Genomic DNA, 144,179 nt, shown 5'->3' with positions numbered 1-144,179 from the left:
ATAAGACTATAGAAGGTTACTTTCTTGGTGAACAGGCATTTCCTCCCTTCCTTTCTGATGAGGAAGAACAATGCTTACCATCAGGCAAAGACACAGAAGTTAAGGCTTCTGTATCCCAGCCCACCCAATGGGCTCAGGCCAAGGAAGAGCTCAAAAAGAATTTTGAAAATCAAGTTAGAGAGGTGGAGGAAAAGCTGGGAAGAGAAATGAGAGACATGAAGTCAAAGCATGAACAGCAGGTCAGCACCCTGCTAAAGGAGACCCAAAAAAATGCTGAAGAAAATAACACCTTGAAAAATAGGCTAACTCAATTGGCAAAAGAGGTTCAAAAAGCCAATGAGGAGAAGAATGCTTTCAAAAGCAGAATTAGCCAGATGGAAAAGGAGATTCAAAAGCTCACTGAAGAAAATAGTTCTTTCAAAATTAGAATGGCACAGATGGAGGCTAATGACTTTATGAGAAAGCAAGAAATCACAAAACAAAACCAAAAGAATGGAAAAATGGAAGATAATGTGAAATATCTCATTGGAAAAACAACTGACCTGGAAAATAGATCCAGGAGAGACAATTTAAAAATTATGGGACTACCTGAAAGCCATGATCAAAAAAAGAGCCTAGACATCATCTTTCATGAAATTATCAAGGAAAACTGCCCTGAGATTCTAGAACCAGAGGGCAAAATAAATATTCAGGGAATCCACAGAACACCGCCTGAAAGAGATCCAAAAAGAGAAACTCCTAGGAACATTGTGGCCAAATTCCAGAGTTCCCAGGTCAAGGAGAAAATATTGCAAGCAGCTTGAAAGAAACAATTCAAGTATTGTGGAAATACAATCAGGATAACAAGATCTAGCAGCTTCTACATTAAGGAATCGAAGGGCATGGAATAGGATATTCCAGAAGTCAAAGGAACTAGGACTAAAACCAAGAATCACCTACCCAGCAAAACTGAGTATAATACTTCAGAGGAAAAATTGGTCTTTCAATGAAATAGAGGATTTTCAAGCATTCTTGATGAAAAGACCAGAGCTGAAAAGAAAATTTGACTTTCAAACACAAGAATGAAGAGAAGCATGAAAAGGTGAACAGCAAAGAGAAGTCATAAGGGACTTACTAAAGTTGAACTGTTTACATTCCTACATGGAAAGACAATATTTGTAACTCTTGAAACATTTCAGTATCTGGATACTGGGTGGGAGTACACACACACACACATGCACACATGCACACACACATAGAGCAGAGTGCACAGAGTGAATTGAAGAGGATGGGATCATATCTTAAAAAAATGAAATCAAGCAGTGAGAGAGAAATATATTGGGAGGAGAAAGGGAGAAATGGAATGGGGCAAATTATCTCTCATAAAAGAGGCAAGCAAAAGACTTATTAGTGGAGGGATAAAGAGGGGAGGTGAGAGAAAAACATGAAGTTTACTCTCATCACATTCCACTAAAGAAAAGAATAAAATGCACACTCATTTTGGTATGAAAACCTATCTTACAATACAGGAAAGTGGGGGATAAGGGGATAAGCAGGGTGGGGGGGATGATGGAAGGGAGGGCATGGGGAGGAGGGAGCAATTTGAGGTCGACACTCATGGGGAGGGATAGGATCAAAAGAGAATAGAAGTAATGGGGGACAGGATAGGATGGAGGGAAATATAGTTAGTCTTATACAACACAACTATTATGGAAGTCATTTGCAAAACTACACAGATTTGGCCTGTATTGAATTGCTTGCCTTCCAAAGGGAAGGGGTGGGGAGGGAGGGAGGTAAAGAAGTTGGAACTCAAAGTGTTAGGATCAACTGTCGAGTAATGTTCTTGCCACTAGGAAATAAGAAATACAGGTAAAGGGGTATAGAAAGTTATCTGGCCCTACAGGACAAAAGAGAAGACGGAGACAAGGGCAGAGAGGGATGATAGAAGAGAGAGCAGATTGGTCATAGGGTCAATTAGAATGCTTGGTGTTTGGGGGGGGAGGGGATAAAAGGGGAAAAAATTTGTAACCCAAAATTTTGTTAAAATGAATGTCAAATAAATTAATTAATTAAAAAAAAATTCTCCCTTGCAAGCCTCTTTTCTGTGAGAAAATTTTTCCCTCTTTACCTCTCCCTTCCCTCAGTGAGATCATCCCAAAATAGTTGACTTATCCTCAAACCTTCTGTCTAATGGCCTTAATAATGATAAAGTTGTTAGGAGTCACAGTCTTCCAAGCAGGGGTGGGGAACCTGTGACCTGGAGGTCACATGAGACCCTCTAAGTCCTCAAGTGCAACCCTTTGACGAAATCCAAACTTCACAGAACAAATCCCTATACAAGGAATTTTTTTCTGTGAAGTTTGGATTCAGTCAAAGGGGCCACACTTGAGGCCCCAGAAGGCCACATGTGGCCTAGAAGGCTCAGGTTTCCCACCCCTGGAGTTGGATATTAATTAATGTTAAAATTAAATAAAATTGTTTCCAGCAGACTTGAGCCTAAATTACAGAGTGCATTATTTATTATCATTTTTTAGTTGTTTCAGTCATATTTGACTATTCATGTACCCATTTAGAGTTTTCCTGGCAAAGATATTAGAGTGGTTTTCCATTTCCTTCTCCAGCTCATTTTACAGATGAGGAAACAAAGGCAAACATGGTGAAGTGATTTGCCTAGGGTCACACAAGTAGTAAGTGTCTGAGATCAGATTTGAACTTAGCTCTTCCTGATTCCTGCCCCAGTGTTTTATACACTGCATCACCTAGCTGCCCTCAGAGTACATTACTATTCATATTTTTTTCTTTGACAGTAACTATCTCTAAATGGACATGTCTAGGCTTGGATGTAACCTGGGTTCAAGAGGTCTGGAGGTCCCATTGGATCAGATTTAAATGACAGCAGAGGAAGCTCAGTCATTCCACTTCTCTTGGCAAAAATAGCCCCAAACAAGATGACTGATCACAACTTGACTTTGACTAGAAGACGCATGTTGGAAATATTTAGATAGTATAGAGTTGAGGTGAAGGGTAAAATGCCAGATAGAAGCTGGGCAAATTGTTTTGTGTTCTGATGACCTTCAAGTATCAGTCACCCAGCACATTAGGCCAGTGGTTCTATGTGGTTACGTAATCTTGTTTAAGTTTTTCTGTTAAATGTGTTCTCTGTGTCTTTAAGTTTAATATATCTTTTATAAGTAGTAATAAATTGCCTGTTCTGTCCCTGATACCATTTTTGCCCTCTTCTTCTTTTTCAGGGAGGAAACCCAAGAAGTGAGTCATAGCCTAAACCTATAAGCAAGTTTGTCTTCAGGATGCAAGAGTTGTGATTTAACGAGCTGGAGTATGAGTACAAGCAGCCCAGCCCCTTCTAGACCAGGCTCGCCAGGAGAGAATCCAGTCCAAACTTGACGCCTGGATGAAAATAGAAAGTAGTTTCTGTACCCCAGTCTCTGTGTGTTCTGAATCAATACCTCAACATAAAAGATAGATGATAGATAGATAGGTAGATAGACAGACAGACAGATAGACAGACGGACAGATAGACAGACAGGCAGGCAGACAGACAGACAGACAGACAGACAGACAGACAGACAGACAGACAGACAGACAGATAGATAGATAGATAGATAGATAGATAGATAGATAGATAGATAGATAGATAGATAGATGGATGGATGGATAGGAGGGTGCATGGATGGATAGATGGATGGATGAGTGAATGGGTTGATGGATGGATGGATAGATGGATGATGGTTGGATGAGTAGATAGATAGATAGATAGATAGATAGATAGATAGATAGACAGACAGACATAGATGAAATATACATAATGGACTCCAAATTCCTTGGTCTAGTTAAGCTCACTCCATAAACACACACACTGGAATGTGTAAAGATGTCTTGTTCATCAATATTTTGGAAAATCATTCTTTTAAAAGTGATTTCAATTAAGAATCATTTCCTTTGAAAACTTTATAAAAATATATAACTTTTTTTAAAGGGACATGTCCTATCACTAGCTAGCTATGTGACCTTGAATAAATTGTTTAATCTCTTTATTTACGAAATGAAAGGTGGGAATTAAATTTGATATCTGGAAGCAACCAGCTTGCTTTCCTTCTTGTCGTACATTGGAGAATGCTCTCTAGTTTGCCAAGAGCCTCACAGACTTCTGCTTGCCTTTGCTGCCTGATACAGCCACATTCCCTCTTTGGGGCTCGGGGCCAACAGCTTCAGCGTTCCATTTCTCTGACACCCAATCCTGGAGACTGAATTTTCCCCAATCACTGCAGGATCATGGACCAAATTCGTTGGGGGGGACTGGTCCTTCTCCTTATTTAACTATACTCTACGTTAGGTTGTTCAGCACCCCATTGCCACCACTACCCCTCCCCCAATTTTTTAGAACAGGTGCAAAAACATTAAGTAACTTGCCCAAAGTCACACTTCATTAAGGATCTGGGACTAAAATCAAAGCTATTGACTCCAAGTTCAATGCTCCTTCCACTAAGACAAGAGGAGTCTGGCCACCTTGTTCCTTTCAAGGTTGCCTAAAACCAAGACATGGTATGGAAAATAAAAAACTACAAGGCTCAGTAAGGGTGGAGAAAGAGGAAATAAATGTTCATATCTCACGTAAATTGATTATCCAAAGAGCATAACAGTTGTGAGATTGTTTTTATTTCCTTTTGGCTCAAACGTACAATAGTTTCGCAGTGTTTTTAATCCTCTGGATATTATGGGCAAATGCCTCTGCTGAGTAAGCTGAGGCTGTAAGCATACATGTCTCAAGATGTCAGCTTTGTGAACTGATGAAAATGGTCATGTCGAAAGCAAAACTTGTTACAACCTTTCTCCAGAGGGTTTTTTGTGTTTGCTTCTTGTCAGATGTCAGCATTTCCTGCTTCTGTATTCACATCAGCTGCTCTTTAAAAATTCCACTGAGAAGCCCTGGAAATCACTGAAGCATTTACTTCCTTCTTTAATGCCTTCTTAAAGATCTCAGTTGATTTTTCTCTAGTTTGGTGGGTCCAGGAATACAGGATAGTAATCAAAACTAGAATTTGCATAGTGCCTTAAGGTTTGAAAAATATATATTTTCTGGCTTGTTCTTTACAACATCCACTAGGTAAGTAGTATTATTATAATAATAGGGAGATACTGAAGTTCAGAGAGGTTAAATGACCTACCTAGAGTCACACGGTTTTTAAAGGTCCGAATCAGGATTGGAACTCAGGTCTTCCTGACCTTATGGCTAGTGCTCAGTCCACCAGCTGTAGAGCCTCTGTTACTCTGCTCTGACTAGTCATAAAAGAAGACAAAGTCAGTCCTGAGATCATTCCTTCCTACTTTCTAATATTCACTGGCTATATTTTATTTTTCTTTAGGTCATACTTATTACTTTTAGTAATAGTAAGGGAATGGTAGGGTTACATGGGGGTCCCCAAATACTGTTTAAACATTATATTTTCCCTGTGACACCATTAACATTTTTCAAAAATTTAAGTTCAATTCAATGTCCTAAGAATATTTTGAAGGACTAGGGTGCTAGAGGATACAAAATAAAGATGCAGGTTCTTAAAAATATGTGTTGAATTTTGAAGGATACAAATCTTTAAAGAGCTTACACTCAGTGAGTTGAGACCATACTAAATGAGATAATGAACTTGTTTGTTCAGCATTTTCTCCATTGGATTAAACTGTCCTGTCTTCAATATAAGATTCTTCCTTCAATCCCTGGGGAAGGTTAGCTTCTCCAAACAGAATCATATGTAGGATAAGGCCATGGGAGTTGGGAGAGAATTCAATGGGCACCTTCCCGGGGTGTTCCACCTTCCCTGGGTGTTCCTCCTCCCCTCCCACTTGGCTAATGGTAGTCTCCTGCTGTAGTGAGTGCCTCCACCCTTGCTCCATCCTGTTGTGCTTCAGGTATAATTCTTTTCCCCTCCCTGGGGTCCCAGCGAGGGCATTCTCTCCCTATCTCCACCTCACCCTTGGACCACATCCTAGGTGAGCCTCCTTCCTATCCCCCTACCAACACATAAATTAGACACAAAAATTGCTAGTTATGCCTTTGCCTCCAAACCCTCTGTCGCTATGCAGTAAAGAAGTGAGAAGCTGACCTGTTTTTCCCTCCCTTACTTCCTTTTCAAAGGTATAAACAAACTGTGAAACAAACATTTCAGAGACATCTGTTTAGTCTACAAGAGGGAATTATTGCTCTTCTTGTCTCCCATTCCTGCCCTTATCCCTCTTCCCTCTGCCTGGCTGCATCTAAATACACAAGAGGAAAAATGACCTAGGCAACCCAAGCAAAGGGCACTGGCCTAGGTTCCAAGGGCTCTGGCTTCAATAGTCCTGTCCCTGACACTAGCTGTATGACCTTGGGCAAGTCACTTAATTGCTTTCAGTCTCCATTTACTCATTTATAAAATGGGAATCTGCAACTAGATGATCTCTAAAGTCCTCCCCACTTTTCTGAGTGTGCCACTATGAAAATATTCCTGTGATGCCCACATCTCCTATGGGTCACCCCGTTGCCAGGCTACCATGAGACTTAGGAAGGGCAGTACTCCAATATTTATTAAGGGGCATCTATGTACAATGTGACTAAGGAATTCCCTGAAAACTCAGGAGGAATATCATATTCCTCATCCTAACTCCCCCAAATAGCCCTCTTTATATGCTTCATTAGGGTTTGGAGGTAACACTGAATTTCCTAAGACTATGATAGCAGTGGGCTTTCCAAGTTAGAAAAAATTCAAGCACAGACTCATTGTTAAGCTGCATGGCTAACTTCCAGTTAAGGACAAAGACCCTTACCACCAGAGGGTTGACCACCAATTGATAAACACTTTTGACCACAGCAGCATATGAGGCTTTAATAACGACCAACATTTATGTGCCACTCTAAGATTTGAAAAGTGTTTTATGCATATTATTTCATTTGATCCCCAAAACTAGCCCTGTGAAGTAGGTACCATTGTTAGTCCCTTTTACAGACAAGGAAACTAAGGCAGAGATGAAATGACTTTCCCAGGGTCACACAACTAGTAAAGATTTAAAACAGGTTTCAAATTTTGATCTTCTTGACTCCAAGTCTAATGTTCTATCCACAATGTCACCTGGCTACACCAGGAGAAGAGGTACCTACCTTCCATAAGTGATCATAGCTCCTTGAGGTTGGAAAGGAGAGAAATATCTGTATTCAAAGTTGAGAGTCAAGTCCTTTGGGTAATATGATGGAGAAATATTTGGACTGGGACTGAAGGGAAAGGATAGATTTTATTAATTGGAGAAATGAATTCCTGATGTGGATAAAAGAACATTCTACACTTGTTTTTTTCCCCTCAATTCAATCAAGGCAGCATTTCAGTGGAAGCAAGCCAAAGATTTTATGAATGGCCCCTTATTTCCTTCCATCTGTTAGGGATATTTTTGAAATATCAATTAAAATAAATCTCTGCTAGAATTTCTTATGTTCCATAGATTTACTGGGGATGGGAGGAGGGTGGACTTTCTATTGTGGCTTTATATTCTGAGACTTAGTTGAGTTTGTGTCTGGTATCCTTCAAATACCTTCCATCAGATACAGTCAGAGGGCATGGCATGAGATCAGAAGCAGCTGGGCAGAGTAGAGAGAGGACTGCCCTCATAGTCAGGAAGACCTTGGTTCAGATTCTTCCTTGAACACATACTGTATGTCCCTGGTCAATGCACTGAACTCCTCAGAGTCTCAGGTAACTCCCTTAGACCCTAACTTGTACGGCAAGGGTTATTCAGCATTGGAAGAGGGAAGTCCTGTCTGGGAGTCATTACTGCAGTGACACCATATGTATATCAAAAATAAACAAATAAAAGGGGTTCTTGACTTAGAGTCAGGGAACTTGCTGTCAGGTATTGGTTGTGTGACTTTGAACATGTCAATCAGCTTCCCTGGGACTCAGTTTCTTCATGTGAAAAATTAGTGACCTTACACTAGATGGCCTCTACCTTGAAGATGTATGATTCTATGATAAATGCATTGTGCTTATGAATTGAATTAGTAGCTTGTTTCAAAAAGTCCTTGCTTTGTTTACTGTGGTCACTCTCTCCAAGGTCACACAGCCATGGCCAATGTAGGAATTTGCTTTGCTTGATTTATGCATATTTGTCACAGGACATTGGTTTGTTTCTTCCAATGGGGGTGAAGTGGGAGTGAGGGAAAATAAATGCTTGTTAATTAGAAAAAAATGATTAGAGAGACAGATCTAACTTACCTCCATCCCTTAGCTTGGTGGTTCCCATTTAGTGGTTCACAATAATCATTCAAGGAGTTGATACTAAAACTTCTTGAATAGCACCTTAAACTATCAATAATTGGCTAGTTAAGCTACAAATGTACCCTAACCCTTCGATTCTATCAAGCATAAGTATGTCTGAAACATTATAGGTTTGTTTCTGAAGCAATTCAAAAGTGTCATGATCATGCCCATAACAGTTTTCATGTTTGCGTGTGAATTACATCAAACTGCTTCTAAGTGCAACACCTGCATGCCGCTTCTCAACCTGTCATCAAATTGTTTCCAAAGGCTGTAAGGGTGGGACATTTGAACACAAACTGAATGGAATGGTCAGTCACATGTCCCCACGCTCATTTGTGTTCTGTATCCTGAGCCAGAGTAGCTCCCTCATTCCCCTCTGTTATTTTGTAATCCAGCCTCATCAGCTATTTAATCATATGATCAAGATGTTATGAACATTTGTATTCTTGCAATGCAAATGTCAGGTTGTTTGAAAAAACCAACCTGATTGTTGGGCGTGTGCATCACAAGCTAATGGATCGTTGCAGACATGCTAAAGGAGCAAACTTGATATTGCCTCCTGTTGCAGTATTAGGACTGTTTTCTGATTTAACCTAGTCATCCACTTATGTTACTCTTCTTTTATCTGGATGATTTCCAAATGAACTGGTTGTCAATAACAGTCGGTAGAATTTGATGGGAGTAGTTTAGGAAATGTTTGCAATTTCAAAACAGCAGATATCAATAAACATAGAATAAAGGAATCCTTTGTGGGCCTTTTCCCATTCTGCCTTGACATTGTTATTGATAATTTGAGATAACAGAGAAAACAAAGGACACTGACTTTGGAGAATTGAGTTCAAATTCTGGTCTTGACACTCACTGTCTATGTGATCTTAAAGTGGAAAAGCTGCCTACACTCTCTTAGCCTGCTGACTCATCTGTAAAATGAGGATGATTCCATTTGCACTTTTAGCCTCATGGAATGCATGTGATAACAATGTCTGTTTCACTGGGTCCTTATGGAGAAAGGCCTTTTGGACAAGTGGGAATTATTATTACAACAATCACTGTATTTCATTCATACAAGAAGGTTTCCCTGTCCCATCCCCAATTCCTCTTCCTCTCTCTTCCCCTCTTCCCTCTCCCCCTCCCCATGCATTCTACCATCCAAGAGTCGTATGTGTGTGTTCGCCCTTCATTGCCAAAGAAGAGCATGCCATCAGAGAAATGATGACATGACTTGCACTTGACTTTGTTTGGATTGAGGGAGGGCTGTGCAGGTCACTAGCCTCACTTCTCCTCCAGAGCCATCTGAATCTAGTGACCAGGTATTCATCAGGATGGCTGGAGATGACCCAGGATGAGGCAGTTGGGGTTAAGTAATCATCCAAGAAGACCAAGTAGCAAACATAATGAATGGAACATTGACCTGGGGGTCAGGATACCTGGGTTTTAGTTCCAATTAAATTATTGTGTGATGTTCGACTCATAGTGTCATAACTCTAGAACCTGAAGAGGTTTCAGAAGCCATCCAATCCAAGGTTTTATTTTAGAGAGAACAAATCTTAAGATCAGTTAAACGATTTATGCAATGTGACACAAGTACTGTGCGTCAGATAAAAGGCTTTGAACCTAGGTTCTCTGACTCCATGACCAAGGCTCTTTCTACCATACAACAAAGTCACTTAAAGTATCTGAAGATCTTCATTCAAAAAGTGGGGTTAAGAATCCCTGCTCTCGACCAATCAATCAACAAACATGCCTACTATGTGCCAGGTTATTGTTGTTGAGTCATTTCAGTCATGTCTGAAGAGTCATGAAGAGTCCTTCATGACCCCATTTGGGTTTTCTTGCAAAGATTGGTTGCCATTTCCTTCTCCTGGTCATTTCATAGATAAGGAAACTCAGGCAAACAGTGTGAAGTGACTTGCCCAGGGTCACACAGCTAGTAAGTGTCCAAGATCAGATTTGAACTTAGGAAGATAAGTCTTCCTGACTCCAGACCAAGCATTCTATCAACTATGCCACCTAGTACAACCATGCCAGAGGGATTTTCTAAAGATAAAATTAGATCATGGATATAAGACACTCTCATATGTCAGAATTGAGGCTTCATGGCCTAATAAAAAAGAAATGGATTTGGAATCCATTGGGCGGGATTATATCTCTGACACTTGGTCCCTTTGTGGTATTGAGAAAGTCAATCTCCCAGAGCCTCAGATCCGTTAGTAAAAGATAGCAGTTACATTATGCAAAAATTTTAGATAAAATACCAGGCTGAACTTATACAAGGAAGGCAGGGTTGTTTCAATATCAGGAAAACTGTCAACCTAACAGACATCATGGAAGAACATCAGAAAATGATGTGATCATATCAATAAATGCAGAAAAAGCTTTGGATTAGTTAAAGCACCCATTCTTAATTTTAAATAAAGTTAGAAAACATAGTAATAAATGGACCTTTCTTTGTGTGTGTGTGTGTTACCCCTGTAGGTTACATGTGTTCACATAGATCTGTCAAGATGTGGCTCCCAGAGAAGCATGATTAAATGTCTCCAGAGTCTTTTCTGTTCTCCTTTCTCCAAGGGATATTTTTTTCCTTACCAGAAGAGGGAGCAGGAAATTGGTGCCAGAGTCTAATCACTCTACTTTCCTCAGAGAAAGGTATGAGATAGTATTATATCAAGGTTTCTTCCTAAATATTATTAATTTAGGAGAAACATAAATTTTATGTTAAAACTGCACTCTTTATCACTATTCCTTAATAGGAATGCTCCAAGCTATATATATCTAAGGCTTGACTCCCTTACCACCAGTCTCTAGGTATATGAAGATCACATGGTAAATCACAAATACATCCATTTATCCAAGCCAATAGCAAACGGAAAACATAGAATCTATAAAGGTGAGAATATAACAGATGATACAACATGCATGAGTTCTCCCACTGGCAGTGAGTTATCTCAGCTCACCCAAAAGAGAGTACCAAATCTCACCCAAAGGGAATTTTCCTAAAGTCTCTAGTGTAGTAATCTGGAGATAGGGATGTGGCTGAAGTCCTAGCTTCTCTATGTGTCAACTTCATTCCCAAAGTCTTTCTCTCGTTTCAATGACTGCTTCTTTAAGGGAATTCCAAATGCCAAGTCTCTTCTCTGAAGCTGGAAGCCAGAAGATCAGACCTCTCCTTAAATTATACTCTAAGTATCACCCGGTTATATTTCACTTCTATTATCTGGGAGATATAGATAAGAGCAGCTTCAGAAAAACTGGAAAAAAATTCAAAATAGTGAGAACCATTTTAAGCCTTTAGAAAATACAAAATTGAAAGTGATTTAGTTTTAATATTATTGTTGTTCATACACAAATAATTTACAGAAACTTTCAAAAATATTACTATCTTATCAAATACTTTATAGATAACTTTCTACTGTGCAAATAATTGGAGCATATGTTTGTGTAACTTTAGTTTATTTTCGGAATTCAGAGCCTGTTACTTAAACGTATAAACATCTAGGCATTAGAATTCAGAATTAGTGCTTCTGTGCTCCATTTCTGAATTTTCTGGGACTGTGTCACACAAGTGACTTGGTGTAATTTTATGTTTTAACAATGTGTTTTTTTATCACATCATCACCTTTGTGTATTTTTTTGCAATAACTTCTCTAAAGTTGAATGCTATGGAGAGAACCCTCTGGAACTCCTGACTAGTGCAAGATTTTGCATATATTAAACATTTAGCTCTTTTATGAAATAAGTGGCTTACTTGGAAAGCCTTAAAGATTTTGAATGACACTATGATCTACCATGATTCCATGAGACGGATGGTGAAGCAAGCCTGCTACCCACATCTCCAGATAGAGAGGTGGTGAATTTAATGCAGAATGAGACAGAATTTTTCAACAAGGACAATGTAGAAATTTGTTTTGTTACAAAGGTTTTATTTTTGTTTTTTTTTTTAAACAAGGGTATGAGAGGGAGAGAAAATAGATTTTTGTTCATTGAAAAACATAAAACTTCTTAATGGTTTATATATAGTGAAACAGTATTAGCCTCTGCCCTTGCAGCTCTGTCTTTCAGTTGGGGTCCCTGGCTAGGACCACCAATTCTGGAGGTGCCCTGGCCTGGATGACTCACTTCTCTATGAGATTTATTACTGACTCTCTAAACTTCTCTGCCTCCGAGTCAGTCGCATACTGCCCCCCCCCCCATAACTCCCTTTCCAACTGCTTTTTATATGTTGTTTTAGGCTGTTGGAATGTAAACTCCTTGAGGGTAGGGGCTGGCTTTTGGGCTTGTATATATGTATTCCTAGCATAGTGCCAGGCATATAGCAAGTGGATAATAAATGCTCTAGCGATGACTTCTCTCTGTCCAATCTTGGAGTATTGAGTAATTAACCTCCATTTCGTATTACAGATGTGGAAACTGAGGCAAACAAGGTTCAGTGACTTGCCCAGGATCACACAGCTAGTAAATGTCTGAGGCCAGATTTGAACTCGGGAAGAGTATTCTTCCTGACTCTGGGTCTGGCTCCTCTATCCACTGCACCACCTAGCTGCCCATAAGGATAAGTAGTATATATCTAAAACCAAGAACCAGGCATATACATGATAGGAGATTAGTAAGATCTAGGGATATTCTGATAAGATCAGGGATAAAGCAAGGATGTCCATTATCACTGCTATTATTTAGTGTAATGCTAGTAATTCCAGCTATAACAATAAAATAAGAAAAAAAATCAAGGAACTGAACAGAAGTAAAGAGGAAACAAAGTGATTGCTTTTTGTAGATGATAGTGTTTTACTAGAGAGTCAAGAAAAATTGATTGAAACAATAACAAAGTTACAGGACATAAAATAAACTTACATAAACTATCAGCATTTCTGTTCTAACAAAACCCAAATGGAAGAGGTGAAAAGAAAAATACCATTTAAAATATCTGTAAAATATATAAAATCCTTTAGAGTCTAACTGCCAAGATAACTATAAAATACTCTTTACACAAATGTAGATCAAATAATTGGAGAATCATCAATGTTTCATGGCTAGGTCAACTAAGTAAAATTATAATAATACCTAAATAAATTTAATTATTCAATGTCATACCAGTCCAACTACCAAAGGACTACTTTATAGACCTAGAAAAAAATTAGGAACAAAATTCATACAGAGGAACAAAAGGTCGAGAATCTCAAGGGAAATAATGAAGAGAAAAGAAAGAAAAAGGAATCTAGCAACACCAGACTTCAAGCTATATCACAAAACAGTAATCATCAAAGGGATTTGAGACTATCTAAGAAATGTAGAGGGCAACCAGTGGAACAGATTAGGCAGATAATACATAGGAAGGAAATGAACATAGCACCCTAATGTTTGGCAAACCCAAAGAGTGAGCCGCTAGGTAACAACTCACCTTTTGACAAAAGATGTTGGGAAAACTGGAAAGCATTCTGACAGAAACTAGTTATAGATCAACATCTCATATCATATATCAAGATAAACTCCAAGTGGATGGATACATGAAATACATAAAGGAAAACTAAAAAAAAACCCTAACAACTACCTTTCAGATCTAGGGATAAAGAAATAATACATGACAAAATAAGAGACGGAGAGGACTGCAAAAGACAAAATGAACAATTTTGATTACATAAAATATAAAGATTTTCATAAAAAGCAAAGCAATGTAGCTAAAATTAGAAAGGAAACATAAATGAGAATAATATTTATAGAAATTTTCTCGGATGAGAATCTCATTTCTGAGATATATAAGGAACTAATACCAATTTATTAGAAAAAGAACCATTGCCCAATTGTCAAATGGTCAGAGGATATGAACAAGTAGTTTTTAAAGGAAAAAAATTCAAGTTCTCTATAGACATATGAAAAAAATACTCCAAATCATAAATAATTAGAGGAATGAAAATTCAAGCAACCTCAGTAGATTTAATTAAAGATATCTCAGAAGGTTTCACTTCATGCATATTATACTGTCAAAAAAAGGAAAGGCATAAATGTTGGATATGCTGCAGGAAAATAGGTACGTTAGTGTGCTGTTGGTGGAATTGTAAATGTGGTACATCTATTCTAGAAAATAATTTGGAACTATGCCCCCAAATTGTGCATATCCTTTGACCCAGCTATACCACTACTAGGCCTATACTTCCGAAGATATCAAAGAAAGAGGGAAAAGATCCATATGTGCAAAACTATTTATAGCATTGCTCTTTTGGGGGTGGCAAAGAGTAGGAAACCAAGGGAATGTCCATCCATTTGGGGAATTATAGTTGTTGGTCAGTTGTGTCTGACACTTTATGACCCTTTTGTGGGTTTGTTTTTTTTTTAGCAAAGATACTGGAGTGGTTTGTCATTTCCTTCTCCAGTTCATTTTACAGATGAAGAAACTGAGGCAAATAGGGTTAAGTGACTTGCTCGGGGTCACACAGCCAGTAAGTATCTGAGGCCAGATTTGAACTCATAAGGAAAAGCCTTTGCGACTTAAGGCCCTGGATTGTCCCTACTGTACCACCTAGTGGCCCTACAAATTATACTATATGAATACAAGATAATAATGTATTGTAAGAAATTATAAAAAGTACAGTTTCAGAGAAACCTAAGAAGATTTGTAGGAATTGATGCAGAGAAAAGTGATCAGAAGCAAGAGAAAAGTTTATACTATAAGAAAAACATTGTAAAGATAAGCCAACAAGTCAAAACGGACCTAAATCAAAACATGTTACCCATCTTCTGAGAGACAGATACAATTTGAGACTTTTTTTTACATTGCCAACTGAGGTGTTATTATTAATTATGCATAACTATTATAAGAATTTAGTTTTTGTTTTTTTTCTTTTCTCGGCGGAGAGAAAGTTAGGAAAAAAAGGAAAAAAAGATTTTTGTTCATTAAATATATATACTTAAAGAAGGTGGGTTGGACTTGGTGATATCTAAATCTTTTCCCTCCTCTGAATATGATTACTTTTTCAATCTGTACACAAGTCATCATCAATAAAACATAATGTCCTATTTGCACCCACCATACATAAATAATATATTGCTAATGGATTTTAAAAATACATTTTAAAGCATGAGCAAGCACAATTTAAGAAGGACATTAATAAGCTGGGGACTGTCCAGAAGAGGGCAACTGGGAAGACCAAGAACAAGTTAGATCACACCTTCTATGGACTGGTTGAAGAATCTGGGGACATTTAGTCTGGAGAAAAGAAGATTGGGGGGCATGTGACCACTGTTTTTAAGCACTTAAAAGGCTAGCATATGAGAGAGGGATTAGCCTCATTCTGCTTGGTCCTTGAAGGCAGAACTAGTAGCAGGAGGCAGGGCCCTAATTAGAAATATTCATCTGAGGCAAGTGAGTACCCAACCAATCTCAAGTAATTGACAAGACACGAGTCTTTTAATTGGTGTTGTAAGTTGTTCACTGGGGTTGGCAGATGAGGACCAAAGACAGTACAGAGAGTCAAAGTAAGCCTGGGGAAGAGTACATGGGCTGCGTGGCCATCTGGTTGCTCCCTATTTCATCATGTTAAATAGGAGCTGAGCTCAGTTGTTCTTATGCTGCTGAAGGACAGCACAAACTCTTAGGACTCTCAGATGTTGGCATCTGGGTCAAACCTCCCATTGCCCCCTCTAGTTATGGTATTGGACACAACTGGAAATTGCAGCGACAAATTTGGATTTCATGTAAGAAGAAAGATTCCTGACAATTCAATTCAGTCTTTTTTAGTCATGTCTGACTCTGTGACCCCATCTGGGCTTTTCTTGGCAAAGCTACTGGAGTGGTTCCCGGTTTCCTTCTCCAGCTCATTGGATAGATGAGGAAACTGAGACATACAGGATGAAGTCACACAGCTAATGGGTGTGTAAGGTTAGATTTGAACTCAGCCAGATGAGTGTTCCTGACTCTGAGTCTAGCATTGTATGCACTATTCTTCTATGCACCATCTGGCTGCCCCTCTGGACAATTAGAATCACCTTCAGGTGGAATGGTCGCCTCAGAAGGAGAGTGAGTTCCTTTTCATAGGAGGTCTTTAAGCCAAGTGTGAATGACCACTTGATGGGTATAATGTAGAGGGGATCCTTATTCAGGTACAAGTTGGATAAATGACCTCTGTGTTCCCTTCTGACTCTATGACCCTGTGAATTCCCTCCCTGAAACACAAAGCCCATCTACCATTTTCCCATCAAGTGACTCTCCAGAGTCTACTTTAAGAGCTCCATGGTAAGGGAGGAATTATATTGGTGTCATACCAAGCCAGGTATAGTATTTAAGTGGGGAAACAAAACTATGTAATGTCTCCAGAACCCTCATAAGTATGCAGCTCACCAGTCTAAAATATTCTACATAAAGAAGGCTCTATTCCCTATTCTTCTACATGAACCTCAATCTCCTACACGAAGCAATGAATGAAGGGTGAAATCTGAAAAATACACAGCTGAGCTGAGTGTATTTGCTAATGTTCTTTTCTTATTCTTTAAGCTGACAGTTTCATTACATGTGTGGAACGTTAGTAGATGCTCATTTATATCAAATTGTTCCCATTTTCTTTGTTTAACTCATTTTCAGGTCTCTCTAAGGATTAGCTCAGGTATCGCTGTTGTATTGAGAATATATACTGTGTGCCTGGGTGAGAGCTATGTGAAATCTCCCAAAGCGCCATCATGTGCTTACTATCCCCTGGAGAGACCCCTAACAGCAGCATGAACTCTCTGGAGGCTGCCAAAGCAAGCACATAACAAAAGAAATAGAAGAAATAGAAGCAGAAAGACAAGTGATTTTCACGAGCAGTGTAATGTGGTTTCTGAATACTGAGGAGGGTAATAATATATTCTAAATATAAATAATAAAAATATATTGATATGCAATATTAATATACAAAAGATGTTTTAAATACTTTTAATATATTTATACACTTATATACAAATATATAATATAGAAATGTTTCTATATATAATATATAACATTTATATATGCAAATATACATATATACATTGTGTATGTGTACATATATACATATACATGCATGCATGTATACGTGTGTATATTTGTGTGTGTGTGCGTGTGTGTAAACCCATGTTCTAAGAATCATAGCTTTAGATCTGGGAGGGACCCATCAGGTCTAGCTCTTTCACTTGTCTATGTAATTATCTGTCTCTTTAAGAGTTGTTGCTAAGTTAAGCCTACTTCCAGGTCTGGGGAAAACAGTTTCTAGGAAACAGTTCCCAGTCTCCCTTCATGTCTTTACTGAAGTTCCTCCTTGGTCTTAGTGCCTTCTTTCTCTGTTAACTCCATTTATTCTCTGTATTTCTTGTTTGTATGACATAGTTATTTACTTCTTGTGTCCCCCTTTAGATTGTGGGCCTGTCTTTTGACTTTCTTTTTATTCCCAGTGCTTAGCACAATATCTGGGGGTGGAGCCAAGATGGTTGAGTAGAAAGACACACATTCTCTAGCCCTTCCTCCACATCCCATAAAATACCTGTAAAGAAAGACTCTCAATAAATTCTAGAGCAGCGGAAGCCACAGAACAACAGAGGGGAGGAGATTTCCAGCCCAGGGTGACCTGGAAGGCCAACAGGAAAAGTCTGTCTCACTGGATATGGAGCGGAGTGCAGTCCAGCCTTGGCCAAGTGGCACTGGGAGGAGCAGAAGAGCAGGACAGGAGCAGGCGTCAGTGACAGAATCTCCAGCAGCAATGAAGATCCCTCAACCTACAGGCGCCAAAGGTCAGTGAGAGGGCTTTTTCAGCTGCCCAGAAAGGAGCAGGGTCTCCCCACAGTTCCAGCCCCAGGCAGCAGTGGCAGAAGCCACACCAACCCCCCATCCATTGTGGCAGGCCTCATTGTAAAGCCTCTGGGGAATTGAGCAGCTGATCTTAATCTCACACTGAGTAGCAGCCCTACCCTCCCAAAGCCCCTGGGGGAATTGAGCAGCTGATTTGAATCTCAGCTCCCAGTGCTGGCCTAGTGGAACTAAAGGCAAGGTGGTTGTGGAGAGGAAATTCTACTACTCACAGATTCTGGGCACAAAAGTTTTCTTGTTGCTCCCAGACCAGTGTGCAGGCTTGATTGTGCCACCTTCAGAAACTGAGATCCTACAGGTCCCCAGAGCACACCCTACTCTTGACCTAGTACCCAAAAGTCAAGTACCTGATTGGAAAAATGCCCCCAAAAAGGGAAAACATTAAGACTATAGAAGGTTACTTTCTTGGTGAACAGGTATTTTCTCTCATCCTCTCAGATGAGGAAGAACAATGCTTACCATCAGGGAAAGCACAATATCTGGCATACAGTGGGTACTTAATAAATGCTAATTGACTAAGAATTTTGAGACAGTTGTAGTTTTTTGAGAATATGAAAATCTGTAGTAACCTGGAAAACTGTGGACATCACATTAGTTGGATGATTTGGGGATAAAACATAATTTGTTTGATTAACAATAAAATGTGAGAATTTATTATTAATCACAAACTAAAATAGTGTTATTCACAGAGAAAACCCATAGTCTGAACCCCAAAAGATGTACAGGAGAGAAGTGAAAGGATAGATTTTAAAATTGTTTTGGTTAAGCTTAAAGAGATAGAGAGGCTAGATTTCAACTCTGGTCTTCCTAACTCCAGGTTCAGTGCTTAATCCACCATGCCACCTTTCCAGCTCTTAAAGTAGTCAGCAGATCAATTAGTTTGACTGAGATGTCGTGCTCAGTGAGATGTGAGCCAAGAACAGTAGAAATCAAGTCAGCCTAGAAGAGGAAGTATCGTATCAATTCAGGAGTTACATTCATCAAGAAATTTTTATGAACAGTTCATGAGACAGAAAGAATACACAGAAGTTTGTAGTGTCAGAGTTCTGAGTGGCCATAAGCATGTGAGTTTTCTTCATTCCTATATTTCATGGCAAGAATCTAAGTTTGTGTCTACTTATCCACATAGATAATGAGTGCATTAGTGAAAAATGGGACCAGATTTATATGTAGAATGTGATATGTTTGCTACTCGTACATGCAAGTACCTGTGATGATATAATTATTATATTTTCCTTTGTTGTCTAAGGAAATAGTTTTGTTTGGCATCTAATGTTTTCATTATTGTGAGATGCCAGTTGTATAGACAGGAGGATATCAATGGGAGCTCAAGAGCTAGAATGGTGAATAGGAGATATGTATTTCCCACTTACCAAGGTTCCCCCAATGCCCCTGAGAAATTCTGAGTATAAGTATGGTGATGGTACTTCTCTGCGTACTTATTTGGGTGACTGAGCCAGTACAGAGAATGATATCTGTATCTATATCTATATCTATATCTATATCTATCTATCTATCTATCTATCTATCTATCTATCTATCTATCTATCTATATACATATGTTCATATAATAAATGTGAACCCAGAAACTATATGAAAACAATTATAAAACACTTTTGACACAAGTAAAGTCAGATCTAAACAACTGAGGAAAATATTAATTGCTCATGGGTAGTCTGAGCCAATATAATAAAAATGACAATTCTATCTAACTGAATCCATTTATTCAGTGCCATACCAATCAAACTACCAAAAATTATTTTTAGAGCTAGAAAAAAATAATAAAATTCATCTGGAGGAACAAAAGGTAAATGAAATTAAGAGAATCAATGAAAAAAATGTGATGGAAGGTGGTCTAGCTATATCTGAAATCAAACTGTCTTATAAAGTGGTAATTATCAAAAAACAATGTGGTAATAGCTAAGATATAGAGTGGTAGATCAGTGGAATAGATTAGGTACACATTAAATTATAGTAAAAGACCACAGTAATCTAGTATATGATAATCTAAAAAATGTAAGTTTTGGAACAAAAACTGTTGGGAAAACTGGAAAACAGCATGGCAGAAATTAGGTATAGGCCAACATCTCACACCATATACCAAGATAAGGTCAAAATGGATACATGATTTACACAGAAGAGGTGAGACCATAAGCAAAGTAGGAGAGCAAGAAATAGTTTAATTTGTCAGGTCTATGGATAAAGGAAGAATTTAGGATCAAAGAAAATACAGAGAACATTGCAAAATGTAAAATAGATAATTTTGATTATATCAAATTTAAAAGTCTTTGTTTTCACAAACAAAACCAGTGCAACCAATATTAAAAGGAAAGAAGAAAACTGGAAGAAAATGTTGTAACAAGTATCTCTCATAAAGGATTCATTTCTCCAATATACAGAGAACTAAGTCAAATTTATAAAAATACAAGTCATTCCTCAGTTGATAAATGGTCAAAGGATATGAACAGACAGTTTTCAGATAAAGAAATCAAAGCTATCTATAGTCATACTTAAAAAATGCTCTAAATCACTATTGATTAGAGAAATGAAAATTAAAACAAGTCTGAGGTACCACCTGACACTTATCAAATTGGCTAATATGACAAAAAGGAAAATCATAAATGTTGGAGGAGATGTGGGAAAACTTGGACACCAATGCACTCTTAGTGGAGTTTGAACTGATCCAACCATTCTGGAGAGCAATTTGGAACTATGCCCAAAGAGCTATAAAACTGTGCATACTCTTTGATCCAGCAATACATTGCTAGGGTCTATATTCCAAAGATATCACACACACACACACACACACACACACACACACACACACACACATAAAGGCAGAGAGAAGGACCAATTTGTACAAAAATATTTCTAGCAGTTAGTTTTGTGGTGGCTAAGAATTGGAAATTGAGAGGATACCCATCCATTGGGTTATGGCTAAACAAACTGTAGTGCATGGTTGTGATGAAATATTGTTGTACTATAAGAAATGACAAGCAGAAGAATTTTGAAAAGTCTGGAAAGACTTACATGAATTGATGCAAAGTGAAGGGAAGAGAACTGTGAATAAATTAGCTCTTCTCAGCAATACAATGATCCAAGACAATCCCAAAAGACTAATGAGGAAGCGTGCTATCTGCCTCCTGAGAAAGAACTGACACTATCTGAATACAGGCCAAAGCATGCTGTTTTTCACTTTCTGTATTGCTTTCTCTTCCTTCCTTCCTTCCTTCCTTCCTTCCTTCCTTCCTTCCTTCCTTCCTTCCTTCCTTCCTTCCTTTTAAATTTGTCTTTTTGTATAAAATGACTAATATGGAGATGTTTTACATGATTGCACATATATAAACTATATCAGATTGCTTACTGTCTCAGGAAGAGGGAGAGGAGGGAAGACAGAGGCAGGGACAGAATTTGGAACCCAGAACTTTTTTAAAAAATGTTTTAAAATTGTTTTAACATGTGATGGGGGAAAAACAATTTTAAAAAATGTGAGCAACAGTGTGCTAGTAAATGTTTAACAACCGATTGATTCTCCATAAACATTGTACGAAAGACACTTCTAAATTTTATCTTCATAACTGCTCCTTTCTTAAGTCTAGACTACCATTCCAAACAAGAAAGCAAACCCTGAATTATATGACTTACTTCTTAAGGTGTATGGGCTGATGTTAAACATTTAACAATTAGCTGTCAAAAACAGATTCCAGTTGGCTCCAGCACATCTCTTAATGTGAGACACTACCCCTATGGGTGCTTGCTGCCCCACATAAGGGAACAGGTCTAGAGAGATTGTGACTTCTCCAATGCCACGAAAGTGGAGAGTTAGGATTCAAACCCAGGTCTTCAGACTCCAAATTCAGTGCTCTTTCTACTCCCTCACACTGTTCAAAAGTCTTATTAACCCCGACATAATAAGTGATACTTAGCATTTCTATATCGTTTTAAGATTTGTAGGGTGTTTTGCCAGATGTTATCCCTTTTTATACTAACAGCAGCCCCGGGAGGTAGACGCTACTCTATAGTCATTTTATATCTGAGAAAACGGAGGCAGCCAGAGGTCAGCTAGTGTCTGAGGACAAATTTGAATACAGGGCTTCCTGACTCCAAGACTCTGCACCCTCCTCCCTGCCCAGATCTCTGAAGTTGCATATAATAGATGCTTAATGTTTATTAAATGAAACAAAGTCTCACCATGAATGAAAAGGGGGAAAGAGAGTATTTACAGCACAAGCAGAAGTGAGAAAATGATGAGACTTAGATAAAAAGGAAGAAGGAAGGAAGCATTCAAGTCCTTTTATGTGACAGAAGAACATTCACCTGGTCGCTGTGGGAGTGGCATGTCCCCGATATGGCAGACCAGATGGCTATATTCTCCTTGGAATTCCCTTGCTGTGTATAATTCAATGCCCAGAGCAAGGGCAAAGGTCTTGCTGGAACACTGGCTATGCCTCATGTCTGGAATGTGCTCCAGTGCTGAAACGTTTCCCTTCCTTTGAAGGCTTAGCTCATGAAATCCATGAAGTCTTCTATGATACCCTGATAACTCCCCACTCAGACTTCCTCAGCCCACTTCATCTGTGCCTCTTTTTGGCTCCTTCTACCTTTATCTTTTCAATCAATAGGCAAGTATGACGCACGGTGCTAAGTGCTAGCATTACAAAAACCAGAGTCCTCGACCTCAAAGAGCTTCCATTCTCCTGAGGGAGACATACATGATAGGAATGTACAACACAAACTTGAAGGTGGCTCATTTTAGAAAGTATATAATCCAAACCCTAGGACCCTTAGGCTCTGGGCTCACATGACTTGGGCCCAATCTTGGGAAATAAACTAAAAGGACATTAGGGTTCTCTATTGCCCTCAACCAGACTTTGTTCAGGGACTCTCCAAATAGGCTCATATCTTATTTTCCACAAACATTACTAACATATTCTTCAGCTTCTACAGAAACGCTCAAGGTGATCCTTGCCTAGTAGCAATCAAATTTTATCTCACCCCACAGAAAATGAAAGGCACAAAGGAATCATAGCGACCCATAAGCAGATACAGAAAATGTATAAATCATTCGCAGTAATTCCTTTCAAAAGAAAGACTGAATTTGGGGTTTCCAGAACTATACTGACATTTCAACAAAATCCTCTCTTTCCCAAGGTTCGACATAATCCCTACACCCCAAGACTCAGAGGGCCACCCTCTGGTTTATATCTCCTCTGGAAAGCAAATGTATGTCAAATCTGACAGGCAGGTAACTAGCTCCTTTCTTGCCAACACAGTCCAAATCCCTCACAATAACAGCAGGGACCAAAGTACAGGTTTGCCACTACATGGTGAGGTTACAGAAGGGGTACGGTGAAGGGGTGAGAGTCTATTTCTGTTACCAATACTGCTCAAGGAAACCTCTTTAGAGGGCCAGGTCCCTGAATTTTCTAACTTCAGGTTTCTCAAGTCAGCCTCCAATGTTGGCCCTGTCTAAGAAATCCCTCTTTCCTGCTACAAGGCAAGATCTAGGATCATTCTGCCCAGGAAATCAAAATTGACCTTCCTGTGCAGAAGCATTAACACATCATCTGTGAATTCTCCTTTCAGGTCATGTGTATAAACATGTCTGATTTGGCCACGTACCTCTGTAGAAATTTCTGTTTGTCCTTTGGATAGGTAAAAGAGAAAAAAAATCCTGGCGTGTCTCTCAGCATTCTTTTTATAGGCTACCACAAAGGAAAGTTTTCCCAGCTCTCTCCCGTAAAGAGTCTAAGCCAATTAGATCAACTTGGAAGCAGCCCAAGCCACTGAAACTCATGCTCTATGGGCACCCAAGGAATATGTCCAATTCGGCTGTTTCATCTTTGGGTAGTCTCAGTCTCTGAGACCAGGTTGACTTTTGGTCACAATTATACACTGCAATAAGGTTCTCAAAGCATTTCCCTATAATGCACCTGGTACAAAAGTAGTATAAGCATGTTTATCCCAATTTTAAGGGGGTAAAAAAACTGAGGCTCAGAGGTTAGTAGCTCCCAAAGTTGCACAGAAAAAGAAACTTATATCTTATATAGTTTATCATTAACTCTACCAACACTCACTCACCGTCCTCCATGAGATGTTTGTCTAATGGTACATTATAGCATTTCCTTGGCCATTTTACATGCATAGTTATGAACGTATAATCATGTGTTGATTAACAGGTATTCAGCTGTCTTGTATTTCCTTTGAGTTATATAATCTCTGTAGGCAGATCCTACATCTTTACATGAAAATGCCTTCCTACCATATGAGGCATGTTGAAAGGTGGATTCTATGCATTTAATGCTAATGAATTCCAGTTTGCAGGAATAGAAAAGATTGATGGAAGATAAGTTGGGAAACAGTCAGATTGAAACTCAGAATGCCCTAATGGCTTCATTCACTTTCCAAGGCCCATGAATAGTCACAGTTATGTTGAGTGCACAAGCATTTATTAAATACCTACTATATCCTGGGCATGGCACTAAATCCTAGGGAGGATGACATGCCTTTTAGTAAGGTCAGTTTGACAGCCGAGTGGACCATGAACCAGAGCAGGAAGAGACTCGTTTATTTGTATAGTGACCCAGTTTATAAAATGTTTTCATAGATATTATTTGGAGAGGTAGCTTGGCCTAGTGATTAAATCACTGGTCTTGGAGTCAGGAAGACATGAATTCAAATCCCTCCTTGGATGTTTACCCTCCATGGACATCAGTTTGAAGCTGGACCTCTATAAAACGGGGACAGTAGGGTCACATTATACATGTAAGACATTTCACAAATATTAAAGTGCTATGGAAATGTGTGCTGTAATCAAGTTCTTTGACCTCTCTAATATTCTTGAAAGGTGGATAGGTCAGGAGTAATTCTTACTGTTTCATAGATAAGAAATCAAGTGATTCTTTCTCAGCTAGGACAGCTTCCCTTCATGTTGCCAAATATTCTAATTTTTAGATTCTGAATTTGTGTGTTCTTTTGTAGCAAACCTCTGCATAATAATGTAACTCCATTACTTCCATTCACTTGTAAGTATTTTTTTACTTGAATAAGAACTTTTCTTACTCAAAATCTTTGATTGACTCATTCAATAGGATATCTAGGTCTTGTTCATAACCAGTTCACTCTTCTTGGTGATTGACTGCTTCTATAAGATATTCTCACTTGACAAAGATATCAAGGAGGAGTATTTTGTCACTTATTCTACCTGAGATATGAATGACTAGATTATTGAATGATTGACCCCATGGATCCCTACCCTTTTAAGAGCTAGTTGCTAAACTCAAGCTTTCCATGCTGCTAAAGTCATATAAGATCTTTCAGTCTCTAAATTTTAGTGCCATGTAGGAAAACCCCAATGATCCATCCCTAGTTGTGCTCTGATTTTACACTAATGGGAAGTCAACTCTTTGAAGAGTCATGGAATTGATTTTGAAAAAATCCTCAATGGTACACACACTGTAGATGACCAACACAGAAAGCACAGTGGATGAGCATGCTGTACATGCTTGTCCACAACTATGATATTTTTTCTTCCTAGTATCCTAGTATCCTTATCTATTTGCCAGAAACCTGGGGTACATGGAGTTGTTTGCAAAATATTGAGATGATCAAAAAGCCCACTTTGCAAACCAGATTGTTACCAAAGGGGTAGCTGTTGCTACTTATAATGATATTATTAAAATTGTAATTCCTAACCCTGCATCTACACACAAAGAGAGCTCAATAAATATTTGTTTAATGAATTAATTTAAGAATCTTGTTCACGTTTCTGCAAGTCTCATTATATCGTGATGGGACATTGTTTGTCTTTTGTTTTCAAAGACGAGCAATAATGGCACAGATGGTGTCTTGACTTGGGAGAGAATTGGACTTAAGTGAGGCAGAGCTACACAATGTCATCATCCTGACTTTCCCCTTGAGTGATTGAAGTATTGAAGTCCAATGGCAAGACAGAAGTCAAGATGACTGGTGATGACCCAGGATGCAGTGGATGACTCTAGTGTCTCTCATGTCTGACCAAACTCTAGGCATTCCACAACACCTGCTTCAGCCACCTTCATGGCCATTGAAACAGACAGTTCTCATCAACCCATTCCACCAGGCGAAGTCTTTGCTTGCTTGGAGTAGACATCTCCCTAACTCCACGATAAGTTTGAGTCCTCTCAGCTGCCCTCATTCTAGTTTAGCCCATCTGTGAAATGATTTACCAGGATGTAGCTGCTGTACATGCTATAGCTTCTTGGAGCCACAAATGAGAATTGGGTGAATTAGGTGGATACCCAAAGTGTCAAGGGTGCTAGACATATAGTGGTGAAAAGGGCACAGTAGGATGTGAAATTAGATTGCCAGTGTTCAAATCTCAATTATGCCACTTGCCACCTTTGTGACTTTGAGCAGTAGAACCTTAATCAGTGAATAGGCATTGCCTCCGTCAAACTGAGACCTGTTAAAGACCTTAGTTTGAAAAGGCAATGTTCCCCACTGCATCCAGGGCCATCTTCAGTTATCCCAATCTGAATCTGGCCACTGGACTCAGATGGCTCTAGAGGGGAAAGTGATGCAAGTCATGGCATCATCTTCCTGATGTCATGGTCCTCTTCAAGAATGAAGGACAAACAGCAGCAGCCTTAAGCAACTAATTTAACGCCTTAAAATAAGGTGGTTAGCTTAGGTGATTTCTATGGTCTCTTTCAGCTCAAAATTCATAATGTTATGAAATAGGGTTTGCAACATGCAATATTTACATTATCTCAATTGACTCACAGCACAAACCCTGGAGTTTAGGTGTTATTTGTTGTCATCATTCAGTTGTTCAGTTGCGTCCGACTCTTTGTGACCCAATCAGACTCTTCTGTCTTCTACTATCTTCTAAATAAGCTCATGTTTGTTGCTTCCATGACACTCTCTAATTGTCTCATTCTCTGCTTTCCCCTTCTTGCTTTGCTTGCAATGTTTCCCAGCATCAGGGCTTTTTTCAATGTCTTCTCATTATGTGACCAATGTATTTAAGCTTCAACTTCAGTACGTGTCTTTCCAATGAATAGTCAAGTCATTTCTTTAAGTATCTCCTTGTTGTCCAAGGGACTCTCCAAAGTCCTCTCTGGCACTGCAATTCAAAAGTATGGATTCCATAGTGCTCTCACAGTCATACATTACAACTGGAAAAACCATAGCTTTGACTATAGGGACCTTGACCAGCAAGATGATGTCTGCTTTTTAGTATGGTGTCCAGATTTGCTATGGCTTTCCTTCCAAGCAATAAGTGTCTTTTAATTTCATGGCTGCAGTCACCATCTGCAGTGACCTTTGAGTCCCAGACTATAAAATCTGACACTGTACCCAATTCTTCTCCCTCTATTTGCCAGGAAGCTATGAGATTACATATTATGATCTTGGGTTTTTTTTAATACATAGAAATATATTTCTATATATTACATATTTCTATGTAAATATATAAAATACATTAAAAACTATTTTTAAATATCCTCCACTTTTGGCTGCAAAGTATATAATCAGTCTGATTTTAGCATTGTCCATCTGGTGATGTCCATGAGTAGAGTAGCCTTTTGAGTTATTAAAAAAAGAGTGTTTGCTATGACCAGCTGGTTATCTTGACAAAACTCCATTAGTTGGGGCAGCTAGACAGCATGGTAGCTACAACACCATCCTTGTAGTCAGAAGGACCTGAATTCAAATTCAGCCTCAGACACTTGACACTTATTAGCTGTGTGACCCTGGGCCAGTCACTTAACCCTAATTGCCTTGCAAAAAAAAAATCAAAACCCTTTGTTAGTCTCCACCCTGCCTCTTTTTTTACCCCATGGCCAATCTTGTTCACAGAAGTATATGTAGTGATCATCAGAATTAAATTCACCCATCCCTATCCATTTAAGGTCACTGATACCTAAGACATCAGTGTTCAATCTTTCCCTCTCCTATTTGACCATTTCCAACTTACCTTGGTTCACAGATCTTACATTTCAGGTTCCTATGCATTATTGATTATAGTGGTTTGCCATTTCCTTCTCCAGTGGATCACCTTTCGTCAGAACTCTCTATGATGACTTGTCCACCTTGATTAACCCTCCACAACATAGCTCATAGTGTCGTTGAGCTACACAAGCCTCTCTGCCATGACAAGGCAGTGACCCAGGAGAATTTGCTCATCCAAATTTACAGATAAGATGAAATTGACATACCGTAGAGAGATAAGTGACTTTCTCTTGGTCATCTGGTGAGTTGGTCCATCTTACCTCTAAGACTCACCCTTTTTCCTCTATTCTGCAAGACAAATACTGTAATCACTGGGTTTTAATCAAAGTCAGTTTCCAGGGACAACATCAACTAATTAAGAAGCATTTATTAAGGAACTGTGTGTTGTATACAGTGAGTGCAAAGTACTTAGGATTCAAAAACAAAAATGAGAGCCACTGCTCTCAAGGAGTTTACATCCTATTAGAATAAAGTAGAAAAACTTGTAAATGTAGGTGAACCAGGCATATGGCAATTCCTAAGTTCCATTAGACTAACATTCAGCCAGTTAATTCGTATTTATTAAGCATTGACTATGTACTGGGCACTTTGCTAAGCACTGCGGATACAAAGAAATCGAAAGACAGTCCCTGTCCAAAATCTAAGGGGGGGCAGAGGGTGGGAGGGAAGGGAAGAGACCAGTGAACAGCTGTTTATTAACAACTATCTGTAGAATAAATGGGAAATAATTAAAAGAAAAAATACACTAGCATTAAGTAGAATTGGGACAGGCTTCCCTTTGAAGGGGTGATTTTAGCTGAGACTTGAAGAAAACCAGGGATAGAGAAGAGAGAAAGCATTCAGGAGTTTGGATTATGCTAGACTCTCTATCCAGTCTAAGATACTGTAGGGGTGAAGGCAAACGTGTGAATGTGTGTGTATGACTGAGTGTGTGTTTATAAATTGAAAAATCCTCTCTAAGCTTCAGTGGGAGCCAAATGTTCCTTCGCACTCACACTGGCTGCTTCAAGAACCCTCTGGTATTTGTCATGTAAATGGTAACTATTTTTGCAGCTAATCTGTTTGCTGGTTTTCCATTGTCCTTTGCCAATACACAAATGTGCCTCCCTCCATAGCGTTGGTAAAGTTGACCTATTATTATAAACAATTCCTTTCTTTGTTAAGATTATAGCATATTATATTCACCCCTTCAGGAAAATGGGAAGACCATTTTGAGTCAGATGAAGCTTTGGTAATCCCCACCAGAGAGCTCTCTTCAGAACACTATCCTTAACTAGAGTCACTAAGCCTTTTCCAGTCTTGCTTTGACAGAGGCTGGAAGTGTTTTCACAAAGTTTGCTGAGTCAGGAGGAAGGGGATATTTGGGAGACATGGTATGGATTTATTTGAATTCCCTTAACCCTTCTGAATGAACCAGAGAAGAAAACAAATGCAGCTGTTGGTTACACAGCTGGAAATATATCCATCCCAACTAATTCATCACAGGTGATTATTTGCCAGTTGGTCCAATGTGGCACTAGGAACAAACAGGGAAGGAATGACTTCTTCCTTCCTCCAGCTATTAGAAGAAAGAATTTATTTTTGTTCTTTTTAATTTTTTATTATTTATTTAATTGCAACAGCTAACAATTTATATTTATACTAAGTTATGCGGAATGCTTTACATATATTGTCAACAAACATCAATAAAACATGAACTTTCAATATACAAAGAGAAACTGAAAAAAAAAAGGATTATTTCTGAAACTGTGAGTCTCTGTGTTATACAGCCTTGCTTTTTCAAACATATGTTAACAGATTAGTACCAGGGTAGGTGACTTGTTCATCTGTTTCCACTGATGAACTCTCCTCACTCTATTCTGCATACTTTAAAAAGTGTTTTAAAATGACTCCTTTGTGTTTGTTTTTCATATTTAAATGTTTCTCTGATGCTCTTTAATTTTCCTTTTTTTCTTTGTAAATATCATCCTTACTCTCTCTCCCCTTTCCCAACTCTTGACCCAGAAAAAGTTAAAACTCATCCTCATGACAAATAAGAAGAATCAAACAAAAATAAATGTATACACTGCCTCTGTGTCAAGTTTCTATCTCCTTCCTAAACTACTTATCTATTTCTTCTTTCTGTCCAAGTGGTCTGTAGCATATTCCAGTGACAAAAGCATGTCTGTTTCTCCTTCAGCTGGCTTTCAGTCACATACCCCTATCATGCTTCCCCTCTCTGTCTCCTACATTTCTTCTTGATACACAATATCACCCCCTTCTAACCTTATTGCCCCTTTTACTCATCCTTTTTCCTTTGAATGAGGTAAACATGTCCAGAACCCTATTGTAATTCTGGGTTTCATCCCACCAAAGTTAGTCTTACTTAGAGGGTTAGTTTTGCCCCTTTAGTAGAGAATACTAGCTCTTCTCATTTGTTGCCTCACATTGAGGCATTTCTATATAAACACTCAAGGCCACGGGTCTTCCTAATAGTTCCTCTCTTGGATTGGTCATTGAACCAGTGTCCAAGTTTTTCTAAGTCATTTTCCTTTACATTTCCACAGTCAGTGTAGAAATTGTTCTGATCGTGCTCACATCATTCTGCAGCAGTTCAAACAAGTCTTGTCATGCATCTCTTTCATAACTTTTATGATGTAATAATAATAACATTCCATTATGTTTGTCCATCATAGTCTATTCAACTATTCCCCAACTGATGGACATACTCTAAGTTTTCAGTTTTTTGCTATAACAAAAAAGTGCCACTACAATATTGTTGTTCATATGAGTCCTCTCCTTCTGTCTTTGACTTCTTTGTGGCATATACCTGGCAGTGGTATCCCCAAGCCAAAGGGTGAGCATAGTTGAGTGACTTTTTTGGGTATAGTTCCAAATTGCTCTCCAGAATGGCCGGACCAAATCCTAACTCCACTAACAGTCCACCAATGACTGTCTTCCCACAGCCCCTCCAACAATTTTTTTTCCTTTTTGTCATCTTTGACAATGTGCAATGGGACCTCTGAGTTGTTTTAATTTGTATTTTCCTTATTATTAGTGATTTGAAGCATTTTAAAATATTGCTGTCAAGAATTTGCATGTCTCCTTTTGAAAAATGCCCGTTCATATTCTTTGACTATGCCTGTTCATATCTCTATCTGACTTCACCTCTGCCACATGATTTTCTTGACCTCCTTCAAGAATCAGCTCCTGTGATAAGAGTATTTCTCATGAATCACGGAATGACAGAATCTAAAGCCAGAGTGATCTTGTGAGGTCATCTGTTCCTGTCCTGCAGGCTGAAAGTCCAAGTAAGGCCATTTCAGACCTCCTTTTTCTAACGGTGACGCATCATTCCCTCTGTGGAATGCTGTCTTCCCTCCCCTCTTTGCCTGTTGAATTCTTACCCATCCTTTAAAGCAAAATCAGGGAAGCAGGTAGAGATAAGGTCTAATGAACTCCTGTTTTTAAAAGAAAAAAAGCAAAATGAGATGCCCCCTTTAATGGGAAGGCTGTACTGATGCCTCTGACTGGTAAGGATTTTCTTATTCTGAGCTTTGTTTGTATGAATCCTTCTCCTTCCTTACCTGTGCCTACTGGCTTCTCTAGCTTTCCTCAGACTCAGCTCAAATCCCACCTTCTAAAAGGCCTTTCTTGGTCTCTCTCCTTTCTTGTACGTACAAACTTATTCACATGTTGTCCACTTCATTGGACTATGAGTTCCTTAAATACAGGCACGATTTTTGCCTCTCCTTGGACTTCCATAGTGCCTGATACGTAGTAGGCAATTCATAACAGCTTATTGACTGGCTAGTTCCTTCACCTGATATCTACTGCTTTGTACAGTGAGTACCTTCCCAGAAAAGACCCTGCTAATCCTCTTTTAGGATAGACCCTAGATATGAGCCATACCAAAGCTATATTGGGAGATTTTCCTGGAGAAGATCCAAGGAATGATGAGCCAGACAGTGTGAGAAAAGGCATGACCTTTTCTGTTAGGAATGAGAAGTTCCCCAGGCCTGAATCTGAGTCTGATTGAGCCCCGAGCCAGGGGTGCATGGGAGAGAGAGAGTACCACTCCATGAAACCCCTCTCCCTGACTCCCCATCACAGGAGACATCTTGAGGCCTCTTCTGGCATCTGAGGGGTGGATTTCATTTATTTCCTAGTGCTTAATCCTTTTAAGGAGCTTTCTCTCAATGTGATACTAATCTGAGATCGATTTCTCTTGGTATAAGCAGCTTATAATATCATCAGATGAGCTTATACCTGAATTTGGAATGCCCTATGGTTTTATAGGGACCTATTGCAGGAAAATAGAATGCTCACCATTTTAGTAAGGACCCCGGGTGGATTTTGCCTAGACCTCCATCTGCCTCAGTGGAGATCCAATGGTGACGTGACATATATGGGTTGTCTCCTGAGCTGGAGAGAACTATGAGAGCAATTTTTACACAGACCTATTTGGTTTTTCACTTACAAAGGAAAGGGGTGATTCCAGTGAACCGTAAATCTCCAATATTTGTTGGTAGACAGATCTATAAGCTCTTAGAGGTCATCTAAGACTAAACTTCTCCTTGTGAAAGAACTTTCCCCTCTTTCTTGTTTCTTTTCCACTTTTGTTTGTTGTCACTTTTATTTTCATTTTTTCCTAGTTGTTTTGGGCTAGGACATTCCCTTACAAGCATCAGGCAGCTGGAAACCTGTGAGAACTTGGTAAAATGGTGTTTGCTTGTTGAAGTTATAATTTTGAATTTATAACTTTATTATTTTTTAGGTGTGAATATAAACTCCAGCCCGATATCTATGGTGGGTTTGGGACCTCACAAAAGACTTTTAATTTGGGGATTGTCTAAGAACCCAGAGTCCCACCACTCAGTATATTGAGCCCTTCAATAATGCCTTACTATCTAGCTTTCACTGGCTCTTCCCCAGGGCTATTTCCATTCCTGATCTTTCTGCACAGACCCATTACTTTGGATTCACCCCAGGGCCATCTCAATGTGGGCTTAGTACCTAAGACTACTTTTTCTGGCATATCATGCAACATCTTGAGAGAAAACCTGAAAAAAAATCTAATCATGTTCTTCCTTCCGTGGAACCCTCTCTAATCACTACTCATGGATGTTCTGCTTGGACTCACTCTTCAATGGTTAACATGATTTTCCCTTCCCCCCATGCCTTTCCTATCCCAGTGACTCTGAACCTTGCCCTGCCCTACTGGCAATGTACAACTCTCTCCTTCTCTCCGGATTTCCCCTCTTTTGCTCCTATACACCTTAATCCTACCTGCCCTCAGATGTCCCTATCTACATCTGCCCACACCTCCCATAATGCACTTTGGAATGCCTACTCCATAATTAAGGTTTTTCTTTCATCTTAAAGATTTCTTTCTTTCTTATTCCTTCCATTTCTGGCACTCACTGCAATCTAACTCCCTCTGGATGATGCTGCTTCCCTAGATATCCTTTCCAGAACTGGTTATGCTAACCTCCTTCCCTATCCCATCACCACTTGCTGGTCTTGATGGGAGATCCAGAATATTCCTTCCTTTCTATTGCCATTTCCAGACTCTCTATTGCCACCACTCAGGGAGTCTCTCTTCCTTTGAGGTTCATGCTGTCCAAATTTATCACCCAATCCATATCCTAATGACCATTATATATAAACCTCTCGGACATTGTCTTTCCTTCCTCAGCAGTTTCGTTGCCTGACTCAGAACTTCCCTCTCCTCCCAATCTCCTGCACTCATACCAGAGGACTCCTACATACCAAGTGATGTTCTCTCAAGTACCCTAACTTCCCAGTTATCTACTTAGTTCCTACAAGCTTCTCCTCAGCTATACAAAGAAATGGTTATACTTTCAATTTTGTCATTATGCAGTATTCCATTCCCATGTTCACAAACTCCAACATTCCTTTGTCTAATTTATATCTCATATTTAATTTAAACATACATATTTTGATATTGTATATAGTATATATCTAATAATATCCTTTATCATTCCATCTTTCTTTAGACCCTAGGACCCCTAAGATCATTCTTCATTCTCATTTAATAGTGTTTTTTCCCAGTTATCTGGAAAGATAGCTTTCAATATCCATTTTTGTAAGATACTGAGTTCCAAATTTTTCTCACTCCCTCCTTTCCCTCCCTTCTCCCCTCCATCCTAAGACAGCAAGCAATCTGGTATAGGTTATACATATACAATCATGTTAAACATATCTCCACATATTGTGAAAGAAGAATCAGATCAAAAGGGGAAAACCACAAAAAAGAAAAAAACACAAAAAAGTGAAAATAGTATGTTTTGATTTGCACTCAGACTCCAGTTCTTTCTCTGGATGCAGATAGCATTTCCCATCATGAGTCTTTTGGAATTCTCCTGCATCATTGCATTGCGGAGAAGAGCTAAGTCACTCATAGTTGATCATCACACAATGCTGCTGTTGCTGTGTGCAACATTCTCCTGGTTCTGCTCATTTCACTCTGCATCAGTTCAGGTAAGTCTTTCCAAGTTTTCCTGAAATCCAACTGTCCATCATTTCTTATAGGACAACAATACTCCATTACATTCATATACCATAATTTGTTTAGTCATTCCTCAAATGATGGGCATTCCCTCAGTTATTTCCAATTCTTTGTCTCCACAAAAGAGATGCTATACATATTTTTCTATGTGTGTCCAGATCCTTTTATGATATCTTTGAGATACAGATCTAGTAGTGGTATTACTGGATCAAAGGAGATGCACAGTTTAGTTGCCCTTTGGGCATAGTTCCAAATTGCTCTCCAGAATGATTGGATCAGTTCAAAACTCCACCAACAATGCATTAACGTTCCAATTTTCTCACAGCTTCTCCAACATTTATTATTTTCCCTTTCTGTCATATTAGTCAATCTGACAGGTGTGAGGTGGTACCTCAGAGTTGTTTTATCATTCTTCTTCTTGCCATGACCTCCATTCCCTCTACCCTGCAGTTCTTTACTAGATTATGCATTGGACACACATTCTACTCATTTCCCTGTCTTGTTGAACTCCTTATTGAACCAACTCAATCCAATACTTAGTATCTTGTTTCCTTATCCTATAACTGATTATATCTTACCCCCAACCCTGAATTTCTCTGTCTTCCCCCTTTGTTCTTGTTCATCTTCTCCTAAATAAAGTCATGAAATTGTGCTATTTAGATTCACTACAAATTTATGATGTCTAATCTCAATGGGGCCTCTATTACAGTGAGGCAATCATTCTACTTAAATAATTCAATATCCCACTCTTTACAGTGGCTGTTCCAAAACTTTCCCTCAAGCCCACCCCAAAACCCTCTTCAGCTGAGGATCTCACTTCACTGAAAAAAAATCCCAGACCATTCCTGAAAAGTTATCCCATCATCCCTCCTATTCATCACATGTCATTCAGACATCTTCCCATCCCATGTCCTCCACATCAATTTTGAATGAAGAACAGTCTATATTCACCCTTTGGTCCCAGAAGATTGCTTCTACTCTCATCTCAAGTCTCCTATGTTCTTCAATATCTCTCTGTCTACTAACCTCTTTCTTGATGTTTACAAATATGCATCTCTTCTGCATTCTTAAAAACAAAAACACTTCATTTTGATTCTGTCATCCCTGCTAGCTATTTCTCTCTATCTGTCCTCCCCTTCATGGCTAAATTCCTTGAGAAAGCCATTTTCTTGGTGTTTTCATTTCCTTTCCTTTCATTTTTTTTCCAAACTCACTGTGATTTGGCTTCCATTCTCATCATCCAACTGAAATTCTTCTCCCCTATATGACTAGTGATCTCTTGTCAAAGCGGCTGTCTTTTTCTCAATCCTCAAGCTTCTAGAACTCTAAAATTCCTGTCTCCTCCTAAATACTCTTTCTTCTCCGGTCCTTCTTGGCACTAGTCTCTCCTGGTTCTTCTTTCTGACCACGTGTTCTCAGTTTCTTTTTCTGGTTCTTCATCTACATCATGCCCACTAACCATCAGTGTCCCCCAAGGTTCTGTCTTAGGTCCTATTTTCTTTTCACTCCATACTGCTTGCTGATTTTAGTTGTTGCCATGGGATCAATGATCATCTCTCTGAATTTGATTCCCAGATCTATAAGCCAGCCCCCGTCTTTCTCCTGAGCTACAGTGCCACGTCACCTTTTGGACATCTTGAATCAGAAACCTTTAAGGCATCTCATACTCAACATGCCAAAAATAGAATTAATTATATTTTCTCACCAGAATTTCCCCTTTTCTGAAGTACTCTTTTACTGTTGAGGCTATCACCTAAACAACTACAGTGCCATTCCTGTCTCCCCTCTCTCGCTTACCACATGTACAATTTTTTTTTTGCCAAATCTTCTCATTTCTACGTTCACGTCTCTTTAATGCATCCCCTTATTTCTACTCATGTAGCTACTGACATAGTAGAGGTTTCATCACCTCTTGTCCAGACTGTTGCAAGAGCTTTCTAACTTTCCCTACCTTATCCCTCAGATAAAGTGATTTTCCTAAAGCACAGGCCTGATCGTATCACCCTCCTCCCCACTGATCTCTAGGGCCTTCCTTCTATCTCTAGAATCAAGTAAAAGTTTCTCTTTGGTATATAAAGCCCATCTTAACCCTTTCCTTTCTACATTTCCAATCTTCTATACTTTATATCCTCTCCATATACCTTTCTTTGTATTCTCAGTACTTAGCACAGAGTTTAACATACAGTAAGTACTTTTAAAATACTTGTTGACTGACTAAATGGATTATTTGGGGCCTTTTTACATGGCATATATTCTTGTTTAGTCATTTTCAGTCAAGTCTAACCCTTTGTGCACCCATTTGGGGTTTTCTTGACAAAGATACTAGAGTGGTTTGCCATTTTCTTCTCCAGCTCATTTTACAAATGAGGAAACTGAGGCAAGCAGGGTGAAGTGACTTGCCCAGGGTCACCCAGCTAAGAAGTTTCTGAGGCTGAATTTGAACTCAGGAACATGAGTCTTTCTGACTTCAGGCCTATTACTCTATGCACTATGGCACCACCTAGCTGCCCTATGGAAAAATGCACCCCCTTATTTCTGCCTCTTTTTTCCCTCAGTAGAATGTCAATTCCTTTAGGGCAGGAAGTGTTTCATTCTTTGTGCCTGTGCTCCCAGACCTCAGCACAGCACCGGCACACAATCAACCTTTAACAAAGGCTTGTAGAGGGAATGAATCCTACACACAGCAATCAATAAAAATATGTCAAATGCTTACTATATACTGACACTGTGCTAGGCACCGGGGACTCAGGTGACAGAATTTATTCTCCGAGGAAGCACACTTGCTAATGAGGGGGGTGGCACATCCAATTAGACAAATCTTACCATTCATACCTCCACATGTCTCTCATGTGTGACGCCTTATCTCCACTCACTGTGTTACCTAATCCAATCTCTTACCCCTCATCCCCTAAACTATTACAACTGCCTCCTCTTTGGTTTACCTGCCTCAAGTCTCTCCCCACTTCAGTTCACCCCATTCACACCACTGTTATTGACTTTCCTCAAGAAAGCCCAGGTCTGAGCCTGATTCCCTGTTCAATTAATCTCCGTGGTTCCCTATTAACAGACTCAATTTGGTTTTTGAGCCCTTCCCCCTACCTCCAATCTATCCTTGTAGTGTCATTGGATGCTTCTCCAGCTCCCATACTTTCCTATCTATCAAAACAGACCTTCTCAACTCATGATGGAAAATGCTATCCACCTCCAGAGAAAGAACTGATATCTGAATACAGACTGAAGCATGCTATTTTCTTCCTTCTTCCTTCCTTCCTTCTTTCTTTCCTTCTTTCCATCTTTTTTCTTCCTTTCTTTCTCTCTTTCTCTTCCTCTTCTCCTTTCTCTTCCATTTTTTCTTTCTTTCATTCTGTTTTGTTCAAGTCTCCTTATATAAAATGACTAATATGGAAATGTTTTACATTATTGCAAATGTATAACTTATATCAGGATGAGGATTGATTTTACAATGAAGAGATCATTAGTCATATTGGGGAAAATAATTTCAGTTGAATGATGAGAATGGAAGTCAAATTATAGTGAGTTTGGAAAAAGAATACGAGGAAAGGAAGTGAATACCTAATGACTTTTTCAAGATCTCTATCACCCAAAGGGGAAAAGGAAGGAGGGATAGAATGTGGAACTTAAAACAAACAAAAACCCAATAAATGTTAAAAATTGCTTTTACACGTAAGTAGGGGAAAATTAGATATTATTTTAAAACAACAACAGACTTTCTCACTTGGGAAAATGAGCCTAGCTAAAAAGCTATTGCAATAGCCTGGGTGAGACGTGACAAGGGCCTTTTGGAAGCTAGTTGTCTCATGCATGGAAAGAGATGTATGTGAGAAACAGGAAAGGAACAAATGACAAATTTTGACAACAGATTAACTGTATGGGATGATTGAGAGGGTAGGTACAAGATGACCTTATAAGCCTGGACCACTGGAAGGATTATGATGCCCTCCACAATAATAGGAAATTTGGGAAGAAAGGAGGGTTTGGGCATAAAGATAATGATTTGATTTTGACATGTCAAAGTTTGTTATGTCAGGTTTAAAATTCAAGGGAAGCTGATGAGTTTACCCAAGATTGTACAGGAAGTAAGTAGAAAATCCAGGATTTGATCACGTCCTCTGATCATCCGTGCTCTGTTGAGCTCAGTATGAGCAAAGTGGTTTCTAATGGGGTCTAACGGCAAGAGTAAATGCTCAGAGTCAGGGGACTGTGACATCATTACCTGCATGATCTTGGTCAATTAACTTTCAGGCTATTTTCTGCTCCTTAGTTTCCTTATCTATAAAATAATGAGGGTGGGTTACATGGTCTCCGAGGTCCCTTCTAGCTGTAGACCTATATCCCATAATTCCTGGCTGTGTGGCTTTGGACAAATAAATTTGCTTTACTGGGTCTCAGTTTCCTTGTCTGTAAAATGTAAGGGTTGGAGTAGACAGCATCTGCAGTCTTGTGATCCTTTATCATCCTAACTCCATAAAGTGCCATATGAATGTCAGCTATTCACACAGAGGATAAGCTAGAAAGCACTCTGTATACATCATGCAAAAGTGAGTTTTCATTCCACTCATGATTTCTTCTGAAGTCTTTGCTACCTGAGTCCGGGTTCTGGATCTTACAGGGATGGGTTACAAATTTATCTGTAAATTCATCAGCAAGCACTAGGTGGCAGGAGTGACCAACAATTGGAACTTCGGAATTGGACGCACAAAGGAGAACTCCCCAATTCATAAACTTCCATATTGTTTTGGGTTAAAAAGAATAATGTTTTATTATTTCCTGTGTCCATCACGCCAAAGCAAATATTTAATCTAACTTGGCATACTTCCTCAAATCTCCAACGGATGTATCATTGCCAGTGATCAATTCCCGTTGGTGATTATGGTAACCGATGAGCCACAACAGACTCCAGACTCCTCTGCTACCCTTCCCAGCCTCATGCCCTTCTCCTCTGGCCTCTACCTCCCTCCCCTGACCCTCAAAGAGATCATTATAGCTAGCCAGAGCCAGAACCACATCTGGTTCTGGGAACAAGACCATTTCAGAAAAGGACCTATCTGTCAACTGCACCAAACTCCAGCCTCCAAACGTGTGACCCCCCCCCTGATCCAAACACCCCTTGCTAGAGGTCAGTCCCCTATGCATGCTGCTTCTCCCACTGTGGTAATATGAGCTCATGAAAGGCAGGGACCATCTTTGGATTCGTATTCTAGCATCTGGCACAGTGCCAGTCACATAGTGAGTGCTTAATATTTTTTTCAATTTTTCATTTATTCTTCAGTTCAAATAAATCACTTTTGCTCAAATGACCAGGCAAATAGTAAGTGCTTAATTATTTTTTTTCAATTAATCATTTACTCTTTAAACAAACCATTTTTACCCAGATGATTTAGACATTAGGAACCTAGGTCATGGAATCATAGAGAATCATAGAAGAAACCTTAGAGAATCTACTGAACCCCTTTGTTTTACAATTTAAAAATCCATAAGCTCATGAGACTTAGAGCTGGAGGAAACCTGAGAAATCCTCAACCTGCTGTTTCCTCCATTGAATGCAAAGTTGCTGAGAATAAGGCCTGGTTCATTTCTGTCTCTGCTTTCCTAGTGCCTAGCCCAGTCCTAGGCATACAGAGTACATCTGGTTCAACCTCTCCACTTTCCAGAGAAAGAAGCTGAGGCCCAGAGAAGTTGTGACTTGTCTGAGGTCAAACAAGTAGTAAGTGTGTATATAGTATGAGAACCAGGATTTGAATCCAGCTCTTCTAACTATAGATTCAGTACCCTACCCACTGTACTTCATTTGAATGTAGGTCTCCAGCTGTCAAATCCAGTGGTTTGCCCATTAAACATTAGAATCAGAAGAAACCATAGAGACTCTCACTTCACAAAGGAGGAAACTGAGACTGGTCACAGGACCAGTTAGTGGCATGATCCAAACTAGAACTCCAATCTCCTCATTCCCAAGATTTCCATTGTACTATACTGCCTCCCAGGAAGAGCCAATATAGTGGTAGTAGACAGTTGGCAGATCTTGGAGTCAGGAAGACCTGGGTTCATATCCTGCCTCAGACACTTCCTCACCATGTTATGCTGAGCAAGTCACTTAACTGCTTTATGCTCTAAACTCTACGAGTTTCCTCATTTGTTAAATGAGGGAATTGGACTCCATCACCTCTAAGGCTATTTCCAACTCTGGACTTATGGTCCTCTAAGTCTACCCAGTGAGTAACTGATTCGGTTAGGATTCTAGCCAACTCTCTCCCTAACATGCTCAGTTGTAAATGGATGCTCCCACCTCCTAAGCAACGAGATAGAACAAAGCCACAGACAGGATGAAGATCTAGCTTGTGGTTTGGGAAAGGTCAGTAATGATGAACACCCCTCTCCTTCAATCCCTCCCCAGCTCAAAAGAGCTCAGATGAGAGTGGTCCAGAAGTATCTTTGGCCATCTTGGCTCATAGCACCATATTTAGAGCTGGAAGAGATGCTGGAGGTCACCTAGTATAATACTACTCTTTGGGCAGATGGAGGAAATTGCAGTACAAAGAACAGTCAACTTGCTTAAGGTCACACAAGTAGTAAGATATAGGCTGCATTTGAACCCAGGTCAATACCCTTGCCACTGCACACACTGTCTGCATGAGTAACTGGCACTCTGATCATTCTGGATATGGAGATTAATAAATACTTGGGGAGTGATTCATGCATTGAAGCCAGATTGACTTTTGTGTCCTGGAACATGGAGCTCTCACCCTCGCCTGGGGTAGAAATGCTAACAGGAAGTAGGCTGGATGAGGACTGATCTGATCTGGCATAAGAGGGACATTCCATTGCCTTTGTGTGCCCCAGACTTTGCTAGATGGAAATCAATCCATTCTTACATGAACAAGTCTATTAAGACTATTGTGATCTGTGGAAGATAGGACTTAACATGCCCAAACTTCACTAATATCAATGCTTAAGATGTCCAAGTGATTTGTTACTGTGATTTTAACTCTTAGGATATGTAATTTGTAGAAATTGTAGAGGCAGTGTGCTGTTGTGGGGAGAGAGAAGCCAGGAAGACTTGGGTTTAAGTCTGGCTACTGACACAAACTAGCTGGAGGACCTTAGAGAATCATTCAACCTTAGCCAACTCATGAAATGAAGAGAAAATGCTGACTGCATTGGGAGAATATTCCTGCTCATGGAATTCCCTTACCAGGGGTGGGGAATCTGTGGCAGTCTTGAGGCCGCCTGTGACCCTCGAGGTCCTCAGGTGCAGAATTTGAGTCTTTTATAGAATAAATAATTTTATGAAGGGGATTTGTTCTATGAAGTTTGGATTCAGTCAAAGGGCCTCACTTAAGGACCTAGAGGGTCACATGTGAAATTGCAGACCTAGTCCATCTCCCTGTAAAGTCTGATTACTGTCATTCAGTTATCTTTCAGTCTTGTCTAACTCTCTGTGACCCCATTTGAGGTTTTCTTGGCAAAGATACTGGAGTGGTTTGCCATTTTCTTCTCCAGCTCATTTTACAGATGAGGAAACTGAGGCAAACGTGGTTAAATGAGTTGCTCAGGATCATACAGCTAGTAAGTGTCTGAGACCAAATTTGACTCAGGCTCCTAACTCTAGGCTCAGAGCTCTCTGTATTTACAGCATCACTTAGTTGCTTGGAAAACCTGATTAGCATCCCTTACACTGGGCCTCCTCCCGATTTTTGTCAACCATGGTCTTTACTGGAATGGGCCTTCCAGCTTCCTTTGCCCCATCATTGGATCTCAGATCAGAATCTTAGCTTTGTAAGTAACAAGATTTCTTAGAAATGAGCTAGAAGCTGCCTTGGATTTTACCTTTATCTCGTGACTGCCCCTACAGAGAGGTGCTTTCCACTTTACCTTTCCAGTCTTCTCCAGGGCTAAGCCAAAGTTAGTAGAGACAAACATAAATTTAAGCTGGTTAGAGGTTTGAGTGGGAAGTTATTTGGAATTTTTGATGAATATATGGATCTGAACTCCAGAAAAGATCAGGAGGCAGCTTCTATAAACTCCAGAGATGGGGGAAGATTTGGGATCTGCAAAGAATACTGTGAGCTGGGCACCAGGCATTGGAGTGACGGGATGACAAGATGGGAGCTGGGGGAAGAGGAGAGAAAGAAGAAAGGTTCCACTTGTTGGAGTCTACTTGGGACTGCCAGACAGCCTTAGGACTGTGCTCCTAATGAAGCTGTTTCTATTGGATCGAGCAGATGCACAAATGAAAATGTCCACATGTAGCCAAGAGAGACTTCACAGGATGGCCAAGATAGTGGCTTCTCAGAAGGGCAGGGGCCAAGAGCACCCAATCAGAGGGCAAGGGCTGAAGAACGTCTTGGCCTGTGGCTGGTTCCACAGGAACCAGGAAGGAGACAAAGAGAATGCTGGAGGCACAAGGGACCAAAGAGACGATGAGAAGAAGCCATAATGGGAGTGGAGGGCCTCAGTTTACCTCCAGGCTCTGTCACTCTGATCTCTAGGCCTTGGTTGCTGCACGGGTTCAATGAGAGTGAATAGGGAATGGGGGCGGGGGAGGATCTAGGGTGCAATGTTTACCAAATCTAACCCACTCCCCAACCTCATTTTACAGAATTGAAAACTAAGGCTTCACTAGAGAAGCAATTTGACCCATGAGGCTAGGAAATGGAGAGAAAAGCCTCGCACCAAGTCCTCTGACTCTGAAATCAAGTTCCCTTTTGACCATAGCAATAAATGAAACAGGAGGTGAAGGGGTGTGGTGCAAAGTGCCTGGCACTGGAAGCCAGACCTGGCTTTCTCATCAACCTCTTGGTAGCCTTGAGGAAATCACAAAACTGTTGTCTGAAGCTCCTAGTGTCTCAGATCTCTCCCAGCCCTGACATTCCCAATTCTAAGGCCCTCCCAGCTCTGACATCCCCTGTTCTAAGTTCTGTCCCAGTTCTGACATCCTCTGTTTTCAAGTCCCTCCCAGTTGTGACAGTCTCTTCCCAGGTCCCAACCAGGTTAAAACTTCTCTTATTTGAATGGCAGCCTGCACTACTAGATGACTGCTGAGATGCCCTCACCCTCCAGCAAGGGCAGAGGCTCTGACCAGTTCTGCAACTCCAGAAAGGCTGCTGGGAGGATCCTCCCCCCATTTAGATGCTATCACATAGCCCAAAGGTCATGATGACAGAGGTGAGAAGGAATCTGGGCTGCCTCCTTTGCTTTGGGGACCCAGCTTTCCTTTGCCTGCTTGAGATCTCTGAGGGTTTCTATTTGTGGCCTTAGGTTTTCTTTGCACTTGTCTCCCAGACATGTGCTCTGACATCTCTGGGGGAGGAGAACAGAGGAGGCAAGGTAGAGTAGGGAAGGCTGGCTTACCTGGGATGAGGAGATTAGAGTTCAAACGCCACCTCGGATCAATTAGAGGCAGCATTGCACAGAGACCAGGGGCTCCTGGGCTGGAATGCCAGTTCTACCACTAACCCCGTGTGACTTTGGGAAAATCTCTTGATCTCAACTATAAAACGAGGAATTTTCACTAAATAATCTCAAAGGTCTCGTAGAGATTATTTAAACTTTTAACTTTAAACTAACCATGTGACTGTGATCAGACACAGTTCCTCTCTTATCCTGGCCACTGTCTTTCAGGAAATCTCCCAGCTTGCCATCTTGAACTCCCAGTGCCTTGATTTCCTAATCTGCAGTGATAAGAATATTTGCCTAGCCTACCCTTCCACCCCGACCCTGCCCAAAGCTGTCACAAAGGCACCTCTTTGCTTTATTACCTGAGAGATAACCCATTTGCACATTAGCTAGCCTGCTATAACTGGAAGAGCAAGATGGGAAATCCAGAAACTTGGATGTGGATCCTGAGAACATGAGGGCAGCTGGGTGGCACAGTGAATACAATGTAGGGTCTGGGGTCAGGAAAACTCATCTTGAGTTCAAATCTGGCCTCAGACATTTACTAACTGGACAAATCACTGAACCCTGTTTGTCTCAGTTTCCTCATCTGTAAAAATGATCTGGAGAAGGAAATGACAAATCACTCCAGTATCTTTGCCAAGAGAACCCCAGATAAGGTCACAAAGAATTGGACACAACTGAATAACAAAAACCACTTGGGAGTCTCACCATTAGAAGGGGATGTAAGAGGTTTTTATTTTTGGTTTCCCCCATAGTTCCCAGTTAGAGGAAACCTATTTCAGTTTCTATAACTACAGCTATAACACCTGCTCCACCTACTTCTCAGAATTGTTGCAAGGATCATATGAGGTCATGTATATAATTTTTTGTGTGATACTGGAAAAGGAAGAGTCAACCACGCCAGTATCTTTGCCAAGAAAACCCCAGATCGGGTTGCAAAGAGTCGAGCACGTCTGAAAGGCCTTAACAACAACATCACGTTAAACATTTGTTGATCAGCGTACCCACATTCTCGGACTTCTTTGGGTTTTTTTTCCCAAAATATCAGGAGATCTAGCTGCCATATCCTGATCTCCTGATCTGCAAGGGCTGTTTCTCCAGTAATTTTAACATTACGCAAATGAAATCGATTTTTTAAACCAATGGAAGCAATCAATGCTTGCCGTAAACCTTTCTTTACCATAAACATCATTTCCAGGTGCTTTCATTGCCAAAAACCAACTTGAAGCTCTTGTCAGAGTGGCTGTTCTGCAGTTTGCATTATAATCTCAAATCCACAAACCCAAAATATACTTCATGTCTATCACTGGAGCGTTCTATTCCTTGTAATTGTTTGCAAAACCACCAAAAGTTGATGCAACTGCCCTTGTATTTCGCTGGAGTGTTTTGTAATATTCTATACTGTGGACTGAGGCATTCTGACATCTCATCCTATTCTAGAGTTTGAAGACCACATTCAATTAGATCAAATTTTTGTTCTCATGTAATAAAAAGACTTTTCTTTTTTGTGCTTGGCAATGTTTCTACTTGAAGTCTTCTTGCTTTTGTCTGTTTTGTTAAGGGCTTTAAAAAAAATAACACTATTGCTGGTAACACAGGACATGATAGCACATCTCATTTTGGCGAACGAAAGATGACAACACAGGGTCTTTTGGGGAATTTGCTTTTGGGGTCGCACTAGGGGCTAGGTGATCAGAAAAGACTTAGTGTGGAAGGGGGCACCTGTCCTGAGTCTTGAAGGAAACATAGCAACAGCAATAATAGCTAATATTTTATAGTACCTACTAATGTGCTAAGCACTCTACACATTAGATCCTCACAAACACTCTGAGGGGTAGGTGTTATTATCTTCATTTTTACGAGGAGGAAACTGAGGAAAACAGATGTTAAGTGACTTGCCAAGAGTCACATAGCTAGTAAGTGTCTGGGGCCAGATTTGAATTCACGATGTCCTGCCTGACTCCAGGTCCAGGGCTTTATGGATTCTAAGAAGGGAAGGTAGAGAGGGAGCGAGTTCCACACTTCAGGAACAATGAAGGCAGGAGCAAGAAAGACGGTTTGACTGGACTACAGACTATGTGATGGAAGGCAATGGGTGAGGATCCTGGAAAGGTAGGATGAGGCAGGTTGTGAAAATAAAATTTGGTAATGGAGAGCCACTGACATTACTGAGTTTTTACAAAATCCCCTTGTTGGCTGTGTGGAAGACAGTCCCAAGGTTCTCATTCCTTAAGAATAGATTCTGGCCTCTGCAAAGATTCTCATGTTTGCATTTGTACTGCTGAATGACGGTGGCTTATTTTCCTCATAATAAGGCTGGGAGTGGAATAAAGTAAACATTATTCTCCCTATTTTACAGAAAAGGAAACTAAGGCTTAGGAGATAAATTAAAGTGAAAATGAAGTTTCTTCCCATCATGCTACACCCCAAAACTAAGTCAAGTAGTTTCTGTTGGAGATGGAAAGACTTAACAGCTGAGTATCTTATCAGAAGAATGATTATTTGGCAGACCTAAGCCAGATAGCTGACTGACTGGCTCATAAGGTAAATTCCAACAGTCTCAGGGCAGAGGAGCCTTAGAGGCTTCCTGTACAGTAAGTCATACTTTTTGGGGTCTCTAATTCAAGTAGGAACCTATTTCAGCTTCAGGAATGGGTCAGGATTATGAGGTCTGGGACAAGGATGTTCTTTTCAGGCTATATATGCAGAACAGGTCACCCCAGACCCCCAGAACTGATAGGAAATGGGAAATTCATCCAAAATTACCTGAGTGCTGTCCTCTCAATGTTCAACATCGCCAACTTTCTCTGTGACTTTTACTAAAATTGCAGAATAGTAAAATAATCATAAAATATTAGCAGAAAAATCATAATAGAAAAATAATCACAGAATAGCCATAATGCAAGCAAAATAAAATAATTGAAATAATAATATCTGGATGATAACAGCAAAATAATTATAGAATACTTTACAGAAATACTAGCTTTAAGGTTTCCAAATCACTTTACACGTATCATCTTCTCTGATCAAAACACTGCATTTTATATTGTATCATTTAATCAAACAAGGTAACATCTGTAAAGTACTTTGCAATTCTTGAAGTGCTACATAAATGTTATTAACATCATTGGTGGTGGAAGCAGTCACTGTTGTTACCATTAGAGCCTTATGTTAACTGGTGGAGTAGGTACTATTAAGATCTGAATTTGATAGACGAGGTCAGCTGACTTACCCAAGGTCACATAGCTAAGGAAGTTCCGACGCAGGATTCAGACTCAGAACTTCCAAATCCAACCTCTTCAGCCCATGTACTATGCCACCCAGGCATAAGTCCAGACCTGGGAAGAACCTCAGATGCTGATTTATCCAGCCTCCTGATTTTACAGAAGAGCAAACTAAGCCCCAGACAAGGGACTGGAAGTCACATAGGTACTTTCACAGGAAGAATTTGAACCCAGGATCCCATTCTCCAAGTTCAGAGGTGTGATGCTTCTCCAAGCCCTTCCAATCCCCTGCACAAAATATCAGCTTCTGCTCAAAGACTTCCAATCAGGGAGAGCCTACCACAGTCCAAGGCAACTCATTGGATTTGGGGAATGCCTTAATTGTTGGGAATATTTTCCTTTTTTAAAACTGTCTATCCATCATTTGTTTATGTCTGTCTGTCTATCTACCCATCCATCCATCTATTAATCATCTATCCAATGCATAGTGTAGTACCTGGGGCATAGCAGGTGCTTTATAAAGGTTTACCTACTACTAGTAACCACTACTACTACTATCACTACCACCACAACTGTCACTATTACTCCTGAGTATTATCATTGCTTCTACAGCCGTTACTATCTAACTCTGTCTGCACCTTCCACCTCATGTTCTTTGCTCCACACTCTAGGGCCAAGCAGAACAAATCCAACCACTCTTCCATGGGATTGACCACCTTGCAAATGCTTGAAGACAGAGACCTTCTACTCCCAACCCCCTCCATCCCTCTTTAGATCAGACATCCCTGTGACTTCCATCCACCCTGGTCTACCTCAGTTGGTCTTCTCCAGTTTCAGAATGGGGGAAGGGGAGGGATGAGGAAGAACATTTCAAGCCTGAGGAAAGAGAGAAAGACCAGTCTGACTGGACCATCCAGTGTGTCAAGGGAATGATAATGTGTCATTAGCCAGAGTTTAAAGCCAAACAGGTGAGTTTAGCTTGAATCCAAAAAGCAATTAGGAGCAGTGGCTGCCTCTTCAGCTGAGGAGCCATGCAGTCAGGCCTGCGCTTCGTTACTTTAAGCTCTTGTGTGGAGTTTGGGGAACTTAGGAGGCTAATGTGATCTGGGTGAGAGTGGGTGAAGGCCTGGACTAAAGGCGGTTGGGTACAAGCAGAGAAAGATGGCAGACATACTGAGGAGACGCAGTCGATGAGATCTGGCAATTGATTACATGTGGAAGAAGAGCAGTGAAGAGAGGCTAGTCCTGGTGCTGAGAACAGGGAAGCTCCCATCTAGCCTCCTCGATTTAATAGCCGTGTGACCATTTAACTTCTGTCAGCTTGAATTCTTTATCTATAAAATGGCAGGAATAATAGCACCTGCTTCTCAAGGTTCTGCGATAACATGCAAAGCAGTTTGGGAATCATCAAGTACTCTGTAAACAGAGAGCTATTATGATATGATAGAGGATGCCTAGGAACCTTCAGCACTTCTCACAGTGGCTGGCATACAGTAGGAGCTTAATAAAAGCTTACTGACTAACTACAAGATCCTCCTAGAAATTCTCAAACATCCAGCGTCCTCTGTTCTGTAGGCTGAAAAGAAACATCTGCTGGGAAATCTTATCCAAGGAAACGGGGGACCTTCATAACCAGTATTGTGGTACCCAAATTCTGCCCCTTCCCCAGCATGCCACCAATATGTTTTTCTTTCTCCGGCACTTCTAGTAAGAGGCAATCTTCAGAATCTTTGTTTTCATTTTCTCACGCATCATTATGACCATTGGGTCAAAGAAGAAAATATAATAATGCTACTGTTCAAATAGTGCAGCTAGGGGGCATGATGGACGCAGTGCTAGACTTAGAGTCTGGAAGACTCCTCTTCCTGAGTTCAAATCAGGCCTCAGACACTTACAAGCTGTATGACCCTGAGCAAGTCACTTTGCCCTGTTTGCCACAGTTTTCTCATCTGTAAAATGGGTTGGAGAAGGAAATGGCAAACCACTCCAGCGTCTTTGTCAAGAAAACCCCAAATGTAGTGACGAAAAGTCAGACATGACTGAAAAACAACATTGTTCCAATAGCTAAGCATGCATAGCAAGGAAATACGTCATAGACTATGTTCCTCAAGCCTCCTCCAGCAGGCCTTCCTCCCCACTTTTGCTGCTGCCACCCTTGCTCAGTATTCTGTATCACCTGCATCTTTAGGCTCCTGACTTTACCCTTCTCTTTTACCTGCATTTATAGTTTTTAGACTCTATTGCTTTTTTTTACCTCATCCTTTCTCCTCTCCAGGCCATCTGCCAAAACAAGGTCTCTAAAGCACAAGTCTGGGTATATTCGTAAAAAAGCCTTCACTGGCTCCTTATTACTGCTAGGAGAAAATACAACTGCCTTAGCCTAACAATCCAAGCCCTTTGCCATCAGCTTTGACCATCCTTTGCAGCCTTCCTTCATATTACTCCCCTGTACGTAACCTATGATCCAGTCAAACTGGCTAGATGACTATTCTCTGATCTGATCCTGTCCTCTCTAGCCTCTGTTCAAGAGCATCCCCAAAATCTGGAATATACTCCTTCCTCTTCTTTTGAAATCCTTTTTCTCCTTTCACGGCTTAGCTCCCTTACCTCTGAAGTATGGCCTAGCAGAAAAAACATTGCATTTGGAATCAGAGGAATGGGTTAAAATCCTGCTTCTAATACGTTCTACTTGAATAATACTGGGCAAGTCATTTCCCTCTGTGGGCTTCAGTTTTCCCCTCTACAAAATGACAGGGTTAGACTAGGTGACTCCTGAGATCCATTACAGCTCCAGGTATATGGTTTTCCACCTTTGTGTTTTCCCTGATTCCCCCAGTTGAGCTCCTTTGGTAAATTTCCATAAAGAACTTAGGATGTCTCCTTTGTCTCCTCTCTCTTGAACCAAATTTGTTTGTGATTACGTGTTCAGCCATGAACAGGAGGGGAGGCCATACAGCTTTTAACGGAACAGTTGATATCCTTTGGAGCCGGACTTCTAAGCTTGAGCAAAGCAAGGAAGCGAGAAGAAACCACGTATGCATATGAGAGATTACAAAACACATGCAAAGTCAAGCCAAAGGAATGGGGAGGGGGGTGGAATGGTAACCACTGGGCAGATAAGGAAGGGTCCTTCTTAGTGCACTCATCATGCACCACCCTCCTAGCGTTCTTGCGAAAATAAAATGAGATAACATTAGCAAAGCACTTTGCAAATCTTAAAATACTATAGAAATGATATTTATTATTGTCGCTTTTATTATCACAATTTGGAAATGATCGTGAAGTAGGAGAGGCCTGGATCTGGGCAACATAAGGTGAAAAGGTGCGAAGCTCTGAGCTGGGGACAAGGTGGGGAGTGTCCAATGTTCTGGTGGAGAGGAGATGGGAATCATGGCACGTGTGGAGATGGCTGGGAGCACCACTGAGACCACAGACCTTCGGCAACTTTCAAACATCTGAATTTCTGAGTAGCATCCTCAAATAGCCCACCTTTCTTTATACAATAGACCGTCAACTAAGATCTTCCCATGAGGTCTCACTGTGTGACAAGGGGATGTTGCTCATTCAAAAGCCAAGCCCATCCTACCTATTTGTACCAAGGTAGAAAATATCTAAGAGTGGGCTTCCAGGAATGGCTTGGCTGTGTACCTGTAGACTCCCAAACATGGTATCACTCCTCACTTTCATCTCTTAGAATCCCTAATTTCTTTGGAGGCTCAGTTCAAATACAGCCTCCTCCAAGAAGCCTGCCCTGATCCCTCCCACTGCTCATGCTGGATTGGGAAAAATTACCCTGTATTTATTGTACATGAATATATTTATTTAGGTTTATGTTGTTTCCTCTAATTAAATATGAGTTCCTTGAGAACAGGGACTGTTTCTCCAGGCTATGTAAGAAGTACTTGTCAATTGGTCAAGGGGTGATTCCTTTGGTGACTGCAACTAACATTATTTGTTGAGGTTTTGACAGGCTGGGCTTTTCCTCAGTGAAGTGACAATTAGTGGGAAATCCTCCATCTTTTGAATGAATGAAAGAAATGAACCAGCCCTGGTACCTGCTTCCTCCCAGATACTAGACATAATCTGAATGTCATCCTCAATGCCCTTACGCTCATTCCCTCTGCATACCCAACTCATTGCCAAATCATTGTGATTTCTCTTTCACAAAGTCTCTTGCCAATGTCGCCTCATAAGCCATCATCACCTCCTACATGGACTATTACAATAGTTTCTTTGCTTCCTTACATTTTTCCTTTCCTTCCTTTCTTTCTTTTTTCTCTTCTTTCCTTCCTTTCTCCCTTCCTTTCTAGTTTTTTTGGAGGCAATCAGAGTTAATCAATTCACTCAGGGTCACACAGCTACTAACTGTCTCAGTCCGAATTTGAACTCAGGTCCCCCTGACTTCAGGGCCTGTGCTCTAACCACTGTGCCACCTGGATCCCTTAATAGTTTTCTAACTGATGCCCCTGTTCCATATCTCTCCTCCCCACCAGCCCCTCTTCCACTCAGCTTCCAAAGTGATCTTCCAAAAGTATAGGTGTACACGTGCCACCCTTGTACCAGTAAACTTCAGTGGCTCCATGTTGTTTCCAGAATAAAAGGCAGAGATGGCATGTGGAGCCCTGGGTCCATCCCACCTTTCCAGTTTTCTTCCATCTTACTGCCTTTCACACACATAGCTGCCCTCCAACTCTCCCCTGCTCCCAGCACCTGCCCCTTGGCACTGACTGGTCTTCATGCTTGGGACACTGACCTTTCTCCCCTGTGCCTCCTAGTGCCCCTGGATTCCTTCCAAGCGGAACTCCCATCCCACCTTCTGAGGGAGCCTTCCCTACCCACAACATCTACCTTCCATCCACTCTAGAATTGTCTTTTATGCTCTGTCTCCCTTTTAGACTGTAGGATCCCTGAGGGCAGGGACTAATTCTGCTTTTTCTTTGTTCCCTCAGCACTCAGCCAGCTCCTAGCACATAGTCAGGGCTTCATGAATACTAGTTGACGCACTGTGTGAAAAAGACAAGTCGAGTTTCAGCAAATCCTTGGGACGACACTAGGGGGCAGCAGATGTCTCCTTTTCACTTATCAGTTAAATCCAATTTATGGTCCAGCTCCTAACCATCCATCCTCATAATTGCTGACATTTATACAGAGCTTTACGGTTTACCAAGTGCTATACTCACATTAGCTCATTTAATCCTCGGAGCAATCCTGTGAGGAAACTACTGACAGGTATGGTTTTCCTTACTTCCACGAAGAAGGAAACTGAGGCTCCCAGACACACGACTAGTGGGCGGCTTAGCACAGGGGATCCAGGGAGGAACAGAGGACCTCACTCTGAATCCTGGCTCTACCCATGTGAAAATATCTCTGTAAAAGAGGGGGGTGAGCTAGTCAGCTTTCAAGCTGCCTTCTGGTCCTGTGGCTTACCGCCGGGGCCCAGTCCAGTCTAATTATTCTCTGATCTTAGCATGGATCATAATCCTAGGGCTGAAGAGGGTCTCAGAAGTCATCTATTCCAAATCCTTCATTTTATCAAGAAGAAAACTGAGGCCCCTGGAGGACTTTCTCCTAGTAAGTGTCAGAGACAGAACTGGTGGGTGAGTCTCTATTTTCACAATCAATGTATCTGCCCAAGGAACCCAGAATGCCTGTGTAGTACTAAAGATACTTGTTTCATAAAATTACTGATTCCAAACTGGGAGGAGCATCAGGGCCACACAACTGATAGAGCCCCCAGCTCAGGGCATGAATCCTGTGCCACCCAGTGTCCCTGGAGGGAGGACCTCCAGCCTCTTCTTGGTCCTCAAGATCTAATTCAACAAAATAGGGAAGGGACCCTACTCTGTACCTGTGTTTAGGAAAAACCAAATTCAACCACAATTCATTCTATCCATGCACTGGTCTATCTTGAATCATGTAAAACAACAAATAATGGAAGAGCTGGCATTTATAGAGATTAAATGTTTGTAAAGTGCTTTCCAAATATTCTCATCCAATCATCTAGCCTATTATTGATCCAAGTCTCACCTGTCCTAGGTGTCTAAATAAGTCCCTCTGATTTCCATAGAAACCAAGGCTTTTTAGAGCAATCAGCTTCTGAGTTAGGCTCCGACAGTAACAGCATCCCCATTTAAGAAATTACAAAACCAAGACTGAGCAAGGGGAAGAGACTTTCCCAAGGTCACACAGCTCAAAAAGGTCAGAGCTCGGAGCCCAGGCATTCCTGGGAATCCAGTGCCCTGCCTGCTAGCCTATCATTTGTCCGAAGAACTTGCCATTTCTGCCTCATGCTTAGTCTCCTGTCCTTGGTGCAGGGTTCATGAACAGTCTGCTCTGAGTAGATGAAAGCCAATTTCTTCCATTTAGCAGCACGGGGTTCACCGGTGCTAGCAGAACTTTCCATCAGCCACTTATATAAAGAGGGTAGCCAGACTCACTGACTCCTATAAAACTTAGGGGCTTTCTGCAGAGGAGCGGGACTTTTCTGTGTATATTTCTCGGGGACATGTCATTCTTTGTCAGCAGAAAGTCAGACCTTCTGGGTTGAGTGGGATCCAGAGGGCCTAGGTTCTAACCCATGTTCTGTTACCACCAACCTTCAGCTTCCCTCCTCTCCTCTGTTAACCTTTCTCTAAAAGGAGGGTATTGGGCCAACTCTGATCATTCTACTTTTCTAATGAAGAATTATAGTTAACTATTTTTAAATCTGGCTAAGTACCGGCAGTTACATTTGGCTAGGCTTCTGTAAAAGTGACTCAGTATCTAAAGCTGGAAAAGTCCTCAGAGGTCCTTTAGAGCCCAACCCTCCCATTTTAAAGGGAAGAAAACTGAGGTACAGAGAGGTACAGTGATGTCCCCAAGGTCATCAGCAGGATTTGATGCAAGGGTCTTTGGGTTCAGTTCTACTAATCTTTCCACCATAATACACTATAATACTATAACTCCCATCATGGCCTGAGGTACCCCATAAAGCTCTCTCAGCTCTAGGCACTAATGATTGTAGATTTCCTGAATCATAGAATGTGAGTAGGAAGAGACCTGTAAGATGGCCTAACATCATAGATTAAGAGCTAGAAGGGGCCCAAGAGGTCACTGACCCCCTCCTCCTGATTTTATAGGTGAGGAAATTCAGGCCTAGGAAGGGATCTGTTGGAGTGTGTCTTCAGTGCTCTGCCTAGTACCTGGCATATAGTAGGTGGTTAATGAATGCATGTGGATTGATTGTCTAAGGTCATACAGGTCATGAGCTGCCAAGTAGGGATTTGAATTCACAGCCAGTCATCCACCTTCTACTGCCCCCTGGTGCTTCTTGTGTGTTAGTTCAGCCCTTTCTGAACTAACTCAGTTTTTGAACATGGAAAATGCAAACAGTATTACTTGTCCTAATTAGGGAAGTGGTGTAATGGATAGAGCACTGGGCTTGGAGTCAGGAAGACTTATCTTTCAGAACTCAAATCTGGTCTCAGACACTTGCTAGCTGGGTGACCCTGGGCAAGTCATTTAACCCTATCTTCCTGTGTTTCCTTATCTGTCAAATGAGCTGGAGATGGACATGGGAAAACCACTCCATTATCTCTGCCAAGAAAATCCCCAATGGGGTCACAGCTGAACAGTAACAGCAAAAACATGATCCTAGGATCATGAAGACAAAATTTAAAAAAAAAAGTGGTGTGGAAATTGCTTTGAAACGTCAAAATCCTTCTATTAATCTGTGGAATTATTTATTAAACAAAAACTTTGCTTTGAAAAGCTCCCAGACAACCACTGTAAATGAGAGTACACATCCAACAGGATCATGGGATATTAGATCAAAAGGTAGAGGGGCCCTCAGAGTCCTTATTATCTATCCTGACCTTCACTACCTGTATAATCTCGGGCAAGGTACCCAACCTCCTCAGCCTCAGTGTCCTTTGTCTAGGGTTGGCCTAGAGGGTCTCTGGGATCCCTGAGAGTCAGACATCTGTGACCTTTCCTCTTCTCAGGGCTAGTCACTGTACATTCTCCTCCAAAGCTTCTTGGATGAATGTGTTAACATTTGGGTATGCCCAGGGGAGGTGCCATCCATTAAAATGATTAATATTAGAAAAGCTTCTACTCCTGGGAAGCAGTGCCTAGGTGGCCCCAGCAAAGTCCTCGGTGGGCATTCATGTTACAAAATCCAAACAGAGCCAGCAACCAATTGGCAGCCTGGATTCAGCCAAGGTCAGAGGTCGTCCGTAATAGTTTCTGAGGAGTTGGAATGAGGCTCTCCCAGCAAAGAGTGGTTCCTTTTAGTCTGGAGGGAAGGTGAAGGTCAGCACCCAGGCCTCCTTGGATTAGACTCAGAGCCTCAGTTCCTTCCTTTTCCCTTAGACACTTTCAGAGACAATTCACACCTTTGAGAAACTAAAACGATTCATGCTTAAAATTCCTGGAGCTCCAGAAGAAGAAGAAAAATTATAAGGTAACAAGAGATCTTTGAAAGAGGGCCTACTTAAGTCTCCCTAGAGGTGTTAGCTCTTTAAGAGTGATGTGCTATTGTTGGCTAGTAATAAATTAATCTCAAAAGGGTATTTATCTCTGCCTTCCTGAAATGTTCTTGCTATGAAATATGTGTGTATATGCATGTGTGCTGGTATACATCTATATATAGATATAGGTGTATATATATAATGCATATATATATACACACACACACAGATGTAGTTGTCTTGTTTTTCAGTGGTTTTTCATTATGTCCGACTCTCACGACCCCATCTGAGGTTTTCTTTGGCAGAGATACGTTTGCCATTTCCTTCTCCAGCTCATTTACTGATTTGGAAACTGGGACAAACAAGGGGAAGTGACTTGCCCAGGGTCACACAATTAGAAAGTGTCTGAGCCTGGATGAGTGTTCCTGATTTCAGACCCAACTTTCTATCCATTACACCACCTAGCTGCAGATAAACACACAAACACACACATATACACACATACATATACATGTATATATACATACACACACACTCACATACAAATGTACATTTATAATTATATCTGTGTGTACACACACAAATATACACATGTATCTATATACATACATAATATGTACATGTGTATATTGGCAGCTAGGTGGCACAGTACATAGAGTGAAGGGCCTGGAATCAGGAAGACTCATCTTCCTGAGTTTAAATCTAGCTTCAGACACTTACTAGCGGTGTGACCCTGGGCAAGTCACTTTATCCTGTTTGCCTCAGTTTCCTCATCTGTAAAATGAGGAGGTTGCTTAGAGGGCCTCCAAGACCCTTCTTACTCTAGATCCAAGGTTTACCTAGTAGAGATATAAAGTAGCTTCCATAAGTATAGGTAGATTCCCCTCCTCCAAGCAGAAATCCTTTGAACTATGCAGTCCATTTCCTTTTATCCCTCAAATATCAATTATTAATAAGTAATACTAATTATGTTATCAATTATTATTAGTAATTAGGAGTAAATTGCAACTCCTAAAAATAGATATTAAGGAAAAATAACTTACCTAGCCTGTCCAATTGCATCTTTGTTACCTAGTTTCAGTCCTGAACTGGGCGGGGGGGCCTGGTCTGACCTTTTTTCTTCTCCTTTTTGGCTCATTATATACCCACCCTGGAGCCCTGGGGAAGATCATTTAAAACTTAGGTTTGGCTCATGTCCTGGTTTTCCCCAAAGATAACCAGAAAAGAACCTACACTGAACACTGTAGATCAGGTCTTCTAGGACAACCATTTATTTCCTCCAAACATAAGAAATGCTTAAAGCCATAAAAGCTTCATAAGTTTGCATTGACAAAGACTTAAAACATGATACAGTAACCTATAACTTATACTATGCTCTCTTGGGAGTTTGATATTCAAAATGTTAAAACATGCAACCTTTAGTGGGACATTTTATTGAATGGGGCATTTTCCCCTCACCTTAGCTCTGTCTTATTAATTCTCTCAATGTTCTTGTCCCCTGGCTCATCTTTCTGTCCATGGACATCTGTAAGACCTCTTTAACATACAAAGATGCTGGGAAAGTACATCTCAAGTTTGCTGTTTGGTCACCCCTGCTCAGGGACAAACGTAGAAAACAGGGATCACACTGCCAGGTCTTGATTTTGAGTCAGGCCGACTCAACATGTTCTAGTTGCTATAGATGCCAGGGAGGAAGGAAAAGAGACCTCTCTTCTTCCTTGTAGTGATCCAAACAGAAATTTTCTTGCTACAGATTCTGGAGAGAAGGAGAAGAGAGAGTAGTTGCAACTCTTCAGGGCTACATGGGCTATCCTTCTTTGAGTGCTCACCTGCAAGAGTCTTCGGCAGAGTCCAAAGTTCTAATGGGAGGGGAACGGGGAAGATGGACTGATCCAAAGAGTGGGTAGCAGGATATGGAAATGCCCGGTGGAGATGGGGATGATGGACTGACCTGGAGAGTGGGCAGCAGGACTCGGAGATGCCCAGTAAGCTGGTAAACTCATCAGCAGAAATTCAAACACAGATCTCCTTCTACTCTGGTGCCTCCATTTTTCCCACGCTCATTAAAAGTGAAGTTGACACTATACTGATGGCTTGTTGGAATTCTTTTTAATGGGTATCTCCAGTGTTCCTTGTTCTAGAAACGTTATCCAAATCTAACACTTATTTGTATGTGGTTGCATGTGTCTATTTAATGCTGTGAGCAGTTTTGTTATGAACATGTAAAAGTTTATAGCCTACAGAGTCTTGTAAAGGGAAATAGAAAACTCGAAATTAAACACCCATCAACTTCCCTTTTATTTGTTGCTGCAATAACAGATTTTTCTCCTTTTTTAATGGGGAATTGAATAGAACCCATGGAACCCAAGTACTGGGTAATGGAAGACTGAAACCAGCCATCTTTACACAATGACCCTTTAAAAGACTCAGCAAGGGATTTAAGGAGTTACAGAAAAAGCATTTACCTGGTTAGGGCAATACTTTCATTTTTAATGCCTATTTTCAAATTTAAAAGTTCTGTATTATATACATTTTCTTACTTAAAAGTCTTACAACAACCCCAGCAAGTAGGAGCTACATGAAGGATTACCCCCATTTTATAGATTAGAAAACAGAGGCCCAGAGTAATTAAGTGACTTGCTGTAGGTAGATAATATCAGAGCTGGAATCAGAACCTAGGTCTTACTGACTCCAAATCAGTCTCTCTATCCACCATAACACACTGCCTCCATGGTCAGAGTTGTAGCCAGAAATTCTGACGTGGGCTACAAACTCCACAAAACATATTCCAGGTAGACAGTAAGACATATATTCTCAAACCAAATTTGTACATAACAATTCATTTAGGGGTTGGGGACAGACCCCAGAACACAAAAACTCATGACCAGAGATCCTGGGACAACTCTAGGCTGTTTCCAGGAATGCCATGAGGGAGGTGAGGGAGGATGATCCAGTTCACCTGAGTTATAGTTATGTGGGATCAAAACATCTGGCAACTTCCTATTCGAACTAGTAAGTTTTACTAACTAGGTACTAAGCTTAGTTGTTCCTTATCTTCTAGAATATAAATTATCATGCTCTCCTAAAGTTAAGTGCCCTAGGACACAGTCCCAGTTTCCTACTGCAGTTGCAGCTGAGTTTCTGGTACTTCCAATCTCTAAACCTTCTTGGATAGATGGTTAAGACAAATTTTTATTACATAGAATTATGTAGCCTGTCTTATAATTAAAAACCAATTTCATTATTATAGATTTGCTTGCCACCCAAAAAACATCAGGTTACCTTTTCATAAAAAAAAAAATCAAACTTTACTCAATTGATTTGCATTCAATGAACCTATATCTATTTTCCTCTCCTCTTGGCATATTCTTTTATAGGCACCTACACACACACACACACACACACACACACACACACGTTGCCAAATGGCCCATTTGGTCTGAGAATAGATCAACTTCTGTTAACAGCAGCTTATGAACTATGGGGAGTTCCTGTGAAATGAGGCCAAAAAGCAGGACTGTGTGCCCACAGTTTGAATTTCAAATTAAAAAATGTCAAAGATAAAAGAAACCTCAGAGCAAAATCTAATTTTATAGAAAGGGAAACTGAGGCCCACAGAGGTTTGTTACTTTCTGTTGTTGGTAGTGAACTGCATTCCTTATCAATACTATATAAATGCAAGCTATTATTACTATTGTTAGTATTAGCCTGGAAATGTGATTTAAGGGGACAGCAAGGTGTGATGGAATGACCACTGGCTTTCAGAGACCCTAGGTTCAAATCGTGCCTCTAATGCTTATGCTCTGCTGACCTTGGCTAAGTCATTTAGAGTTCTTGGCCCTGGTTTCCTCAACTGTAAAATGAAAGGGCTAGATCAAACCTTACAGGTTTCTTCCCACTCTAGATTTATGATTCCATATCATGGTCCCTGACCTCAAGGAACTTACAATCTCATTTGTTAGATAAGACATATGCACTAAAAAATGTAATAACTCAAGTGCCAGCCACTAATGATTAAGGTCCAGTGAATGGCAGACAGTCAATGTAATTTTTAAGCGATTCCGTGGTACCTGACTTTTTGTGACCTCATTTGGGGTTTTCTTGGCAAAGATACTGGAGTGATTTGCCACTTCCTTTTCCAGCTCATTTTACAGATGAGGAAACTAAGGCAAATAGGGTGAAGTGATGGCTAATAGAGGAAAATGGTCATTGTGATTACAGACAGGGCCTGCTGCTGCAGAGGGGACTGGATTACTCTGAGCCTGGCTACGTGAGACCATTGCTTCAAAACACCTTCTGAGTTGTGGTCATTGAATTCCTGTGTCCTGGTCAAGGTACCTTCTTCTACTTCTGCTAATAATGAAGGAGGTAGCATATGTTGGAGAAAGGGTATTGGGCTAGGAATTAGGAGAGACCTGGGTTCAAATCCCTCCTCATAGGATCTAGAGCTTGGGAGGGTGAGAGAGGGGGAAAGACACACTGGATTTGACTTCTAAGGACTTAGATTCTATGGGCGATTATGCCATTTAATGCCAACAGACCTCAGACCATCCAAATCATCTCCTTTTGCCCATTTCTTCATTTGTAAAAATAAGGAGGTTGGACAATATGACGTTTTATCTTTAAATTTGTAGTGCTGTGATCTCATCCTGAGTTTCATGAGTGTTGAAGCTTTAAGGCACCATACACAGCACACTTAAAGCCTAGTAATTCAATTTAATAACCAAAACACCTTATCAAAACACCTATTATGTTTCAGGTGCTGCAGATAGAAGACAGATATGGTATTCTTCGTCATTAACTCTTAGTCAGAGAATCTGGATTTAAATTCTGCCTCTGACACTTTGCACTTATGTGCTCTTGGGCAAATCACTTCAATTCCCTGGGCCTTGGGGGCCTGATGTGTAGAATAAGAGGTTTGGATCTGGCCTCTGAGGCCCCTTCCAACTTTAATTCTATGATCCCATGAGTGATGATAATGATAACAATAAAATCACTAGTATTTATATACAAATATCTCATTTGATCCTCACAACAATTTTGGGAGGCAGGCGCTATTATTATCATCCTCATTTTATAGTTGAGGAAACTGAGGTAAACAGACATTAAGTGACTTGCCTAGGGTTGAAGAGCTAACAAGCGTCTGAGGCTGGATTTAAATACGTCTTCCTTACTCCAGGTCTAGAATTCTTATCCAATGAGCTATCTAAGCTGTCTAGGTTATGGTTTAAAGTACAGTTTGAGGGGTGGAAAGCACTAACACTTGGTTAAAGTTAAGGAATGGAATCAGGAGAAGCTTTGTGACACCTTATTAGAACCTTAAACAATTCTAGAGGCTGAGGTGAGAAGGGAGCTCATTCTAGTCAGGGAGGACTGCTAGGACAAATGTAGGAAGGCAGGAGGTAGAGCAATGGGTGGGAGGGATGTCTGCAAAACCAGTGAGACCTTTAAAACCTAGAGGTTTTGAAAGAGTATAAAATGAAATTAGTCTGGAAAGGTAGCTGAGAGTTAAAATGTGAAGGGCACTGAATGCCAAGGTAAGTAGTTTGGTTTTTCTCTGAAGTTCTTTCCACACTCTGAAGCTGGCATCCATAGAGGATGATCAACTCTACTGTAGGGCCTTAGAGGCCCTCTAATCCAATCTTTCTATTTTAAAGATAAGGAACTGAAATGTGAGCAGTTAAGTGTAGCTAGTAAAATGACAGAGCCAGGATTCAAACATAACAGTTACCTAGTTCTAGAAGAGTTCAGTCAGGTTAAGGAAAGGAGGAGGTTGACACATGGTTTTTGTTCAGGGAAGTCAGAGGTCCTGGGTTCAAATTCTATTTCTCTGTACTGGCTGGGTTGCCTCTTTCCTCCTCCACAAAGTGAGAGGAAAGAAAAGATAAGTCACAGGAACAAACATTAAGAGGTGACCATGTGAGGGGCACAGGCTCATTTCTAGCAGTGATCAGTTCATTCATAGAACTTGCAATCCTAAGTGCTGGAAACACTGAGGACATTTAATAAACATGGACTAGCTGTCTGACTGAAAGTTGGCCTCAGTGTGAGTTCACTTCCTGGTAATGATCCAAACTGACTGGGCACCTAACAATGTCTCTGTACCCCCTAGTAACTGTAAAGCTGCAGAGCAGGTGCCCAGCTGCATTGCTGGGGGAGTTCTGCCCCTGAGTTCCTTAACCCAAAGAAATTACAGATTTGCTTCCCCAAATTCAGATGTGCAAGGCCTTGTTACCAAGCAAATTCTGATGTCTAGCCTTTCCCCAATTACGTTTACTTAGGCTATTTTCCCTTCAATTCTGTATCTACAAGTTGTTTCTCCACAGAATTCTTTGGGGGCAAAGGCTGTTTTGTCTTAAACGCTGTATCCCCCAGCTCCGGGTACAAGCCTGGCGCATCGTGGGGCCTCAAGGATGCTTGTTTACTAACAAAACACCCCAACCCATACAGATTTCAGGATCCTCACCAGGAGCTTTCAACTAGAAATTCCACGAAACAATCAGCGGCCAATAGCGGCAGTCTCAGGAGTGCTACATTGTATCCAGAAAGCCTCCAAAGTCCCGCCTCCTCCGCGCAGCTTTCCCCGACTTTCTCTCTCGCTTTTGAACTCCTCCAAACCTTGGACACTTGGTTAGATTCTAATTCTCTCTGCGATGCGAGTGGAAACAACGCCCCCCACTACTGGCGTCCCCTTCCCCACACCCCGCCGAGATACAGATTGCGTCTTCTATTCCCCCCTCCCCCCCGGCCCACCACCATGGAAAAAAAAATACTAATGGAAGTTGCTCGCCTGCCCCATACCGTGCTGCGCCGGGCTGCAGGCAGGCAGTCCGGCGAGCTCCCTACCCCAGGCGTCTGGGGGGCTCTCTAGGGATCCCAGGCCCCCCAGGACAAAGACCCGGCGGGCCCGGGGAGCCCCACATGGCTTCACCTGAAGGTTCGAAAAGGACACCCCCGATTTCATCCCCGCCCCTCGCCCGCCCGAGTTCTGTTGGTGTCTTTTCCCCGCCCCGCCCCCCGATCTTCTAATCTCGGGGTAGCTTTTGCCATTCTGAACGCTAGGGGCTCCCGGATCCCAACTTGAGAAAACTTTTCCTTTTCCGAGCCTCTTATTTATTTATTTATTTTTTTAAGGAAAGGGGGTGGGGGGAAATGTGGCCTTAATTATCCTACGTCTTAGGCAGCTTAAGGAAGGGGTTGTGCTTTCGAAATCCCATCAGAGCCAAGTGAGGAGGTCTCTCTTTAAAAAAAGAGAGAGAGGGAGAGAGGGAGAGAAGGGGGGGCTGGAGAAGGCGACGGGGAAATAAAAGTGCCGAAAACCTCCGAGGCGATCCCAGTCCATCCGAGGCAGCCTCCGCCGCGGGCGCAGCCTCCGCCGCGGGCGCAGCCCCTCTGGGACAGACCGACTCCGGGACCGCGACCTCCGCGATCACTGCTGGCCCTGGGCTTCCATTCATTAAGCCGCCCGCGGCCGGGAGCGCGGTACACGCGCGCACACACGCACACACAAACACTCCGCGCACTCGCACGCACACGCACAGCTCCGGGATCTGGACGAGCCTTAGTTTGCGCAAAGTTTGTTGGTTGAGTGGCTTTCCCCCCTTTTCTCCCCTGCGCCCCCAGCCTCCTCCCAGCTGTGGACTTTTCAGGGCTGGGGAGAAGGAAAGCAGGCAGCCAGCAGGAGCGAAGCGGAGCCCAGCCCGCTGCCGACCCGACTGCCTCTCGCCTCCGGCCCGCCCGGCAGGAGCTTCCTCGCTTCTCGGCGGCGGCGGGGAGCCGAGCCCCGGACTCGGGTGCCTGCCTCCCGGCTCGCGGGCACTGACTGGCGGCGGGTGCTGGACTCGGAGCCCCGGACCGTGTCCCAGACACCATGCAGAACTACAAGTACGACAAGGCGATCCCGCCCGAGAGCAAGAACGGGGGCAGCCCGGCCCTGAACAACAACCCCAGGAAGGGCGGCCGCAAGCGGGTGCTGCTCATCTGCCTCGACCTCTTCTGCCTTTTCATGGGTGAGCGAGCTGCCGAGACGGGCCCTCGGTCCCTGCCCCTGTCCACGGACCCCGCGTCCCGTTCCTGCCCCGCCAACTCTGCGAGCCCCGGCCCAGCTCCGGGCTCCGGGCTGCTTAGGCAGGGCTCCCCTCTCCGCGCTACAGGGCAGGCTGGGGGTGTCTGCTTGCGGTGGTTACCCCACTCTGCAAGGTAGGGGCTCGGGGCTCCACTCCAGCAGCTGTATCCATGGCTGGAGCTCGGAGACCCCGCAGTCTTGGGACAGGAGTTTTGCAAGTGCCAGTTCCGTGCCCGAGGAAACTGGAGGAGGGGGTGACGGCCAGTGGGAAGGAGCAGGCTGTTGCCCCCCCATGATCTGGAGCAGGGGCTGGGGAAGAGGGACCGGGACCTGCAAAATGGATGACCCTGCGTCTCTCCAGGCCCGGGGTAAACACAGCAGCCGTCTCTCTTCTCCTACACACCCCTGGCCTGGCCCTGCTCGCTTGGCAGAGCCAAGCACGCTTTCTGCACCCATCCCTAGTGTATGCCAGGCGCACAGTCTCACCTGGAGCTCTGCTTACCACTGGGACCGCTGGGCTCCTGTCATATGGGGGGGAGGGGGGAGGGTTAACCCTAATCTGAGGCGAGCTGTAGCTGAGGACCAGCCCTTGGGCTTGCAGGTTTTGGGGAAGAGAAGGCGTGGGGGGAGACTAGGACCAGGGGGAGGGTCTGAGCGGATTGGATTGCGGGTGGGGTGCGGTCCTCATTTTTAGCTGCTGTCTGGTGCCTCTAGGAAATATGGAAAAGTTGAGAGGGGTCTGGGAAAGAGCTAGAGCTTCTGTAGCTGGGAGCGCCACTAAGGGTAACATCTGTCTTCTCAATTGAGTATCTTTAAAAGGTCCGCGGGGCCCTGGGACCCCAGCCTCCTGGGAAAGGGATTTGTCCATCCAGTATACAGGAGTGGAAGTGATAGGTGAGGTCGGAGATTGGATGGGGCTCCTTCAGCATCCCCTATGTGCTGTGGTTTGCCTCTCCAATTCCATCCCCCCAACCCAACTTCCCTCCCCCAATCAGGGCACCTAGGGATGCCACCAGATCCAGTCTCAAGGCTACCTTCTACCTGAGGCCACCACTTAAACTACCCAGAGCTTCTGCTGCTAGTGTCGCTGTGGTTGGGGATGGGGGAGTGGGGGAGGTTAGTAAGCAGGAGTTGTAAAAGGAACCTGGCCCCTTTAAGACCTTACAGCTCTAGGTGAAATAATGCAAATGAGGCAAGAGAGGTCACTGGAGGTCGGCAAACATCTCTCGGTCCCCTAGCACTAAATAGCGATTAGGAGTTAAACTGCTGTGTAAAGGAATTGCTTCGGTGGGCCAGATCTTGAGCCGCTCTTATTATCTTGCAGTGCGCGCCTATTAGCAATTAAATTAAAACCTTAACTTCTGAAATAAAGTTTGCCTGTAGCTGTGGACTGCAACCTGGGAAAGTAGGTGCTTGCAGGCGGGCTATTTACTGCCAACCTGCTGGGGCTGGCGCTCCTGGCCCTAGAGTTTACCTGGGTGTTGGTTTTGCTTTGGGGGTGGGGGGGCGACTGTGAAGAACTTCGGAGCCCCCCTCCCCCATTCCCAGCAAATGAATCCCATGTGGAAGAGAATCCTGGCTCTGAGTGCCCAAAGTACTTTGCAAGCTTTGTGGGAAGGGAGAGTGGAGATGGTGACTGTTGTGTTTGGTCCCTGGGGACAACCTGGTGATTTGGGAAAGCGACAGCTTGGCAGGTTTCTGTGTCAGTTTCATGGCTTTTCCTTTGGTCCGTGGTCTTCGGTTTCTGAAGCATTTTTCATTAGGGGGAAAACTAGATTTGGGGAAACCCTACCTTTTGGATATTCCTAGGACAGCAGGCAGTTGGAAAAGAAACCATTGCACAACAGAAATAGATGAATAGCAGTTTTTCAGTCTTCTTACTTATTTTTGTTACCCTAACTTCCAGATGTAGTGTTCCCTCTCGGCTACAATAAGCCATCTTTTGTAACAACGACAAACAAAAACTAATAAAAAGGAAGAGAAGGGACAAAAAGAAAATAGTGAAGAGCTTTATCCTTGTGGCCATGAGTCCTCAGTTTCTTCATCTGTAAAATGAAGGGTATTAGATTAGTGGCCTCTGAGGCTTCTTCCAGTTCTCTATGATCCTATGAATTATCAATCTGACAAATACTATATTAGGTGCTAGGAAGACAGAGACAAAAATGACAGCCTAGATTTTACACTCTCAGGGGAAGAAACAAGCTTCTTAATTGATACAAAATGTATAAAGTAAAATTCTGGGGGTGGGAGTGGGAGCAGGATGGAATCTGGGAAAGGTCACGTAGAAGGTGTCAGCATAGAGGACAACTTTTGTGTGACAGTGGCAAGATGGAAATGACTTGTGGGGCTTGCAGCGAATCTGAGCCTCAGTTTCGTTATCTGTAAAATGACGGGCTTCGTCCAGCTGTTCTTAAGGTCTGATGCACCTCTGACTTTCTGTATTCCAAAGTCTCACTCAGTGTTTGGACACTCCCTCCCAGCTCTGACGTGCTCTGTTCTGTGGTCTGCCTTTTTACATTCTGAGTTAACTCGTGTGATCCCATGTTACAATATCCCAACCTGGAACCTGGCTTTATTTATTTTTGACTTTCTGGTTTCCTCCCCAACCCTGTTGTATTGTGTAAGGGATCTGCTTTTGCTAATGCACCTACCTTTTTGGAACCCAGCCTCAGGGGTTTGGGATTTCTATGGGACTATAGAGTGACTTTCTCCAACTCTGAAACTCCTTGTCCCAGGTACTCAGAAGCATAAATGTCCAACAAATGACAGGATTGCTGTCTACCCTGACAGCTTTGGCATGAAATTCCTCTTCCAAAAGCCTTTGGTGGGATGAGTAAACTTCCAATTGAGAAATTCATGCAGGAAAGCTCTTACTTGACTTCCAAGAGAAAAATTAATAACACAAGAGCATGTGATTTTAATATTCCACACGCCACAGTCTTTTGTGGGATGGGAGGGGGGGAGCATGTTTCTCCGCATTTTGCTTAAGCCTGTCAGTTTGATTTAATTTTTGTGTAACCTAGTGATCATATGGTCTGGATTACAGGGCACTAATATATTAAGAAGGGAGACATAGTTTTCTGTTTATTTTCCCACAGGAATATATACCAGTCCAGGAAGCTGCATCCCTCCCCATATCTGGAAAAAGGGAAATAACTGATGTGCTATATAAAAGTTATATATATGGAAACCATGCAGCCAGTTTCACTTTTTCATCTACCTTTTGGAATGTTAAATTCTTGGTTAAATTAAAAAAACAGGGGAAAAAATAACAAAAAGCTCCCTCTAGCTTGGGGTACAGAGGAATTAGGCAACGTGTATTTCTGGGTAGGATAAAGTTAATCATTGCCCACAAAAGGCCTATAGCTTTGCCTAATAAATGCTTTCAATTGAGTTTAGGAGTGTAGCCTTCTCAGGGAGGTTTTGGCTTCTCATCAGTCAACTAACTGGTAATGGGAGTCAGTGAGATTTCAGAACCTATATTGAGAGCTGGAAGGGACCTCAGGGATCATCTGATCCAAGCCCTGCCCCCTTTTCCTGTTTTACAGATGAGGAGACTGAGGCCCAGGGAAAGTAAGTGACTTACCCAAGGCCGCACAGGCAGGAAATACTTGAACAGAATTCAAATCCAAGTTCCCTGACCCCACATCCCACATCCTTGACTGGGGACTCCTGCTACCTTTTTAACATAATGCAGTATAGTTTACTCAGCCCTGCATCTGGACATTATTTCCTCTAATTTTCACTATAACTTTGTTAATATGGAGGTGGCAATTATTCCCAATTTTCAGATAAGAAAAATGAGACTCTAAAATGTCTTGTCCAGAGCTACACTGCTGTGGCACAGTGGAAGGAAGTTTGTTTCCTATAGAGCATGAGGTGAAAAGTGCCAGGTAAGGCAAATGGAGAAAAGCTCATCCGCTGTCCCTACGATTGTTGTCTGAGAGATGAAGCCACCAATAACCTCTGTCTGTCTCAGTTTCCTCAGTCGTCAAATGGAGATAATAAATAGCAGCCTGCCTCCCAGGGTTTTTTGTGAGGATCAACTGAGGTAATAGGAACACAGTAGGTGCTCAATAAATGCTTGTTCCTGTTCCCTTCACAGTTTTACAGCTGGAGAAACTGAGACTCAGAGAGATTTGTGATTTGCCGGGGGCCACACAGTGCAATCGGAATTCCCATTCAGGTCTGACTTCCAGATAGTACTTTTTGTTTCTAAGTACAGCCTCTTCTCCTTTTGTTTTTCTTTTTTTTTTTTTTTAGAAGAGATCCTTTGGTTCCCTGGGGCTGTTTTTTGGTCACTCACCGGCTTGAGGTTCTATTGGGTTTGATGCTCTACCAAGCCGTTAGTAAGGAGGGGGAAAATTCAAGGAAGCAGGTGTTGACTCAGAAAATCATGGCCTTCTGTTTCCTGTCAGTCAGAACCATAATTAAACAAGGTCGTCTATTATGCTCATGTGAACGCACGCAGGGACAAGGTCAGCTAGGTAAAGGTATTGAATTCCTACTCATTGGGAATGTCGGGTTGACCCCTGTGATCAGGCAGTTGCTGGAAAACCTCTGACATTTCCTTGACTGGGTTGCAACAATGCATAGAATTAGTGCCCGGGATCGGTTTTCTCTTTTAATTAGTGTACAGATAGATGTACAAATTTAGAATTTGGTGCTGCATATAGAATACATGAGAGTAATTGGAGGATTAATTTTAAACACAACTTTAATTCAATTCAAATTTAAGTTTCTAAATGAGACAGGAAGCAGTATAGGAATAAGGCTGGAACTTTCCCTCCTGAAACAGTTCTAGGGCTTCCCTTCTTTGAGCTGCACAAACCTTTAACTCCATCTGTGACAGAATATTCTTAGTTGTGTTTCTGGATTAAAGAGAAGATGCGGGGAGAATTTGGGATCTTCCTTATCTGGAGATAGACTATAAGCTCTTGAGGGCAGGGAATGTTTCATTTTTGTTTTCGATCTCTAATACTGCCACATAGGGGGTACTTAATAGATAGATGTTTGTTGATTGCTTAGTGGAGAATGCTTCCTCAGAACATTTTGAAGTCTATTAAAATATAATTTCTGAGGTGGAAGGGAACCCAAGTTCAGCTCATCCAATACATACCTGAAGTATGAATGTCCTGTTGGACATCCCCACCAAGTGGTCATCCTGTATTCACTCAAATACCCTTTTTGACAGAGAACTCACTATCTCTCCTAATAGTTTATTTCATTATTGGAAAATTAATCCCTAGGAAGGTTTTCCATCTTGAACTCAGAACTGAGAGGGACCTTAATACTTGGTCCCTTGGGTCAAAGCTGAGAGAGAACCTTTGAGATAGATAATGAATTCCGATCACCTCATTTTATAGATGAGAACACTGAGGCCTACAGAGGGAATTTGAGAAGTTCGGTGTCACACAAGATGGTAATGACAGAGCTAAGCTCTAGTGCTTTTGCTTCAAGGCTTTTGCCTACCTTTAAACCAAGCTGGGAGGGAGCATTAATGACAGTCTCGAAGATGTCACGTCTGTAATGAATTTCCTTCTGGCATTGTTCCAGTGTATAAAAGGTGATTGAGAATGCTTTCAAGCCAGCTAACTCCAAATAAAACATTCTGGAGATAGGACGTACATCATTTTGAGGGAAGACACTCAGGATGGGAGAGTAGTAAACTGAGTTGGGCCTTTTGACGGACTCTGACTCAGATTGGTTTTGGATGGGTAAGTGCCAGATTTCATTTTCTGATCTTCAGTTTCCTTATATCTAAACTGAAGAGACTGAACGTGGTGCTCCCTAATGCCCCTCTCAGTTGTGGCATTTTAGATTTTAAGGCATCTCTCAGCTCTGACATTACATTCTCAGGCTTTTCACCAGTCTGATATTCTGTGTACTCAAGATAACCTCCCTGCTCTTGAGTTCTGTGTTCTAGGCTGCTCTTACACTCTCATGTTCCTTTTTAAATGTAATATCCCATGTTCATATTTCCTAATGTTTCTTACCTTGTCTAATAGTCTGTGTTCCAACAGTCTATGTTTTAAGGGCCTTTCTAACCCCAAAGGTCTATGTTTGAAATCCTGCCACTGAGATGTGAAAAACAGATTCTCATTAGCAAGGTATGGATGACTGGCTCTCTGGAGAAGGTGTGGTTGGTTCAGAGTTCGACTTCCTTTCTCTTACCATCAGGTTAGCTGGTAATCCCCTCTTAGTTTCTTAGACAGCTGTGAGAGCCCATCCCCCACTTCCACTTCCACCCTTAGTGACTGACCCATTTGTGGAGCCATCTTGTCTAACCTTCTCTTATGCTCATGGTCTTGGGGAAGCACCATGAGTGGCACCTGTTTCTTGAGGGGGAAGTGCTGAATCTCTTGTTGTCTTTGCCTTTTCATGTTTAGTTCTTGTTAGTTTCCGTATGAAACGTATCAGTTCTTAGGCCTGGGAGCGAGGAAGGTGTAGGTTTGAATCTCGCTTCAGTTGCTCCTTTCTCCCGGAAAGAAGCCTGAATACCCACTAGTCTTCCTTTTTTCGGAAAAGGAGGGTGGGGAGGTTTAAATCATAAGATCCCCATGGCTCCCTCAGCCAGTTGTGGGGAGAACCAGCAATTAGAAGCCAGGGCTCGCTGTTACAAGTACAAGGTCCTTTTGACTTATCTTGATCTGTTTGTTCTAGATAGCTCAGCTTCTCCCATCTCCTCTGGATCCCTTGGTGCAAAGAGTGGGGCAGGGGTGTTTACTGTCCTTTATACTCATGGGAGCTTAGATCTGAGTGAGGATGCTACCCTTTGTCCTTTTCTCCATTTTACAGATGAGGAAACTGAAGCCTAAGAATGTTGATAGAGCCTTCCTAAGATTCCTGGATTTAAAATCTGGTCTTCTGTCTCCAAGTTCAGGACTTTTTCCACTGTCTCCTCAAAAGGAACTAATTTCATTGTTCTATTTTTTCTCACTCATGAAACTGTAAGTGCAAGAAGGGGCCTTAGAATATGCAATATTAGATACCTGACCTTAGAACATAGAGAGCGTTCCTCAGGCACAGAATGTTAGGAATCTTAGAGCATAGAATGCCAAAACCTGGAGGGAACTTAGAACAAAGATTATTATAGCCAGGAGGCCCTTTAGATCATAGATCATTAGATGTCCATTCTGGAAATGACCTTTGAACATAGAATGTTGAAACTCCAAAGACGTGGAGATTGTCAGGGGCCGGGGTTCGTCACCTGGAGTCTGTGAATTTAGTTTTGTATTATTCTGTCATCTTCTGTATTTCAGTATACATGGATTCTTTTTAATGCTACTTCTTTATTTTGGTATTTAAAATCATTATCTTGAAAAACCTTCCATTGGTTTTACCAGACTGTCAAAGGTGTGCGGTCCATGACCCAGAGAATGTTAAGAACCCCCAATCCAATCTAATCCCTTCATTTTATGGATTCAGTTCAGTTTAACAAACAAATGTTTGTTCATTTACTTTAACAAACAAATGGAAAAGATGCCTTGCATGTGGTAGATTAAGAAAGTGTTCACCATAGAAGGGTTGTACAGGGTCACCCAGCAAATAAGTGACTCACATGCTCATGTACATGGCTTCTAATACAGGGTTATTTCCCTTACATCTGGTCACTTCTCACTCTGTCTTGATTATGTTTTTACGTCCATGTGAATTTTGATATTTCCTTTTGACATTTATTTTCAGGGAGATGTCCCCACCCTCTGCCCCATGACCGAGGCTAAAAAAGCATTGAGTTAATACTAGTGAGTTCCAACATTGTTAGGACTTTGATGCCTCTGATAGGTACCTCAGACAGGTAACTGACATCACTTATCTCTGAGCTGGTGCTGTCTCGAAAACAGCTGCCTGGGATGTATTTGCTTCTAGAGATGACAGCCTTGAGCCTTATACAGTCATTGGGTGCTTGAGGCCACTTGTCCAGTAATTGGGTACAGTGGGAAAAAGTCATGGGCTAACACAGACTCGAACCCCCATTCTGTCATTAACTCACTGGGTAACTTTGTCAACTGTGTTCTTCATGGGTAAAAAAAGCTCCTTTCCGACTTCAGGACTCTTCAATATAGTGAAAACTGCATCAGAGATAGGTCAGGTCCCCATAAGGAGCCACCATTCACTTGGTCAGCAAATGAGTATTTATTAAGCTGATCTTTGTTTCAGGTACTTATCTCATGCAAGTACAAAGACTGAAAAAGTCTCTACTTTCTAGAAGTATATATTCTAATAAGGAAGCTTATACAACCAGGAAAAACCCACACATCTGATTGGTTGAATAGAAATGAGGAAAACCTTAGATTCTGTAGTATTGGAGAATACAACTGGATATGGATGGGTCTTCACCTATATATGGGCCCTGTAACCTAAAATTCTGCAATGGTCATTGTCTCTAGAGATATAATACCAGAAGATAATAGGCTAGAGAGGGAAAGAACCTCAAAGGTTCTATTATCCAGACCTCTCATCTTACAGATAAGGAAACTCTGCCTAGGAGGTTAAGTGATTTTCCAATGGTCCCACTGGATTGAATCATAGGACTCAGAGATGAAAGGGCCCTTAGAAAACAGTTCATCTCCCTTATTTTACAGGTGAAGAAACTGAGGCCCAGAGGGGAAATTGACTTTCTCAAAGTCCTATAGGTAATAAGGAGCAGAGATGGAATTTGGATGTAGGTTCTTACATGGAGGGATGGGGCAATGGCAAATACAGTACAAAAATTTGAATGACACAAACACAGCTGATTTAAATTAAGGAATTGGGGCTGAGAATGGGGGCTGTATAAAGAGACTAGTCTGGCCATGTGAGAAGTTCACTGACTAACATGTTTAAAAGGATACGTCAAGATGGTAGTCACCAGAGGAGGTAACTAAAAGAGTGTCATTGTCTGGAAAGAAAGTTGGGAGTGTTAATGACCTGGAGCTTATAGTGAATACTAACGACCAAAAAAAAAAAATTGGAAGCAAGAGAATGAGCAGGGAGAGCATGTGCTAACAGAAGGCCAACATAGATACTTAAAATTAAATCCCTCATCTTTACAATGTCAACCCCATCAACAATTAAGTAACAGAGCATTAAAAAGTGAAGGAATGACAATGCTTGTGACCTCATCCATGAGAAATTTTCCATTTGTTAAAAAAAAAATGGCACATGTATTCTTTTAAGTGTGTCCACTTTGTCCAGCGTTTTTGATCTGAGTTTTGTTGCCTTTTGAAACTGCCTCCATTCATCCGCTTGTAGTAAATATTATCCTGTCTTTTTTTTCTTTCTGTGTCACTTGATACAGTACTTTCCACATTTGTCTGAACTCTCTGCCTTTTCTTACAATGCAGTAGTACTCTTTTATGTTTGCATAACAAAATACCTGGCCACTCCTTGGTGGGTGGGTACGTGTTTTGTTCCTAACAGTTTGCTATTACAGATATTGTTGCTAGGAATATTTGTGCATTAGATCTTCTCTCATGGTCAATGACCTCCTTTGGGTATAAACACAATAGTAGAATTCCTGGGTCAAAGGGTACAAACAATTTTGTAACTTTGCTTGCATAATTCCAGATGGTTTTCCAGAATGGTTGGGCCAATCCTGTGCTCCACCAGCAGTGAATTAATGACCTTAGGCTACATTAATCATGGAAAAGTATCCAGTCCTGTTGAACTCTGCCTTGATTAGACCACATCTGGAGAGCTGTGCTCAGTCGGAGTACCATATTTTAGGAAGGATGTTGAGAAACCAGGACATGGCAGCCAGGAAAGAATTTAAGCTTGCATGAAAGAACTGAGGGTGTTTAATCTGCAGGAGGTTAGAGTTAGTGGGGACATGAGAATTGTCTTTAGGTATTTGAAGGATGTCTTGGGAAAGAGGGATTCAGCTTGGTCCCAGAGTACAGAACTGGACACATTGGGTGGAAGTGGCAGAGGGGCAGATTTCGGTTTGATGCTAGAAAGAACTTCCTAATGGTGATGGCCATTCAACAGTGAAAAGGGCTGCTTTGGCAAAGAAGGAATTCTCTGTCGTTGGAGGTCTCTGAGTAGAAGCCACATGAGCCTTTCCTAGGGATGTTATGGATGGGCCTCTTCCTCTGGTCTTGGCTGACCCGTAGTTGGGTTGTCTTCTGGGGTACTTTAAATGAGAGTTTAGGAGTCTGTTCTTATATAACAAAATCCCTCCAGTCTTCCCGGGGGTCAGAAAGAAATCACGAAATGATGATGATCATAATGATGGTTGAGGCTGAGGATGGTAATGATAGTTTCCATTTATGGAGTGCTGTAGAGGCATTAGCTAATTGGATCCTCCCGAAACTGTGTGAGATAGGGGAGTGATCCTTGTGTTTATTCTTAGTTTATGAGTGGGGAACCTGAGGCTCCGAGATGTTAATTAAGCATCGTGCCCAACATCACATAACTTGTACATGACACAGTTGATATGAAACCCACTTCTTTGGATACCAGGTCCTTCAAAGCTGGGAGAGAAGCCTTGGACGTGAGAGGCATCAGCCTCAGAGAGTTAGAGCTGGAAAAGACTTTATTTTAGAAAATGCTGAAGTTAAGCTTTTTCATTTTACATATGAAGGAACCGAGAGCTACCAGGTCTACAGGCTCCTCTGCGTCAGAGGGAGGATTTGAATTCAGGTCTTCCTGATTGCCAAATCTAGTATCTACTCTGCTGTATTGTTTTCTCTTGACCTTAGTGACTGCTCTTTCTATTTTAATCCTTTTTTACAGACAAGGAAACCAAGGCTCACAAAGGAGGTTTTGGGGGGTAGAACAAAGTCTTTGGTCCCCTGTGGTCACTGACTGACTTTCCTTTCTGTAATCTCAAGCTCTTAAATGACTTCCTTATGGTCACACTGAGTGTAAGTTCCAGAGGGGATGTCCGAATGCAGTTTGGCCTACTCCAAAGTCAGTGTTTGCTACTGTTTTCACTATGGCAAGGTTCAGTTGTGAGTGTGAGCCCTTGAAACTCAAGGCAAAACTATTCAACCAAAAGCTCTGCATGGACAAATTTTTGCAAGAAACTCTTGAGCTGTTTTTCTGTCCTTATTTATATTCCATGTAGAAGATGTCGAGTACTGATTGCTAGCCTGCTGAATGATACTTTCAGAAGCCCAGGAGAGACAGAGACACAGAGCAAGAGAGAGAGAGAGAGAGAGATGTGTGTGTGTGTGTGTGTGTGTGTTTTGAGGTTTGTTACCAATTAACTAAATTATATCCCTCGAGACTCAGCAAGGAAGTGAGGCTGAGTGTAGCATCAGGGTAAAAATCAGTGGCATTAGAAGGTCCCTGTTTACAGATCCTCCAACAGGGCCTGGACCCCGGGAAGCTCTTCTCCTTGCTGGCCTCCCTGCACGTAACCCAGGAATTAGCATAAAGTATCAATCAGCAGCATTTCCAGAGATACCACTTAAGTCTATATTTGCTTGTGTCTTTTAAGTGTAATTACATAGTGCTTACGATTCCCGGGTTGCTTAAGGAGCAATTTCCTGCCCCCCTACCTTTGCCCACCTCCTGATGGTGGGCAGTGGGCTTATTTTCTTTCCATATAGGATTGTATTTCAAAAATATCTTTTAATTAACATAGCTAATAAATATGACCTACTGGCCTGTGATGCTGGGGAAACGGGGCTATACTGGGTTTCTGGATACCTTGGTTCTAGATTAAACTTTGATTTATTTTGTTTTCATTTTGTGGTTCGTTCATTTCAGTTGTGTCCGACTCTTTGTGACCCCATTTGGGGTTTTCTCGGCAAAGACGCTGGATGGGTTTGCCATTTCCTTCTCTGGCCCGTTTTACAGATGAGGAAACCGAGGCAAACAGGGTTATGGGTCACACAGCTAGTAAGTATTTGAGGCCATAGTGGAACTCAGGAAGATGAGCCTACCTGATGCCAGGGCCTGATGCCCTTTCCTCTGAACCACTTTGGTGGTTCGCTGGAGTTTGAACTCAGCTCCTTGAACTCCAGAGACAGTGCTCTTGGTGAAAATCCTTTTGAACACCAAGCCTAAATGTTTAGTGTCTTTGTGTATCTCCTCATCTACTCCTGGCTCTGTCCTCTGGGGTCAGGCTAAACAAGGTCCATTTCTTGTCGCCACGACAGCCTTCAAGGGTCAAAGGTCCATAGGCTTAGAGCTGGAAGGAACATAAGGGGCATCCAGTCTAACACCCTCATTTTACAGATGAGGAAACTGAGATACAGAGTTTGAGTGACTTTCCCAGAATCCCCCAACAAGTAAGTGTCCTAGGCAGGATTTCAGTCCTCCAACTTCCATACCATGCTCCCCTCTTACAGTGCTTGACAGCTTTCATGTCCCACCTAAATCTTTTGTTCTGGCCAAACATTCCTCTCCATCATTCAGAATGCTTCTTTTCCCTCAAGGTTCTGCCCAGGTACTGCTTCCTCCAGGAAGCCTGCCCAGAGCTGTAAAATGTGGGCATTGGGACGAACCTGTGCCTGCTCAGTGTCTTGTCCCTCTCCTATGCACCGGCAGCTCCCTAGCAGCTTTATGACCTCGCCTTCTGGGGTGACCACACAACAGGGCCTAGAAACGTGAGCTATTTTTGCACAAGCTGTTGGGGCTCTCAACCTCTTCCTGGCAGTGGTCCGGCTCCCCTCCCATGTTTTAGTTAAATCGGAAAACCCCAAGTTTCATGGTTTAGTGGCTGTGGAGGGAGCCCCCTCATTAACTGCAACAAAGAGCCCTCCGCCATTGGTCCCCACCCGACATGGTCGTCAAGTGAGTAACCACCACAAGGAAGTGGCTCTGGCTTCTCACTTGAAATGGGTTTTGCTAAAAATCTGACCAGAGTAGCTGGTTTTGGTCAATTTAAGCAAGTCTCCCTCCCCCAGCATCCATCCATCTGTCTCCTTCCCTTCCCTTCTGCTTCTCTCTCTCCCTCTCTCTTTCCCCCCTCTCATTCCTTCCCTTCATCCTTCTGTCTTGTTTCTCTCTTTCTCTCTCTCTCCCTCTCTTCCTCTCTTTCCCCCTTCTGCCTAGAATTCCAAACACTGCCATAAGCATTCTGTATTTCCCACTTCTCATCTATCTTCCTTAAAGGAGTTAAATCCTAAGGAAGCAGGCAGCATGCTGGGTAAAGGCCCCCACAGCCTGGCCAATGAGTCCACTGTGTTTTCTCCCCTATTGTAAGGTTTCTCTTCAGTTGAGCATTGAATAGTGGAGGGATTAGCATTTGAGCCAGCATATAAAGTGGGTCCTTCCCTCCCCCTCCCTACTGGCCCTTTAAAAGACAAGTTCCAGGGCCTTTATTTCTCTGGTAGAATTGGCACAAAACCCTTGACAGACACAGAGCCTCTGGTCGAATAGGCCTTGGGAGCAAGTGCTTTGTGGAAACTGGTCATGCTCCTAATGAAAAAGCTTCTGGGAACCAGCGGCTGGGAACAGGCCCGGGTCCAGCTATCCCAAGAAAGCTCTGTCTTCTTCCATTTCCCCACTGCTTCCACTTGACCAGTGGGAATGCCAGCCTGCCCAATGTCCTTGACCATTTTCTGTATAGGAATTCCTTCACAGAACTGTGGTGTCTGAAGTCCTGAAGTCCCTCTCAGTTCTGGGATAGGGAGATTTTGAGTGTTACACAGAGACAGAAAAGACAAAAGAAAGGAGAACAGAATTGGGGGGATGGGAGGCAGGGTAGGGAGAACTGCCTTTCTGGGTAGTGAGTTGCCTCTTACTGAAGGAATTCAGACAGGTTTAATGACTACGTTTCAGGAGATTTATGGGCTAGATTCTTGTTCAGGTGTGAGTTGGATACCACCAGTGGTGTCCAACTCAACTAGAAACAATGGATCCCTACAGGGGACAGTTTAACTTAAGGATGTTGTCTATTAGACTTTTTTTACTTTATCTAGTTATGTTTTGTTCTGGTAGGGGGGCACTCACCGTTTTGATAGAATTCGGACACATCTGAATGCATCTGGACTAGACCATCTCTCAGCTGCTAACTTCCTGCCTAACCTGGTTTTGTTGTTCAGTTGTTTCAGTCATGTCTGACTTCTCGTGACTATTTGGAGTTTTCTTGGCAAAGACGCTGGGCAGGTTTGCCACTTCTTTTTCTGGCTCATTTTACAAATGAGGAAACTGAGGCAAACAGATTAAGTGATTTATCCTAGCTCACACAGCCAATAAGTGTCTGAGGCTGGATTTGATCTTGAGAAGATGAGTCTTCCTGGCACCAACCACTGTACCACCCAGCTGCCCCCAACTTAGTTTAGTCATGCTTCTCATATGGAGTGACTTTTTGGCCACAGAAACTCTCACACGTAGCCTACAGACTTGTCACCTGCACAGGCAGAAGGACACAGAGTATGGAAGTGGGTATTTCCTTCCCTGAGAGGTTTTGAGCCTGCTCAGCTCATGGAGTTGGTAACAAACAAAACACCCAGATCACTTTTAAAAAACTTAAATGGAAGGATTTAGATAAGATGAAGACTTTTCTTCTCCTGGCCTTCTACCAGAGACAATTTCTTCCCCTTCTGAGACCCTAGTTTCTCCATCTGAAAAGTGAGGTAGGCTGAGAGCTCCCTAAGGACTGCTGTGATAGTCCATGTTAAGTAAATAATTGACATTTATGGAGCATTTCAAGGTTTCCAAAGTGCTTCTGCATTAAATGGATTCTTTTTTCTTTAAGGCTTCAAGATACCTTCCAACACCAAAGCTTTCTAGTCTCTCCCTAAATCCCTGGTAGCCTCAACCTAGTTCTCTCCCTTTCCTTTGATCTCATTTTATTCTGGCCTATAATGGGGTCCTACCATTCTTGTAAAACATGTTTCTAGATGTTGTAATGCACTTCGGGCTGGGCGGCAGCTTATCCTGGCCAACATGCTCATATTCCCGAGGAGGAAACTGAGGTCCAGAGAGCTGAGCTGTACACGAATGCTTGGATTGAAGTCAAGTCTTTCTGTTACCCTTGGGATTTTATAATTAATAGCCACAGTTAGTATTTAGGTAGCACTATTAAGTTTGCAAAGTCGTTTACAAATATTATCTCACTTGAGCCTCATAAGGGCCCTGAGAAGTTAGTGCTGTTATTATCCCTATTTTACAGATAAATAAACTGAGGCAGACAGAGGCTAAATGACTTGGCCGGGGATGTATGGTTAACAAGTATCTGAGACCACCTGAGAACTCAGGTCTTCTTGATTCCAGGCCAGTTGCTCTATCTGTCTACACACTGTGCTGCCTAATTCTCTCTCTCTCTTTTTCTGTCTCTTTCTCTCCTTCCCTCTCTTGCCTCCTTTTCCCCTCCCATAAGAAGAAGAATATTAGACATGCACCTTAAGTCTGGAGCCTTAAAGATCTGAGTCGTTTAGGGACCTCTGTAATGAAGTTCAGAGGGGCACAGATCTTTCTTTTTCCCCAGCCTCTTCCCTAGATATTGCCAGTGGCAGGACATTGTGGCTGAGATCCCCCTTAGGGCAAGTTTCAGTCCTGCCAGGATAGCCTTAGCTGAGCTAGACAGTCTGTAGTCCTGGGCTTCTAACATGGTCCTTTACCAGAGTACCTCATGTGATAGTCATTCATGTACAGTGGGAAAGACTAAGGGGTTTGGTATCAAGAGGACCCAAGTTCCAATCCTCACCTTTTTACTTAGTACTTGTGCGATTTTGGACAAATTCCACCTCTCATCTTAGTTTTTTCATCTCTTGAAATACGTTATGGCCTCTGAAGAATTTTTCCACGTCTACATTGGTGAAACTCTTTATAAAGCAAACAAGCCAGAGTTGGGAAACACTTTGGCATTGAGAAAAGTGGGTTGGGGGGGAAGGAGAGGCAGATAAAAAAAGCCAGGACCCGAGGTCAGATCAGAGATCCAGTTAGCCATGGGTATCACCAGACTTGTGCTTAAAGGGAGGTAACCCAGACAACTGGATTTTCCCAGCAAGGGTCTCTATGTCCTTGTCATCCTTGGCATGTGGTGCCAATCCTGGTCTCCATGCTGCTCTGAGTGAGCAGTAAGTCAGCTGTGGACAGCTCCCAGCTACCATGGACTTCCTCAAGATGGGAAACAGCTGTTTCTGCCCCATATTGGAATTGTGGAAATTTCCATTTGCTGCCATCGAGATTCAGTAAGGACAGCTCACATTTCTATGGTGCTTTCCACTAAGTAACCCCCCAGCATGGCCAGTGCAAGCTGATGCCCCATTTTCCAGTTAGGGAAATTGTGGTGAAATGGTTTGATCCACAGGCTTGAGGAATTGATTTTGAGGCAGCATATTAGGGTTTGAAAAAGGCTTTACATCCACCATCTTCATCCAAATTTCCTTGTTCTAAGCCTCCATTTTACGGAAGAGAAAACTGAGGCTAGAGGTCACCCAACTGTTTGGTAATGGCATCCAGATCCAGGCCTTCCTGCCTATTCATTCTGCCTTTCTCTTGTGTCACTGAAGTAATGAAATGCAGATCAAAGACTCTTTGTATCATGGAGCAAGGAGGGCCCTCAGCCACCACTGTGTCATCTGGATCTGAACAATGGTCCCCCCATAGCACACCAAATAATAAGCCACCCAGCCTTGACTTGAACACCTCCAGTGAGGATGAGCTCACTACCGCCAGATGCAGCCTAATTCACTTTGGGCTAGTTCTGATTTTAAAAAAAATTATTAATGCCCTTGAAAAAAAATTCCTGTCCTTTCCAAATCACTCCCACTCCCCTCTCCCCCCCATCCTCACTGCTTTTAGAACCCTCCTTTGTAACAAAGAAATGTGGCTAGGGAGATAGTGAGAACAACTGTAGATATGGGTGCACCTGGGTTTGAATTCTGGCTTCCTGTTATTTAAAATTGGTTCAAGGGTGAAAGGAGATCATTTTATATAAAGCACAGACCTTAACAAGTGATAGGTAAATGCCGGCTACTAACAGTATTACCGTTTATACTAATTGTTAGGGTTCCCATTCTAATAAGATGCCAGGGAACAAGATTTTCTATCCTTCTGGTAGCAATTAGTCAGTTTGAAGCTGTTTTTGCCACTCTTGAAATATCTTTTTAAAAATCCCCCCCCTTTTTCTCCTACTTGAAAATGCCTTGGCCTTAGACCCTGTCCTCAAATGGAAGTTTTGAAAATCGATTATGGGCCCCCATACTGCTGGCAGCCCCCATCCTTTGGGGCCAAGGCCCACGCTTTTGGGGTTGGGGAGGTCGAGGGGAGCCAAGTTCAGGATATGCTGATTTGGAGAGCCAGCTGAACAAAGAGGCCTTTGAGAATATAGGCTGGGCCTTGCCTGTACAGAGAGGAGCTAGGGCCTGGAAAATCCCCCTGGGACTTGGTGAGGTGTAATAGGGACTCAGAGATCCATGGGGGAAACCGATAAGGTTTCTCTGCACAATGTGGCTCTGTTTTAAGAGAGATTGTGTGTGTGTGTGTGTGTGTGTGTGTGTGTGTGTGTGTGTGTGTGTGTGTGTCTGCATGTGTTTCAGGTGCTTTTCTCTCTCCACTGGCCCCTTCATCGCTTTGCCTGTACACGTGCCTGGGGAATCTGTCAGGACTTTGATGGGGAGGAGAAGGAAGCAGTAATGGAGGTGCTCTGGGGATCCTAGGGTTCTCACCTTAGGGCCTTGTCTGCAGGTGCCTGGTCTCTTTGGATGATTCCAATAGGTCCGGTTTTATGCTTGGCAGATAGAGGAGAGAACTTCCTTAATGATGGAGTTTCTCTGTTGATTTGTGGGGTCTGGCAGTGGAAAGGACCCTTAGCCTGAGATTCAGAGAGTTCTAGCCCAGGCTCTGCTGCTGACTTGTACTCCACCCCCACCCCACAGAACTGAAAGGGATGTTTAAGGGACAGAGCGAGGTGGAAGAAAGTCTCCTTGTACTTGGAGTCAGAGAAGACAGGGATTTGAGTACCCACTTGAAGAGTTATTATCCTGGTAACTACAGGCAAATTCAGGGCAGTTAGGTGGCTCAATGAATGGATAGAGCACCAGTGCAGGAGTCAGGAGGACCTGAGTTCAAATCTCACCTCAGACACTTGGCACTCACTAGCTGTGTGATCTTGGGCAAGTCACAACCTCAGTTGCCTCATCCTGGGTCATCTCCAGTCACTGGATTCAGATGGCTCTGGAGAAGTGAGGCTGGTGACCTGCACAGTCGTCCTTCACTCAAAACAAATTCAAGTGCAAGTCATGTCATCATGAAGGACAAACACATAGACAAATTCACTTTCCTTATCTGAGACTAGATTTAGTCATCTGTAAAGTGAGGGAGCTGGTCTAGGTGAACCATGAAGTCTCCTTAGCACCATTTCCTTGTTTTGAGATTTCTTTCAGCTCTGACATTCTCTGTTCTGAAGACCCTCCTAGTTCTGACTTTTAAACAACAAACCACTGTGGTCTACATCTCTCATTCTCTCCCTCTCTCTTTCTCTCTCTCTCCCTTTTTATTTTCACTTCAGTTTATTAAAAACTCCAGGGTTAAGCAGAAACTTTCATGGTAGGACAGGACCTGCATCCTGTCAACTGAGTTGAACAGTTTATAGAAGAGGAAACAAGGGAAGAAAGGAAGAGAGGGGCTGCTGAGCAGGCCGGCTGACCTCAGCAAGGCCAGCTGACCTCAGCAAGGCCAGCTAGCCAGGTGTGTGGGGGAGCAGTCATGGAGTGGCCCTCCGTGGGAGCTGGGGATTTTGGGAGTATCTAGGCAATGTGAAGACTCATCTGCCTGGCTTGGATGGTGCACAGAGAGTCTAGGAAGGAGGAAAACTCCCCTCTCCATGTGGTTCTGTGTTTATCAACCCTATGTAGAAAAATCTCTCACAACCTTTCTGGGTGTGAGCTGTTATTTCTAACACATAAAGAAGCCTGTTTCTTACAGTCATAGAAAGTAGCCCGGAACTTGAATGGATCTTTAGTTAGAAGACTGAATATAGGTTGTTCAAGTTGGAACTTTTGAACATAAACTTAGGGAGACTAAAAACAGAGATTGTTGCACCAAAGAGTGTTAGAGTTTGGTGGGATTTCAGAAAGGATAGAGAATCCTAAAAGAGTGCTAGGGCTGAGGATCAGGGCTGTCAGAGCCCAAAGAAACTTTAGGACACAAAATGTTAGAATGTAGATGGAATGGAATGGCATAGTGGATATGGGGTACTGGAGTCAGGAAACCATGGTTCCACCTCGGGTGGAATATACCACCTCAGGTACTTTTGCTGTGAGTTCCTGGGCTAGTCACTGAACTTTTGTCTCATTTTCCTCATCTATAAAATAAGAATAATAATGCCACCTTTGGTTGCTGTGAGGATCAAATGAGTTAATTTATTTTATGAGTGTTAGCTCTTATTAAATGTTATTCAAAATATATATAGACATAGTCCCTCCTTCTTATTTATGCAAAACATGGTCATCTTGGGATGAAGGAACTGGGGCAAGAGGAGTGACTGGGGCGTAAATCCCTCTCCTCTGGGGTCAGACCTGGGCCCTTCCTACTGGAGCACACTGCCTTGCTTTCAGGGCTGTCTTCCACCAGCTTTTGTTTAGCACCAACCAGTAAGCTTGGATATTTCCAGTGATGACTCTGGGGGCATTTTAGATCCTTCATCTTCAAAGAAGCATTGTTATGTTTATGTATTCCCCTCCCTACCCATGGAGACCTGGAAGTAGAATTGGACGTAATAGACAGATGTTGAGCAGTGAGATTGGAAACAAAAAAAGGAAGTGAATTTAACTCCTTAATTAACCAAGACCATTCTATCCACTGAGTTAGTCTGAATAAAGGTCAACTCCACCCTTCCTCCCTGTCTTCCCCTCCTCACCCCCAAAAAAACCAACCTGGTTCATATAAAAACTGAGGCCTGTAATCTCATGATTAGTAAGAGAACAGTTATGCTGCAAGAGTTAAGAAGTCTGTTGGTGATAAAACGAAGCCTCTTTATTTGATGTGTTGGGGGCAAGGGGGCCGCTGTTGCCCATCACCAATGAGGTGTTGGGTAAGTCATTTCCTGTCTGGACTCAGTTTCTTTATCTGTAAAATGAGAATGTCAGACTAGACGACCTAAGGTCCCTTCCAGCCCTAAGTCTGTGTTCCTATGAGGTTATGAGTATTGGACTTGGTATCAGACTGAGGTTTGAATCTTTCTCCAAGGCTTTGTAGTCACATAGCTCAAGGCAAATAATTTAACTTCTGAGCCAGAGGGCACCAGTCTAGATCCTCTGTCTACCCTAGTGGATCATAGTGAGACTCAAGAGAGAGAAATGAGGAAAAGTGTGAATTTAAGTCCCTGTGTAAATGTCATCCTCCAGTCTGGGCCCTCACTGATATGGACATTCTCTAAAAAAAATAGATGTCAAACCCTATCCTGTCTACTCTTGCCCTAAGTGTGCCGCAGGGAAATCACCCAACGTGCTGGGCCCTCCCTTCCCAACAGAAAAGGTTCTGTTGACAATACAGGCTACCTGGGGCTCACAGAATGGTCCAGTGGTCATCCTTTAGTCTTGTCTCATAACCGTTTATAATGGAAGGTGATGGGAATATCTAGAGATCTATTAAGTCCTTTTCACAATAATTTCTAAAAGTGTAACAATGTCTAACTCTTTTATTTATAAGAAGTAGCTTGGTGCAGTGGGAGGAGTGTGTGACTAGAAAGTTGCAGAACCTTGAGTTTGAATCTTGCCTCCGCCACAAAATAGCTGTTGGAGGTTCTGAGCCATGGTTGCCTCAGTTTCCCCAGCGATCAGTTGTCGTAATAATACTTGTTGTACTTACCTTACAGGGATGTTGGGGGAATCAGATGAGATAATAAAATGCTATATACATACCAGAGATGGCCATTGTTGGCAGTGCTCATTTCTTAGGGAGGATGGTGGTAGCTCACATTCCAGCGTGCCCTCCTCCCCAGGACCTGGGATTCCTAGCTTTGAAGAGTCCCCTGTTGAGGAATTCCTTCTTTCCATGCAGGTCTGCACCTGCTTTGCAATTTATAATGTTAGAGCTGCTTGGGGGCAGTAAATGACTTGGCCTGCATCGAGTCAGAGATGGGATTGGAACCCAGGGCTTCCTGACTCTGAGGCCAGATCTCCACTGTCAATGGTGCCAGACTGTTTCTACTACAGGAATTCTTAACTTAGTGTTCTTGAAATTTTAAGAGGTATTTTTTAAAATGTATATGTATTTATACACACATATATGTGTATTTCCATAGAGTTGGTTTCCTTTATAATTTTATAGATTTTATTTTATGTATTAAAACACATAATTCTGCGAAGAGCTCCATGGGCTTCTCCAGTGGGCCAGGACCCTAAAAGTTAGACTCCCTGAAAGAACTGCTCTAGCTGAATCAGGAGAGTAAATGGAGTCTTTCTGAACTCTCTTTTATCTTTTCTTTTCATAGATCCATTCCTCCTGTCCCATCCATTTCCCCTCCACCTAAGCTCCATCTCAGATTTTATGGATGGGGACACTGAGGTTCAGAGAGCCCTGGTACAGTTCTTCTGGAGAGTATTGGCAGAGCTGGAACCAGACACCACATAGACCACCTTCTCCCCACTGGTTTCATTTATCCCCTTGGCCTTTCAACCTGAAGTCTTCAGATATGTTCATTTCTCCTGGATCCAAACACATTTGCTTCTCAGGTTGTTTTCCTATTACTTGTGCTATCAGCATCAGAATGCATTCTTGATCTTTCCCATTCCTGATGGAGGTCTGGGAGAACAGAACTTATGTGTAGAGGACAATGGCATCCATGGGTTATTTATTATAGGATCCTGACACATGGTCTCTGTCTGACCTAAGTTCCAGTGAGAGGGCCGCTGTTGTCCATGGGCCCCTGTACAAAGCATTGGCTAAAAACTGCTGTATTTCAGACGTTGTCTCTGGTCCAGCCCATACCTACTAACAGATACTCCTCCAGAAGGGTGGGGGGTGAGCTTCCAGGCAGGAGAAGCCTCATGCACATGAACCAGTAGGTAACACAGCTGGCTTTTTTCACATGAAGATTGTCTGCCCAGCTGCTCTTGGTGTCATCCATTTTAAAGACCAGAGGAGGCTTTTCACTTATCCTTCGGAAATTTCCTCTTGCGTGCTCTGAGACAATTATTTCCACCTGTCCTGACTTTCCAGGGGTCTGACATCCTACCCACTTGGTCAGCCCTCATCCACAGTAGGGACGCTAAGTGTCAATGGTCATCGTCACTTCTTAGAAGAAAGACTTGTTCAGAGCAACTTGTTCGTTGCCTTTTGTGGAAGGTGAAGGAGGGATAGTGGAGGGGTTTCAGTCATGTGATGGCCAGCACCCCGGATTTGGAGTCAGGCGACCTGGATTGACCTTCTAGTTCTGAAGCTTCTTACTTGTGTGACTGTGGGCAAACTGAGTCTCTCTGGGAAATGAAGGGATCCAATTAGATGTGGCTGAAGTGGTTTCCAGAAATCAGCACTGGCCAAAAGCTAGACCTAGACTGAATAAAGTGGGGGGGGGGGGGGGGTGGAGAGGGGGGAGGGGATCATGAATCTCTCCTTCCCCCTTTTTCTGCCCGTACCCTGCATTTTATTTTCCTTTCACTCTTCCTGTATTATCTTCCACCCCCTTGTGCATCTTTCTCTTCTCTCCTTTCTTTCCTTCCCCATGTGTGATTGCCTGGATATCAGGGCAGTTTCACCACCCAAATACCTCCCTTCTGGGAAGTGGGGTGTATTTCCCAGGCCAGGGAGCCATGTGCCCTGCAGACCTCATTAGGCTCCCTCCAAAGTCCTGGGACCTGCAGCTCATTGGCACTCCCTTCCCAGAGGAGAGGCTGACTGGCATCAAGTCTGCTTGTTATTACAAGCCACACACAGAAAGCCCCAGTGGCTGGTGAACCCCTGCCAAGCCCAGTCTGGGGTTTTGTGTGGCCTTTGAAGCCCTGAGCCTTTCAGCCCTGGGGAGAGCCAGCCTGCAGAAAGGCCTGAAATCTGTCCTTTTGAGGGAATTTCTAAAAGCCAGGCCTGCTGAATAATTAATTAATCCTCTCCAAGGCTCCTTCTGTCATCTTGATGGACAAGCAAGGGTCCCTTTGCCTGAGTTCGGGTGACTGGCCCCCGAGGAGGAGCGACCAGTTGCCCTTTCTCACATCCCCTGTCCCAGTTCACAGGCCCCTGGGGTCTGGCCTCCAGGATGGAAAGAACACAGAACACGGGGTTTGTCCCTACTCTGTTGTGGTACAGGAGAAAGATTCTTGGTTTCCAGGCAGTGGAGCCAAGTTCAAATTCTGAACCTGCCACTTACTTATGTGATCTTCAGATCATTTCACCTATTTAGGTTTCTGTTAACTTATTTGTAAAATGGGGTTGAACTAGATGACCTCCAGGGTCTAGATCTGTGCTAGTCTCTCACTCTGTGACTCTGAACAAGGTGTCTCTTTGGACCTGGTTTTCCCATCTTTGAATCCAGCAAAATCCTTTGATTTTGTAATTCTGTAAATATCTTGCCCAGCAGGCATCTGGCACAGAGGTGGCTTTTCATAAATGCCTGTGGAACTGAACTGTTTAACCACTCGCCGATTCCCCTGTTCTAGGAGGGCAGTGGCTCCCTATTTCCCCTAGAATACAAATTCCCTGTTTGACCTTTAAAGTTCTTTCCTACTCTGGATTTGCTTCCTTTTCCAGACTCAGTGATTGGTACTAGCCAGCCCACCGCCACCCTCTTGCCTCTTTCTTAGACACAATAACCTCCCACCTCTAGGCCTCTGAATTGGCTGTTCCTTCTGCTGGGAATGCTGTTCCCGCTCCTGGCCCTCGCCCTTCACGCTCCTAGAATTGCAAGCTGGGGAAATTCCTTGGCATCTGTTTCCCTTTTGCTTATCTACAGTATACCTAGTTGACTTGAATATAAATTCCTTGAGGGCAATCCTTGCTTTATTTCTGTCTTTTGAATCCCTGGATCCTGGCCCACCGGTTGGAGTTTAAAAAATCATTGCTGGGGGCAGCTGGGTGGCACAGAAAATAGGGCTCCAGCACTGGAGTCTGGAGGACTGTGAATTCATATTTGACCTCAGACACTTAACACTAGATGTGTGACCTTGGGCAAGTCACTTAACCCCATTGCCTCCCTTCCCCCCTCCAAAAAACCACAATGCTTCTTGAAAGAATGAACAAATATTGTGAGACTCTAATGAGATAATGAGATAATTTGTACTATATAAGTGAAAGCTATTTTTTCTCCTGAAATTACAAAAAAAAAAAAACAAAAAAAGATGCAATCTTGGGGGAAGGAAGGAAGGAGACATTATCCAGCTCCCTTCCCTTCCCCCCAGCTTGCTTTCTAACTTTGCTAAAAGTCCTTGCTAAAGCTAGCTCTCAGCTGGTCTGTCAATAAGTGCATACTTGCATACTTGCATACATGCACACACACACGCATACACACATGCGCATTTTGTGGTTCAATTGTTTTTCAGGAGGGTTTTCTTGGCAAAGATACTGGAGTATTTTGCCATTTCCTTCTCCGGCTCATTTAACAGATGAGGAAACTGAGGCAAACAAGGTTAAATAACTTGCTCAGAGTCACACAACTAGTGTCTGAGTCCAGATTGGAAGTCAGGTCTTCCTGACTTCTATCCACTGTGCCACATAGCTGCCCATATAGATAACACTAATGTATGTATAACATATATACACATATGTTTTAAACTGCTACTGTAAATTAACTTCACTGTATAGGATGTAGAACTTCAGAGGTTTTTTCCTATTCCTTCCTTTTCAATGTTTTAATTAAAAATTTTTATTTAAAAATATTATTTCGTTTAAACTTTGTTATTAATGTCTATTGTTTTCACATGAGTCATTTCTGGATCTCTCCCCCAGACCAAGATTTTTCTTGTCGTAAAAGGAAAAAAAAAATGAAGCCCAAGAAAGAGTTCTCCCACCCCTGTATTCTGTGTATTTGCTCTTCTCCCTCAAGGGAAATCATCCTTTTTGGAAGCCGGGGTCCATCGTTCCAGTTGTATCGACGTTGGCTGCATTTGATTTTCTTTTCCCCTTTCCCTGATTTCACTCATCCTGCCTCTGCTTACTTTCCCCTGCAGCCTTTCATGTAAGGCCTGCCAGGGTTCTCTGAATTCCTCATATTTCTTATTCCCCTGACAACCCCATAATTTTCTATTTCCTCTGTATACTACAGTTTGTTCAGTCATTACCCCATTGATGGGTACAACTCCCTCCTTTCACAGATGAACAAACTGGGACCCAAAGTGGCCAAGGCCACCTCAGAGTCGTAAATCTCAGAGCTGAGCCCAGAACCAGAACCCCATGGCTCCATATCCTGTGATAGTGTGTGCAAGTGGGCCCCAGAAGGACTCTTGGCTGGGCGGATGGCTGTCCTGGGAGAACATGGGAGGGATAGCCAGGTTGGGGGAAAGCAGTGATGGAAAGGTACTTGGGCCTTTGAGGAGTCGAAGGCTGACTGGCCGGGCCAGCTCATGTCCTTTGTTTACGGTTCAGGCCCCATCAGAGACCTCCTCCTCTTTTCCCTTCCAATCTGACAAAGGGGAGTTGTTGTGGGACCTGCATTTCCATGAAAACCAGCGATTTTTCAGCAAACATACCAGGCCACATTCATGCCAATACCATGGTGAGGGGGAGTAACGTTACTTGGCACAGCGCCCTTTTTCTTGAATGGGGGTGGTGGGGTTAGGGGGGAGAGAACACTGGGGGCTTTGTCGACATTTACTGCCATGGAGGGGGGAGCTTGGTGGTTGGTAGGAGGTGGGATCAGGGGAAGACTCTCAATTCCCTCTGGCTGCTTTAACCTCCCCCCCTCCCTATTTATTCACACTTTGCTGGACAGCTTGACTGGTCATTGTTGCAGAGACAGGCTGGAATGGGAAGTTGCTAGCAATCCACTTTTATTTTTAAAGGAACACTCTAGACATTGTGTCCCGACCTCTCCTGGGACAAAGAGACAGGCTCCGAGTAGCCTCCCCTGTATGGGGAGGATGGAGAACAAAACAGGGGCCTGGCCTCAGAGGCTAAGGAAGAAAGCTCCCTCAGGGCCCCCTGGAGCCACCCTTTACCTGAACAGCTGGAAAAGGCATCAGCCAGCAGTGGCTTCTGGGAGAATTTTGGCAGACAGAGCCCTTCTGGAGCAGAGAGGGGCTTACTGCACTTATTACACTGAGATGCATTCTCTTCTGCTGGGTGAGCCACTGCTGAATTCTCAGTTAACCGGAAGGGAGGAAAACTGCCTTGGTGGTCCTGGGAGTGGGTCACAGCCCCATCTCTCTAGGACCGTGGGCTATGGGAGACTGAGGGATCTTAGGTTGTCCATGGGAGAGCTGCAGCCATAAACACCAAACTGTAATAAGGATAATAGATAAGATAGTAAGCTTTTATTCAGGACTTCTGATACTACTCCTTCTGGATACTTTGTTAATAAACGCTGGACCAATAAAGAATGGCCAAAATCAGCCCTGCCTTCAAGGAGCTTAAATGCTAATGAAAGAGAGTGCTGGTAAATAACTGGATACTGACGAGATTATATACAGAGTAACTGGAAAGTAATTTCATAGGGAAAGAATGTACAAAAGACCTCAGCTGAAATCCAGCCTTAGACATTTGCTAACCGTGTGACCCTATGCAAGTCACTTGACCCCTCTTAGCCTCAGTTTCCTCATCTATAAAATGATAGTGTAATACCACTCACCTCCCAGGGTTAGTGTGATCCCATTGGTAAAGCAATTATTATAAGTATTATAGGATTCCTGGGATAAAGACAAAACAGGCAGAGTGAACACTTTCTCTCTGTCTTTCCCTCTCCCTCCCCTCTCTCTTCCTCTCCCTCGCTCCTCTGAGCTCAACATGTGATCATTTGGAGCTCTCAGCAATGCCTGTGATAGGTATTATCCCCGTTTTGTAGGTGAGGAAACAGGCTCCTAGATTTGACCCCCGATCACCTGCTCATGGCCACATACATGCTATTGTCGTTTGTTTAGTCATTTTTTACTTGTGTCTAACTCTTCTTGGCTCCATTTTGGGTTTTCTTGGCAGAACTACTAGAGTGGTTTGCCTTTTCCTTCTCCAGCTCATTTTATGGGTGAGGAAACTGAGGCAAACAGGATTAAGTGACTTGCCCAGGGTCACACAGCTATTAAGAGTCTGAGGCCAGATTTGAACTCAGGAAGAGGAATCTTCCTGACTCCAGGCTGGTGCTCTGTGGCCACCTAGATAGCCCAGGGCCGAAGTGAGATCTGAAACTACGTTTTCCTGACTAGGTCCAGCATCCTATCTGTAGTGCCTTCCATTTGGAAGTAAAAGTTCTCTTTACTGATACCTGGCATCACTGAGTGTCTGCTTTCTTTTTTGGACCTAAGATAAATGGGTATGTGATAATGCTAAAATAATCCCCACTTTCCCTGTTCCCTCAGTTCTTGGGTTTCATCTGTAGACAGAAAGCTAACTACTAGCCCATTAACAGAACTCTCATTAACAAGGAAATGATCATGGTGGAGTGAGTTCACTTGTTCTCCAATTTGTTCTAATTCATCACAATATGGCTAATCACTGACATTTATAGGAGGTTTTATGATTACAAAGTGCTTTCACATCTCTGGTCCCACTGGATCTTTACATCAGTCCTCCAAGGTTGGCATGGTAACCTCCTTTTGCTAAGGAGGAGCCTGAGGCCCAGAAGGTGGTAGAGGGCATCATGGGAATGACTTGACCAAGAACACACCAGCTCACAGTCAGCAGATTCAGAAGAGCCTCTGACCCTCATCTCCTGCTTTCCAAGTCCATTTGCTCAACCCTGGTGATTTCCTGCACAGGTTCTAACCTCTGCCCCAGATAAGATATTTCCTCCCCTGATTAGATGACTTTGATAAAGTCCAGATTTTCTCCCTAATTTCCTATTGCTCATTTCTTGGCCTCTGCACTTTGGAGTAGGCTGGCCTTCTCAAACTTCCGCTCCCATCCATCCTCAGGATAGCAGTTTGGGGAGCCTTGGGAGCTTGGCCAGTCCAGCCCTGGGCCCTGTGAAACCCTAAGAAGAATATCAGTCACTTTCAGAAGACAGCCACATAAATACAGTAAGTTTCCATATAGCAGTGGGTCACCACCTGGCAGTGGAGGATCACACAGATAATGGAAAACAACAGATAATCCAAAACTCATTTGCATGAGCGTGCCTTGCATTTCTCTTCTTTCTATTTCTAGGAATCCTCCACTCTTTTCAGTTTGGAGGGCCACTTTCAATGCCTCCTCTTCTATGAAGCCCTCCCTGATTTGCCCATTCCTATAAAAGCCTTCCTGTGAAGTATAGCACTTTGTTGGTACTTCTGGGTTCTCTGGTATGTCAGACCTCTTTCGGGGAACAGGGGAAGGAGCAGTGTCTCTGAATTCATAAGCCTGTTCTGAGGATCACATGCAGTGTTCTCTATAAAGTGTTTGACAAGTCCTAAAATGCTCTGAAAGTGTGAGCTATTTTTATTACCATCAGCAAACCTAATTATGATGGTAATAATAATGTTTTAGCACCCTTGTCTGTTGTGGGTTTACTAGCTGAAGCTTTGTTTCTCTCCCCAAAGATGGGTATGTCTGGCTACTTCGTTTAGAGCCATAGCCAGACTGGTCTTTGTTGTACCTGGGGCATCTGCCTGGTGGAGGAGATCCTTAGTGGGAATCAGACATGATCCACATGGCGGGCTGCTGGCCTTCCTGTTTGGGTGCTGTGTGGAGTCGACCCTGGCTGGTACCTGGTGGAGTGTAGGCTGGAGAAGATCCCACAAGAGGCAAAGACTTTGGGGAGAGACTGAAGCAGGGGGGAGGAGGTGGAGAAAGAAAGAGTGGGATTTCATGTTTTCAGGCCCAGCTTCAGCCCTCTCTCAGCAAGAGGTTACTTCTAAAGCTGCTTTCTTCTCCTTCACGCCCACTCTTCCCCCTGTACCTTTTGGAGAGGTCTCAGGCAAGTCTGCCAGACCTCGAACATCATTGGCCCAAGCCTGACTTCCATTTTAATGAAGGGAGTTAATGTAATCCATTTCCCCCCTAGATACTCAAAACAAGAGAATCCTATAGGGCCGGTCTATAGAAAGGAAATCAACTCTAAATTAGAAAGTGATTAGTGAGCCTTAAAGTAGGAGGTCAAAGGGATTTGGGGGACTTCAAACTTTGCAGCTTTCAGCGCATGTATTCAGTTACAGAATTACCCACCGAGATTATTTGTGCAGGTGGCGGCTGTCAGATTGGAAGAAAATTTCTACATTTTACAAAAGGAACATTGACAGAGCCTGGGAGGTGGGAGCAGCCCCAGTCACCCTGTTAGCTGTGCTTCCAGGGATGAAGGAAGACTTGCTCACTACAAGACTGCCTCAGGTCCTTTTTGGCAGCATCTTCCAGTCATGGGGTCATCGCCCCAAAACTGGAAAGGACCTTAGGGTCCAACCCCCTCATTTTACAGAAGAGAAAACAAGCCCAGAGAGGTCACATAGATTTCAGGTTCATAGTTTTGTTGTAATTCAGTTGTTTCTGGTGTGTCAGACTCTTCTTGACCCCATTTAAGATTTTCTTGGTAAAGATACTGGCATGATTGACTATTTCTTTCTCCAGCTCATTTTACAGATGAGGAAACTGAGGCAGACAGGGTGAAATGATTTGCCCCAGGTCACAGCCAGTAAGTGTCTGAAGAGAATTTGAACTCGGGTCTTGCTGAGGGCACTTTGTGCACTATTTGCCCTAAATCATAGAGTTAGAGGCCATCTAATCTAACCCTTTCTTACAGTTTTGGCCCTGGCCTTTTGACATCAGTTCCAGTCATCTTTTCCCCCTTGTACCAGACGAGCTCCTATCTTAGGGTTTTAGAGGCTAACTCCATGACTTATCTGCACGAATACTAAGTCTTCATCTACTTCTCGTCCTCTCGACAATCTCCAGCATCAGGGGAACTCCCAGAAAGCTGACCGTTCCCACTTTTGGACAACCGATTATTAAGTTCTTTTTTTCTGTAGAGCAGAAACATGCTTCTCCGTAACCCCTCCTCTCTGTCCCATTTATTCCTCCCTGCCCCCTCCAGTCCTGGTTCTCAAACTCTCAGGTTCAATCCACAGCTCACGGCACATTTGGCCAACATGGTGGCCTCATTGAGCAAACTGGGGAAGGCAGTGGTTAGTCACCATGTAAACAGAACAGCTGGATCCTTGACTTAAGTGTTGTTTTTTCTGAGAGATGCTTGGAATTTTGTAGCTATAGCCTTTGAAGAAGGTGGATTTGGGACATTGGAATGATTACAATCTAAAGTGGTGGGTGGAATTATGTGTAGTTTAGGACAAGATGATCCTCTTGCTTTAGTATTTATCAGACATAGCCTTGTGTCCCACTTAGTAAAATAAGGTATCATTCCTTTGCTTAAAAAAATCAATGGGGCTTCTTACTGCCCATCGGATTATGTTACAACTCTTCAGCCTAGAATTTGAGGCTTTTTGTAATGAAGCCACATCCTTTAACCTTTTCCTTTACTGGTTCTCAAAACTAACTCTCAGTTCTAGACCCCATGCTAATTATTGCCTTCCTGTCTGAGCTCATACATCTCTCCACTATTTTTTTTAATCTATTTTTTCTCATGAACAAAAATCCACTTTAAATGTCCTCTGTTTTTCTCTGAAAACTGCAGAAAAAAGGAAAAACACGACCATCATAACGTGCAGCTGAGCAACACAAATTCCTGCTTTGGCTATGTCCCCAAACATATTCTTACTCTGGGTCATAAGTCTTAGCAGGAGAGGAGTTGATCAGGTAGCCGGTTTCATCATCAGTCCCTTGGAATGACAGAGTTATTAGGTTGTTCAGAGTTTGTCTTTACAAAGTTGTTACTATGTAAGTTGTTCTTCTGATTCTGGTCATTTCATTTTGCATCAGTTCATAGAAGTCTTTCCAGGTTTTTTTGAAACTGCCTGCCTTGTCCTTTCTCAGAACATAATAATACCATATTCCATCACATTCATCTCCCAGTTGTTCAGCCGTTGCACAGCGTCTAGTTCTTTGTCACCACAAAAATATCTGCTATAAATATTTTTGTACGTGTTGTTTTCTTTCCTCTTTCCTCGATCTCTTTAGGCCACAGGACTAGTAATGGTTTTTCTGGTTCAAGGTGTGTGGCATCTCTCCACCTTAAGATCATAGGCCCAGAGATGGAAAGGACCATAGAAGCAATCCAGGGTGACCTTCCTGTTTTTGAGGAAATTGAAGCCCAGAAAAGGTAGGGGTCTTGTATGAGTTCAATCAGGTTAGGGTCAGAAGTGAAATTTGAACCCAGATTCGGGGACTCCAGAGAGCCACCCTCTTTCCATAGTACATGTTATCCCTTCACACCCCCATGGAAATCCTCTGAGTCCTTCAAGACTCATGTGTAGTGAGTGTCAGTGCTGGAAGTGGAACCCAGCTCCTCTTGACTCTAAAGTAAATGTTCTTTTGCCTTTACTCTGTTCCATGCATGGCTCCTTATCATAGTAGCCCAGTCATAGAGCACAATGGTATTCCACTGAAACACTGGAATAGGGCTTAAAGAAACCAGGGTTCAGGTCTTGGCTTTTCCGTTAACTTGTCACTTTACAAATCCTCAGCATCTGTAAAATGGGGACAGTAATGCTTGGAAGACACATGTCACAGGGTTATTGAGAGGATCATGGATGTAGCAATGTTCTGGAAGCTGTAAAACCCATTTCCACCAAGGTATGGGATTTTTTTTTAAATAATAGAACTTGTAATTCAATTCTATAAATTCTCTCTTGGTTAGAGAATATTGATAGAAGGTAAGCACGCTGAGGGCAGGGACAGTTTTACTTTTATATGTGCATTCACAGCACCCAAGACAGTTCCTAGAAAGCAATAGGTGCTTAATCATTACTCATCAGTGGATTGCTTATATAAAGAGAAGTCTGTGAAGAGGTGGGAGAGGCATCACGGTCAATGAAATGGGCACTCGTTTCAGATGTAGAGGTCCTGCGTTTAAATCTTGGCATTGCCACTTAATACCTGGGCGACAAGTCAGTTCTCCTCTCTCTCCTTCTTCCTTCTCTTCTCATGATGTCTAGCCATGTAGCATCATCTATCACCCAGAGAATATTGTCAGCCAGGGGAGGGGAGCTGGGAGAAGAACTTGGACTAGCCATTAATTTCTTCACTGTGTTTCAGCCCCATCTCCTCCTCCTTGGCCATTCTTAATTCAGTTCATTTGTTAATATTAGTGTTAATCACCATTGTTTATAGTGTCAACAAGAGAGACAAGCTTCTGTGTCCCTTGCCCCAAAGTCATCCCTGCCATCCTTGCTCCAGGCTGAATTTGTAGGATCATAATTATCTAGCTAACGAAGCTGGCAGCCAGTCAAGGCCAGGTTCCTATTAGGGCCATGTCCAGTTTGCGGCTTTGGTGAGAATGAGCTCTGCTTGGCGTTGGCCCCATTCCCTCTCCCCACCTCGACAAATAAACAAACGTAGCCAACATCATTATTTTTGGGTGTGGCTAGCTGAAAAACATTATTAATTAGGTAGTCCAGACTCCAAGCCGGGCCCCCCACAAGAGCATACACTGAGTATTGCTGTGCTGGATGGAGGAGGCAGGAGGCTGTCTAGGGCTGCCTCCAATTTCATAAGGAGTTGAGGTTTTCACTGTGGTCAGCAGAACATCGGCCACCACCCCAGGAAAGGAAATTTCAGGTTGTGGACCCGGTCATTCACACCCCAACCATTCCCTGATGCTGGCTAAAAGGCAAGCCTGAAAAAACAGTAATTGAGATAATAATAATTACAGGGGGAAATGTCCCCCAAATGTTTTTGTTTTTCGAATGGTTCAAAATGCTTTCCTCTGAATGAATGCCCCCATCCAAGCCACGTGAGCCAGGTGTGCTGAAATGGGAGGCTCAGCCTTGTGTTGGCAGGACATCAGAAGTTACCAAGGGTAGACGGACTCAAGGCAGATGCTGTGCCAAGTGTGAGCCTGGGCAAAGGCATCATTTTGCAGAGTAGGGACCAAAAATGCAGAAGGACCATGGACTCCAAGATTCTATGTGCCCCAGGGCATTACATGGTCCATCATGACACTGCCCAGTGCAAGCCCAGGGCCTGGTGGGTATGATACAAATGACCTGGGATGACCTTTTCCCCTTTTCCCTGTCCTCCCAAATGGGAGTGGGCTATTTGGGGAAATGTTTGCCACAGTCTTTAATAGCCACAGTGGAGGGAGTTGAGGGTGAGAGAGGAACCCAGGCCCAGTCTGAGTGGCCTATTTATGGAATGAATTTATTAAGCTGGGGGAATGTTACCCATGCCTGTGGAGGGAATGTTGGATCCCGTTCCCTGGAATGAATGTACAAAAATTTTGGGGGGATGAGCCTCTGTGTGGGTAGAAGGACCTAGCCCCAAAAAAGGGCTGTTGAAGGGATTTCATGCTAGAACTCACTGTGAGCGATGGCCAGAAGTTCCCAAGGAGGTGTGTGCATGCGTGCGTGTGTGTGTGTGTGTGTAATAAGAGTTCCACATTGCCTGGCACGTAGTAGGTGCTTTACAAACATGTATTACCTGACTGATTGATAGTATAATAACAATGGAATTTCTGCAGTATATTTGTTGGGGAGGGCAGGATGAAGACTGAATTTTTGATTCAAGTTGTCTCTGTTTTTTTCTTGCCTTAAGTAGTCTCTTAAGATAGAAGCTTCTTGAGAGCAGGAGCAATTTCTCTCTTTTTTTTTTTGTCTTTGTATCTCCAGGGCCTAGAGTACAGTAGGTGCTTAGTAAATGCTTGTTAGTTAATGGTAGGAGACGGAAACTGTCATTCTAGGTTCAGCACTTCAGGGCTCCATTATCTCCCTAGTACGTCCAGTCCTTCCACTAACATAGATCACCTTTCCTTGTTTTGATGAGTGACCTTCACAGGTTGCTGAGATGAAAGGAATCTGTTACTTGATGACCACCCTTCTGGTGGTTGGCCTCCTGCTTCCTTAAGTTGGTCAGAGTTTCTAGTACAGTTAGCCAATCCATGGTTGCCTCCATACTTAAAGCCTGGCTGGAATTTGGGGTCCATAGTCAGAGCCCACCCAAAACTAGGACCCTCTTCACACTGAGGTGAGATATCAGAGCGGGGCCTTTCTGTTAGCTCAGGGAATCCTCTCCATAACTCTGCAAAGGAAAAATAGATAAATCTCCCCCTTTCCTAGATGGGAAGACTGAGGTACAGAGGTAAGAAGCCTTACCAAGGTCTGCAGAGAGAGGTGGTGGCAGAGCTTGGGTTTGAACCTGGGTCTCTTGTGGCCCTGCTTGTGTCATACCTCCAGGAATCCCTGCCCAGGGTCAAAAAGGCCCAACCCTCCAGTTCAAAAAAATTACTTGTTCTTTCTGCTGAATAACCTCCACACTCAAAATACTTTACGTTCAGACCAGTAAAAAGCTAGTGTTTGTCATGGCTGCTCTTGTCTCCATCAGGGACAGACCGACATAGTAGACCCACTCTGGCTGAGTTTGGATTGTGTCCAGGTTCGAAATCTGAACAAATATTATAAACCAAATAAGGTGGGCTGCACATTCCGAAGACCAGCAGCTATTAATTACTTTAAATAGAAAGCCTGTCACTTGCATGTTACCTAAATATTTGCATTAGCAGCTTGGAAGGAAGGATTTGGTTTGTCAAGCGGTCCTCTACGGGGAAGGAGAAACTGAGGACTTGAGAGAATGTCTTCCCCAGTCCTTGAATGTCAGAGCTAGAAGGGAGCTTAGAACAAGCAATGTCAGAACTGGGAGGGGCTTTAGAATAGAGACTTAAAAAGAAAAAAGGGGTGCCCACTCCTTCGGTTCCTAGATGAGAAAACCAAGCCTGAGACAGAGGTAAAGTGATTTGCTGAAGGGACTTGCTCAGTGAGTGAGTCGGGGAAGAGGCCCATGCCTAAGCCTTGGCCCCTCTAGTCTGGTGCTTTCTCTCTTGGATATACCAGGCTATAATTAGGTTTTGGAATATCTAATCAGAGTCTGGATATGGGAAATGTGAACTCCACCTCTGACCCCCTGATTTTTGGTGTTAAAAATAAAGGTAGCTTCCTTCTTCACACAACCTCCCAAAAACATTTCAGGGAGTGAGGGGCCTGTATTGAATTTAGTTCAGAGGTGAACCCTGGGCTGGGGGGATCAGAGTGTCAGGGGCCGGGTCCCAGCAGTAACCCTTCCCATATGACTTTATGAATGGGTGGGCAGTGAAAGCTTAGGCTGTGTTTGTTCACAGCCTGCCCCCCCCCCCCCCATCTCTGCACAAGTGTTAGCGTTTCAAAGCCCTGAACCCGACACAGAGGCCTTTGATTTTCTGTGTGTTCAGAGTTTGCCAAAGAGTCCTGGTTTTTGCTTTCTTTACGGTTGCCTCTCCAACGTGATGTGGTGAGGAGAGAGCCAGGATTGGATATCAGGGAGGCTGGGGCCCAGCACTTGTGAGACGAGGGGGAGGCATCTCAGCACATGGGAAGGAAAACTGGATTTGGAGGCTTGGGATCTAAAGCTGCCTCTATCTTGGCCACCTCTCTGGGCCTCAGTTTCCTGATCTGTAAAATAAAGAGATTTGGCAGAGACGACTTGAGGTTTCTCCTAGCTGTAGTCCTGCTTCTTCCCAGAAATGCCGTGAGAATTCCCTGAGCTGTGGAGAGGGGGCATTATGATGTAAGGATTTTAAAAGCAGACTGAATATCCAGTTTCTGGACTCACTAACCTCATTTTACAGATGAACTAACTGAATCAGAAAGGTTCAAACAGCTGGTAGGTGTATATGGCAGAATTTGAACTCACATGCTCCTGACTTCTTCTGTAATGCCCCCTCTGTGACACCAGGCTGTTTCATCTCTTGTGTTCCTCCCAATAGCCCTGTAAGGTGGGTCCTATCAGCATTATTAGTCCCATTTTATAGATGGAGAAGTTGAGGCTCAGACAAGTGAGGTCACATGTCAAACAAGTGTCAGGGGAGGGATTTGAACCCAGCCCTTTTAGACCCCTAAGTCCTGCTATGCCAGAAGAAAGGAAAAAGTGGCTTAGTGAAATGGGATCTGTGTGTTCTTTTGTCCGCTGTCTCTCCACCAACTACTGTTCTGAAAGCCAATAGTAGGAAGAAATATTAGTCTCTGAGACTCAGATGCTTGGCTCTCCCTCTCTGTCTCCCAGTCATGATGGCCAAACAAAGTATTACCTTCCCTTGTCTCATTAATGGTAAAGATGGACACTCCCTTTGGAAGCTGGGGGTTTAGACTTCCCCCTTGAAAAGACTGGGCTCTATTTCTAACCTCTCGAGGGGCCCACAGCCATGGAGGACCATATTTATTCCTCTCCTATCAAAGAAGGAGGTCTGAGGTTACCTTTTAATTGGAGAGATGTCAAGCTTGGATTGGCAGTCCCCATATCTAAACCACAAATCTTAATGAGAGAAGGGGGAGAGAGAGAGAGAGAGAGAGAGGAGAGGAACAAGTAAATACCCACAACAGAGATGGAAAGAGGGAGAACTAGCACCAAGAGAAGTCTCTTAAGCCCAGCCTTTCTTCTGCTTCCCATCATGGGGCATGTCATGGAGGTTCAGCAGCAGTCTAGAGGCAGTGAGGGGTAGGGTGGGAGGTGGTAAATGAAGAAAATAGGAAGAAAAAATAACAGCTTTTGCTTGGTTCTTGAGAGGGCAAAGGGACAGGCCAGACATTTCTCCTCTCCCAGCTTGCTCAGCTTTTAGGCGTGTTTAATTGTCTCTAGGAACATGTGTTTTACAGACCTGTCATGTGAAAGCTATTACCCAAGGAGAACTGGCTCCCCAACCGTAAGCCACGTATGTGAGGAGCTGTGGCCTGGCCGTCAACAAATAAGGCCTCCCCCCTCCCCCCTAGGTCTATGGCTTTGGCCCCAAGGCCCCGGAGAGAGACCGAGGCAGGCTTCTCTGTGTTGGAGCTGTGTTTTTTCATTATGATGTTAGGATTTTAAAAGCAGACTGAATATCCAGTTTCTGGCCTCAGAGCTGTTCTTTGGAGTCAACTTGGCCAGGTTTCAGATGCTTAGGTAGCTCAATGAGGACAGATTAGAAAGCTCTTTCCCCCATCCCCCTACTTCTAATATGAAAAGCTCAGCTGTGGGGGCTCCTTCCAAGTGATGGGCAGCCTCAGTGCTGCACAGGGCTCTCAATCTGGAGTCAGAAGGATGAGGTCTCAGCTTTTCCACTGGCTCAGACAAGGGCAGTGTGATGGAAAGAGGCTGAGAGCTGGAAATCTAAGTTCAAATACTGGCTGCTGTTGTGCAGAGGGGGGAAGGCTAGAACAAACCATTTTACTTTACTGAACCTCAGTGTCCTCTCTAAAAGGATGTGGCTGGATTGGATAATTTGTAAGGCCATCTTGAGGCCCTGTGTTCAAAGGAAACTGCCAGCCCAGCTACCCCATTGGGTTACTGTATAGAAAGCTTGTTTGTAAACCTTACAAGTGCCACATTAAACATGAAGGATTTTTCTTTTTTTTTCTTTTAATTTTTTTAGTGAGCTGCATGACTTTCTGAACCTTAGTTTCTTCATCTGTAAAACAAACAAAAAAATAATATTTTCCGTCCTGACCACCTCACAAGGTTACTGTGACCTTCACTGGCTAGAGTACTAACCTGGGCTAAAGTCCCGCTATAAGTGCTCTGTGACTTCAGGCCACTCCTTTTACCTGCTAGCCTCAGTCTCCACATCTATAAAGTGGGTATAATAATAGCATCCGCCTCATAGGGTTTGGGGAGAATCAATATATAATATATAATCAGTATATAATAACAAAATGGTAAGTAAACAGATAGATAATTATGTGTATATATAATTTTGCAGACCTTAAAGCAATGTATCAGTACCACTTATCAATCAATAAACCTGTAAGTAAGATACTTGTAAAGCATTTAGCATAGTAACTGGCTGGTAATAGGCTCTTAATAAATGCTTTTTCCTCCCTCCCTCCCTTCCTTCCTTCCTTCTTCCGTCCCTCCCTCCCTTCCTTCCTTCCTTCTTCCATCCCTCCCTCCTTTCCTTCCTTCTTCCGTCCCTCCCTCCTTTCCTTCCTTCTTCCGTCCCTCCCTCCCTTCCTTCCTTCCTTCTTCCCTCCCTCCCTCCCTTCCTTCCTTGGTTTTCTCTTTTCGGTCTTCACTGGGATGATATGATGCTGGAAGGTAAAAGCATTTTATAACCTCACTCTGTTTACTTTTGAAATGTCAGGCCCAATAATGGGGCCCGGTGCTTTTATTTCTTTCGTGAGCCAATATAAATTTGATAAAGTAAATTGTTGTTCTAACAGGAAGCAGTTAGGGGTCACAAAAGTAAATAACAATGGAATATAAATAAATCCAAAGACTGAAGCCAAATAAATTCTTTTGTGTGTCTGTGACAATGTACAAATACCACCGCTAGCCCCCCCTTTTTCTTCAGAAAGGGATCCGGAACAAATGAAGTGGACCATAGTTATACCGTATCTGAGGTCCTGGGCAAGGAGCAGAGGGCTAGAATAGCTTAAAAATATGTTAAAATAAAATCCTCATTATTAACAACTCATTCCTCCACCTCTTGAAGGCATAGTTCTTTTCTACAGCATTTATACTAGGGCAGAAGCACAAGGATCAATCCACAAATCTCCTTCAAGCACTGATGATGTACCAGATCCCGTGCAATTCATGGGGAGCACAAAGAAATAGTCCCTGCCTCCCTTAGGGAGCACCCTTAGCCTTATTTTAGAGATGGAGAGCCACAGGCTAAGGACTATGGAGGTGATGGGACTTGTATCTAAGTTTTGGACTCAGTTCTGTTCAGAACACCAATCTAGATGTACATGTGAATTTTAGTTAGCGGTGAATGCTCTAATGCCAAGATGGGTTATCTGAGAATTCTTGGCCAACTAAATTCATATTTGGATTCCCTCGTTTACCGTATGCTTGTGGAGATCCTCCTATGTGCAGTTTGCTCTGGGAGACAACATAATGTCATTGAAAGAAGTTACAGTTTGGGCACAGGCCCTGGGTTCCAGTTCTGCCTTATTGCCTTATATCAGTCACTGTTGAGTGGTTCCTCTAGACCTGTTTCCTCGCTGAGAATATTAGATGACACCCAAGACCCTTTTCAGCTCTGCTGATCCAGCGAATAAGACACAGCCTTGGCTTTCTTAATTTTATTTTTATTTTGTTTTAATGCCAGGACTGGATGAGAAATGAGGTAGATGGTGCGATTGTAGTTAAAGCCAAGCTCCTCGGAGGCAACAGTCATTTCTGCTGCTCCCAGAATGAGAAGAGGCTCCAGAGGGCATCGAGCCCCACCCCTAGCCCACCCCTCATGGAATCTCATTCACCCTTTCTCTTGGCTTGGGTATCCAGCCAGCCTTCTGCTTTGTGGCCTGTTGCATATTTAACATATCCTTCTGCAGAAGCCCATTTCAACAAAAACAAGATTGTGACCTAGAGAAAAAATACCCAGCATCCTTCCAGCCCCCTCCCCAGCCTCTCCCAGTCTCTGCAAAGAGCTCAGGATGCTGGCAGTGCCTCCGTGTCTCCAAGAGAGTGGGATCCTTCAGGGAGAGACAAGCAAGGCTTCTTTTCTCTCTTATCACTTGGGGGCTGAGTAGGCTGCTCTTGGCGGAAGGCGACATACGTGGGCCCTGACCTTTGAAGGTGGAGACGCTAAGCTGCGTTCCGAGCATGGCTGGGCTCCCTGGGTGACCTTTGGCTGAGTTGGCTCTTGGCATGGCAGGGTTCCCAAAGGCGGTGCCCGTAACATCCAATCAGGAGAGACTTGAGTGGAAAAGGATAGACTCAGGAGGGGACATGGAGAACTGTCTTCAAGTATTTAAAGGGCCATCATGGGAAAGGATTAGACATGTGCCTAGCACATGATAAGCACTGTATAAATGTTAGCAGCTATTCTGCTTTGCCCCCATAAGCCAGGAAACTACAGACAGACAAATATAGGCTTCACAGCAACAAAACCTTCCAGAGTAATTAGTCATTGAAAAGTAGAATGGTAGTAGGCTCCCCATCACTGAAGTGTTTCACCTGGAGCTACAGGCCAACCTGTAGAGGAATGAGACCTGGCTGGGCTAGACACTTCCCCTAAATGGAGCCATCCAGTCAGGGTTAGGGCCAGGGGGCATCACATGCTTCTAGCATGTGGATTCCAGGGTTGGTGTGAGCTTCCAGAATGGGTAAGTGATGAATGAAATAGTCTCTAGAGGAATTTATCAACTATTAGGATAGATAAGGCCTATTGATATGTGTAATAAGAATTAGATTGTGCTAACAGAGACAGTCCTGGGCCCCGTGAACGAGCCTGGGTCCTCTTCCTTACTTGGACAATTTATTTCTCTCCAGGCCTCAGTTTCCTCATCTGTACAATGAGGGGGTTGGCCTAGGTGATGTCTGATATACAGTAAGCATTGAATAAATGATGATAATCTGGTTCCCTGTTTTTTGTCCTCCCATGTTTCAAAATGATCTCAAAGGCTGTGTTAATCAATGGCACGATCAATGCACAAGCATTTATTAAACTTCTGCTGTGTGCCCAGCACTGGGCTAGGCACCTGGGACATAGAGGGGAGAAAGGCAGAAGCAATCTCTGGCCTCAGAAAGCTGACATTCTCACATGGGAGAAAACACATATGGATGAATACCAGGTGCTTAAGAAGAGAGACTACAGGCATCAGGGGTGGCAAAAGCCGTGTGTAGAAGATGTATTACACGAGATCCTAGATGCTAGGTGGCGCTTAGTGGTTGTTTGAGTCTGACTGCTTGATTTTGCATTTGAGGAAACTGAGGCCTAGAGAGGCTAGACTAACTAGCAGGTAATGATAACTGTTGCTTCACTGCCAATTTAGGAATGCTTGTTGATTTCTAGACCGAATAGCATGAGGAGCGAGCTTCTGGTAGTAACCAAGTGTGTGTTTGTCCTTTGTTGCCAAAGACCATGCCATCAGAGAAATAATGACATGACTTGCACTTGACTTTGTTCTGAGTGAGGGAGGGCTGTGCAGGTTACCAGCCTCACTTCTCCTCCAGAGCCATCTGGATCCAGTGACCAGATATGCATCAGGATGACTGGAGATGACCCAGGATGAGGCAATTGGGGTTAAGTGACTTGCCCAAGGTCACACATCTAGTGAGTGTCAAATGTCTGAGGTGAGATTTGAACTCAGGTCCTCCTGACTCCTGCACTGGTGCTCTATCCACTGCACTACCTAGCTGCCCTTTAGTAACCGAGTAAGCACTGATTAAGCTATTACATACCAGGCAGTGTGGTACAGTGAATAGAGAGCTGGCCTCAAAACCGAGAAAATCTGAGTTTGGGTCTTGGTTCTGACTTATCTAGACTTGGGGACATTGGGCAAGTCACCCCCTCTGAGTGCTCCAGGGATCTTTCTAAGGTGCTCACCTACACTGGAGGAGGGAAGTTTCCTCACGTGGGAGTTCCTGAGAGGTAGCATGGTGGGGTAAATATCTTGCTGGAAGATCTAGGTTCAGATCCTTCCTTAGATACTAAGCAAGCCAGTTCATTTCTCTTGAGGTGAGGAACCTCATACCAGCTCCTCGTTCGTAGAGATGAGGGGGTTGGATTTCATGACCTGTCACCCTAATTCTCTTTCTCTACCAATGAGATGACGGGTTCAGGTCCCCATCCTTTAGGCCAGGGTAGATGCTGGGCACACAAGGACAAAACTATCATAATAATTTGGTTGGCTCCTTCTTACTGTGGTTGGTACCATGGTGCTGACCTTGTCCCTTCTCTTTCCCCCTGTGCTATGCCTCTTCTCCCCAGCGGGCCTGCCCTTCCTCATCATTGAGACCAGCACCATCAAGCCTTACCGACGAGGCTTCTACTGCAATGATGAGAGCATTAGATACCCACTGAAGACGGGGGAGACCATCAACGATGCCGTCCTGTGCGCCGTGGGTATCGTCATCGCCATCCTTGCGGTGAGTGTGTGCAGCTTCTCCCCCGGGCTTTGAATCCTGCCCTGAACATGGGGTTGCTCGGGACTCCTTCCAGGAACCCTTGGGTGATGTCGGGAGATGAGACAAACTTGCTATGGTCCTCCCAAAGCTCATTTCTTTCTGCAGACCCTGAGCCCGAGGCACAGTTTAAGATGACAGAGAGGCTGAAGTTCTTGTTGTTGGGAGGAGCTGGGTAAAAACATCACCTAGCACTCACTTTACCTGTGGCCAAATTTGTTCATCTGTAAAATGCGAGGAATGATACCTTTAGTGGCTATTTGTGGAATTATGAGGATCCAATGAGTGAATATATGCAAAGCACTTTAAAACAGCTCTTCAGTTAGTTGTTATTTTCCCAAAAATTATTTCTCTTGTCTCACCGAGCCAGAAGAGGCAGCAGAGTGTAGTGTGACTATGTCAAGGGATCTGACCTTAAGTAATGCTTGTGGTATTTGTCTCTGACCTCAGCACCCTATTTGTACAAAGGGGAGATGACACTAGAAACGCCTCCCTCCCCAGTTGCAGAATCAGGGAATTTCAGAGTTGGCTGAGAGCTCGGCAGCCTGCTGGTCCAACCCATTTCCGAAGGATTGCCTTCTCTCGTGATTTCGGTGGTGCATTAAGAACTCTCGGGAGGGGGAGCCCCATTCTCCCTGGGGCAGCTCTCATGATTGGTAGGTTTTTACTGACATCCAGGCCAAATAAACTTTGCTGCCACATATCGCTTTTAGATCTCTTGTCAGGGAGCTTGCCAAACAAGGCTAATCCCTCTTTGGTGCAACAGGTCTTCAGATGCTTGACCACCACAGTCAGCCACTTCTCCCTCAGCTTGCTCTTGTTCAGGCTAAATGTCCCTTACTTTCTGAAACCATTGTGTGTGGAATCCCCAGGTGGGCCCCGGATGGGGAGAGTCAGAGATGAGCAGAGACCAGCTGAGTCTGCCGCTGCTGCTACTGTGCTTTTGTCCAGTGACATCATGTTCAGAGGAGAAAAGAAAGCACATCTCCTTGTCAGAGGCTCCTAATCAGGAGTGATGACATCAGCAAGTACAGCCAGGGACCAGCAGCCTTGGGTTCTCCTGGCACAAGATGGACTCACCAGGGCCCTGGGCCGAATGGAGGCCCTAGGTGGGGGCTTCCCAGCCCACACCATTAAGTTAAGAGGATAGAGATGGAGGACAGAAATCTTTACCAAGTGATTGAGGAAACAGGCCCTTGTGATGGCAAAAGACAGGGAAAAAGCCTGTCATTCCTGACCTCTTTTCCAGATGGCCCCCAGGCCCCCAGATCATCACAGCCGAAGCTAAGTACCTTCCAAATCCACAAAGCCTCAGGCCTCTCTTTCTCCTCCCCGCATTCACCCCAGCAGGGCTTAATGACTCTAGCAGGGAGATTGGGGATTAGCGATGAGAAATAGAATACCATCCACCCCTTTCATCTGCCCTGCTCTTCTCTCTTTTGGGGCTCTGCAGTGAGCCAGCAAGACCATGACTGGCAGAGGCTGGCAAGCAGACAAAGTGCTTAGCCTTCTTCAGAGTCTGAAGCCCTCCCTCAGACTTTTCATGGAAGGTTTTGCCTGGAAGGGACATTATCCAACCCCTTTTACAGATGAAAACATCGAGGCCCAAAGAGTAACTTGCTCAGAGTCCCCCAGCTATTGAGAGAAAGCGTGGGAGGTTGAATGTGGATCTCCTGACTCCCATTCCAACCTGCTTCCCACTTCTTCCACCCTCCCACCCCACAGCATTGAGGACCGACTTCTCTTGGCTTTGAAACACTCTGACCTAACCTCCTCTCCTGTCTCCATTTCTGGCTTCAAGGCCACCTCAAATGCAGCTTCTTATCTGGGCCTCATTTTCCTCCTCTGTATAATGAGAGGCTTTGAATACATGATCTCCCTGGACCCTTTCAGAATCAGAGCTAATGACACCCGTTTATTTGCTGAAAAAATAATTATTCAGCACTTGCTGAGTACGTACGTGTTTTGATCCTCATACTGGGAGAATTTACAAAATTTCAATCATTCCAATTCAACAAGTATTTACTCAGTGCTTCTGATGTGTAGCATTTGTGCTAGACCCTGGACATGTAAGTGAAACCCTCCCTGCCCACAAGAAGCTTACCTTTCCTCAGGGGAGACAGAGGTGGGAGAGTGCCAGGGTTATTTAGGTGGGCAGAAAGTTTTTCAAGTGGTCAAAGGAAAGCAATAATGACATCTAAGGCTAGAAAGGTCAGAAGGTCTCCCCATCCTCCCCCCTTCCTGAATCATCCTTAGCCTTGCTCAGGGCATCTGCTTTATCTCATAAATGTTTGTTGATTGATTATTTTATAGATAATGTATTTCTTTTGTGATCCTGTGTATTTTGTTTTATGCATTTTAAAACATGATTCCTAGAAGGCTCCTGTAGACTTCACAGGACAGCCAAGGGGCCCAGGATACAAGAAAAGATTTAGAATCCCTGGTCTTAATAATGAAGCTAGTTTGCGTGATCTTGGGCAAGTCACTGCTCTTTGGACCTTCTGAAGTACAGTGAAGATATTGGATCGGATGATCTCTAACGTACCAGTGTTTTGTGTTCTGGGTCCTAAGATCTTTTCTAGCTTTCACATTCTACATTCTGGGATCCCTTTCAGCTCTGATGTTCTGATGTTCTATGTCCAAATGCCCTTTCCATTCCCGTTCTTGGGTGTTCTGTATCCCAGTGGTCTGCATTCCAAGGGTCCTCTCTGCTCTGACTTCCTATGAGTCCATGAACTTGGGAGGAAAGAGAAGTTCAACATTTGCTTCTCAAATATCTTCCTTAAATACTTCCAGCATTCTCTGCACCGCATGCAAATGACTTATTGGAGACACAAGAGGAGCTTAATATCTTGAAGACTTGTTTATTCAGGATCAGACTTCAGTTTCCACACATCTGGCCTGAATTACTTTTGTCCATTTTCCTTTATCAGAGACAGCTCCACCAGCAAAACAAGGCTCTCGAAGTTGGGCTCCTCATTAGAGTCTGGTCATGTTTTCAGCTCTTTTAAGAAGTGAAGTTGTGCCTACCCAGTGGTATATCAGCAGGAGACCCAATCCCCCAATTTACAATCCACTCCATCTGGGCAATTACCAAGACCACCAACTGAGAAGGAGCAAATTAATCTTGCTTTGTTGTCCCCTGATCAGATGGTTGAAACTCTTCTGAGACTGTCCTTAATGCTCTCATCATGCTGGGGAAAGGGGGAGGGTGGCATCCATTTATGACTCTCCCATGTGTATGTGCCGGGGCTGGGTTGCTCATCCTTTTGTGTGTCCCTTCCTCAACTACCTCATGCTTCACATCCTAACCAGCTAGCCATCCTCCTTCTCCAAGGGACTTGCCATCTGCCTTGGTGTGTCACCTTCCCTCCCCATCTGGGATTCTGTTCTCTGAACATGATCTCCAGAGATCAGGCCTCTCCTTCTTTCCCAGGGGAGTCAATCCACTCGGTTTTGGCCCTCACTGTGGCTGAGCTGCCCTATTTGGTAGGTGAATGAACACAAATGTTCCAAATCAAATATGTCGCCCTCCCTGGACCGTCCTTCCCATTCCAGCCATCTACTCTGGCCATCTTGCTTTTCCTCTATCTCTGCCCCTTTTTGGCCTCCACTTACTCTAAGAATAGTAATCAAATTATCTCTATTGCTTCTGGCATAATCTGCCTATGGGTCCACTCAACATCTGACTCCCCAGATTCCATTTCCCAACCACTGGTCCTTTCTATGTATTCTCTCTAGCTTTTTAAAAATAAGTTTCCTTGAGAACAGAGACTTTCTCTCTTGTCTTTATTTCTAGTGCCTCACACAGAACATGGTACCTAATGAGCACTTGATAAGTGCATAGTCACCCACTGATTCATTGGTTCATTCATTCTACCCCCAGGGTGCCCACTGGCTCCACACCTGAGGGCCTTCCAGCCTTTATAGGGGCATTCGTGGCACCCAGCACCCAGGAATAGCAGCCATTTTAAAATGTTTAGAGTGAGAAAGAAGCCAAGACATCTGGATGTCAGGAGAGCAGTGTTAATGGCAGGCCTAGGCTTAGGGTGTTAAGACAGGCATTCCCAAGCGACTTGCCAAACCTGTTAAGTGTCTAGGCTTGAAGAAAATCACCGATGGGGGTGGGGTGCAGATTAGGGGATTTGAGCCACTGGGATAAGAGCCAGGATTCAATGACAGTATTTAATGAACTGGAATAAAAGGTTTCCAGAACATGGCAGTTGAATTCTAGAACAGTGAGTGACCAGTTGGAGTGAATTCTGAAATGGGTGACCAGGATGGTGAAAAGAGGGCCACAGGAGAAAGGGAAAAAGGAAATGGGAATGCTTCATGTGGAGAAAAGAAGATTGGTGGGGGAGAGATGAGATCGCTATCTTCCAGCATTTGGGGGGGGGGAGATGTGATGACTGTCTTCCAGAATTCTGAGGGCTTCCATGAGGAAGAGGTAGTTATACTTCTGATTAGTCAAATGACATTTCTAGAAAGAGCTTCGGAATATTAAGATGCCTATATAAACGTTAGCCGCTATTGTTGTCCTCAGTCTGCATGGCCCCCATGGAGTTAGTAGCAATGGCAATTCCCAGAGCTCACAGCCAAAGGTTGTTGAGGTTGATTTTGGTTCAGTAAAACTGATGAAGCTCCTGGCACAAGGACCCCCTTTCTTGATGTAGACCAGCATCTCCTTGGAGAGCTTACCTGGGGCAGTGAGAGCAGAGCTTGACCCCAGATCTTCCTGGTAAATGTTACCTCTACTAAATCTCGTGTTCAGCACATTAAATTAACTTATTAAAGAAACTGAAGTAGTGGCTTTCCCCTCATGGAGAGTTTAAACAAAAGCTCAATGACCATTTATATCATAGAGGAAATTTGTTTTCTGAGATGTGCTGGTCAAAATGTCTTCCAAGCTCTTGGCCGCCTCAGAGAATCTATTGTAAAGAGCATACGGTGAAGCTTGCTTTAATATGGTCCACATCCTCCCCTTCTTTACTCCTTTGGAGAGAATGTACACGTATCCCTGTGCTGAGTCATTTCAATCTTATCCAACTCTCTGTGACCCTATTTGGCCTTTTCTTGCCAGAGATACTGAAATGGTTTCCCGTGTCCTTCTCATGCTCATTTTACAGATGAGGAAATTGAGGCAAACTGGGTGAAGTGACTTGCCCAGGGTCACAGAACTAGTAAATTAGGAAAATTCTAGGATCCCTTCTAAATCTAAAATCTTATGAAGTTATTTCCTGAGATAGTAAATTTAGAGCTGGAATGAACCTTGGAGGTCATTAACTCCAGCCTTTTACATAGGAAGAAACTGATTCCAGAAGATACAAGGGTCTTGCCTTGGATCAACACAACTGGTTAAGGGTACCAGGGAGGATTTAAACTCAGGTTTGCCTGATTTCTAGATGCAAGACTAGGGCCCTTTGGCAGCTAGTAATATATAACACTCTTGGAAGTCACATTGACCAATTTTGGCCCATTGGTTAGTGGATGGATGGAAAAAGCAGCTTAGCTAGCATTCCAGTGTCCCAAAGGGATAGGAGATAGTGTGCTGGGCTCAAGCTGGGCCAACCTGAGTTCAGATCCTCCCTCGGATCCTTACTAGTTGTATATCCTAGGCAAGTTCCTTACAGCTTCTAGCTTCAGTTGCTCTCCATGTAAAAAGAGGGGATTGGCCTCAGTGTCCTTTGAGGTCTCTTCTACTTCTAAATCTGAACTGATGGCAGCAAAGAGACTAGGTCTAGGAAGTTCCTTGGCTTTTGTGGCTCTCAATGGAAAGAAAGTATGTCGAAATGGAGGCCCTGTCCTGTCCTTCCCCTTCCCTGCCCTTCTCTCCCCTCCTCTTGCTGAACCCAAGACTTTAAATAAAATACTTCCCTGTTTTTGGTTGGGAATTTGTTGATATTGGCTTTCTTTTAAACACAGCAGGGAAAGGGGGCAGGAAGAAGACAGATTCTTGTCTGTCTCTGGAAAGGAGATTGCTGGAGTACTGAAGATGAACGGTGATATAACTGCGTAAGCATTTCAGAAATTAGAGCAGTTTTTATAAAAGGACAGGATCAGAAAATCTGAAAATCATGTAGATAAATACGGTGACAAGACTGTCAACGTTCACCCAACATGGGTTGAAGCAGTCAGCACTGGGAAAGGCTGGAATACGAGGATACCTGGATTTGGAATACTTCTGTGGGACCCTGGGCAAATCACTTCCCTGATGGGATCCTCAGTTAACTCATTTGTAAACTGAGGGAGTTGGACAAAATGTCAGTCATGAGGCAGCTAGTTGGCGGGGCTTGGACCCAGGAAGACCTGAGTTTGAATCTTCCCTGAGAAACTCACTAGCTGTATGACCTTGGATTAGTCATTTAACTGCTGTCTACCTCTGTTTCCTTAACTGTAAAATAAGGATAACCAAAGCTTCAAATGAGATAACGTGTAAAGCACTTAGCACAGTGCTTGGCACATAGTACATACTTAATGACTAGATCAAAAAGTATTTATTAAATACTTATATGCCAGTGACTGTGCTCATTGATGAGCATGCAAAAAAAGGCAAAATGGAACAAAAACTTGCCCCTGCCATCAGGAAGCTTTTATTCCAATGAGGCAGTGTGTAAATGATGGTATGTGGAAGATATAGAGTAAATAAAGGGAAGGCATTCGCAGCTGCGGGGAGGAGGGGGGAAACTGAGGCAGGGGTTGTTGGGGGTACAGCATTCTAGGTCTAGGAGACAGGCAGAAGGTGGTGCCCTTTCCAGCTCTTAATAGCTGATGTTAGGACCTAGTAAGGTCCATAGACCTTTTCTTACAAGATGAGAAACCTGAGACTCAGCTGAGGGAGGGGAATGTCTTGCCCAAGATTGCAGAAGGATTTCTCTCAAAGTTCCCCTTCCTCCCTTTTTTTTAAAATCCTCCACAGGAGGTGTTTACGCCAGTGAGTGTAAATTAAAAGGCAAGTATTTATTTATTTGTTGAGATAATTATACTTTAATTACCATTCATTTTTAAAATTTTCCATTCGCAATTCTTTCCTTCTCCCTGCCCCGCTTCTCCCCTATCCATTGTGAAAACAAGCAGAAACATAGTTATGCACAAGTTTATTATGCCTAACGGAGCTCACCTCGCCATAACCTTTTGCTCTAGAAGGCCGGAAAACCTCTCTGAGAGATCTCCGGCCATTTTTGAAACTGGGTCCCGTTCTTCATCCGGGGCACGGAGCAGCCTTGAGCCGCTGGCTGGTCCGGCTTCATCTCGGTGGAGCCTAATTGTGCTATTTCCCCAGTTTATTAGTTTCCAAATGCTGTGCCAGGCATTTAAGGGGCAGGTAGGGGAGACTTCCCCTCAGCATGCTCTTGGCAGGCGGCCATCCCTCCCACATTATATTGCCGGCTGTTTCAGAGAGGGATCCGCATGAACGTATTTTTACTGACAGTTAAACTTAGAGATGGAGGCCTTGGTGACCAGATCAGGAATGAAGGCTGGCGAATAGGGAGGAGGCCACTGCAGGGTTGGGGACTTAGAGAATAGCCATCCCATAGAGGGGAATAGTTGATTTTACTTCTCTGGTATAAAAACATTTAGCAAAACAGAGCAGATCCTAACACTGCAAATCTGGGTCCTTCTCAGCCTAGGTGTACAAGGTCATCTTGGACCATTTTGCCCTCCTGGAAATGGTATGAGACTTTTGGACAGATTCACCCACGCGCAGTTTTCACTAAGAGGCTTTTCAAGAGTTAGGATTACGAGGAGCCAGGCCAGGCTGATTCATAATGTTGATTTACTGCTGCCTTGTCAACTCCAAGAGCCTCCTCTGGGTCAGAAGAAAGACAACAAATAATTTGTTGCTTATTAATGGCTCGAAAGGGAGGATCCACTGAAGAAATGGTGCCAGGCAGGGTCACTGTGGGCTCCTCGGCACACAGGGCTGGCCTGGGGGCTGGGGCACAGATGACTTTGCAGTTTCAGAAGGAAAATGGTTTTGCTGACCACAGCAAAGATGATAGCAAATGGGAGCTGTGGGGGAAAGAGTGCCAGCCTCTGATTCAGTGTGTAGGACAGAAGAATAGGTACGTACCATCACCTTCTGGTTGGCGGAGCTCTTGTTTGAGACTTGTCTTCAGGAGGCCTTTTGGCATTCTCCCAGCTGCCAAGTCCTTCTTATACTATAGGTGTACCCATTTTTGTGTGCGGTGTCTCTGTTTGAATGTAAGCATGCTGAGGACAGGGACGGTGTTTGCTTTGTCTCTGTATCCTGGACACTTGGCTCAGTTGATAAGAGCATAATGATTGCTTCTTGATAGATTAACTCATTGAACCCTGTGAGGGAGGAGTGAGGTATTTTTATTCTCATTTTACAGATGATGCAACTGAAGGGGGGGCCATTACTTGACCACGGTCAGTCCTAATTGATGACAGGACCAAAACTCAAATTTCTTAAGTCCTGATTTGTCCTTCTTTAAAATAAAATAGTAGCTATTTGGCTTTTTATAAGATTTGCCCCCCACTGACAACAAAGTGATGAATATGGGGCTTATATGCCCATTATATAGATGAGGCAGCCGAGATCATGGAGGCAGAGGAACACAGTGACAACACAGCAGTACTTGAAACAGATATTAAGAGTCAGGAATCAACTCTGTTTTTTCTTCAGTGAGTTACATCAGGCTACCTCCTGTGTTGTCCCTTGGGGATGAGTTAAAAGACTTAACCTCCCCCTTGTAAACAGTGTGGCCTCCTGCTGTCATCTGGGCAGTGAGTACGGTGTGGGCTGATCTTGCCCTCTGTGCCCACAGTGCAGCTGGCAGCCCCTTCAGAGTCTGGGCTTTGTCAGATCATGCTTGGTGACATTTAGGTCCCACCCCACCTCCCTGCTGGATGATGAGGCATGATAATGATTATTGCTAGAATTTATGGAGCAGTTTAAGGTTTAGATTGCACACACACACACATATATAATGGGGGAGAGGGAGGGGGAGAGAGGAGCTTTATATGTTTTGTCATTATTACAATAATCCAGGGAGATAGCTGCTATTATATTAGTATTGTCATTTTTCAGGTAAGGAAACTGAGGCATACAAAGATTGAAGTGTTTTCCCAGGTCTCACGCCTTGTCTGTGTGTAAAGAAGACTTCACACGTGGCTCTTCCTGTCTCCGGGTCTAGCACTGCCCAGCTGCCCCTGACAGGGAAGGCCAGATATGCCCTTAGATTATTTCCGTTGCGGTTATGGACACACTGTCTACTTTCCACACTTCTCCAGAAAGGGTTCGGAGGCCTGTCCGCGTGCAGGGAAAGGAAGTACAAAAGGGATCTTTGTGAGGAGTGGACGGGTGAATGCTGCTGTTCTGGCTTGTGGTTGAAATCAGGAAATATCCAAGGTTGTGCTTTGGAGCTAAGATGAGAGGGACCGGTATGGGCTTCATCAGATGCCATGTCTATTTGGTGTATGTTTGGTGTGTTCTATGGGTTAGCTTTCCTGTCAATGTCAGAGGTGGGAGAACCCATAGAACAGGGAACGTCAGGGCTGGAAAGATCCTATCTTGGAGTCTCAGAGGTTTAAGGAACCTTAGAAGGCATGAAGTCCAGACCCCTGAGACCCAAGAGTCGGGGCTTGACTTGCTTAAGGTCATTCAGGTTGTGGATCCACTGCTCATCAGCTCAGGCTCTAAGAGATGGCATGGCTTGCGCTCTTCTTTCACACACTCAGAAGGTATCCATGGCAGAATTTGAAAGTGCATTTTTCCATCCCCCAAGCTGACCTCTGCTTGCCTGCCTTGTGAACTCTCAATGCCAATTCTCAGGAATGCTTCATTCCTGGCTTAGTCAGTTCTTAGCTACAGCATCTTGGGTGTATCATGTCCCTTCTTCACATCTCAGTTTCCCCATATGTGAAATGAGTACATTGGACTAGATACTCGTGTTAGCAAATGTCTGTCTCCCTGTCTTGGCCCTAGAACTCTCGATTAGCTCCTCCAAGGACACTTCCCCCCCCACACACACAAGACTTCACTGCATACCACATCCCCTCCTCTCCTCTCCCAGCTTTTCTGAGCCTGTCTAATGGTCCTGTTGTTGATCTCTTCCTCAGATCATTACTGGGGAGTTCTACCGAATCTATTACCTAAAGGAGAAGTCTCCCTCTGTGATCCAGAACCCATACGTGGCCGCCCTCTACAAGCAGGTGGGATGCTTCGTCTTTGGCTGTGCCATCAGCCAATCTTTCACAGACATCGCCAAGGTGTCCATCGGCCGCCTGCGGCCCCACTTCCTGGCTGTCTGCAACCCCGACTTCAGCAAAGTCAATTGTTCTGTGGGCTACGTCCAGATCTATGAGTGCCAGGGAGACGACAGCAGGGTCCAGGAAGCCAGGTGAGAGGGCTGGAGTTTTCATTTAGCACTTGCTATATACCAGGCACTGGGAGTACAAAGAAAGGGAAAAGACTTCCTGCCCACAAGGGGCTAACTGTGGGACAGGGAGACAACGTGCAGACAACTATGGACCAAGCAGATAATACAGGAAAGAAGGATATGAACAGTGTGGTCTCTTGGGATATCTTCATGGGTATCATAGAAAAAGCTTAGGCTCTAGTACAGATGACTGGAGTAGAAGCCTACTTCATGTATTTACTAGCTTTGGAACTGTGGGCAAGTCATTTAATTTCTGAGCCTAGTTTCACCATCTGTGAAATGGAACTAATGTTATTCATATCACCCACCTCACTGGTTTGTTGTTCACTTTGTGAACCCTGAAGTAGGCCTCTTGAGGACAGACTCTCCTCTGCTCCTGCCCAGCACTTAGCGTAATGATTTAAGCTACTTGTGCTAAGTCAGACAACTAGTAAGTGTCTCAGAGACAGGACTACAACTCATGTCTCCTTGGCTCCAAGTCCGGTACTCTATCATAACATATGAGGATCAGTTGATGGAACTAATGATGTGTAGCCTGGAGAAAGGAAGAGTCTGCAGGAAGAGGGGAGGAGAGGGACCCGAGAGCTGTTTTCACCTGTCTCAGCTGTCACAGAGGAGAGATCGGACTTGTTCTGAATGGCCCTATGGCACAGATTAGTGAGTGGGTAGAAGCTATGGAAAGGCAAACATGTTTGATAGTTATTATTAAATTAATTAACAGTAATTAGAATATTATTCTAATAAGTAGGTGGGATGGGTTGCAGGGAGGTGATGACTCCTCTTACTTTGGTCGTATTTAGACAGCATCTGTACAACCACTGGGGTTTCCTTTTGGGAATGGACTGGATGAGTTGAGGTCACTTCCAACTCTGGTGGTTTTGTGAAATACATTGGTATGAGTTTCTCTTTAGCATGACTCTGGCTGCATACCAATGTAAGGAGGCGCACTGGGTGATTGGGTACGAGAATTAACATTCTCCCATGGCATTCAGGAGCCCTAGACTTCCCTGTCTTCTCTCAGGTGGCCAAGTCTTGATTCATCAGCATTTCCTTCCCCCTCCTCTCTCTCCTAGGAAATCCTTCTTCTCTGGTCACGCCTCCTTCTCCATGTACACCATGCTCTACTTGGCGGTAAGTACTCACAGTTGACTGTTAGGTTGCCTCATTGTGGTGCTGTTAGCCACAGGGAGGGTTGGGGGTTTCATCTGAAATGAAAATTCAGACGAAATATTGGATGAGGAATCAGAAACACTAGGTTCCTGTTACAGATAAGCTGCTGCCTTGCTGGGTGACCTTCGGTGAATCAAGCTCACTTTCCTCACTAAAATGAGGGATAGGATTAGATCCTCAAAGATCCCTTCCATTTGAATTCTGAACCCAGCAGCCATACCACCTTCAAGGCTGGCTGACTTTGATCCTTTCATTAAGGTAGAGAGAGAGAGAGAGAGAGAGAGAGAGAGAGAGAGAGAGAGAGAGAGAGAGAGAGAGTGGGGGGGGGGGGGGAGAGTATGTGTGTGTGTGTGTGTGTTCATCAGGGTAGTGGAGTTTCAGGAGATTACTGATTTGAAGTCTTAGGACTCCTAAGTTCTGTCCTGGCCCTGCCATTTTCTTGGACCTTGGACAAGCCATGACCCATATCTGGTCCTCAGTTTCCATGTGTAAAATGAAGGAAAGTAATGGGGAAATAAAGTCCTATTCATCTATAAAGGCTTACTGGCATTCAGATGGTTGCAGGTGACTGAGCCTTTGTGCTGATTTCCATCTGTCAGTCGGCTAGAAGCTGGTGAGCAGGCCTGCTTCTCGAGGCTGATGCCAAACCCAAACTGTGTGGGCCTTTCTGTTTGTCTTTCAGCTGTGCCCTTCCTTTCATGTCCCACTGACTGAGACAGGTGTGCATAGGAACTTCCTGCTCTTGGCCTTGGGACAGATCTCACTGAGAGGGGCCTGAGGAGGCTGGACAGTGAGGTGGGAGGGGGAACCTGCTGGGGAAATGGTCGTTTGTTTTGGATTTGTTAAAAAAAAATTATTAGGGATTTGAAAAAGAAAGGAGAGAGGTTGATTTTTTTTCCAGTCTTTTCAAAGGTGGGAGGCCCCAGAGTTTCCTGCTATCTTGGATGTGAAATGGAAAGAACTTGAAAAACCATGAAACACAGATTTTATTTATTTTTGAGCCATCCTCCCTCCCGCCTTTCTTTTCTCTCATTCTCTTTTGCTCTCTTTCTGCCTCTCCCTCATCTTCCTGCCCTTCTCACTTGATCCTTTCTTTCCCTTCCCCTTTCCCCTCTCACTTCTCCCCATCCTCTCTCTTTCTCTCTCTCTCTCTCTCTCTCTCATTAAGGAAATACACCTCTGCCCAGTGTTCCCTTGGTGCATCTTCTGTTTCCCCAGGGGCCAGAAGTTATTTTTTCTAATTTAATTTCCTTTTAGAGAGAGAGTTAGAGAGCTGCTCAGGTGTTGCTGGCCTCCTTGCCATGTTTTTCCTGATGCATTCAGGACACACCAGCTTTATTAAAAGGAATACACTTTGAATGACTTTCCCCCCAATATTTCCCCTCTTTTGCTTTCAGAAACAAGTGAAGAACACCTCCTGGGAGGTGTTCCAGAGGTTCCCATAGGGGAAAGGTCTTTTTTCAAATTTATTTCACTGACTGCCATGTTTTGGCCTTTGGCCTTTCATGATTCCAGGCAGAGCTTTTCATGGGTTGGGGGTGGAGCAGGTTTCTGAATGAATGATTTCATTAAGCATGGAGGCCCCTTCCTCCCCCGCAGATTGCTCCTGTTTGTCTGAGGGGGAGTAAGAATAGTTCACATTTACCCAGGGCTTTAAGGCTTGAGAAGCATTTTACATGTTACTTTATTGGATTCTCACCACAACGCTGTGAGGCATATTCCTATTTTACAAAAGAAGAAACTGAAGTTTAGACTTGCCTGGGGTCACTCAGTTCCCAAGTTGGGATCCAAGGTGGGATTTGAAACCTAATTCTGACTGCAAATCCATCTGGGAAGTCATCTCATCCAATCTCCTCATTTTACAAGGAAACCTTAGGACAGAGGGGATGGAGAAGGCTAGTGGGTCTTTCTTGGTGGCAATAGCCATGCCTTCCAGGCCAACCCTGGCCTTAACTGGGCACAACCACCTTTGGAGGTCCTCTGTATCAGGCCATAATTTGCAAAAAGGGTTGTTGTTTTAGGGGGAAGCAGCTGTGCCCCAAACATCCAATTATCTTTGGACATTGAAGAAGGGTGAGGTTAGCCTTTGGAGGAGGTTAATGTTAATTAAAACAACAACCTGCCCACAAACATACATCTGTCCTGGCTCACCTTCGGGCTCCTCACAGCCAGCAGCATTTCAGCTGGATCCTGGCTGTGCTCCTTCCCCTGGAGAAGGTTGGCTCATTTGATGGGTGAGGTCTTGACTTAGTTCTTTGGTTCTCCATGCCAGTAGTGGGAGAGGTATGCAACTGAACATTGATTCCTACCAGCAGCCTGTAAGGACCTACTATGTGCAGGGTGTAACCAAGGAGAAACCGCCCAATATGGTGGACAGCAGACATTCAGGCTAGGAGTTAGAAGACCTTGGTTCAAACCCAAGGTTCCCTACTGACTTACTTGGGTGATCTTGGGTAAGTCAACCCAACAGGCATTCATTAGGCACCTACTATAGGCATTGTGCTGGCATTGTACAAGGCAGCCCCTCCCTTCCAAGAACTTGCTATGGGAAGGATGTAATGTATACAGAGTAGCCAAGCCCGCGCAGAGTCAAGGTAAATTTTATTTATTTCTGTTCTTGTTTGTATTGCTTAGTTCCTGTGTGAACTTGGCAACTTGACATTCCCCCCCTCTCAGTTTCCCTACCTGCATAATTAGGAGTTGGGCTCATATGGCCTCTGTTGTCCTTTCCAGCTCTAAACCTAGGACCCTGGAATTCTGGGATACTCCCATTTCCAGTGAGATCAGGGGCTGGGGAAGACACTAGAAAGAGGGAGTCTTGGAAGGTTTCCTGCAGGAGATGGCATCAGGGCCCAGCCTTGACAAGGTGCAGGGATTCCACAAGGTGGAGGTGAAGGAGAGGCTGGTTCTGCCTGAGCATGAATCTTATGAAGGATGCAAAACCACCTACAAGAGCCTTCATTTCATCTGTAAAAAGAATGAATGGGATGAGACGATCTCTAGTTCCTTCCAGTTTGAGGCCCAGAGAAGGCAAGCATTTTACTCAAAGTCACACAGCCTGTCCCTTAGAACTGTGTATTCTGTCCGGCCATGCATCTTCCCACTAGGCCTTGTCTTTTTATCTCCCATCATTCACTCGAGGAGCATCAAACATTGAGGGCCCACCTTGGTGCACTCCTCCCTCCGCCTGCCCTTGTTTCTAAACCCTTCTGTCAGCTGGGCTGTGAATGTACTGTAGGGTTTGACAGAGGCCTCTGGAACAGGGAAGTGGCCAAGTTCTGAGAACCTGGGGCTTGCGCGTTAGTCATGGCGGATTTGTCCCATATGGGTGGAATAACATACAGCCTACATCTGGTGTCTTCCCTTTGGTCTGCATGAACCCTATACTCTCCAAATTGGGAAAACAAAATCAGTCTCACTCCCAGAGAAAGAAAAAAGGGAGGGAGGTGATTTCCAAAATCTGCCTTCCCCAGAGGGCAGAATGGGTAACAGTTGGCAGGAATGGCAAGCAGGCACATTTAGGCTCAATGTTAGCAAAAGCTTTCTAGTAATTCCAATGTGAAATGAGCTACCCTAGGAGGGCGTGAGGCCTGGCATTGGCTCAAACCAACTCCAGGTGGCCCTTGGAGGGCCTGTGGTACAGGTCGTCCACACCCTCAGGGTCCTCCCTAATCTGAGATTCTGGGATTCAGATTTTATTCTCCCTTCTTCTGCCACTCCCATGATGCATTATTTCTCTTGAATTATTTCCTTTAGCTCCCCTTCAAGCAGAGAAGGACCTGCTGGCTCTATGTTCTGAGTCTTCCTCTTAGAAAAGAGTCCTGAATTCGGAGTCTGGAAGACCTGAGTTCAAATTTGCCTCAGACATGAACGATCCCTTGCTCAAGTCACTTGACTTCTGAGGCTGTTTCCTCATCTTTAAAATTGAAGGGTGGGGTTTGAACTCAGCAGCCACTGTGATCCCTTTATTTTCATGAATGGGATGTGCATGTGCATTGACTAGAACTCTTGGGTACCATCTCTATATCAGGAACAGGCATTCTAGTCATTTTTAGCTTTAGTATTAACTATCTGTGTTACTTTGACCAGGTTATGAGCCCTCTGGGGCCCTTAGATACCCTTTCTGTAAAAGGAAGGCACTGATTAGTTGGCCTCTCAAGTCCTTTGTGGGTCCATGGTGCTCCGTCTTAGGTTACTGGGATTCCCATGAACAGAGATGTTCCAATCTCTAGTTCTGAGGGGTGTAGTCATAAATGATGAATGTTTGTTAAATGTTTGAGATGAATGAATGAGCCAGTCAATTAATTTACATTGTTCCGATATCTACTCTTTGCCCATTGGACTAGGTAGATCCTGACAGAGTTGACTGTTGCTCTTTGCTGACGTCGTCTCTGAAAGTCCAGGGTCACCTTCAAACCTCAGCGGGTCACCAGATCAGGGATTGTGTTGTTGTGTTTGTTCTTCATTCTCAAAGAGGACCAGGACATCAAGATGATGACAGGACTTGCAGTTGACTTTGATCTGAGTGAGTGAGGGCTGTGCAAGGTCACCAACCTCACTTTCTCCTCCTGAGTCATCTGGGTCCAGTGGCCTGATAAATATCAGGATGACTAGAAATGGCCCAGGGTGCAATGGGAGACTCTGGCCCTTTCAGGCTTAGGTCTTATCACAATCTTATCTTTAGTGAGATACACCCATTTAATGAAGAGGCTTCTTTAAGTTACTCAAGGGATGGCCCCTTTAATAAAAAAAAAAAAATCAAACTGGGAGGGGAAGACCCTCAGGGTTTCGAGGTAAAAAAGAAACAATTACTGCTCAGTTTTTACATCCACTCTGTGCTAGGTGGGTGGGGACTTGTGCAGTCTATGAGCTCCAGAGTGAATTGGGTTTAAGGCTTGATCCTTGAGCAAGAAATGGATTGTGTAGTGGTGGGTGGGAAGGACTAACAGTGATCTGATCCATTTAGCCCACCACGGAGGGTGTCCCACTGCCCTTCCATTGTCTGGATTGTCTAGGGAATGGTCCAGAAAAGATATTCTGTAGGCGTTCAGAGGATGGAGAGGTGTCTATAGACCCGGGTGGTCTGTAGGAAGTAGGGTGGTAGATGGGATCCATGACAAAGGGCTCATTCTGAACCGTTTATAGAACTGTCCCCAGAGTGATAAGAACTGGATAGGGAGGGGGATCCTCCCCAGTTCTGTCCATCTGCAAACCATTTAATGGAATACAAAAGCTTTAGCTGTGATACAGTCAGGAGTCCAACTATTTCCATTCTGGCTACTGTGTCCAGGACTGGGGCCAGGCAAGGGAGGCCGCAACTGGGAAAGTGGATGGGACGTCACAATACAATGCTGAATTGGGAGGCTAAGGACCCAGATTCAGACCTCCAGCTCTGCTTCTTGTTACCTTGGGAAGGCTCACTTCAGCTTCCTTACGTTACAGTAGTCGTGAAAATCAAATAAGATGAGGCGTGTGTGTGTGTTTTATGATCCCTAAAGTTCTGTATAAATATCAGCTATTATTATTATTTTAAATGAGACAATTGGACTGAATTACCTAACTTTAAATCACTCAACTTATAGTTGCCCCATAATATTTATTAGATTATGTGTATCCAGTTTTGTTTAGGAAGGCAGTATCATCTTTGGGGAAGATTTCCACTTCATAATCCCAGAGCTGGGAAAGAATCCCTTGCTATCTAGCCCTACCTGTACCTAAACAGAAATTCTCTCTACAACTTTGTGGACAGGTGATCTCAGTGTTTTGTGGAGGACTTCCAAAGATGAGTATCTCAAACTGCCTCCTGAGTCAGCCTTCTGATGGTTAAAAAGGCTTCTCTTAGGCTGGCCCTAATTGAGTCTCTTTGTGACTTTCCTCCATCTTTCCCAGTCCTGCCTTCTGCACCAAGCAGAGCCAGACTTATCCCTTCCAACCCAGATCCTAATGACTCCTCCCTGCTCTCCCCACAGAAAAATGCAGATACTTCCCTGATCTTTGCATCAATCCAAGTTAGATTTTAGTTTCTTTTCCAAAATGTTACAACTGGAAGAAACCATAGGAACCCTCCACTCCAAGCCTCCCCATTTTATAGATGAGGAAATTGAGTCTCAGAGATGATTAGTGACTTGCTTTGATTCATTCAGCAAATAAGCATCTAAGCTGGAAACCATCCCACCCCATCCCCAAATTCTAATATTCCATGGCAATCAACATTGGTCTGACCCATGAATGGCTGCGGCACTTCCCTCTGGGGCAAGAAAAAGAGACCTAGTCTCCAGATGAGTGGATGGATGGATGGACAGATGGACAGTTGGATGTTCTACATTGTCAATTTCTTTCTCTGGGCCTTATTTTTCCTCCTCTGTAGAGTATATGGGTTGAAAAAGTTCATCATCAAGGGTTTTGATCAAGAGCTAGAAAGCTCTGACATTCTGTTCTAAGATCTCTTCTAATTTTAATTCTAATAATACTCTGCGTTCTAAGATCCCTTTCATCACTTGTGTTCTCTGTTTTAAAGTCCCTCCCAGTTGCTAATCTGTTGTCCCTAAGATCCTGACTTCTGTTTTCTAACATTCTATGTTTTAAGACCCCTCTCAGCTCTAATATTTTATGACACTGACTACAGGTCAAGTCAATAAGAAAGAGTCAGGAAATCTAACAATCCTAGTTTTCTTTATTTTCCTTCTGTGGTTGACCAGTAACAAAAGACATCTTTTTAGACTTAAAGTATATATTCCCCTGGATGGAAGGTAAGGGCCCTGTTCTCTGCTTACAACCTATGGTCTTGTCACTAACTTGATTACTTTGGCGAAGGAGGCAGTGTGGTGTGGTGGATCTGGGTTCAAATTCTGGCTCTGCTGTCTTCTAGCTTTGTGACTTTGGCCAAGTCATTGCATCTGCCTAGGAATCAGCTTCTTCATCTCTAAAATGAGGGTCTAGTTTAGATGACCTCTGGAGTTTCTCTGACCCTCAGTCTCTTTATCTTGAAGAGGGAATTAATCATCTCTGGCAGGCCTAGTTTAAATTCAGGTTCCACCCTTGACATGTACTAGGTGCATATGGGCAAGTCTCTCATTTTTGGTTGCCTCAGTCTGCTTTGATAGAAGGCATTTTCTTACTTCCTTACCCAGAACTCCCTATATTCAGAACCACCCCTTTAAAAAGAAAGAAAACAACAAAACCTCTTTTCTCCCCTTCTCTCCCTTTCTCTCTTTCCCTTTCCCTTTCTTTATTTTTCTGTCTCCCTCTGTCTCTTTCTCACTGTGATGTTGAGGCTTGAATGAGATCATATATGAAAAACTGCTGTGTCCTCTATGCTATTAGTAAAATTCCTGCCTCGACACTCCGTGTGACTCTTCCCTCCAGGCCTCCTTCATTCGTACTTTTTCTCTTTTTCCCTTATTACTCATTATTCTCTTGTAATTTTACTCTCATCTTTGTCAAGCTGTGACCTTAGGTATTAGAGTTCAGAAGCCCTTGAGAGAGTGGTGGGCCCGTTTTTCTGTCTCGCAACCCTTCCCATGCCTCAGCCTGACTTCTAAGGCCAGAAGACAAAATGTGTGTCTGTGTGTCTGTGTGTCTGTGTGTCTGTGTGTGTGTGACAGAAAGAGGGAGTGAGAGAGTGAGAACCTTCTTTGTTGTAGTGGATGGGGGTTAGAAATTGCCCTTCCAAGAGCTGCTAGTAGCTGAATCAGGGAAGCTAGATAAGGCTCAGTGATTGCTGAGGGGAAGTCCGACCCCAAGGGAAGGGAAGTGAGTATGGGACAAAGGTTTCCCAGGAGTGGCTTGGGGGTGGAGTGGGTCGAGGGATGAAGAGAAGAGTCCATTGCCCTCAAATGGAAATTCTGTCCAGAACTCATGATCTGTAAGAGTTGTCAGAGCTTAACTAGGCCAGCCCATACCTGAAGAGCAGTGCCCCTTCGAGTATTCTTAATGAGCAATCATCCAGACTGATGGAAAGCCTCTATTAAACGGTGGCTCACCATCTCCTATAGCGGCTCATTCCACTTTGGGACAGCTTTCATTCTCAGCATCTCATCATTGCGTCCCTGATCCAAACATCTGCCTCAGAAGCTTGCTAGCTGGGTGAGCCCAGGAAAGGCTCTTAACCCTTCACAGCCTTAGTGTTTTCTTTTGTAAAAAGAGTAGTAATATTGTCTCACAGGATTATTGTGCAGATTGAATGAGGTAACCTCTGTAAAGCCTGGTGGATCCTAAAACATGCTCCCCGCTCTCAGCTGTCTTCTTGCACCTTTCACCAGAGAACTTAGTGTTGTTCTCTGGCTAAGCATAACGTATCTAATCCCTTTGCCCCAAACCACTCACCAATTACTATGTAACCCCCTAAGTCTTCACTTTTGGGGAAATCCATACATGATCTTAGGGTTTAGAGTAAAAGGGACCTTGGATCTTAGGAGTAAAGTGACTTTCCCAAGGTTACCCAGGCAGCATACAGCAGAGCTTGGCTTCAAACCCAGCTTCAGGATCTTTTTCCACATCCCCACTCTTTCCAGCTCTTTAAATTGTACTTCAAGTATAGGACTCACTGGTCTGGCTTCTCCTTATTCCCATCCCCCTCCCTACCTTTCCAAGGGTAGGTAGGACTTCTTGACATCTGTTGTCCTGGTGACCTGGTCAGGGAGCAGTGCATCCCTCCTTGGCATTTGACCCAGATATCTGATAGTGCCTGTGACCACTGACCTGGGACTGGATGGAGCCAGGAAAGGCCCCTGGGAATGGCCCAGATTGCAGCTGACAGAACTCCAGAGTAAGCTTATTCCTCCTTTGGTCCACTGGGTTTTCTCTTAGCCCTTTGAACCCTGCAAGCATGATCGTTTGGCTTTGGGTCCAGTAATCTGTGAGAAAGTACATCTCAGGGCAGGCCCAGACTTGAAGATTTAAAGCTGAAAGAGATCCAGAGATCATCTAATTCAGTGTCTCCATTTTCTGTGAGGAAACCAAGGCCAAGAGAAGGGAAATAACCTGGGTCACCAAGTGCAGTCTTCCTAATCGGACCAGTCAGCAGTCAGTACACATTTTGTAAGGACCTGTTATGTACCAAGCCTGGCACAAAGTCACGTGGTGTCTTGACTGTGCCCCCCACCCCCACAATTACTTATTTTAATAGTTTGTCTTTGATAAACATTTACACTATAATAAATTTGATGAATAGAAGAAGTTTTCTTTAAATTCCTTAAATATCTAATGTGTTTAGAGATATATCAATGGGAGTTTTCCCTTTTACATCAGAATTGCTTAACTCCACCTCCTCTTTTGTTCCCCTGCCTTCTTTCCTATGTAGTTTTAGGTTTTATCTTGTTGGTTTCTCTGTTGGAGCAGAAACCTTTTTTTTTTTTTTTTTTGGTGTGGCAGCCGTGGTGGGTTGGGGACCATTGGCCTGACCTTGCTATGTGAGCTTGGACAGGTGTCTTCTCTTACTCCAAACTTTATCTTTTTTCCTGTTGAAGGAGTGGTTTGGACAAGAAAATTTCTAACGTTCCTTCCAGTCCAATTATTATGTACTAAGTAACCCAAAGTCTAGGTTCTAGGCTCTCATCTCTAACATTCTATGTTCTGTGTACTAGCAGCCTATATTCTAAGATCCCTTTAAGCACAAACATTTATGTTCTGTGTTCTATATTCGGAGCGCTCTTTGAGACCTGATGTTCCATGTTCCCTGGGCTAACATCCTTCTGGGGTCCTTTCCTTCCTGACATCCTGTGTTCTATATTCAGAGGACTTTTGGCCCCTTGATGTCCCTGTTCCATCCCTGCTCTCCATTCAGAGAGCTTTTCAAGCCCTGCCTCCCTCCCCAGGGGCCGGTCTTGGGCTCACACTGCCCACCATCTGCAGCACCAGGCCCCCATGACCCTACCCCTTTCCTCCCCTCCCCAGGCTGCTCTGCCAGTTTCCTCCTCCTGCCTGCCACAGGAAGATAGCCATTTGTCTGGGGAAGGGCACCGTCCTGCTCTATCTTTAGCGTCCGCTGCCCTGGCTCCCTTCCGACTCCTCTCCTCGCCCCTTCTTTCCTCTCCCATCCTGTCCGGCTTTCTCCACTTTGATTTGCAGGAGGAAGTTACCACTTGTCCGGTTGTCTCTTCCCTTTTGCTTCCCAGGTTCCCACAGGAACCTGGGAAGTGAGCTGTGGCCCGAGGTTAGAACGGAAACTCCATCCAGATAGCTTCTAGTGGACAATACCCAGATGACGTCACTTCTGCTTTTCTTTCTTGGTTCAGACAAAGTTCTCGCCCACTTTCCTTCTTCAGGTACCCCCCCCCCGGAACACATAGACACACACACACACACACACACACACACACACACACACACATAGACACACACACACACACACACACACACACACACACACACACACACACACACACACACACACACACACACACACACCAGGATTTGACCTTGTCCTGGAAAGTGCTTTGATATCCCTGAGTTGGTCTGTCTCTTTCATTTCTAATTACATTATTTCTTTTAGCCTTCGTATTTGAGATTTTTCAAACCCAGCTCCTCCGACTCCAGACCCAGTGTGCCACCCACTGGGTGGCATTTCTCTCTGGAAATACCTGGTTCTTTTTCTGTACATACTGATCCCTCATAGGAACCAGGTCTAACTCACAAGAGGAGCTCAAAGTCCATCTAAGTAAACACCTCATTTTACAGGTGAGAGCCAGGAAGTGAAATGGTTGCCCAAGATTTTAAGAGGAGCATCAAAGGTGAAACGCAGAAGTAGGAAGTTGGAAGGGTCCTCAGTGACTAGCTAGTCTGCTTCTCCCATATCTCCCCTCCCCTACGACTTCCTCAGCTAGTGGCCATCCAGCTCTGCTTAAAAGAAATCCCAAGGGTGGACCACCCAGCACTCCACCAGGTGCCATTGCCCATTCCATTTTGGGTCAGCCCTCCTTTTATCCTGATGTCCAACCTCTGGAGGCTGCTCCTTATGCCCCTGTCTTCTCTCCTTTCCTCCAGCTGTATCTGCAGGCCCGCTTCACCTGGAAAGGAGCCCGCCTGCTCCGGCCCCTCCTGCAGTTCACGCTGATCATGATGGCCTTCTACACTGGCTTATCTCGGGTGTCTGACCACAAGCATCACCCCTCCGATGTCTTGGCGGGATTTGCACAGGGATCCCTGGTGGCCTTCTGTATAGTAAGTAGAAGCTCTTATTATACCATAGACACTTAACTAATTCTTGGTCAATGAATGCCTGAATACTGCTTTTAAAATAACAGAAAGATGAATTCGACCTACAGTTGCATTGTTGTAGGGAATTCCCAGGTGAAGAAACTCCCTTCGTCTATGTGCACTGACATCTTCCTGGGAACCTAGAAGTTCATTGATCTAGAGAACTCCAAAGTGAGGAACTCCGCTTACTAATACAGATAATGTTGGCAAGAACTGACCTTTGTATGGTACTGTATGATAACAACCATGTTACATCCTTGATCTCACTAGACTAGCTTTCCCATGCTATGTCAACCTGTCATTGAGAGGCCTCTGATTGTCTAGCACCATGCATATTCCTTTTCTCCTTTCACCTTGGCAGTCCCACTTCTTGGTTTGGACTCAGTAGTTCTAGGAGTTCTAGGAATGGCGTGCCCATGGACAGCCCTTTTCCACCAACTCACGACCTCTGTGGATCCCCAGGCCCAACCCTATTCTACAGATGAGGGAGTAGAGGCCCAGGGACATTACGGGTCTTGCCCACAGCTGTATTGCAGGTGGGATTTGAACCAAGGTCTTCCTGACTTCAGAAGCTGGCAGGCTTCAGGACACACTGGGATGTGGAGATGAAGCCTTCCCTTCAGTATCTAAGCTTGGACCTATTTTGATCCAGACCCAAAGGAAATGACTCCAGAAATGTTACCAAAAGCAGCCTTCCCTGATCAGCTGGATGTTATGTCATTTTCCTTCCTAGAGATGCCCCAGTTCCCTGGCTCAGTGCCTTCAGGTGCTGGTCTCATTGCTAGCTCTCCTGGGACGCCCCATGCCATCCTTTGCTTAGTGCAAGGCTGACCTCCTTTACACATTCTCCCATGCTCCCACTTGCAAACTTCCCTTGTCAGCATCCCAGGCACTAGGGGGTAATGCTGACCATTGAGTCTTAAAAACCTGGGCTCCTTCTCTACTGAGTTTTTTACCTCCTAACTCTGTGACTTTGAGTATAATGTAGGCTGAGGAGGATAATTCCAGGAGGAATGCTGACTCCCAGGTCTTGATGATTCACAAAACACTCCTAACACCCTTACAAAGTGGGGAGTGAAGGTGTTAATTATCCCCATTGGACAGATGGGGAAACTGAGGCACCTAAGTGCAGTGGTGTGGTCACCTGGCTAATGACTATTCTAGTTAGGACCTAGAATTGAGAGCTTCAAGGCCCTTGGTGGTCAGCTAGTCCAGCCCTGTCATTTGGCAAAGGAAGGCCAAAGAGGAGAGTTGGCTGACTCTAAACGCCAGGACTTGCTCCATCCCTGCCTGGTCACTTCCTCTCTCTGCAGCCCAGCTTCCTCTCTTCCCAATGAGGCTGTGATCCCTCGTCACACCTCCACCTCCCAGGCGCTTGTGAGGATCAGACTGGATCATGAATTTGCTCAGTATAAATGTGTATTGTTAATGTTGTTGCTACCTTGGAGTAAAACAAGGGCTTGGCCAGAGCGTCCAGTCGGTCAGAGGTTTATTTTCAAGAGGGGAAATGAGGGCCCGGCCTTCCATCCTGTGCAGCTCTGGCTGGCTCCACAGGATGGGAGTGTGACCCAGGTCATCCTGGCTCTCTGCACTTGACTTGGTAAGGAGGAAAAAATAATCCTGATCATGGACCAGGGAGAGTGGAGTAGCACCACCAGCTAGTGGGGAAGGCACTGGGCTCCACATGGGTGGAAGGCCCAAGGACCAGAACTTGACTCTGCCCTGGACAGGTTTGTGCTCTTGGCTAAGTTATAGCTCCTCTGGGCCTCTGTTTGTCTAAAAGGAGGGAGGATCAGAGCAAGGCCTAGAAAAGACCCTTAGAACAGAGAATGTCACAACTGGGTGGGATATAGAACTCCCTAGAAAAACCCTGAGGATGTAGAATGTCACAGCTGGAAGGAACTTTTGAGAGTGTTAGAGCCTTAAGATCTGCTATGTGCCAGCCCCTTCATTTGGTGGTGGAAGGAATGAAGGCCTAGAGCGGGGACAGGCTTTACAGACTGATGGGCAGCAGAGCCAAGACTTGATACACAGATTTAGAGCTGAAAGGGGGCTGCTGAGGCAGCATTTGAAAACAAGGCAAGTACCCTACCCACTGTACTGCACTACAAGGAAAAAGAGCTTGGTGGTTCGGTCCTATCAGGAGTTTGTTAGCAGCAGGATTGGAGGAATAAGACTTGACCTGCCATTGTCAAGGAAGGCAGCCTCCTATAGTGGCCTGGAAATGCACCTTCTGCTCATAGATCAGGGCATTGCTGGGAACTCTTGGAAGCCTTCCTTGGCCTTGAGGCAGTCAGGACAGTGAGTTGCTTCAAAGGCCCAGAAGCCTTGGGGAACAGGGTAGGACAATGGTGTCCTCTTTCCCCATGGAGCTGGCTTGAGTCCTGTTCTGCAGGTCTGCCTAGACAATATCGAAGCGGGTGGAGTCTGATTTCCTCATCTGCTTCTTATTCACTTTTCTCTCTCTCTCTCTCTCTCTCTCTCTGCCTTTCTCTTCCCTTCTCTCTCCCTCCTACCTTCTTGTTCTCTCTCCCTTTCTCTTTCTGGCAAAGACGAGACAGCCAGAGCAGAATTCACACAGGTACACCCATACACACTCACATTCTGCAAGAATTTCACTCCACTTCCAGAGCAGCCCACGGGCTCAGATATGGGAATGGACCTTGCTCCATTTCCTGTCTAGTGACACAAAGCTAGGTCAACTCCTCCCTGACCCCTTTGGCAGATGGTAACTCTCCTCCAGGAGAGGTTAGGGGAGGAGGGGAGAATCTCTTTGCCCAAGGCTGGCCCTCCACTGCATAGAAAGCAGCTGCCCATGAAATTCATCAACACACAATTGTCCAGTGCTCATGGCTCTCCAGCTCTAGAGCTTACCCTTTTGTGTGCTAAGGTTTCTTTCCAAAATATTGGGAAGGGCATTGACACCATGATCTCTACTCAGGGAAAAGAGACAGGAAGGAGTACCCTTGGACTCATGGACTGTCAGGCCTGGGAGGAGCCTTAGAACAGGGGATGTCAGAGCTGGGAGGGGCCTGAGAACAGGGAATATCAGGTCTGGGAGGAAGCTTAGAACCAGGAATGTCAGAGTTGGGAGGATCCAGTCTAGTCTTCAGGAAACTGATTTGCAGAAATGTGAATCCAGTCTTCATCCAGTTGCCCCACCCAGACCATACCACACCATGCCACCTCCCAGATGCCTCCCAGTCTTCAGAAAAGAGGGAGGCCAAGCCCGTTGGCCAAATCCCAGCACTCAGAAGCTTCTGAAGGAAGACCCTTTATTGAGGTCAAAAGTAATGACAGTAATTGGCGTGCTCCCATTCAGCTGAGTAGAGGAAGCTGGCCAGCAGGGTTGTGGAGTTCCTTCACCATGCAGAGGGCCAGATGGGCAGCCAGATTCCCAGGCAGTGGACGTTTTCCAGACGAACATCCAGAAACATATTTGTGGGAGGCTCTGGTCCTCAAGTAAACGGCTTTTTGGGTCATTATGAAGACAATAGAGTATTGTAGTTGAGGTTGGGGGAGTTGAGACCAAATGCTGGTCTGTTGACAAGTTCAGATGGGCTCCCTAGAAAGGCTTCCTGCTGATTTCCATCAAACTCACTCACCTCCACACACATCTGTAAAGCACTCTTATGGGCCAGACCCCAGACTCAGCAGAATGATGTGCTTTTTCAGTTGACCACCATCCAGACAAGCTCAGGATTATGCACGTCCAGCACACTGAGTACTCCAGGTGGTCTCTGACCTGGTACAGTAAGCTGTAGGCCCATCACCTCCTTTGATTTGAGCCAGGGAGGGAATCACTTCTTTGACTGCTGTGGCCAGTGGTTCATTGCTTGAACCTGTTGTCCCCCAGCCTCCCCCACTTCTTAACACACACTGCTCCCTAGGCATAGCTTTCCCTCCGCCACCCGACATGGGACTTGGGCAGTTGTTTTCTTTTTTTTAATTTAAGTGTGCAAGACTTTACATCTATCTCAGTGAAAGTCTATTTAGCACATTATTCTTGACTGTGGAGAACTCTTATGAGTTAAGAAGTCATCTCCTGCCTCACACCTTAGACAGATGGCCCACAAGGATTCCTCATCTCTTCAGAGCCCCGGCCCAATAATTCTACAGCAATCTAGGCATCACCTTTCAAATCACTTAGGATCCCTCTAACTCCCTAAAAAGGTGGACACCCTCAAACTTACCTTTTATTTGGGTACGTCTCCTAATTTTTCTGTGTCTTAGTTTGCACATCTGTAAAATGAGGGATTTGACCTTCATTTTCAGTCATCTCAAACAGAAATTTAGTTGAATGCTGGTAATAAGTTAGATTCTGAGAAGGGCTCCTCAGGTTTCCGCAGCCTGCCCAAGAGGGGCCCATGACATGAAGCCCAAAAATCTCTGATCTAACGTGGGCATATATGTGTTTATGGTCTCTTTTACCTCTGACATTCTAGCTTTCAAGGTTCTATGGTCTAAGATCTTCTAACTTTAATTCTTTCTTCTCTGTTGTAACATTTCACGGTCTAAGGCAAGGGGTTCCTGGACCCACCCTTGGACAATCATTCTACTAATGGACCCCTTCTCAGAATCAGGATTTAAAAATACTCAGGACTACAGATGAAACTAGTCACATTAAAATAGTCATCCACATAGTAAAAAGGGTAGAAGGTCCCTTCCACTTGAGATTCCATGAGAATCCATTGCAAAAAGGCAAGTTAGATTTGATATAAGGAGAGACGTGCTACAGTTAGAGTGATGCCCAGTGGATTTAATGGGCCGCCTCCACAGAGACGTTAAGTTCTTTGGAACTCAGGCTAAGGCTAGATCACTTGCTGGTGATGTGGTCTACACCTGGCACTCCTGAAGGTGCTCAGATTCTGAGATTCCTTCCCACTGCCCTTCTCCTGGCTCTAATATTTAAGGATTCTGGCAATGATTTTGCTTCAACTTCTCAACCACAAAATATCTTGCATTTGCTTGGCTTACATTTCATATCTATTTATATGTGCATATGTTTTCTCCTCTAATAGAAAGTATGCTCTTTGAAAGCAGGGATTGTTTAATTTCTGTCTTGTTACCCCCTAGAGACTAGCACAGGGCCCCCCCAACATAGTAATAAATGCTTGTTTGTTGACTGACTGATAGAGGGCAAAGAGTAAGTTATTTTTTGTCTTTGTATCTCCTTTCCTGATCACAGTGTCTGGAGTATAGTCAGTGCTTGATAGAGGTTTACTGATGGATTGTTGAGTCAACTTCCCTTTTAGAGCAAGATCTCAAGATCTCTTCCTATTCCTACTTTTCCACTGTCCCCAGTGATAGAGGCTCAGCCTTTGCCCCAATGGTGGTTTTGGTACATGTGTACATGTCACGAGGAGGTAGATGAGACAGCAGAAGACAGAGACTCCCATGTGCTTATCCAACTCATCTGTGTTCTGTGGTCTTGGCCACATGCTATCAGGGCCTGTGACTAGGAGACATGGAGCTCTGTCCCTTAAAGACCTCGGACGGGGCTTTTTTTCTGTCTAGTCAGACAGTTGCAGGAAAGTGACTCAAATGACTTTCCATACACACAGACACACTCTGCACAAAGAGCTTTCTTCTACCATGACTCAGGAGAAGCAGCCAGGAGCCCTTTACTGGATTGTGGTATTCTCACACTAAGGTTCCCTGATTGTTTTAGTGAATCAGTTAGCTCTTGCTAAGGGCTGGCGTTACAAAGAAGCAGCAACATAGCTCCCACCCCCAACATTGGAGTTGACTTCCTAGTAAGGGAGATGACATGTACACATGAAATCTGTACAGGATCCATGTGGTGAGGTGCAGTGTTCAAAATCAATACAGCAGGGTGGGCTTTGTCCAGCAAAGGCTAAACGTGACCAGTACAGTTTGTCCTGTAACAAATACAGAGGCGCCCCAGGCTCAGAGGACATGGACCCGTAACAGAAGTTGAGCTTCAGGCCTTGTAAACCTCCTTATTTTATCTCTGATGGAAAGGGCAGCGATTCCAAGAATAGTGCAGCTTGAAACCCAATACCTTGGGTTGTGTGTTTCACCCAGAACTTTTTTTTTTTTTGGACAGTGACCTAAAATGTGTTTTTTGTTGGGTTTTTTGTCATGGTTCATAGAATGTTGAAACTGGAAGAAACATTAGTACAAATAAAATCACAACAAAGAATGCAGAATGTAAGAGCAGAGAGGAGTCTTAGAATGTAGAACATACATTGTGGTCATTTGGTTCATTTTTCCCATTTCCAGATCCAAGAGGATCTGCCAGGTGGGATTTGTAAGGGTGGGATAGCCTAACAGAACAGTCAGAGTTCCTTCGTTTTTGTGGGACATTCCCGACGCCTTGAAGTTTTCTTTATGGGTGGAGAGCGCCTTCTCCAGGAAGTGGCTCCAATCCAAGTGGTGAAGTTTTTATTTTCACTGCTTTTTTTGCGTGTGTCCCCCAACCCCCACTCCCCATTCAAGCTTAAGCCCTCAGCCTCTTTAACAGAGCGCTTAAGCCCTTCCAAGATTGTGTTTCATGAATCCTCAAAGTGTTTATGTAACCTCAAGCCAGTCTGAGAGAGAGAGAGAGAGAGAGAGAGAGAGAGAGAGAGAGAGAGAGACAAGACAGCAAAATACAATTTAAAAAAGGAGATTTGGATCTTTGCTCTGTGTGTGTGTGTGTGTGTGTGTGCGCGAGAGAGAGAGAGAGAGAGAGAGAGAGAGAGAGAGAGAGAGAACGACAAGTGTGCAGGATGGATGTATCAGGGTTGGATACAGGAAGAATGGTTAGGAATCTATCACAATAACCAGGCAAGAGTCGAGTTGGGAGCTTTAAAATTTGTCATTTTAACCTCCATTTTGGGTCACTGCTTCCTCAAAGACTGGGTATCAAAGTTAACATCAAATAATAATCTAAAATGTGGTTTTCTTGAAGAGATCATGAGATGATAGAAAGGACTAGAATTGGACTACTAATCATAGCTGGGGCTGTGTTGGAGGCAGCGAGCAGGAGCTCATTGTTCAGTTTTCAGCATGAGCATAATATTATATTTATATTATATATTATACTCATATTTATTATACTTCTGAAATTGGCCCATGCTACACATCAGGGTTTGATTTATTGTTTTGCCGGTTGCCTAGACTTAAAGTGATGGAGAAAACGTTAATAGCACTGATTAAACTTAAAAGTGTATGCACACGTTTTGGAGACAAGCAACGAGGGAGCTGGCTGTTAAACGTTTACCAACACATCTGTTAGGCTGTTATCACAGTAGACCTGTCTAGAACCCTTAAGGGTTTGTGAAGCGCTTTTATCCATTATCTCAGCTGATCCTCATAACAGCCCCATAAGATGAAGAAATTGACCCCAAGAGTTAAGTGACTTTCCCATGATCCCGTTATCTAGTCAATGTCTTCTTCTCTGGGGAAGCTGGGGCTGAGAGAAACTGTATGACTTGTCCGTGATCGTCACATGACTGGTAAATGAAGGAAGTGGGGTTTGAACCCCAGGTTTTTCTGACTCAAGACCAGGATTGCATCTGCGGCACTGTGCTGTGTCTTAAGAGTCCGGAGAATTGTGTGCACATCTCGGGGCCCTTGATTCCTTCGTCTATAAAAGGGTACAAGGAACTTGGGTGCTGGGTTTGGGTACCTTGGGTACCTCTGTGGTTCTCTCCCAGATCCCTTTATCTCCCCATACCTCATCATCCGGGAAATGGGGACTTATACTTGATTGGCTCCTTGTGTCCCTCCTCCCTCGAGGTCCATGGTCTCATAATCCTATATCCTGAGCACGTTGTAAAGATCTGTAATTGATGTCGCCATGGAACAACTGTGTGATTCTGGGCGAGTCTGCTCCCTTCTGGGTCTCAGCTATAAAGTAGAGATAAGAGAGCAAGGCTCTTGTGGAGTTTAAAGTAGGGTCATGGTCCCCAGGACCCTTAGGAAATGGTGAAGTCCCGTGACCATGAAGATGATCTCTTTGGGTGGTGGGAACCCTTTGATGATTTTGGAGCTGGGAGAATCCCAGAATCAGACCGGATTCACTTGGTTTTTAGTGGGGGTCAGTGTGGTCCTGGAGAAGGATTGACCTTGAGAGTTAGGAAACCAAGACAAGAGTTTAGTTTTGGCCACACTTACTAGAAAATTACTCTACCAACCTGCTGGCATGTGTGTAATGAACTAATGGCAGGAGACCAGTTAGGAACTATCATAGTAGTCAAGTGAGAGGTAACGAAGACCGCAGCCAGGCTGGCCACTGATCGCCGCTTTCAAACTAGCTTTTTGGAAAACGTGGGTGTGGAAGAAAATTGAAGGGTTTTGTTCTACTTTACCAGAAAGGCTGGAAGTAGCAGCAGTTGAGGGGGTGGGGGCCAAGGGGTAATAGACTCATTTCTGCTCAGTGTAGGGAAAAGCTTCTGAAAAATAAGAGCTGTCCCAAAGTGGAATGCCCTTCCTCATAAGGTAGTGAGTTCCCCATCACTAAAGTATTCAAGAAGAAACAGAATCACAAGCATTTTATTAAGTGCCTGCTGAGTGTTGGGTAGTGTGGGGCACTAAGAACACCATACCAGTGTTGCCTGGGAGATCGCTTCCTGGTCAGGATACAAGTTGAACCTGTTGACCTCAGAGAGCTTTGATTTCTTTGATCCCATTTGTGGAGTCTGGGTGCCTCCTAATGTTTTTCTTCTCTGTTTCTAGGTCTTCTTTGTGTCCGACCTCTTCAAAACCAAGACGACTATTTCTCTGCCTCCCCCACCCATCCGAAAGGACATCCTCTCCCCTGTGGACATCATAGACAGAAACAATCACCACAATATGGTGTAGGCCGCTTGGCTCCCCCGGAGGTTTTTGCAAACTGACTTATGACAGCACCTATCTGCTGCTGCTCTCAAATCTCATCAGACAGTAGAATGTAGGGGAAAACTGTTTTTTGCCCGCCCGATCTTTTTAAAAGAAAAAAAAAATCTTACTCTGTGGCCTTGCGAAATTGGTTGTGGTTCAACCCGATGGAGACACCAGTGAAAATGGACACATAACTGAGTTCTAGGCTCACAGTTGGTCCCGGGTGTTCATGTTGTAGTGAACGCTGGCTTGTTCACAGGTGAGCACTGAGCTGGGTATGTAGAGTGGCGCCATCCTCAGCAGTCCAGTGCCCATTGTACAAGTCACTTCCGATTGTAGCCCTCCAGGAGGCAAAGACAGCAGTGACCTGAGCTTTGTGGGTAGCGATCTCTGGACTTGCCTCTCCCCATTTCTCTGGCCTCACGATGTGAGGCTCTTGGTTCCCTACTGTGACTCTGGTGCCAGGAGTACCCCTAACCAGTTGCTCTGGCTGCCCAGATGGAGCTGTCCGGTCTGGACTAGTACCTTACTTACCACTTTGCCCTCGTTCCAGCCAGTGACCGAAGTTAGCTCACTTTTAGCCACTAAGATCCTCTTTGTGGACAACTGACTTTTACAGACAGCACAAGGGTGAAAAAAGGTGGAGTAGGGCAATGCCTTTCTCCCACCATCACCCCTTAAGTTTGAATGCATCAGTCTCAGAGTGGTCAGGGGTTGACCACAGAGGTTGATCTGCACTTGCATTTGGCTAAGTCAGGTGCATTTTAGATGAAGTGAGGCGTTTGTTCCCCCCTCCCTTTCCCTTCTCCCCACCCCAAGAAAAAAGAATTAAAATTAGTGCATTTTGTCATTTTCCCATGAGCCAGGTAATCTTAGACAAGTCCAGGGTTAGGGCTGGATTCTGCCCTGAAGGAAATCTTTAACCTTCTCTTAAAAGTACAACGGGGTGGGAGGGGGAGGGGGGAGATGGGACATATAGAATCCTGGCCCATGGTGACAGGTTGTCCCGCCCCTCTAAGGGCGCCTCCTTCTGGGGCTCATGAGCCCCAGGGGCCCTCTTAGGCATTTTTCTTGAAATGTGTAAAGCACTATGGATTTGGAATGGAGTCCCAGGAGCTGAGGATTCAGCGGGCTTCTGCACACTCTGCAGGGCAGAAGGCAGGCTCGCTAGAATCCTTCAGCGCTTTCATTTCCTCATCCTCTATCTGGAAGGCCCGACAAGTTAGGTTTTCTTAGAGGCAGTAGGTAGCAATCCAATGACTTGGCTTTCCCAGGAAAGGAAAAAAAGGGATGTAAAAACAACCCCCACTACCACCACATTTCTAGATCTTGGGTGGAGACCTTGCAAAGGGCTTAGCATCTATAAGGGGTCATATAAAACCAAACGGATTGACCGTCAGCACATTCATCTTCACGAATCCGTCCTACCATTTCAACTCTAGCAAGCTATGACTTTTATATATAAATATATTATAAATAATGTATAAAACATTCAAAATTAACTATGTAAAATATTATTTCTGAAACAATGTTAGATATATCCACTATGATTATCAACGGTGTCTTGACCTGTGTTATTTGCGTTGTGCTGTTTGAAAAAGCATTGAGTTACTTTTTTTCTTCATCTAGTCAACTAAAAACGTTTGTAGCTCTGTAGGAGTCGTCAGGAAATGAAAAAGGATAGCGACAGCTAGCGTGGTTGTGTAAAAAAAGGTGAAATTGTCCGTATTTTTGTAATGTTGACATTTGTAAAGAAAAAGACTATTCAAAGACTTGTAGAATACAAGAACACAGAAGTTTGTATCCGCGAAACAATGGCTGTATAAATGTGCTTTTGAAATAAAAGCTCATAACACGACTAATTATACTGTGGCTCTTCTAGAATCCTTGTATCCATGGTCTCAGGGTGGGGACAGTGGAAATTCCTGGGGATTCCAAGGTCTGGAATTCAGGGACCTTGAAGAGTCACAACTGCTGTGACCCTGTACAAGACACTTAACCCCACGCTGGACTCCACTCTCCCTCACTCCCCAAATCCAGTCAGTTGCCATACACGCTGTTGATTCTGCCTGTGCTACATCTCCTTCTGATAGTGCCACCACCATAGTGCAGGGACCTTGCTCCTGGCCTTGGATTGGGCCTCTCTGCTGTTATCAGTCATGGAGCTATGCCAGGGATCTTCCTAAAGAGCTCATCTGATCATGTCATGATCACTAACCTCCATTGTCCTCTCATTGCCTTCAGGATCAAATATAGATCTCTGGCTTTTAAAGCCAGCCCTGCCTTTCCAGTCTTTCTGTTTGACTCCCCTCAAGTACCCTTGAATCAGTTACTCTCACCTCCCAGCAGTCCTTCATACAGAAATAAAAGTGGGTGCCTGCCCTCAAGAAGCTGGAGGGAAAGAGACACCCATCTAAGGGAATGATGGCCAGGGTTATGTAGGCTTGGGGAGTCAAAGGTTGGTGAGTGACTTCAGAAGGAGTAGACTGACACACCCTTTCTTGGGACCAGGGAGGGATATGGGTGTATTGATTTGATGATGGTTTCAGGCCTGGAGCCCACCTTCCCCAGTGGAGCAAAATGATCAATTCTGAACCTCAGATACCAGAGCTATAAAATAAAGGGGCTTTGATTGGATGCCCCTTAAGGTCCCTTCTGGCTTTTAAACTATTATTCAGTTGTTTCAGTTGTGTCCAACTCATATACATACACATACACTGTCGCATACACATACATACATGCATGCATACACATCCTCACAATTGTACCTCAGAAGTTGGTTACCTTTCCTATCCCTAGTCCAAGCTTTGGGAAAAGCACTTCATGGCAAAAGAATGATTAATGAGAAGAGACGTGTACACAGGGTGCTATTTGGGGTCAGAGGAAGGAAAGATAATTGTTCTCACCCATTGTGCAATCTCCCCATCCCGCCTCTGAGTCATGGTAATAACCAGTCGCTCTGCGCTGAATTGACTTCCCTACGCTTTTCCACTAGGGGATGAGTTCATTCCTTCTTTCAACAAGAATTTAGTGCTGACTGCGTGTCCGGCCTGGTGCTCAGGGCTGGAGGCACAAGGACGGACAAAAATGAAATGGTCTCTGCCTGTCTTCAAAGAGTTTCTGTTCTGTTGTTGTAAAGCAACAACGCATAGTATTTATTACATAGGCCTTCTTGAAATGGAAATGGGTTACTACATATCTGGAAGCCTCTCCTACATTCTGCTGTACACAAGACATGCTTTTTTTCTTTTCTATTTTGAATTTGTTTCAATATTTAAGTTAATAATGTTTCTTTTTCTTTTCTCATGTATTTTAAAGTTTTGGTAATAAAACAAATTTAAAAAAAGAATCATAACAGTAAATAGGCATCAGGAAGTTATAAGTTAATGAGGAGAGGGGGAGACTGGCCAGAATGGTTAGGAAAGGACTCATACAGAATGAGACCCTTGAGCTATGCTTTGAATACAGCAAGGGTCTCTTAGAGGCAGAGGGGAGGAAGGACTTCATTCCATGTATTAGGGGAAAGCCTGTCTGTCACTTTCTCTAGGGAACCTGGAATCCCATATTGGCTTCAATCACTTCCATTCCTCAACGACCCCTTTCTCCAATCTTTTCAGTTGTAGCTGACTCTTTGTGACCTCATTTGGGGTTTTCTTGGTAAAGAAGATGTTGGATTGATTTGCCCTTTTCTTCTCTAGTTCATTTTACAGATGAGGAAATTGAGGCAAACAGGGTGAAGCAATTTGCCTAGGGTCACACAGCTATTAAGTGTTTGAGGCTGGATTTGCCTCAGGAAGATGAGTCTTCCTGACTCTAGGTAGGTGCTCTATCCACTGAGCCACCCCTCCTTTGAGGTTATCACCACAATGACAGAATTCCTAGAGACAGATTCACAGTGATGTTACAATCCATTTACATAGAGGGTGAAGGGAAGTTACATTCTATGAGGGTGATCCAATTGAGGTGTAGAGGATAGAGCACCTGGAGAGTCAGAAAGACCTAAGTCTTTTTGAACCTAGGTTCAAATCCGACCTCTAACACTTATTAGCTGTGTGACCTGAGCAAGACATTTAAACTCAGTTTTCTCTTCAGGTAAAATGAAAGGGAGTTATCTTTAATGATCACTGTTGTCTGTTCCAGTCCTGGGATCCTAAAATTCCAAGAACAGGCTTTTCAGTTGTTGTGTGCCAGTAGGCTACAACACATTACAAACAAGAAAAGACCAGTGAAAATAAACAATATATCATCTGCCTCAGTTCCCTTATCTGTAAGATGGTGATAATAACATTTACTAGGGGTCAGGCACTGTGCTAAGCAACAGGGATACAAAAAGAGGCAAAAGACAGTCCCTGCCCTTAAGGAGTTCATAAGCAAGCACATATACACAAATTATACACAGGATAAATTGGAAAAAAATAAAAGTAAAAAAAAATTAACTAGAATTAAGAGGTCATGGGAAGACTTCTTGTAGAAGAAAGAATTTTAACTGGAATTTGAAGGAAGCCAGGGAGGTCAGTTGGAGCCAAAGAGCGAGTATATTCCAGAAATGGGGGGAGAGCCAGAGAAAATGCCCAGTGCAGAGATGGAGGGTCTTGTCAGTGGAACAGCTAGGAAGTCAGCGTCACTGGATTGGATCATGATCTTCAATGAGAGTTGTTGGCCTTTCATTTTTTACTACAAATGTTCTCTGGATAATCTGGCTTAGTTTAGTAGAAAGCCTATTCCAAAATGGAAGGAGTCGCCTCCTTCTCCCTCATTGTTGGTCTTAAGCAAGGATGAAATCATCAGTTGTTTAATATATTGTGAAGGGGATTTTTCCCCCCACAAATGACAAGGCATTGGACTAGATGTCCACTGAGTTGGCTTCTAATTTGCTTCCAGTTTGCTGAAATTCTGGGATTCTGAACAAGTCTTAGATACAAATCCACTATGGAAGGGGGAACCTGGGTGTGTAGTGAGAGTTCCTCACATAGCAGCTGGAAGATGGATCACTTGTTGGGGATATAACAGGTGGGGGGAAATACTTGGGTTAGCATAGAGGAGACACCTGGTCCTACCCAGACTAGAAGATTTCTACTCGAGGTCCCTGCAACACTGAGATTTGATGATTCACTCACTTCTCTTTCAGCATTTCCTCTCCCCTCATTACAGTGGCATTTGTGGGTAAACAGAAACTTTCCCTTTTCTGTCCCATCAGTTTTCTCTTCCTGCTTGATTGACTCACAAATCTTTGGAGGCAGTGCAGGGCTTTTACCAGACCATCCACTAGGAAGGGAGTGTCACAGTACTAGCCCCAGAGGGAGGACCGATGCTTGACCCTGGCCAGCAGAACAAATGGGTGGTCATGTCGTCATGGGGAGTGATGGGGGAGGAGAAGCTAAGAAAGCTGACCAAAGTAATGGGATTACAAGCAGCATGTCATAGGATTAAGAGGGTGGGTGGCAAATGGGAGATAACACCCAGCTCTGAATCAGAAAACCTGGATTCTAGTCTGGGCTTCTCAGTTTAACCTTAGACGCAGGACTTCACAGTTATTGACTGAGGTTATTTAATCCAAACACATAATTTTCAAGAAAATCAAGAGGAAAAATCACAGAAGGTAAGGGACTTTCAAGGTCATCTAGTTCAACCCAGTTTTACAGTTAGAACCCCAGATAGTTGAAGTGATTCACTCAAAGTCAGAGATATTAAGTGGCAAAGCTTGCATCCGAATGAAGATTTTTTGGAGCTAAATCCAAAGTACTTTCAAGCTCTCACCCATCTGTAAAATGGGTAAACATTTCAGCCCAGAGAAAGTTTAATGGTGTTCTCAAGAAGTCAATAAACATTTCTTACGTACCCTATTATATGCCAGGCACTGTTGCTAAACTCTGGGTACGCACACACGCACACGCACGCGCACACGAGATAGTCCCTGCCCTCAAGGAGTATATAGTCCAATGGGGGGACTCGAAAGGGAGATGAAAAGTCGGGGTGAGGAGGTAGGGAGCTGGGGAGTGAAAATACTCCAAGGTGGGGCAGCAAAGTGAGGTCAGAGAAGTCCCAAATTAGTGCATTCAGACAGAAATGAGAAGTCGGAGCTGAGCTCCCTCTTTAAATGGAAGTTTTCTAATTCACACCTAGCTCTACCTTTGAGATGGAATACCAAGGCTGATGGGGTCTTGCAGGATGATGAGCTTTTCCCAATAATGAGTTTCCTGGAGTCTGAGGGGAGGGGCCGGGAGGGAGTCGGAGAAGTCCCAGTGTAAGGTGGCAGCTGAGAAATGAAGAAAGGACCTTTAGGCTAGCATTGAGATATAGTTGTGGAAAGACCTAGATTCAGAATCCGACTGTTCTCTGGCCTCTGTTCTCTTGGCCAACTCACTGGTAGCTAGGTGGCATAAGGTAGACCGAAGTCTAAATCTGGCCCCTGACACAATATCTGTGTGCCTCCTAGGCAAGTCACTTTAAACTCGATTTGCCTCAGTTTCCTCATGGGAATAATAATAGCACCAACCTCTCTCAGGGTTTTGGTGATAATTAAATAATATTTGTAACTTGCTTTGCAAATGTTAAAGCTTGATATGAATGCTCTCTATTATTAGTATTAGCCCTCAGTTTCCTCAACTGTAAAATGTAAAAATTAGATGACCTTGAAAGCACCTTCTATGCTCAATAAGGAGATTCAGTTGAGTACTAGTGAGAATACTGTCTGGCTGTGTGGCCTTGGGGAAATCACTTAACTTCTCTGATGTGCTGTGTTTTGGTAAAAGGAAAGGCTTCTTCTCTATTTTCCCCAGGGTTCTTCCAGCCCTCCAAGGACTATATGATGCCCAGTTTTGTTTGTCATGGCAAAAGAACTTTTTTGTTTTTCTCTTGATTGTAGGACAAAGCGTGCTTTGCTTTAATATGAGTTTGAAAGTCAGTTGCCATGTGTGGAGCCTTGCTTGAACTGTCAGGCGTGGT

General features: G+C 43.6%; 1 protein-coding gene across 1 annotated transcript; it reads left to right on the top strand.

Moving 5' to 3' along the window:
- Positions 1 to 63,534: 63,534 nt before the first annotated feature.
- Positions 63,535 to 139,099, top strand: PLPP3 (phospholipid phosphatase 3). Its single transcript, XM_072649597.1, has 6 exons — positions 63,535 to 63,688; positions 105,443 to 105,600; positions 115,720 to 116,000; positions 117,113 to 117,170; positions 128,193 to 128,369; positions 137,091 to 139,099. The coding sequence occupies exons 1-6, from the start codon at positions 63,550 to 63,552 to the stop codon at positions 137,214 to 137,216; spliced, it is 939 nt and encodes a 312-aa protein (XP_072505698.1). The 5' UTR covers positions 63,535 to 63,549; the 3' UTR covers positions 137,217 to 139,099.
- The last annotated feature ends 5,080 nt before the right edge of the window (positions 139,100 to 144,179 follow it).

This window comes from Notamacropus eugenii, chromosome 2, assembly GCF_028372415.1.
Source record: "Notamacropus eugenii isolate mMacEug1 chromosome 2, mMacEug1.pri_v2, whole genome shotgun sequence".
Lineage (NCBI taxonomy): Eukaryota > Metazoa > Chordata > Mammalia > Diprotodontia > Macropodidae > Notamacropus > Notamacropus eugenii.
Note: the sequence above shows the minus strand (reverse complement) of the source record. Positions and strands in the feature narration are given on the sequence as shown.

What these genes read in the sequence shown, in the direction of transcription:
- PLPP3 (XM_072649597.1), top strand. Translation starts at nt 63,550, where the DNA reads ATGCAGAACTACAAGTACGACAAGGCGATCCCGCCCGAGAGCAAGAAC. An exon ending in CCTCTTCTGCCTTTTCATGG is followed by an intron (nt 63,689 to 105,442) that starts GTGAGCGAGCTG and finishes TCTTCTCCCCAG; the next exon opens with CGGGCCTGCCCTTCCTCATC. An exon ending in AGCAGGGTCCAGGAAGCCAG is followed by an intron (nt 116,001 to 117,112) that starts GTGAGAGGGCTG and finishes TCTCTCTCCTAG; the next exon opens with GAAATCCTTCTTCTCTGGTC.